Source organism: Mesocricetus auratus, unplaced genomic scaffold, assembly GCF_017639785.1.
Source record: "Mesocricetus auratus isolate SY011 unplaced genomic scaffold, BCM_Maur_2.0 Super-Scaffold_100027, whole genome shotgun sequence".
In the NCBI taxonomy this organism is placed as follows: domain Eukaryota; kingdom Metazoa; phylum Chordata; class Mammalia; order Rodentia; family Cricetidae; genus Mesocricetus; species Mesocricetus auratus.
Window position 1 is genome coordinate 22034019 of NW_024429208.1, and position 102175 is coordinate 22136193.

The window sequence follows — 102175 nt, forward strand, 5'->3', positions numbered from 1 at the left end:
GTATGCCTTTAATCCGGGCATTCAGATCTCTGTGAGTTTGAGGCCAGTCAGATCTGGAAAAACAAAGCAAAACAACAACGAAAAAGAATTAAATTACACGGTAATTAACATTTGGTGCCACCGCCTTTGTGTTTTTATTTATTTCTGGTGCTAGGACTAAGCCAAGTTCCTCTCTTACCACAGGCGAGTGCACCAAGCTACACCCTGAAGCTACCAGGACTCTCTTTAAGACACCAAGTCCCAAACACAAGAAATAAATCCCAACCCTCAAAAGAGTGGGGCCTTGGCTCTGTAGCCTGACTTTCTCCCTCCCATGACCCCCACCCCTCCACAGTTGGGTAGGTCCTGAGACATAATCTCCAAGCCCCTCCGTGAGATCTGAGGGTCAGCTGACGGGAAACTGGTCCTATTGTATGTAAAAGACTCCTAATTAAGCTTTCTCTATTCCAACTGTGCCAAGTGGCAGGCACTTAGATCTCCCTGGAAAGAGAATCTCAGCTGGTCCCACTCCTGTTCGAGCAGTCCAGGAAGGCTAGGCACAGGGCTCGGAGGCAGGTGAGTGGCCAGAGGTATGAACTTTCCTTCCTGTCTTTTCAGAATGTAACTGGTGGTTCTCCTGGGGGGGGTTAAGGTAAAATTAGGCCTGTTTTTCTTTACAAAGAAGACATCACCAGGTACTAGGCCTTTGTGTTTCAGCTCTCAGTTGGTTTGCCTTAGATACATGCACAGCTGCGTCACATTGGGGAAGAAATGAAGACCGGAAGAGTTTGGACTCAAGGCCACACTGGATGAGGGGCTGAAGCTTGGGGACATGGAGGGAATAGAGTCTACTAGGGGTTTCACTCCAGGCATTGTTAGTCCATGTTCCCGGAGCTAGCTCTCTCTCTCTCTCTCTCTCTCTCTCTCTCTCTCTCTGGTTTTTTGAGACACTGTTTCTCTGTGTAGCTCTGGATGTCTTGGAACTCACTCTGTAGACCAGGCTGGCCTCACACCCAGAGATCCTCCTGCCTCAGCCTCCGCAGTGCTGAGATTAAAGGTGTATGCCGACACCACCGTCTGGCCCATGCTGTTCTCTTTCTCTGTTGCTTCTTTCTCCTAAGGAAGCCTCGGCTGTGACTTTCATAGTGCTTTGAGAACAACTCTCTTTGCTGATGGTAGACAGGATCCCTGACTTGGAGTCTGGGGACCTGGATCAGAATCTTGGGTTGACTTCTGCCAAACTAAAAAGCTCTGTCTTTGTCGACAGCTAGGCCCGGACCCTGGCTCTCCCTTTGCTGATTGCATGGTCTGGGGCAAGATACTCTACTTTCCAAGCGTCAGTGTCCTCACCTTAAGAGGAGGCCAGTGCATTTGAGTCCCACAATCCATCCTCTCCTTCTCCTAGGCGGTTTGGGACAAACCTGCAGGGAGGGATGTCACTTGTTCCGCTGGAGTGTCCAAACAGCAGCACTGGGTTAGGCAGGCAAGCCATCTCCATTTCCAGGTCACCCTAGATTACAGAATAAGTTCTAGGCCAGCCTGGGTCACAGAGTAAGGCCCTGGGTCAAAAAAAAAAAAAAAGCAAAATGTGGTGGTGTAGACCTGGAAATTCCAGCACTTGGGAGGCAGAAGGAGGAAGATAGGAAGATCAGGAGTTCAAGACCAACCTCAGCTACATATTGAATTTGAGACCAGCCTTGGTTATGTGAGAGCCCCATCTCAAGAAACAAAAAATCCAGCTTGTTTTGGATTTAGACAAACATTGATTGCCACACAGCCATAGCATTCACACATAAGTAAGGGGTATGATTTGAGATAGAGTTGGAATGAAATTGTATAAGGAACTCATTCCTTATACCCAACATCAGAAAAAAATATTTTCATCCTTTATTGTGTGTGAACATGTTTATGTGTGCAGGTATGTGTACATGTTTATGAGTGCATGTGTATATGTGTGTGTGCAGGAGTGTGTATGCATGCTTATATGTGCAAGTGTGTATGTACATGTTTATGTGTGCAGGTGTATGTATGTGTGCAGGTATGTGTACATGTTAATGTGTTCAGGTGTCTGTATGTACATGTTTATATATGCAGGTATGTGTACCTGTTTATGTTTGCAGGGGTGTGTGTGTTTGTATATGTGAGTGTGTGTGTGATCCACATTGGCTTTTTGTTTAGTTTTATTTGTTTGGTTGGCTAGTTTTTGTTTTTGAGTCAGAGTCTCATCACTTAGCTCTGGCTAGCCTGAAACTCACTATATAGGCGAAGCTGGCCTGAGAGAGATTTACCTGCCTCTGCCACCTGAATACTGGGATTAAAGGCGTGTGCAATCAAGCTGGTTTGTATTCTTTCCTGCCTTGGTTTTAGAGACAGAGTCTGTCACCGAGCCTGGAACTTGCTGATTTGACTGGCCTGGCTGGCCAGCAAGCCTCGGGGAGCCACCTCCCCAGTATGGCACTTGCAAGCACAGACCACCATGCCCAGCTTTTTGTTTGTTTGTTTTTTCCGAGGGCTCCAGGGATGAAACTCGGGTATCTATGCTTGTATAGCACACAATTTATTGACTGAGCTATTTCCCAGCCCATCTTTTGTTTCTTTTAAAACAAAAATCTTGGCTAATATCAGAATCATTGGGGAAACCACTCATGTCCTTGTCCTGAAAACCAGCCACTCGGAGGCACACAGAATTTGTTTTGTTTGTGGTTTTTAAAGAGGGCTAAGGTGGGTATATCTCAGTGGGAGAGTTCTTCCCTAACTTTTGTAAAGTTCTAGATTCAGTCTCCAGCACCTAAATAAAACAATAACCCAACCATCTACCAGGAGTCTGTGAGAAAGAATGCAGAAAGAAGGACAAATTAAAAGAGGAAAAGAGGTGTGACTTCATCCTGGAACCTGGTTTGTTCTGTCCTCAGAGTCCCTCAAGTGGTTCTGATGGGCAACTGGATTTGGGGATGTCTAATTTTAGGTAGTGGGCTCCAGGGACACTGGGGCATTTTTGTCTATAAAACACCAATTCTAAACCAGGTTCAAATCTGTAATTTCATCACTTGAGAAGTTGAGGCAGGAGGATAGTCACCAGTTTGAGGCCAGCTTGGGTAATATAGTGAGTTCAGGCTAGGCTGAGCTAGAGTGAGACCCTATCTCAAGTAACAACAACAAAAACAAAACCTATCAAACAAAACCAATGAAACAATAGTATTTTGGGCTCACTGCGGTTTCTGACATTCATGGACCAGAAGTGATTTTTCCTGTACCCCTTACCTAACAAAGATGAGTCAGGATGAAGCTTCAGAGAGAGCTCCTTATTTATAGATTCCAGGCTCTAAGCAGAGAGTGGAGTTCAGTTTCCTTCCCTCAAAACATTCTAAGGCTCAGCAAATTGTCACAGTGTGACCCTATGTGATAAATGCTTTAGCAAGTCCCCAAAGCCTGAAGAACACTGAAGCCAGCCTTGGAGAAAAAGAATAGAGGAGTTTGATGTATGAAACTTCCAGGTCAAACCTGACCACTAAGCATCTTCTCTCACTAAGCACCCCCCACCATTATGTTCACAGATGGTCCTGGGTCTTGACACAGAGGAAGAGAAAACACACACACACACACACACACACACACACACACACACATACACACACACACACACACAGTTGTTTGAGTTTCTGTTTAAGTAACCTTTTAAAAATTCTATAGCAAGTTTTTGTTTTGCTTTATTATGTTTGAGACAGGGTTTCTCTCTGTAGCCTTTGCTGTCCTGGAACTTGAGATAAAGACCAGGCTGGCTTTGAACTCATGGAGATCCACCTTCCTCTGCCTCCTCAGTGCTGGAATCAAAGGCGTACACCACTATGCCTGGATCCCCACTCCATTTTTTTATTTATTTATTTATTTATTTATTTATTTATTTATTTATTTTTGGTTTTTCGAGACAGGGTTTCTTTGTGGCTTTGGAGGCTGTCCTGGAACTCACTTGGTAGTCCAGGCTGGCCTCGTACTCACAGAGATCCGCCTGCCTCTGTCTCCCGAGTGCTGGGATTAAAGGCGTGTGCCACCAACGGCCGGCCCCCCCCCCCCACTCCATTTTAAAGGTAGGTCTCACTATATAGCCCAGGCTAGCTTCAAATTCATGATCCTCCTGCCTCGGCCTCCAGGATGCTGGGTTTACAGATGCACCTCCCCCCCAACACACATACAAATGAGCTCTCATTTCTGTTGTCTGAGGAAACTGGAAGCATTGTTCCACGTGGAAATAAGAACTATGGGTCTCCTCAGAAGGCCTTTCCTACTGTGCAGGACACAGCCCTGGTGGGGCCTTGGGAGGCCTGGATTTCCTGGCTGGCCCGTAGGGTTAGAGAATTCATTCTGAAATAGGGGTGGGTGGTTCCCTCAACCACCAAGCGTATCAGATGATGTTCTTTATGGAGAGGCAGTTTCAGCTCTGTTGGTTGTTCCTCAAACATTTCTGTCATTTTGATAATGTAAAATTTCACCCTGCCTAATGGCACAAGCCTTTAATCCCAGCACTCAAGAGGCAGAGGCAGAGGCAGGCAAACCTCTGTGAGTTTGAGGACCCAGGTTCAATAACCTAAATAAATAAAGTTAGGTTTCTTTGGGTCCCTCAGACTGGAGTCCCTGTAGCAGGGCCTGTCCATGAGTCTTTCAAGTGCCTTCACATTTAACCGAAAGGGCCTGTGGACATTCCCAGTTTGAAGGTCCACTGGGATGGTGATTTCTATGAGCCACTGTGGTTGGTTGACAGACTTGGATAGAGTAGGTGTTCCATGGGCATCCCTGAGCCAGAGAGAATAGTTTGAATTTCCAGCATATAATACAGAATTACAGGAACCAAGAATCTCTCATCTTGGTTTCATGTAAGTCAATTCTTTTCTGTGAAATGGATTTAGTAAAATGGTTTTGTTTTGATCCTTCCTCTGACCCCCAGACAGGGTTTCTCTGTATAACAGCTCTGGCTGTCCTAGAACTCTCTCTCTGTAGACCAGGTTGGCCACGAACTCACAGAGATCTACCTGCGTTGGCCTCCGGAATGCTGGGATTAAAGGCGTGCGACACCACTGCTCCCCCAGCTTGTTTTGATTTTTGAGACAGACTCTCATGTAGCCTAAGCTGACCTCAAACCTTGAATGTAGCCATCGATAGCCTTGAACTCCTGACCCCACTGACCCCACCTGGATTGCGCCCATGTCCTGTTGTTTTTTGAGACAAGGTCTTGCCATGTAGCCCAGATGGCTGAGGCCATCTGAGAGCTGAGATGGCCAGCATTTGCCATCAAGCCTGGTGGAGTTTAGTAAATATTTAACCACATTACTTAGTTCTTTATACCTCAAACTCTTTATTTATAAAAGGTTATTTAAAAAGGAGACAAGCAAACCCCTTCATCAGGCAGCTCCCTGGGGTTCACTGGCCAGCCAGCCTAGCCCACTGGGTGAACTCCAAGCCAATCAGTGACCCCCGCTTGGGGCTGGAGTCTGGCTCAGTGGTTGAGAGCACCAGCTGCTTTTCCAGAGGACCCGTGTGGACTGCTGAGCTTCCTTAGTCCGTGTGCACAGTTGGATGGCCACTCAACTTGCAAGACTCCCCAGAGAATGGTACATACCACGGGACTGTCTCATAAGCAGTACAGTAAGGCCCATCCATGCAGCACCCCCCACGGCCTTGTGAGGCAAGTGACAGCCTCATCAGATGGGACAGAAGTGGTGCCTCAGGAGAGTGGTATAGCCAATCTAGCAACCGACAGATATGCTAATAGGGAGAGGGCTGCCCCTAGTTAGTGCTAATGGGCCAGGGCTCTGTAACTCAACTCTCCTAGAGGCTGGAACGCAGTGCAGCTGGTATTGTACTAGCATGTACAGGGCCCTGGGTTTGATTGGCACCATTGCATAAACCGGCAGTTGGGGGAGCATGCCTGCACCCAGCACTTGGGAGGTGGAGGCTGGAGCTTCAGGAGTGCGTGGTGTTTATTCTCAGTTGCATAGCAACTGAGTTGGAGGCCAGCCTGGGCTACATAAGACTTTATCTCAAAATAACAGGAACAACCAACTCAACCCTCCTCACAGCTGTGAGGAGGAGGGGGCTAATTGCCCCCTTTTAACAGGTAAGTTCATTGGATTTCTCAGGGCACTCATGTGACAGATGGGGACAGTTCACTCTGCCAAGCTCTTTGTCCTCATGCTGTCTGTAGTCATGGATCCAGCCATGTCTGAGCCGGCTGCGTGCCAGGGTCAGACAGTCCCTGCTCTGGTGCAGTGGTTTCTCAACCTTCCTACTGCTGCGACCCTTTAATACAGTTCCTTGAATTGTGATGACCCCCCCCAACCATAAAATTGTTTTTTCATTGCTGCTTTTTAACTGCAATTTTGCTACTGTTATGAATTGCAATGTAAATAGCTGATATGCAGGATATCTGATGTGTGACCCCTGTGAAAGGGTCGTTCAACTCCCAAAGGGGTTGTGAATTGCGACTCTGGTGGGTCTCGTGTGCTGACATCAGGTGGGGACAAGTGGGGGGGGGGAGGGCCTGGACATCTGTGAGATACTGAACTGACGAGCTTCAGTCTCCCCTGCAAGGGAAGGGCGAGCAGGATGACCCTAACTTCATCTAGCCTGTCTGCCTTGAGGTAATGACCACCCTGTGTGGGGAACCGACACAAGCCGTCAGGTGTCTCAAGGCCCTCCTAATCTCTGGATTTGGACCTCTTTGGGGCTTCTGTTTCACACCCTCTGGGGGGACTTTCCCCATCTTTGTTTCACGTAATCAGGCACAGGATAGGAGATGCCGTTCTGAATAGCCCATCCCCACAGCATTGTCAGGGCAGGATTAAGAGGCCTACCTGGAAATTTCTGCCCAAGTGTTTGTGTTTGACCATATGGCTCTGGTTGTGAAGGGTTTGTAGGTGGCAGATAAGGTATCCACACCCCTCAAAGTGTGTGTGTGTGTGTGTGTGTGTGTGTGTGTGTGTGTGTAGGGGTCAGAGGGCAATATTGGGTGTAGTTCCTCAGGCTCTGTCCACCTATTTTTGTTGGCAGCATCTCACTGGTTTGGAATCTATTGGTTCAGGGAGGCCAGTCAGCCAGTGAGCCCCAGGGATCTCACTGTCTCTACTTCCCCACTGTTGGGATTACAAGCAAGGGTTACCAAGCCAAGGTTTTTGTTTTTAATGTGGATTTTGGGGATCAAACTCATGTCCTCATGCTTGCAAGAAGAGCTATCTCCTAAGCTCTTTGATTAGGCTTTGGCAAGCCAGCCCTGGCTGCTGTATGATTGACAGGTCTAGAGTTCTCCATTCACAGAGGCCCTGAATTAGAGAAGTTCCGCTGGGCTTTATCACCATAAAGATCAAAGTGTACCCTCAGAGGATTTGAGAGAAAGAGACAGACAGAGAGAGAGAGAGAGAGAGAGAGAGAGAGAGAGAGAGAGAGAGAGAGAGAGAAATACACACACACAGAGAGAGAGAGAGAGAGAGAGAGAAAGAGAGAGAGAGAGACATATTTACTGTGAAAAGCACTGAGATGAACAGTCTGCCCTTGTTTTCTGTGAGTGATTTAATTACACCCAGCCTCCAAAACAGAGCTAGGCACATCCCAGCTTCCATTCTCCTGTCAACCAGCCTGAATCCTGCTAACTTCATAAGCGCATGGAGATGTGTGGCCTACCTGGCAGATGTGGCTGAGAATGAAAAACAAAACCAAACCGAATACACACACACACACACACACACACACACACACACACACACACACACACACACATATATATATATATATATATATATATATATATATATATATATATGGCAGAAGGCAGAGGCATGCATATCTCTCTAACTTTGAGGCCAGCCTGGTCTACAAAACGGGTTCCAGGACATCCAGGACTACACAGAGAAATCCTGTTTCTAAGAAACAAAAAACAAAAACAAAAGACAGAGAAACCAAGACAAAAAGGCCTAGGACCACAGGGAATCCATGAGGTCTCCCCAGAAGCCTCAGACCCCACAGGAATCCTTTGACTCTAATGTTACAATTCACAATTTAGCAAAGGATTGAAGTCTTGGTTCTACTCCCCTTCCATCTCCTCCCACTCCACACACCCCCCTCTGTTTTTTGTTTTTCAAGACAAGAGTTTCTCTGTATAACCGTCCTGGCTGTCCTGGAACTCAATCTGTAGGCCAGGTTGGCCTCAAACTCAGAGCTCTACCTGCTTCTGCCTCCCAAGTGCTGGTATTAAAGGTGTGCATCAACACCACCCTGTTCTTTTCTATTTTAAAGACAGGGTTTCGTTTGGCCCATACTACCCTCTAATTCATTATGTAGCCAAGCAGGTCCCATCTTTGCCATCCTAGCGCAGAGACTTCACTTAAGAACGACCATGCGGGGGGGGGGGCTAGGGAGGAAGGGAGGGAATGGGAGAGGGACCTGGAACTGACTTGAGAAGCAACCTTGTTTCTTATCTAAATTTAAACTGGAAAATAAAATTAAAAAAAAAAAAAAAGAACGACCATGCCTGACCTTCTCTCTTACTGGAAGATCTGTTACTCCTGGAATTAGAAGTTCCAAACTCCCCATCTCCACCCTATCCCCACCCAGTTACACTCTACTGCTGGTTAATTTTCTAAATAAGGAATTGTTTTAAAATCTGATTGAATTCTCCTTTGCTCAAAAATAGACATATTTTCTCTTGCTCCATCACCTGTGGAGAGGGAACACTGCTGATGGGACGTTCCTTTCAAGGCTTGCAAACAATCACCCGGTGGCTGAAGTCCGAACTGTTTTCTTCTCTGAAGCTGGGGGGGCCTGGCTCCTTCCCCTGGACTGGTTTCAGGTCCCCGGGCTGCAGAGAACATTAGAGTTGTCTGGGTGCTCTCTCTTGCTACTCATATCCTGGGCAGTGAGGTCGTGCCCAGGGATACCCAGGGCCCGAAGCAAACCACACTAGAGTCTTCTGTCCCTGCTTGGAATTGTCTTTGAGTTTTCTCTTTTGTTGTTGTTGTTTTGCTTTTCTGTTCCTTTTTTTGTTTCTTCCTTCCTTCCTCCTTCCTCCCTTCCTCCTTCCTTCCTTCCTGTCTTTCTTTCTCTTGTTTTCTAGCTTTTTGTGTGACAGGGTATGGCCATGGGCTGACCTGAAAATTGAAGCGATTCTCTGAGACTGGGATTATAGGTGAACGTTACCGTGCCACACACTTCGCTGTTTTTAAAGTCCTAATTTTGAAGTTAAGTAGAAGTACAAAGAACTAGGGGAGCTAGAGACAGAGGGCTCGCCTGGCTGCTTAGACTCTGATACCCAGCACTACAAAAAAGGAAAAATCTAGAGATGTTTGTTGGGGGTGGATATTGGCAGGATGGCTCAGTGAGTAAATAAATGTTCCTGCTCCAAGCCTGGTAACCTGAGTTCCCTATTGGGAAGAAGAAGACAACTGACTCCTACAAGTTGTCTTCTGACCTCCACAGGCATGCGTAAATAGATAGATAAATAAACATTCATGCGAGTGTTGGCTCAGCAGTTAAGAGTATGTGCAGCTCTTCCAAAGGACCCCAGTTAAGTTCCCAGAACCCAGGTCAAGTGACTCAACAACTGTAACTCCAGCTGCAGGGAATTGGATACCTCTGGCTACTGGATTCCTGCAAACAGAAATACATACCCACATACAAACACACATATGTAAACATAATTTAAAATAAAAGGCGTTTGGACTCGGGTTCAGCACTTGTATATATTTGCAATAGGAAAAATGGTCTCTAATCCATACTACTTGGGTGCTGGAATCAAACCCTAAGCCTCAGGCACACAAGACAAGCGCTCACCATGGAGCTATATGTAGCTCCAGGACCTCCCAACATTTTATACAGATTAGACAGAGTTCATTGTGAACCCCAGGGCCTATGTGTCAGGCACTCTGGAGTGGGTGGAAGAGACACTCCTTGGTCTTGCCCTATTGTTTCTGCCATATGAATTTCTGAACATTAAGCACAGGCTGGACCATTTCCATGTCGGTGCTTGGGAGCACCTGCTGCAAGCAGGGACTCTTCCAGGCTTTGAAAACACACCCACGAGCTGAGGAGGAGAGCTGGAGGCTGTGGCTTCCTGAAGTGAAGGGTGTGGGGAAGGTCAAAGCATCAGTGAGGTTTCTGGGCCTGCTTCCATAAGAAGGCACGATTTCAACCAAGGTTTGAAGATGGCGAGGGACTGAACCCTGTCAGGATGACGTGGATAAAGCCTTTCAGGTCTGGGAATAGCCGGAGTCTGCAAGAAATAAAATCCAACACAAACAGTGGGAGGGTGGCCACCCAAAAGATAAGGCTTCTGAGAAAGGGCCAAAGGAAGTGAGGAAGATGCTAATTGTGTGGTGGCTGCCCTGTGGGTGGGTTGATTTACCCCATCCTGGACCAGCTCTGTGAAAAGCCCTGGGCTAACGGAAAGCAGACCAATGTGGCTTGTGGAAATGGCTCCTATCCCAGATCTTTCACAAGTACACATGGCCTTGAGTAAGCGACTTGTCTCCTGGACCTCCGTGGTCTCCATGTAAAAGGAGATGCCCAGAGCCTATAACCCCAGCATTTGGGAGGCTGGAACAGGAAGATCTAGGCTAGCCTTGAAAAACACAGTTTTCCTGTTCTGACTGCCTACTCCCCATCCTGGCATCTGCTTCTAAATTACCACACAGAGATTTAACATTATTTATAAATACTCAGCCAATAGCTGGGGCTTGTTACTAGCTAATTCTCACACTTAAATTAACCCCTAATTCTTATCTATGTGTAGCCACATGACTTGGTACCTTTTCTCAGTATGGCATTCTCATAGCCTGAGCTGTATGATAGCTACATAGGCTCTGTCTCCAAGCAAACACTGACCTGATGCTTGCTGACCCTAGGTGTCCTTAATGATAACAATAGTGCTATTAATAAGGCAGTATGTGTGGTGTCTTTTGAGAGTACTTGCTCTTAGTAATGAGACGTGTGTGTGCCTGTCTGTACATGCATGTGTGTGCACATGTGTGCTCACATATGTATATGTGTGTATGCTTGCATGTGCTTGTGTGTGTGCATGTGTATATGTATGCATGTATATGTGTATGTGCATGCATGTGTTAGAATGTATGTATGTGCATACGTGTGTATTTGTGTTTATATGTGCTTGTGTGTGCTCATGCATGTGCATGTGTATATGTATGTGTGTGCATGTGTGTATATGTGCTTGCATTGGTGTGTGTGTGTGCTGGGATTAAGCATAGGACCTTATACTTGTTAGGCATGGACCCTACCACAGGATATCCAAGCCCTTTGTTCCTTTGAGACACCAGGTCTCCCCAAATTGTCCAGCCTGGTATTGAACTCACTCTGTAGCCCAAGCGAGCCTTGAACTTTTGATCCTTCTGCCTCAGCCTCCTGAGTTATTAGGATTACAGGACTAATGACACCACACGCAGTACTGAAATTTTAGGTTTTTGTTTTCTTGAGACAGGGTTTGTCTCACTATATAGCCCACGCTAACCTCAAACTCACTATGTAGCTGAGCCTTTTCCTTGTACCTCACAAATGCTGAAATTACACGTGTGTGATACTGTGCTCAGTCTGATAATATTGAGACTTTAAAGTGTGTGGTGTGTGTGTGTGTGTGTGTGTGTGCGCGCGTGTGTGCATCACAACTTGTGGGAGTTGGTTCCCTCCTTCCACCAAGTAGGTTCCAGGGGTCGAGTCATTAACCTTGATGGCAAGTTACCTGCTGAGTCATCTCACTGGCCTGTATGGAGAGTTTTTAACACTAAAAGCAAAGCCATATGATTGGCTGGAAGAAAAGACAGGCAAAAGGTAGTCTCTGGTCAGGAAAAACCCTGTGAGAGCCAGGCCTGGAGTTCCCTGGAGAGGGCTTACATGGCATGTGCAAGACTCTTGGTTGATCCTAGAGCTGAAGCGTAATAAATAAAAGGTATGAAAGTCTCCTTCCCATTGCACCACACAGCCTGCATTGTGGGACTGGACGGTTCCTCTGCAAGCAGCTAACTGTCTATCTGTCCGTTGGGAAGGTTTGGAAAGTGTTGTGCAAATGATGGTGGAGATGGGGTTGTCTTTGGAAAAAAAATCTAGCAAATGTCTTAACCTTTAGACAATAGGGAAACTGGTGTGTCCTAATCCCACCCAGAAGCCACTGGTGACATTGTAATGACACCTGCTTTGGCCAGCTCCTCTCTGGCTTTCCTTGCTCATGACAGACAGGGCATTTGGTTTTGCTTTGTTGTTTTGTTTTAATACAGGGTCTTGCTGGCTAGTGGTAGTGCACACCTTTGATCCCAGCACTCTGGAGGCTGAGGCAGGTAGATCTCTGTGAGTTTGAGGCCAGCTTGGTCTACGGAGCTAGTTCCAGGACAGCCAGAGCTGTTGCCCAGAGAAACCCTGTTTTGAAAACCAAGCAAACAAAAGACAGGGTCTCACTTTGTATTCCACCGTGCCAGGTAGTGCCAGTTGTGTGACAATGTGCTAGGTAGATGTTTGGGTTTTCACTACCAGGGCAGAGGTGAGATGGACTTGCTGGAAAAATAGGATTGATGAAGAAAATTCCTTCCACCTACAAAAGAGAGCTCATGCAAGGAGCACAAAATGGGCCCTGTGAGGTCTGAGGTTAGACGGCCAGAGATCAAATCCCAATTGCATTTAAGCATTTTTTGTGACTTAGTTTCCGCATCTGTGCCATAGGTATGAAAATGATGCATAAGGGCCGGGGATGTAGTTTAGTTGGTAGAGATGCAGGAAGCTCTGGATTCCATCTTCAGCTCTACATAGACTTTGTGTAAGCAGACAGGCCTGTAATCCCAACTGCTTCGAGGTAGAGGCAGGAGGATCAGGGCTTCAAGGTTGTCGTTGGCTACATAGTGAGTTGGAGGCTAGCCTGGGCTATGTGAGACCTTGTCACAAAAACAATTTAATCTAGTTGGATGCTGATGCCACATGCCTTTAATCCCAGCACTCAGAAGGCAGAGGCAGGAGGATCTCTGAGAGTTTGAGGTCAGCCTGGTCTACAGAGAGCCTTCTAGGATAGCCAGGGCTACACATAGAAACCCTGTCTTGAAAAACACTACAAAAAGAAAGAAAGAAGGGAGGGAGGGAGGAGGAAGAAAAGAAAGAAGAGAAAGAAAGAAAGAGAGATAAAGAAAGAAAGGAAGGAAAAAGAAAAAGAAATATAAAGGATCCTACATAAGTTCTATGATTCCACAATTGAGTGGTTTTTTGGTTATTGTTCTTTGTTTGGTTTTTGGTTTTCTAGACAGGGTTTGTCTGTGTAGCCCTGGCTGTCCTGGAACTTGCTCTGTAGACCAGGCTGGAAGATTGAGGTTTTAAAGTAAACTACATTGAGCAAATTCTTATTCAAAATGTCTTTTTCCTTCCTTTGTACAAACCCATCCCTCCACCTCAACCTGGCTTGGCATTTTTTTTAAATAGACTGATCTCACCGTGTAGCTATGGCTGGTCTAGAACTTATTATGTAGCCCAGGCTGGCCTCAAACTCAGATAGATCTGTCTGTCTCTGCCTCCCGGGAGGCAGAAATAAAGATATGTGACACTAGGCCTAGCATGATGGTATTTTTGTTGCTTTTTGAGACAGGGTCGCACTATTGGCAGGGTGGCCTTGAACTCATGACAATCTTCCTGCCTCAGGTTTCAAGTGCTGGGATTCCAGACATGACCTATCACACTAATTTCTCCCTTGAGGATTAAATTTTAAATCGATCACCATAGGCCTTGTAATGATTCTCATTCCCTATGAAGATGCAGATGTTGGTGTAGTCCCAGGTGGACAGGAATGACTTTGAGATCTCCTGTAAGACAATGGCAATAAAAGTTAATAACAAGGCATGAGCATTTGGTGACTTGAAGAGTTACACCCCCGACCCATGAAAAACTTACTACCTGTTACTCCCTAGGTCACCCTGGAGTCTCCCTCGCTTCCACTTGTGCCGATAGGCTAACTGTGAGTCACAGTTCACTCAGGGGCAGAGGACACAGGGTCACACACCTTGCTTGCAGAAAGAGCAAATTCAGAGTCTGAAATACAGTTCTTATGGAGCTCACAGCATCATAGGGTTGGAAGGTCGTGAGTGGGGTCATTGTCATTTGGTGATACAATTGGATTATCCACTTGAAAGTGTAATACGCTGAGTGTGACAGCACCTGGGAGTTTATGCTAAAAAGTGAGACCTTATTTCAAAAATCAAGGAAATTTTTAAAGAAAATAGATTTTTAAAGTCTCACTTCAAAAAATGTGTATGAAATATTGTATTTCTTAGCTTAACTGAGTTATTTCATGGTGCAAACATTTCCTAAAATGTCGCCTTATTAGGTTCAATAATTTTTGGCAGTGGGTAAAGGAATTTATCACCAAGTTTGACAACCAGAATTCAGTTCCGGGGACAATAGTGGAAGGAGAGAACTGACTCCTGAAATTTGCCCTCTGACCTTCACAAGTGTGCTGCGGCTTCCACATTTGCGTGTGCACATGCCTGTGCTCATGTCTTGTGTGTGCGAGCACTGTCAGCAGAGACTAAGGGAAGAATGTTTGGGGTTTGGCGGAAGCCGAGAAGTGACATAACTTAAAATCTAGCGCTGACAGGAAAGCTGCCAGAGGAGTTTTTTCAGGGCCTGAGCCTTCAGTGAGTGCTGTGAACTCAAGTTCCTTAACTAACAGTGACCTCATTAGCCAAAGGTAGCAGTTGTGAGTGGGAAGGGCATGTGCCAGCATTCGGGACACACTCAGTACACATTATTCCAGGTGAGTGGCTCTGTATTCGGAAACTATAATACATGGGCACACTTAGAAACTCCACAGCCCTGTTCTGCCTGCCCATCCCCACCACTCCAAAAGGAGAGTATGCTCACCCTCTCTCTTTAGAGAACTGCCCTTTGGTCTTCTCTGAGGTAGGGTGTGCCTTGGGGAAGCCTGGCTTGATTGAGGATGGGGCCTCCCCCTCATTCCTCTGTCTCCCTATCTGTCATTTTAAGATGTGGTCACACATCTTTCTTGCAATCTCTTATGAGTTTGTTGAAGTAGGTCTCCATTTCCTAGTTCCAAGTTCTGGGGAAAAACTTGAAGTGAAAGGGACTTCCCTTTCACCCCTGTGAGCTAACGTGGGTGCGAGCGACTGTGGATACTCCAAAATCGAAGTCCCTTTAACTTCATTTGTGACACAGCAGGGCTGTTCTGCCCCCAATTGTTATTTCTCTTCAGCCTCCCTGGCTACAGTGATTCCCAGCTACACTGCCTTGAGGTAAATAATAGTAATAGCAGCTATTATCATTACTATGCTGAGGGTCAATGCCAGGGCTCAGGTGGATGTGTTCTGCCACTGAACTGTGTCTGTGGTCCTGACCACAATTCTTTTACCGGTGGGTTTTGAGAGGTGACCTCTGACCTGACTTCTTTATTCTCGTGGACCCCACGGGGGATGGGGGGTATCCAAGGATTGCTCTCTATTAAAAATAGTTTAATTAATTAATTAATGTTTATGTGTATGAGTGTTTGGCCCACGTACATGAATGCATACCACATATGTGCCTGGTGCCTCTGGAAGCCAGAGGTGGGCATCAGAGGTCCTGGAATCACAGTTATAAACAGTTGTAGGTGCTGGGAACCAAACCCAATACCTGTGGAAGAGTGGCCAGTGCTTTTAACTGCTGAGCCAACTCTCTAACCCCTGGAAAATTTTTTAAGTTCACTTTTTTTTTTTTGAGACAGGGTTTCTCTGGGTAGCCCTGGCTATCTGTAGACAAGGCTGGCCTGGAACTCAGAGACCCACAAGCCTCTGCCTTCTGAGTACTGGGATTAAAGGTGTGCACCACTAATGCCTAACAAGTTGTCTTTTTGTACTTTATCAAAATGATTTTGAGGGTGAGACCAGATCAGTCTCTACATGTTGGCTCAAACTCTCTGTAACTCCAGGTCCAATGGATCCAATGATGCCTTCTTCTGGTCTCCTTGGGCACCAGGCATACATGGTGCACAAACACACATACATGCATATGTACGTACATATGCACATACATATATACATACATATATGTAGGCCCACTCATACATATAAGAATAAAAATAAAAGCTCTTTTAAAAAAACAACTTTCTGGGGTCTAAGGAAATGGCTCAGTGGTTAAAGTCCTTGCCCTGAACTCCAGAACTTGGGAGGCAGAGGCAAGCGGATCTCTGTGAGTTCTAGGCCAGTGTGGTCTACAGAGTGAGTTCTGGGACAACCAGGGCTACACAGAGAAATCCCGTATTGAATTCTGCTCCCCCCAAAAACCTGCCTCAGTGAATAAGCTGAAGAGCAATCACACTTGCACACACATGCATAAGTAAATACCTACCTGCACATACGTGCATGAATACCTGCCTGCACACACATGTATGAATACCTGCCTGCACACACATGTATGAATACCTGCCTGCACACACATATATGGCCACACGCATCCATTTAGAGGAGGAAGAAATCATTTTCTGGAGTGCTTTGTCAAACGACTAATACAGAAGATAATTTTGTTCTGTAAAATTTGTGACAGTAGGGCTGGGAATATCATTTGGTAGAAATGTGCTTGCCTAGAGTGTGCGAGACCCTAAGGTCATTCCCAGCACTGGGGGTGGGGTGGGGTGGGAGGCAACTCTTCTCAAAAAAAGTTAATAGCACACATAGGGAACATTGTATGGAAAACTGTTAACTTTTTTTTAGAGTTGTCTTTTCTTTTTTATTTATTTATTTTTATTTTAAATAGCTTGTTTTACATGTCAATCCCAGTTCCCTCTCCCTCCCCTCCTCCTGCACTCCCCCATTCCCCCCATCCTCCCACCCTATTGCCAATTCCTTCCGAATAGGGGATATCTAGAGTCTACCATTTCACTCAGGGTAGGGTCCAGGCACTTCCCTAAGAGTCCAGGCTGAGAGAGCAACCCTCTTTGTGTTATGGACACACGATATCTGTTAGTATTCAAGGGATAAACACTGATCCAGTGCTCAGGACCCCATAGGTAGCCCAGGCCTCCTCATTGACTCTCACAATCAGGGGGTCTGGATCGGTCCCATGCTGGCCTCCCAGCTGTCGGTCTGGGGTTCAAGAGCTCTCCCCTGTTCGGATCAGCTGTCTCTGCTGGTTTTGCCAGCCCATTCTTTGCCAATTTGCTGTTCGCTCCTCTCTGTCACTGGGTTCCTTGGGTTCTATTCAGTATTTAACTGTGGGTGTTTGCCTCTGCTTCCATCAGTCACTGGATGAAGGCTCCAGGATGGTTATAGACATCAAGTTCACTATCAGGAATGGGCATTCGAGGTGGTCTCTCCACTATTGCTTAGCTTGCCAATTGGTGTCATCCGTTTAGATCACTAGAGGTCACAATGGTGCCTGATCTGTCTTCTAACCTATGATTCCCTCTTCCCCCCTATCCTACCCCCCCAGTCAACCTTCCTGTTCCTCCACGTCCTGCTCTCTCTTCCACTTCTCCCCTTCTCTATTTCCCAGGTCCCCCTCCTCCCCACCCCTCGCCATGTTCCCCATCTGTTCAGAGGATCTTGCCTCATTTCTCTTCTCTTGGGTACCATGCATATCTTTTAGGTTCTTTCCTGTTTCCCAGACTCTCTGTCAGTGGAAGTGCAGACTGGCACTCTCCTGATCCATGTCTAAAATCTATATATGCGTGAGTACATACCATGTTTGTCTTTTTGTGACTGGGTTACCTCACTCAGGATGGTTTCTTCCAGTGCTATCCATTTACCTGCGAATTTCAAGATTCCATTGTTTTTTTCTGCTGAGTAATACTCCATTGTGTAAATGTACCACATTTTCCCTATCCACTGTTCAGTTGAGGGGCATCTAGGTTGCTTCCAGGTTCTGGCTATTACAAATAATGCTGCTATGAACATAGTGGAGCAGATGCCCTTGTTGTATGAATTTGCCTCCTTTGGATATATGCCTAAGAGTGGAATTGCTGGGTCTTGTGGTAAGATTGATTCCCATTTTCCTGAGGAATCTCCATACTGCTTTCCAAAGTGGCTGTATGAGTTGGCACTCCCACTAGCAGTGGAGGAGTGTTCCCCTCTCTCCACATCCTCTCCAGCATAAATTGTCTTCGGTGGTTTTGATTTTAGCCATTCTGACAGGAGTAAGATGGTATCTCAAAGTTGTTTTGATTTGCATTTCCCTGATGGCTAAGGATGAAACCAACACACCTATGAACACTTGATTTTTGGCAAAGTTACTAAAACTATACAATGGAAAAAAGAAAGCATCTTCAACAAATGGTGCTGGCATAACTGGGTACTGGTATGCAGAAGACTGCAGATAGATCCATGTTTATCGCCTTGTACAAAACTTAAGTCCAAATGGATCAAAGATCTCAACGTAAATCCAGCCACACTGAAACTTTTAGAAGAGAAAGTGGGAGATACTCTTCAACGAGTTGGTACAGGAGACCACCTCCTGAACATAACACCAGTGGCACAGACACTGAGTTCAACAATTAACAAATGGGACCTCATGAAACTAAAAAGCTTCTGTAAGGCAAAGGACACAGTCAACAAGACAGAAAGGCAGTCCACAGAATGGGAAAAGATATTCACTAACCCCACATCTGACAGAGGGTTGATCTCCAAAATTTACAAAGTCTCCAAAACACCAAAGGATCCAATTAAAAGGTGGGGTACAGAACTAAACAGAGAATTCTCAGTAGAGGAGGCTAAAATGGCTGAGAGGCACTTGAGAAACTGTAGTAATTTCATTGGTCAGTGTGGTCAGCCCCTGGAGATGGAAATGAAAAGGCCGTTGAAGAACTGCTTAAAGCTCTGTGGTTGCACATTAAGGAGGGAGAGCTTCCTTCTTCCTCTGACTGGCAACTTTAATATAATGCCAGGTACTGGCCGGGCGTTGGTGGTGCACATCTTTAAACCCAGCACTCGGGAGGCAGGGGCAGGTGGATCTCTGTGAGTTTGAGGCCAGCCTGGTCTACAAGAGCTAGTCCCAGGACAACCTCCAAAGCTACAGAGAAACCCTGTCTCAAAAAAACAAAAAACAAAACAACAACAATAATGCCAGGTACTGTGAGCTTAATTTGGGGGTTCTTCTGGGCATAGGAGTGAAGTTGGACTGTGAAGTCTAAACAATACTACTGTGCTGTGGATAAGGCCAGGTGAAGAGTTTTGATGTCAAATAAAGTCTCTTTTGAATCAGGTACTTCAGGATGACCCCAAATTCTTTTTTGGTTTTTGAGACAGAGTCTCTCTACACAGTCCTGGTTTTCCTGGAGCTTACTGTGTAGACCAGGCTGGCCTTGGACTCACAGAAGTCCTCCTGCTTCTGCCTCCCAAGTGCAGGGATCAAAGGTATGCTCCACCACAGCTGGCTAATTGTAAACTCTTGATTCTACTGGCTCTATTTCCAAATGCTGGCGTCATAGTCATCCGATACCATGCTAGGCCAGTTTTTTTTTTTTTTTTTTTTGGTTTTACAAGACAGGGTTTCTCTGTTTTGGAGGCTGTCGGTCCAGCCTGGCCTCGAACTCACAGAGATCCGCCTGCCTCTGCCTCCCGAGTGCTGGGATTAAAGGCGTGCGCCACCAACGCCCGGCGCTAGGCCAGTTTTTAAATACTTCTTTTCAAAGGGTCTACTTCTGCTGGGCAGTGGTGGTGCATGACTTTAATCCCAGCACTTGGGAGGCAGAGGAAGGTGGATCTCTGAGTTCGAGGCCAGCCTAGTCTATAGAGTGAGTTCCAGAACAGCCAGGGCTGTTACACAGAGAAACCCTGTCTCTAAAAACCAAACGGGAAAACAAAGGTCTGCTTCTGCTCCCTTATGCCTGAGTGTTTCCCCAAGAGATTTGTTTCCATTATTTTTGGTACCTATGAAACGATTCCTAAGACAAACACCATGTCCCCCTGTCCCTGTCACCGACAGCAGTGATAGTCAGCGCTTGGCTCTTATGCGGCACTATTTAGCCCTTTTAAGCTCAATAACTTCAGGGTTTGCATGCATTAATGGCTATTTGTTCCTTTGTTCTTTTTGCTTTTGAAACTAGGATCTCAGGAAGCCCAGGCAGGCCTTGACTTGACTGTGGAGTCACGGTCTTCCTGCCTCTGCTTCCTAAATGCTGAGAAACCAATATTTCAAATTCTACTAGATTCAAGCTAGCAGTCATTTAAATTTTTCCTTGAGTTTCTTCCCAAAAAAGTAATTAATGGATTTAAGAGCTGGGCATGGTGGTGCATGCCTGTAATCCCATCGACGGGGAGGTGGAGGCAGAAGGGTTGCAGAGAGTTTGAGGTCAGTCTTGGCTACAAAGTGAATTCCAGTGACTGTATGGAACCTCCATCTGGAAAACACACATATACCTAAAATCAGAAAGTCAGGAGGGGCGTTTCCCACTAAGGCAGACTCTAGGTAAAAGACACCCTTTAAAGAGGTGATCTTAATTTTTGTTTTTTCGAGACAGGGTTTCTCTATAGCTTTGGAGCTTGTCCTGGAACTCACTTTGTAGCCCAGGCTGGCCTCGAACTCACTAAGATCCACCTGCCTCCACCTCCCAAGTGCTGGGATTAAAAGTGTGCGCCACCACTGCCCACCTAAGAGGTGATCTTTAACCAAAGTCTTTTGGAAATTCTCTAAACACGCTGTCAGGGAGAATAGTGTAGTCAGCTTCAGAAGTGATCAAACTAGTGCTGTCCCCAGCCTGGGGTTATTTACAGCAAGTTCATCTGGGATCATCCGGAATAGAAACTTTTAGCGGATACCCTTAAGCCACACTGACTAGAAGGAAGACTTCCCTTTCACATGTCAATCTTCTTTCTTCTGCATTGCTCATCTGTCTCTAGAGTATGGTTTCGGGCACGTGTGTTCTAGAACGGTCTGGCCACTGACACCCGCGGTGTGAGAGCAGAGGAGGCTCGAGACGTGGGAGCCTTCCAGATTACAGAAGGTAGTGGCAGGAGGTTTGGGAGCTCAAAGTCATCCTTGGCGACACAAACTCGGGGTCAGCTGGGGATACATGAGACCCTGTCTCAATAAATATGTAAGCGAGTAAATAATTCTCCCAAGACTCAGAGACTCGGGGAAAATGTCTCCAAGTGATAAAATCCCATAGCGATCATTTTCAGGCACAATTTCTCTTCCTTCAGGCTGTCTTTCTATTGCTGCGATAAAACATCCTGACAAAACGCCACTTAGAGAAGAAAGGGTCCGTTTTAGCTCACACTTCAGGCCATTACTGTGAGGGAGTCAATGCAGCTTGACGTTGAAACTGCTAATTGCAGCACATACACAATCCAGAGCCGAGAGACACAAATGCATGCTGGTTTTCTCTACTCTTGCTTGACTCTCCTGACCTCTATTTTGACCTCTAAGCCAGGGCATCATGCTGCCTGTGGGGGTCTTCCCACATCAAATAGGATAACCAAGACAACCGCCCCTCCTCCCCTCAAGACCACCTGCTCTGGCAATCCTCCCTCACTGAGGTCCTCTTCCAACATGATCTTGATCGAAGGTTGTGTGAAACTGACTACACTAACCATCACCCCTTGTAATTGTCTCAGAGGCGCTGTGGGAAGCTTACTGAAGCAACTAACAGGATCTTTTGTTTTGTTATCAGGGCGTTAATTGGAGGTTGGGATGAAAAGGAACCAAAGACAGCTGACTGAAGTCCCGTCAGATACTAATATTCCACACAGGACATGCGCTGGGTCTGTGTGCGAGTTGAGGATCCCCTGGCTCTGAGAGGGTCCTGAGGGGAGTCAGTTCTGTACCATTATCTCTGTCAGGGCTCCTGAGCTTTTACATTCTGAGGCTTGCCCTTAGCCGGAAATGGTAAGAAATCAGCAGGAAGCCTAGAACAAGGGGAGGGAAACCCCTCCCTCCCGTCCAAGGGGTGGGAGCATAGAATGGAAAGTAGGCGAGAATCTGAGCAGCCCAGGGATGCACCCCTGAAATGGAGAGTGGTTGAACCTTCAAGAGCAAGGAAGAGGGAAGCTGCCTGTGTAAAGATACAGTGTAAACCATGCTTCCTGTGAGACCGTGGCACCGAGCCCTCCTTCCCCAGCTCCCGAGGCCCGTGCTCTCTCCAGGGACAGGGAAAGGCTAGTTCTTCATGTACAGGAGTATGTGTGGCTTGTGTTTTGAGGTCCCATAGCCCTCTGAGGGGGGAGCCTGCTCTTGTTCCTCATTTCTGACTTACTCAAGGCCAGAAAGATCTAAAAAATAATTTCAACATAAAAAACAACAACAAAACAGGAGAAAAGATGAAAACATGAAGGAATCAACCCCTGGGAAACAGTTGATGTAAAGGGACAAAGAATGTTAAGGGATTTTGTTGCTTTTGTTTTACTGTTTTAGCTTTTATTTTGATTGATTGATTGACTGATCAATCCCCACCCCACCCTACCACCGCAGACAGTTTCTTTGTGTAACAGCCCTGGCCATTCTGTAGACTGGTCTCGAACTCAGAGATCAGTCTGCCTCTGCCTGGAGTGCCGGGATTAAAGGCGTGCGCCCGCCGCCGCTGCTGCTGCCACCACCACCACCACCCCTCTATCTGTGAGGTAGAGGGAAAACCAGGGATCCAATGAAAATATGCTGACTCCAAGAAGAAACTGTGTGTGAACTGAGACCACTCATTCCTGGTGGGTGAGAACCCAGCCTGGAAGGCTCCCTGCTCAAGCCTGACTCCTTGAGCTATGCTTCTCTCTGATGTGAGAAGTGGGATGAGCCTGATCCGAGCTCCCTCATCTCACCAGCCTGGAAACCGCTGAGTTCTCATCTGTTTAGATCAGTACCTGAAAGAAAGGAAGAAAAAAAAAAAACAAAATAAAACGGTGTTCTGAATGCTGATTTGTCTTTTTTTTATGGGGAAAACTTTTTTTTAAATTAGCATGCAAATGACAAACAGCAAAACTTTTTGGAAAAAAAAACAAAAAACAAAAGCTTGGGGAGAGTCCGGTGTTTCATCATGGGTATGAATAGTTGTTTTTTTTGCAACTTTTTCTTCTTCTTTCTGGGTGTTGATGTAGATCTCTTTCTATTTGTTCAGGAAGCGGTGACGTGTGCTCTTGGGCAGGGTCTGAGGTTTTGGAACCTTTTTCTAAAAGGGACGGGGAGAGCACCCTGCAGCATTTGCTAACCAAGAGGCTGGCGAGTTGGGCTGAGCTGGTCAGGATGAGGCAGGTTCCCATGGGCAGCAAGCTTATCCTGGTTTTCGCCTTCATCCTGGTTTGGGGATCTTCAGTTCAAGGTAAGAAGCCCCCTCCCTCCCCATTCTCTGCTATGAAAACCTCAGCATCTGTACCAGGGCTTATCCCCATCTGAAGTTACAGAGTGTTCTATTGTGGGAGAGGAGGCAAAGGAGGGTTTGAGGTTCCTGAAATCTCTAGTGTGAGTTCATTTGAGTTTGGTCAAAAAAAAAAAAAAGTTAAACTCTAAGGCAAGTGGCAGCCTTAAAACCTTTCAGAATGCCTGGAAGGTACTCTTATCTTTGGTTTATTCATTTAAAGATTTCAAGAAATAACTAGAAAATTGCCCAAATGACCTATCTATTGAGATAATGATCTTGAAATGTTCTAGAATATCATCTGACCCCTGAGTTGTCTGCGTGAATTCCATCTTTATTTCATCTTGAGGTAGGGTCTCATGTACTATAAGATGGCTTTCACTGTGTTATACAGCTGAAGGTGACCCAGAATTCCCCATACTTTTGCCTCCACCTCCTAAGTGCTTGGGTAACAGGTATGTGTAGCCATGCTGGGCTTCAAGTTAGAAGGCGTTCTGATGGTACTGTTATTTTAACAGTGGGTGAGCTTTTTATTTTTTTAATTAGGATAAATTTAGCTATTCCTTTTTCTTCTTTAGCTTTGTTCTTACCAAACATTCAGTTTTGGCTAGGCATTTGCTAATGCTAACACCAAGAAATATTTTAAGGACAGCCAGAAGAAGGTTAGCATGTTTATAGTCATCCATGTGGTTATCCCTCCTTGAGTTTGGTTATCGTTTAGCACTGTTTAGTCCCACTGAATCATCCTAAAGCTTTTCTTGACTAAGAAGATGAAAATGAAGTTTGTAAGGAAAAAAAAAGTACTTCTCCTTTGATATATAAGGAACTTTTCTAGAGGGGGAAGGTCATGGCTTGATAAATAGGTAGCAGAGTTTATGACTGAAAACACAAAGTTCCCTCAAATGGTAAAGGAAATGTTGAGTCACAGTGACACATGTCCTGGGGTTGTTTCTTCGAAGTGACTCCAAGCTATCCTGTTCTTACTTCCGGTAGCAATGAGATCTCACAGGTAAGCTCCTTATACCTGGGAGTTTAGAAACTCATTTTTATCTGACTATGCTGACGTTGGAGGAATACAGGAAGTGGCCTTGCTGAAGCTCATTTCTATTTCTGCAGCTTTGTGGTACTGTGCCTTGAACCCAGGGCCTCATGCATGGCAAGTACTCTACCACGGAGCTAGAACCTCAGCTCTCTGTTTGACACAGAGAACAAGTTTACTCAGACCTTTTAGGGAAAAACCTTTGGACTGATGTAATGAGTCCCTAGTAATCACTTGCTCCGGCAAGACAGACCACAGTGAATTCTGAACTTGTGACACGTGGGTGACCAGTTGGCCACGGGTGTGTCTCTACCAGAGACACGTATGTAATCCTTTAAGTTGCAAAAGTTCCCAGAAATGTCACATCCCGTGCTGACTCTGATGATAAAACTAAACTGAAAACAAAGCCTTGTATGTATATTTCATCATTAGCAAGAAACGAAGAAGGAGCTGGGTTGGGTGGCTAATACAGCACTCCAGAGGCAGAGGCCAGCCTAGTCTACATTAGTCCCAGGATAGACAAGGCTTCACAGGGAGACCCTCTCTAAAGCAGACGGAAAGCATGGGGAAGGTGTTGGTGTGCGCGAGGCTGTCATTTGTGTTTCCAGCTCGTTGATTTGGCTCTCAGTTGCAAAGGGAAACAAAGAAAGGAGAAAATGAATGAACCAAAAATCTAGGGTGTTTCCAAGGTGCTCTTGGCTCAGCGCCTTATGCTCATATCTGAACAGGAACAGAAATGGGTGCCTGGCCACATGTCAGTACAAGTACAGCAATGACATTACTTGTCATACCTTGTGCGGTGACAGGTATGATCCAATAGCACTCCCTCTCTGTCTTTTTTTTTAATAGCACAGTGCCTTCAATCACTTAGCCCAGGCTAGCCTTGAACTCATTATTAGCTGAGGATGGCCTTGAACTGCTGATTCGCCTTCCTATGTGCCAGAATTACATACGTGTGCTTGCTATCACACCCAGTTTGTGGAGTGCTGGGAGCCAAACCCAGGCCTTTGGGCATGCTATACCAGCATTCTATACCAGCAGCCCCAGCCTTCTTATCTTAAAAAAAAAATACGTGAAGACCAGCGTGTCTGTAGCTTTCTGGTTTGAATGAGCAAATGCACCAGGCTTTTAGTTTCTTGATCTTAGGTTACTGTGCTGGTTTTCTCAAATTGCTGTAACAAAACACCATAGACTGAGTAGCTTTAACAACACAGTTATTTTCCTCACAGTACCTGGGTCTTAAATCAAGATCCCAGTGTTGACAATGTTGGCTTCATTCTGACACCTTTGTTTTTAGCTCATATATTGGTGACTATGTCTACACACAGACACTCCTCCACACACCTCATTATCCGCTTTGGAGGACACCAGCCATATTGAGGACCACTCTATTGGTCTCATTTTAACTTCATCTGCAGTGACCATGTTTCCAAATATTGACACATTGGAGGAAATGTCAGGACTTCACATGAAATGAATCCTACATATACAAATAAGTCCTATAACACACTTATTTCCACAAATTTCAAGTAAAAGAATGATGTAAAATCGTGTGCCAAATACATAGAAACTTGTCAATGGGTGTGGGTGGTAAGAACAAATTGTTGTGGGGTGGTGGTGCCACACACCTTAAGTTGCAGCACTCGGGAGGCAGAGGCAGGTGGATCTCTGTAAATTTGAGGCCAGCCTGGTCTACAAATCAAGTTCCAGGACAGCTAGTACTACACAGAGAAACCCTGTCTAGAAAAACAAAAACAAAACATAACAAAAAGAGAGCAGATGGCTAATCTATTTAATGTTGCCTCCATGGGATCACTGATGAATTACCTTGTTTTAAAATGCCCACAAACACTCGGGAGATGGAAGAAAGAGGATCAGGAGTTAAAAGTCATCCTTAACTACATAGTGAGCCCTGGGCTACATGAGACCCTGTCTTAAACAAAACACAGTACTCACAGAGAGACACAATGAAAAGTGCATGAGCAGGTGTGGTCAGGGGGCTGGGGCCAGGCCTCTAGCACTCACAGTAGAGATACCACGTCTACTTGTGTCCACTTTTGGGCACAGCTGCTGGTAAAGTGATTTCACCATCTCTGCCCAATGACAATCGTCACCTTTGACTCGAGGAGGAATTATGACAGAAGGAGAACTGAGTGGATCTTAACTACAGTCACGTCCTTACATATTCCTTACGTCAACCTCTTGCCAAATATGTGTGAGCTTTGCCCAAGGTCTGTTAGAGTGAGCTCATAAGTCATTCAGTTTCAAGGTCAGAATTCAGTTTCCAGACAGTTTGAGGATCAGACGTGTTCTTTAATTTTATTACTTCATTTCATGTGCAAAAGAGGATTTCCCTGCATATATGTCTGGGCACCAGGTTTGCTCCTGGTGCCCAGGAAGGCCAGAAAGGGTGCTAGAGTCCTAAGAACTGGAGTTACAGACAGTTGTGAGCTGCCTTGTAGGTGCTGGGAATTGAACCCAGGTCCTCTGCAAGAGCAGCCAGTGCTCTTAACCTCAGAGCCATCTCTCCCTCCCATTCTTTTTTTAAAACAAAAGCTTTTCCTTTCACTGCAGCCCTTGTTGTTTCCTGTAGAGGTGAGGGCAAACTGAAAGTAAACTTGGAGCTTTTTATAGTCCGTCAAAGGGTACCAGAGAGGGGGAAGTTCGCCCAGCTTGTGCAGTTGATAGGACACTAGGAAGTAGCTCCAATGCAGATATGAGCGGTTGCCTAAACACTACCTCTCTCTCTCTCTCTCTCTCTCTCTCTCTCTCTCTCTCTCTCTCTCTCTCTCTCTCTCTCTCTCTCTCTGTCTCTCTCTGAGGAATCACAATAGTCATTTTTTGGACATTTTTCACCTCCCCTTTGGACAGTTTCTTGCTTAAGTTCTTCCCATGCATCTGTAGCAAGTTTCCATTAAGAATGGGAAATTAGGGCTGGAGAGATGGCTCAGGGGTTAAAAGCACTGGTTGCTCTTCCAGAGGTCCTGAGTTCAATTCCCAGCAACGACATGGTGGCTCACAACCATCCGTAATGAGATCTGATGTCCTTTTCTGGCCTGGAGGCATACATGCAGGCAGAATACTGTATACATAATAAATAAATAAATCTTAAAAAAAAAGAATGGGGAAATTAGTAAATTGTCATCTGGTGGAAGGTGTGGTAGGTAGAAAGACCAGAGGCTTGTTTGAGAGGTCTGTTGCCCTGCCTGCTTCCTCACAAGAAGTATTTAGTGAAATGGAGCTAGTGAGTGTATGTGCAGAGGGTGTGAAGACAGGGAGGAAAATTTCTCCCTTGGATCCCACTATGCCATCAGCCAGCAGGTCCACTGTGAATGGGGACATTCATTGGAAAAGTTATGATTAGGGCACACATAATAGAGAATCTTCATAATCCCAGAACTCTGGAGGCTGAGACAGGATTGCAAGTTCCTGGCTAACCTGGGCTATATAGGGAGACTCTGTCTCAAAAACTAATCTGGCTGGGCATGGTGGTGCACACAGTCTGAGCATGTGGAGGACAGAGGCAAGTAGATCTTTATGATTTTGAGGCCAGCCTGACCTATTTAGTGAGTTCCAGGACAGCCAAGGCTACACAGAGAGACAATGTCATGAGAGAGAGAGAGAGAGAGAGAGAGAGAGAGAGAGAGAGAGAGAGAGAGATGAAGTTGGATGGGAAAGGAGGTGTGGAGACGCTGAGGGAGAGAAACCTATATGATCAAAATATGTTGTATAGAGCCAGGAGGTGGTGGTGCATACCTTTAATTGCAGCATCTGGGAGGCAGAGGCAAGTGGATCTCTTTGAGTTCGAGGCCAGCCTGCTCTACAAAGTTACACAGAGAAACCCTGTATCAAAAAATGTTGTATAAAAAAAACTTTAATAAAAAAATTTTTAAATGGCTGGCAAGGTAGCCCAGTGAGTAAAGACCATGGTCACCAAGCCTGATGACCTAATTTTGATCCCTGGGACATGGACACATACACACATCTGTATAATAAAAACAAAATAAACAAATAGTGATAATCATTAGAGATTTGCAGTCCCTCAAGCAAGATAAAGTCCAGATACTCCAGGGACTTTGGGAGCCAGAACCTGTATCTTCACAGCCTCCCCACATCAGTGAGCAGCTATGTCAGGAATTCATTATCTATAACTATGTCCTTTAGTTTAATGACCTTTAATTTCATTAGAGTAAAAAATTGGGTGGATTTTAGAGTGGGACGACTTCTACTTTTGATTTCTTTCTTATTTTTATTTATTATGAGTTTATGTGTGTGTGTGTGAGAGAGAGAGAGAGAGAGAGAGAGCGATGAAGCATACTTGTGTGAGCGCATACATACACATGGAGACAATGTGACAACTTCAGTGTCATCCTCAGGGTCTCTGTCCCACTCCTTTGAGGTAGGATATTTCATCTCCCTGGAGCAGAACAATCAGGTTAGTTAGACTGGCTGCCTAGTGAGCCCCGGGATTTCCCTGTTTCTGCCTCCTCACTGCTGGGATTAAAAGTGTGTACAACCAGGCTTCACGTTTGTAGGTTCTTAGGACAAAACTCAAGTCCTAGTGCTTGCAAAGCAAGCCCTTTGATAACTGAGGCGTCACCCCTGTTTGTTTCTTGAGACAGAGCACTTCACATATTCCTGGCTAACTTAGAACCGGCTATGTAGACCAGACTGGCCTTGAACTTGTGGCCATCTTCCCAGGTGCTAGGATTCCAGATCTCTGCCACCATATCTGTTTTGTGCAGTTCTGGGAGAGGACCCAGGGCTTAGCAGGTGCTAGGCAAGAACTCTACCAACTGAGCTACCTCCCATTGCTTTCCTTAATCCTAATGCAGTTGTTCTGGTAAGATTAGGTGTCTACACTGCACAGTTCACTCTCCAACTTACACGACTGTGGCTTTTAGTGCGGTCACAGACTGTGTAACTCTCAGTGCCAGCTTTTAGAAAACGTTCCTGATCCCCAAATATCCTGAATGCTGGGAGGGATCTTTCTAGTTCAGAGATTTGTTTTGTTTTTCTGCCAAAGTTATAGTTTTTGTTTTGTTTTCGATAATGGAAAGATGTGATTGTTGACTGGGATGTCCTCTTGTTTTTTTTTTTATGAGACAGGATATCCTCTTGTTTTATGCGCTGGGGATGCATCTTAGAGGTAGGGCACTTGGCAGAGGATGCCTGGAGCCCTGAGTTTGATCTCAACCCTGTAGGGGAAATTAAAAAAAAAGCCTTCAGTTAGCTTTTCAGTAGAACTTCCTCAAGATCATCAGCATGGTAGGGCATGAACCACTTGCAGAAGGAACTGCCCTATCCCATCTAGTGGCTACTGTGGCAGCTTCCTGCGGCTACAGAACACTTGCTGTGTCTAGATTAACATGTGACGCACAACGTAGAAGAGTTGGTTTAAAACAGTATAAAATATTCAACTCATATCTTGATTCTGTTAAATGATGATATTTTAGCATGATCAAACAACATGTCCTTAGTTTTTACACTTTTTTAACTTAAAAAAAGTATGGCTGCTAAAGAAGAAAAGAAGCCAAAAGGAAAAGCAATGCTTGTGGAACATTCAGCTTCAGCTGAAGTTGGCACTGTATTTATTAGCGATGCTAGTCTAGGCAGCTGAGGTGGGAAGACATCGCCCTCTGCTGGACAGTAGACTGCATTGTTTGCTTCTTCAGATACAAAGTCACAGCTAGCTAAAATAAATGCCTGGGGCAGGGGGAGTGTTAAAATGCATTGAACATGGACCGTCTGCAAAGGCTTGTGTTGACTGGCTTTGCAAACTTTCATCTCATTTGAATCAAGAGCTCATTACTGTAGTTTATTCACGTTTGGAACACAGTTAACTGAGAACCAGAGTGGTACTAAGTGGTGACTGGGTCTCCCATCAAGCTGCCTACTCTTCTGGTGTGCAGGCACACATACAGGCAGAACACTGTATACAGAATAAATCAATCTTCAAAAAAATTTAAGACATGGGCTGGAGAGATGGCTTACGGGTTAAAAGTGCCCATTGCTCTTACAGAGGACACACACTCACACACTCATACAATTAATTAATTGGAGACACTGTAGGGGCTGGAGAGACCTGGGGGCTGGCATACACTAAGCACATATTCTGCCACTGACCTACACTGCAAGCAAATTCATTCATAATTATGGGTTTCCTATGCTTTAAATACTTCCTGCCAGAACATTCATTACCATTTGATCCATACACTGTGACAAGCGTTTCTCAAAGTGTTTTTTTTTTTTCCTCTTCCATCCTGGCTGTCAAACTTCTTTCCCTCTTTTGCAAGAGTTCTAGCATGTTCCTCCTGGCTGGGTGATTGTGAGCTGTGCTGGTGTGAGTTAGCACGTCCTTGGGTGGGAAGAGGATGAGCCACTCAAAGGTGGTGTGGTACTTCTCACCAACTTTAGCTCATTAAAGTACATCACAACACATGTATATATCATCACAATGCATGTATATATCATCACAACACATGTATCTCATCACAACACATGTATATATCATCCCAACACATGCATCTCATCATAACACATGTATATATCATCACAACACATGTATCTCATCATAACACATGTATATATCATCACAACACATCTATCTCGTCATAACACATGTATATATCATCACAACACATCTATATCATCACAACACATGTATATATCATCACAACACATGTATATACCATCACAACACATGTATATATCATCACAGCACATGCATCTCATCACAACACATGTATATATCATCACAGCACATGCATCTCATCACAACACATGTATATATCATCACAACACATATATATATCATCACAACATGTGTACCTCATCACAACACGTGTACCTCATCACAACACATGTATCTCATCACAACACGTGTATATATCATCACAATACATGTATATATCATCACAACACGTGTATATATCATCACAACACATGTATATATCATCACAACACATGTATATACCATCACAACACATGTATATATCATCACAACACATGTATATACCATCACAACACATGTATCTCATCACAACACATGTATATACCATCACAACACATGTATCTCATCATAACACATGTACCTCATCACAACACATGTATCTCATCATAACACATGTACCTCATCACAACACATGTATATATCATCACAACACATGTATATATCATCACAACACATGTATATACCATCATAACACATGTATATACCATCACAACACATGTATCTCATCACAACACATGTATATACCATCACAACACATGTATCTCATCATAACACATGTACCTCATCACAACACATGTACCTCACAACACATGTATATACCATCATAACACATGTATATACCATCACAACACATGTATATACCATCACAACACATGTACCTCATCACAACACATGTACCTCATGACTTTCAGAAGTGGCGTGCACCTGCAGTCCAAACATTTGAGGCAAAGTTGGGAGGCAGAGGCTGGGAGATCTCCGCAGGTTCCATGCCATCCTGGTTTTTGTAGAATTTCCAGGTCAGCCGTGACTACAGTGTGAGATGCTGTCTAAAAATGCAAAACAGAACAAAAGAAATCCAAAAGAGGTGACAAGAAGCTCTGATCTCTGTATGGGGGCCTTCAAGACGGCTTAGTGGGTAACGGCACTGAGCCTGATGACCTGAGTTAAACCCCTGAAAGCCATGTAGTAGAAGGAGGGAACAGACTCCTAAGAGTTGCCCTTTGACCTTCCCCTGTGTGTTTAGTACACACATGCTCCCTCCCCCCAAATCAATCAGTAAAGTGTAGGCTTAAAATTTTTAAGTTATCCAGGCAGTGGTGGCACACACCTTTATTCCCAGTGCTCAGGAGGCAGAGGCAGGTGGATCTCTGTGTTTGAAGTCAACCTGGTCTACAGAGCGAGTTTAAGACAGCCAGGGCTATACTGAGAAATCCTGTGTTCTGCCCCACAAAAAAATTAAATTGTCATAGGGTCCTGAAATGCAAGTGGTAGGGTGTTATATTGCTTTGAGTCATCTTATTGTACCCAACTCCCCCCCCCCCCCGCCCCCGCCCCTGCTTTGGTAGTAGGGGTCGAATTTTCCACCTGTGCATGCTATGTATGTTCTCTACCACAAATTCTCTCACACTGAGTTGCCCAGGCTAGCTCTGACAAGCCTTGAACTTGGGACATCCCTGCCTCAGCTTTCTGAGTAACCAGTGTTGCAAGCCTGTGCCTCCAGGCCTGGTTTCCTCAACTGGTCTGAACCATCCGTGGTCTCATCTCCAAGCAGGGTGTGCATCCTAGTACCAGGAAGAGGGAGTGTGGGGGGTGCTCCCCTCCATGCAAGGTTGACCTGGGCTACACAGCAAGAAGCTGTTTCCTAACAGTGACAATGAGAGCACAGGATCTGAAACATCGATGTAGGAGAGGGCAGGCTTTGAGATCAGGTACAGACATCAGTCCCAATTCCTCCACTGAGGGCCTTTGGGTAACGTGGAGATAGAGATGCAGGCATGGTGCGTGGTGATAGTGCTGGGCGTGGAGGTGCACACTGGTGATGCCAGCACTGGGGATGCCGAGGCAAGAGGACCCAGAGCTCCAAGACTGTGGTGGCGCACACCTTATTCCCAGCGCTCCGGAGGAAGGGGCAGGTGGATCTCTGAGTTCGAGGCTAGTTTCAGGACACCCAGTCTACATAGTGATATCAAAAAAAGAACAGTGAAGAGTTCTAGAACAGCCTGGGATATGGTACAAGCCCGTGTACAAAAGGAGTCAGTATCATCACAATGGCCGGCATTATGTTTAGGTTTTCATATGAATCTTCTTCTTTAATTTTTGTCACAACCTTGGGATAACCCTGAACTTCAGTTTACAACACAGACTCAGAGGTCAAGGTTTTAGAACTAACTGGAGGCAGAGTTGGTCCTGGTCTTCCAGCTGCTCGTTCCCATATTTATTCTATTTAGATACTATTCCTTTTTTATTCTCTTGTTTGTTTATTTCTGGTGTGTGTGTGTGTGTGTGTGTGTGTGTGTGTGTGTGTGTGTGTTTAAGTCCAAGGACAACTTGTAGGACAGCTTGTCAGTTCTCTCGTTCCATCCTGAAGGTCCTGGGGATCGAACTCGGATCACCAGGCTCAGCAGCAACTACCTTTATCCACGGAACCGCCCTGCTGGCTCTATTGTACTCTTAAGCCAGCTGCTATTGAAAAGAAGTGCTATGAGAATGAGAGTGCCCATCACAGGGCACAGGCATTGTTGGCCATAAAACCTGTGACCTTCTGCCAATCCATTTAATTAGTCAGGCGTTGGTGGTGCACACCTTTAATCCCAGCACTTGTGAGGCAGAGGCAGGCGGGTCTCTGTGAGTTTCAGGCAAGCTTGGTCTACAGATGGAGTTCCAGAATACCCAGGGATACACAGAGGCATACTGTCTTGAAAGAAAAAAGGAGAAGAAGAAGAAAGAAAGAATCCATTTAACTTGTTATAGACAGAGTGTAATCATTCTAATGAGGTCATGTGAGAGATATTTACTGCCCAAATGCATTCCTTTTCTGAACAGGTTATCCTGCTCGGAGAGCCAGGTACCAGTGGGTACGCTGCAATCCAGACAGCGTCTCTGCAAACTGCATGGAGGAGAAGGGACCACTCTTTGACCTAAACACAGATGGATCCAACAACATCAACCCTCCAATGGCCAATCCTGTTCTGTAAGTGGACTTTTGTCTGATCTCACAGAAGTGGTGGAGTGTTTCTTTTCAGCTTCCTGCTGTGGTGGCTCCGTTTAGAATTTCACGCTAGGAAAAAGTGTGCCACATGAGCTGAATGAGGCATGAGATGTGGCAACATACTTGGGTTCAACCATGTTTTTGGAAGGTTTTCTTGTGGGTGGCAGGAACAAACATTGAGAACTATTCCCCCAGTATACATTAAAATGATTGAACATAGTTTTATTTATGCAAATAAAGAGTTTATATTAAAATCGAGTTAGATTTTTTTTTTTTTGGTTTTTACGAGACAGGGTTTCTCTGTATTGGTTCGGAGGCTATCGGTCCAGCCCGGCCTCGAACTCACAGAGATCCACCTGCCTCTGCCTCCCGAGTGCTGGGATTAAAGGCGTGCGCCACCACCGCCCGGCGAGTTAGATTTTTTTTTGAGACAGGATTTTACTATATTGCCCTGGCTGGCCTGGAACCTGCTCTGTACATCAGGCTGGACTTGAAATCACCGAGATCAGCCTACTTCTTTCTGCCTCTGAACGCTGCGATTAAAGGAGCGTGCCACCATACTTGGCAGGCACATCAGCTCTTCCTAGAAGGGATGCTTGTGCTCGCCCCCTCCCCCAACACATACACTTGAACTCCTGCTTCTCCCCTCAATCCAGAGCATGCGGTTATCGAGACACATCTACCGACCGTGCCTCTATTTTTAGGTTACTTGATCACTTCACTGCCTTTTCAAATGGCTGACTCACCGCTTCCTTTCAAAGCCCTTTTCTGTGGGCTTCTGCCATCTACCTTCTCCGGCCTGTTTTGGGTTTCGGTAACTAAGTTCGCTTTTGCTCATTTTAAACGTGTGGTGTGTCCTGGCTCTGTCACAAGCCTTTGTGTTTCCTCAAGGTGGCCCCTGCCTGCCTCACACCTTTCAGTCCCATCTGTACGGTCAGCGACGGTCACGTCTGCATCCAGCTCTCTCTGGTTTGTCGGGCAGAAGCAGCCTCCTGTGTTGGTCTGATGACATTTCACGTTTCCTGGCTCTCCATTCCCTACCGTTTTCCCGATTGCTGTCCAGATTTGCCAAGGATGGGTGGCACCATTTCTCTGCTCTGGTTTTTGTGTGGTTTTTAGAATGAGTTAACCAATGAGTCTAACCAACCCACTGAACTCAGCCCTGGCAGCTTCCCCATTTAGCTCAAGAGTACAGATCCAAGTATTATATTTAGAAGAGAAAATTTAATTTTTATGTTCTGGTAAGGCTACTAACCTCTTCTAGGTGTTGGTGGCTCACACCTTTAATCCCAGCACTCGGGAGGCAGAGGCAGATGGATCTTTGTGTGTTCCAGGCCAGCTTGGGATATACAAATGAGACCCTGTGCCAAAGAAACCAAAACAAAGGCACGTAGATACACACCTGAAAGTGCGGAGGCTGAGGAAAGAGAGTCAGGAGCCCAAGACCAACTTGGTCCTCAAAATGACATTCTACCTATCTTTTTTTTGGGGGGGGGTGTTTTACGAGACAGGGTTTCTCTGTATTGTTTTGGAGGCTATCGGTCCAGCCCGGCCTCAAACTCACAGAGATCCACCTGCTTCTGCCTCCCGAGTGCTGGGATTAAAGGCATGCACCACCACCGCCTGGCTGACATTCTACCTATCTTAGAAGAACAAAGAAAGAACATGAATCTTCATTTTGACATGATGATAGCTCATTAGAAGTTCCGTGGAAACCTCAATTAGGAGACAGTGTCATCTGTCTAGAATGATTTCGTGGTGTGCCCTTTAAGGAGAAAATATCAGAAGAGGTTTTATTGTTTTTAAAAGTAAATGGTGCCGAGAGGTGGTGGCACATACCTTTAATCCCAGCACTCAGGAGGCAGAGGCAGGCAGATCTCAGTGAATTCGAGGCCAGCCTGGTCCACAGAGTGAGTTCCAGGACAGGCTCCCAAGCCACACAGAGAAACCCTGTCTTAGAAAAAAAAGTAAATGGTGCTTAAGTAAATAAAGAACACAGGATTTCAGTAGTTAGTGATATGAACAATGAAGGTTGTTCACCTGTGTCTGCCTTGGGTAAACAGATATTCAGTGAGTGCAGTGAATTAATAGATAAGTATAAGCAAACATGGAGATGGAGGGCTCAGTTTATTGTTTTTGTATTAAAGACATCTATTTTTAAATAATTGACTTATTTTTATTTTATGTGTATTGGTGTTTTGCCTGCATGTATGTCTGTATATGTGAGGGTGTCAGATCTTGGATTTGCAGAAGGTTGTTGGCTGCCATGTGGGTGCTAGGAATTGAACCCAGGTCCTCTGGAAGAGCAGTCAGTGCTCTTAACCACTGAGCCATCTCTCCAGCCCAAGACATCTATTTTTAATAAAGATTTATTTATGATGCATACAGTGTTCTGTTTGCACATATGCCTGCAGGCCAGAAGACAGCACCAGATCTCACTACAGATAGTTGTGAGCCACCATGCGGTTGCAAGGATTGAACTCAGGACCTCTGGAAGAGCAGTCAGTGCTCTTAACTCCTGAGCCATCTCTCCAGCCCAAGATTTATCTGTTTTCATTTCGTGTGTATGAGTGTTTGCTTGCATATATGTGCAGGCATCACATGCATGCCTGGTGGTGGAGGAGGCCAGATGAAGGTGTCCGATTGCTCTTAACCTCTGTGTTGTCTCTTCAGCCCTGGCTTTTTGTTTGAAGCATTGAAAAGGGTATTATCTTGTGACTTTGAACAACTGGGTGCCTACATTTATTTCCTCTCTACTCCCCACTATTCCCTCTACCCCTACCCTATTTTTATTTTATTTTTTGAGGAAGAGCTCAGATAGCCCATGCTGGCTGCAATTCACTGTGGATTCAAGAATGACTTTAAACTTCCGATCCTATAGCCTCCACTGCCCAGAGCTGCAATCGTTTGTGTTACTCCAGGCACAGCTTATTTCTTTATATTTAAATATTGGAATTACATTATTTATAAGTAGATCTGAACTTTTTTCTTTATATTTCAGGATAAGAGGATTCCCAAGTGATTTCTTCCCTATTACTGAAGACTATTCTGGGTCAGGCTCGGGTTCTGGCTCGGGCTCTGGATCTGGTTTGGGTTCTGGCTCTGGCTCCGGCTCTGGTTCCGGCTCCGGCTCAGGAAGTGGCTTCCTAGCTCACATGGAATCGGAATACCAGCCAGCAGTTGAAAGCGATGGTGTCTTTTTCAACTACAGGCCTTCCGACAGGATGCTCCAGGAGAATAACCAAGAGCAACCAGAAGATTTTATTATATGAAAATGATCATTTCTGTTTCCCCATCTCCACACAGAACAATGTATTCAGTATACTTTGTATACCACGCTTAGATGATGAGTCTTGGGAAAAACAGTTTTACAGAAAACTTAAAATGCCTGGAAAAGACTCTTAAATCCTATCACCCTTTCCTCATGAATTCTTAAGGAATTAAACTTTAATGCTGTCATTGTTCTAGAAAATATCTGCATTTATAAGTGTGTTGAATCAACATCATGAAATTAACTCATACCCCCCATCTGCTGTTTTTTAAAAATTTAGTTTGAAGAGAAAATTGATGAACAATATTTCATACCTAAAGTGTTCAGGAACTCAACTCACATTGTGAATTACAGAAATACTCCATTTTATGATTAAAAATAATAAAATGAAACAGTGACCTTCTACAGTGGCTACGTGGCATGGTTTACAGCGATGACTTCCATTGTGCCGTGGCCATCAGAGGTGGTGGAGAAGCAGTGAATGTTGTTTATCTAAAAATGTTGTGGGTTGTAGGGTTAGAAACTTAACACCAGCCAGGCGTTGGTGGCGCAAGTCTTTAATCCCAGCACTCAGGAGGCAGAGGCAGGCGGATCTCTGTGAGTTCGAGGCCAGCCTGGTCTACAAAGCGAGTTCCAGGACAGCTTCCAAAACAATACAGAGAAACCTTGTCTCGAAAAACCAAAAAAAAAAAAAAAAAGAAACTTAACACCTCAAGCAACACATTGTGTGGTCTCAACGTCTCACACTGCTTGGCCTTTTCCTATATGTCTGTTGAATTGCAAACGTTACTCCATTAAAACGAAGATATAACTAAAGGCGGGTGGGGGTGGGTGGGAAGCTGTCTGGGATTTCTTTTTCTAGTTCAGGAAATAGTCACCTTTAACATAATTTTCTTTTTAAATGTGTATGTATTAAGATATATAAGCTATTGTGAGTCTGGAGAAATGGCTCAGTGGTTAAGAGCACTGGCTGCTCTTGCAGTCGACCCAGGTTTAGTTCCCAGAGCTCACATGCCAGCTGGCCGCAGGAGATCTGATATCACTTTCTGGCTTCCATGGACACCAGGCATGCACATGGTGCACATGATACATACAGGCAAAAACACTCATACTACACTATTCCCATTGTGAGAGTCCTACTGAACGTTAAGCATTGCATTTTAATCGATGCATGTATGCCAAGGGATGAGAGCCAAAAATAGCACTCGCCTTGAGAGAAATGGAGTTAATTATGGGATGGGACTGCTGCAAAGCTGAGAGGAAGGATAGAGGGCACTCAGGTATCTAGGGAGGTTCCTCCTAACATTTTACCCTTTTTAGCCAACGACCAAACCATTAGGAATGTTTATGATCATTCACAATATGGTGGTGGAAACACATATAATTTATTTTATTATAGTGTCTTTCCCCAAATTGATAATAATTGTAAACAGAATGCTAAGAAAGCAGGGAGAAGGGGGTGAATGGTTGTGCAGAAGCTGCTTATTGCTAGTGTCTCAGTATATTGTCTTAATATTTCAATCACTGTCTAAAATAATACATTTATATCTTATGGTATTCTGTCTTCTTTCATCTGTGCTGAATCAGGGTTTCTCATTCTTGTCATTAGTGATGCTTTGTGAAGGATTTCTTTCCTTTTTTTCTCCCTTTTTTTGTGGTTGAATTGGTGTTTGAACCTAGCTCTGCCACTAAGCTATATTCCAAACCTCTGGGCAGGATTTCTTTGTTGCAAGGGGATGTCCTGTTTATTGTGGAATGTTAGGCTATGTCTGCAACCTCTCTCCATGAGATACTCAGTAGTTCTATTCTTCTAGATGCCAGGGAAAATACCCCCAAATATTTCCAATTTTTTTTGTGGAAACTGGTGATCACTTAGTGGCTTAAGTCTCATAAGTAGTGTTTTACAGAAGCCAGGCATGATGGCCCAGGCCTTCAATGCCAGCACGTCCTAACGGGAGGCAGATGAGTTCAAGGCCATTCTGGTCTCCATAGTGAGTTCCAGACCAGACAGGGCTACAAAATGAGACCCTGCTGAAAAAACAAAACAAAACAAAACAGGTAGCCTGTAGAAAATAAAGAATTAGTAGCACAATCCTTCAACTCTTCAATATAAAATTGTTTTTAAAAGTATTTTCTGGGGGCCAGAGAGATGGCTCAGAGCTTAAGAGCACCGCCTGCTCTTCCAGAGGTTCTGAGTTCAATTCCTAGGAACCACATGGTGGCTCACAACCATCTGTAATGAAATTTGGTCACCTCTTCTGGCCTGCAAAGATGCATGTATTCATAAAAAACATAATTCCAGCACTTGAGAGGCAGAGGCATGTGGATCTCTGTGAGTTTAAGGCCAAGCTAGCCTACAGAGCTAGTTCCAGGACAGCCAGAGCTGTTACACAGAGAAACTGTGTCTCAAACTGCCCCCCCAAATTCTTAGCTGGGAGGTGGCACATGCCTTTAATCCTAGCACTCTGGAGAAGAGGTAAACGGATCTTTGTGAGTTCCATGCCAGTGTGGTCTACAAAGTGAATTCCAGGGCTGGTCAAAATCCAATCAGGAAGCTCAATCTAGGCTTTCAAGTAATTCCAGGAAGGCAGCTGGGGATGTGGCCTAATGGTACAGTGTTTGATTGGGATGCACAAGGCCCTGGGTTCAACTCTCAGCTCCACAAAAGTAAAAGAAATCCATGAGCGAGGGAGTGAGAGAAAATAAAAAGGACTGGAGCAAATCATCAAAGAAATTTATAAAGTTAGCAAGCTACACACAGTGAATACAGGAATGTCACACACATCTCAATGAACAACTGAAGAATGAACATTTTAAATTACACCGAAAATACTATAGAAATAGCAGGTGCTTAGAGATGAGTTTAATAAAAGATATGTAATATGTGTATGACTGAAACTATAAAAGTGATGAAGGACACCGGGCGGTGGTGGCTCACACCTTTAGTCCCATCACTCAAGAGGCAGAAGCAGGCAGATCTCTGTGAGTTTGAGACCAGCCTGGTCTACGAGAGCTAGTTCTAGGACAGCCTCCAAAGCCATAGAGAAACGCTGTCTCAACCACCCCCCCACCCCTCACCCCCCACCCTCCCTGGCAAAAAAAGTGGTGAAGGACACTAACAAAGATTTAAAAATTAGAAAAACACAGGTTTGGAAATTGAAGACTCAACTGTCTTTATACTTCCTTCATTCAAGGCTTATTCTAATGTTTTAGTAATCAAGACACAGAAATCTGGAAAGAGACCCATCATTCTACAGTCAATTGATTTAAAAACAACAACAACAACAACAAAAACCCCAAAAAACTCAAACCCTTTTATGCATATGAATGTTTTGGTGAATGTCTGTGCCCATGGAGGCCAGAAGAGGGCATCAGATCCCCCTAGTTGGGAGCCACTATTAGGATGCTGGGAATCAAATCTCATCTTCTGGAAGCACAGCCAGCATGTTTTTCATTTAGCTGAGCCATTTTTCCAGTCCCAGTCACTAGATTTTTGACAGGTATATCACAGCAGTTTAGAGGGGAAAGGTTTATGGACCATGTGAACACAGTTAAGCTCTCAGATTTCAGACTGTGCAATTGTTTTTCTCTCTTTCGTTTCTCACACTGTAGCCCAGGTGTTTGCTGGCCTTTTAATTCATGACAATTCTTCTGCTTCTGCCTCTAGAATGCTGGGATTACAGGTATGAAGCACTCTGCCTGTCTATCCTTCCTTACACAGTGACTGACGCTACTTTGTGCAAACAATCTGATTCACAGTGCAGTTGTATCCCGTCCCTCCTCACCTCTTACTCCAGGTGTAGCCTTGGCTGTTGTGGAGCTCACTGTGTAGACCAGGCTGGCCTTGAACTCAGAGATCTGCCTGCCTCTACCTCCCAAGCAATGGGATTAAAGGCATGTACCATCACTTCTTGATTCACAGGTTTTTAATAAAAAGTATTTTGAGCTATAAACTCCTTCTCTGTCTCCAAACTATTTTACCCCTTTGTATATCTGCCAATGACAACACTAGTAGATAATTCCCAGTGTTGAGAAGGCTGAAGATAGGGAGGATGGGTTTCTTGACAGCCTGGCCTACGTAGAGTACTCCAGACAAGCCTGGCTCACCTAGTGGAAACCTGTCTCAACACACACACAAACATCCATCCATTCCAAAGCTTTTTGGCATAGAAATCTTTAAACCTTGTTCCAAATAATATCATTTTGGACTAGAGATTTCCCCCTCTAAGCATGCAGGACACCTAGGGTTTCATCTGCAGTAAAGGAAAAAAACCGGGTTTGACTGCTGCAATTCCAGCATTGGGAAAGCACTTTGGAAGTGAAGGCAGGACCATACATTAAAGCACATCCTCTACTTGAGACCCTGTCTGGTTTGTTTTTGTTTTTGTTTTTTTTTAAGACAGGGTTTATTGTAGTTTTGGAGGCTGCCTTGGAGCTTGCTCAGTAGACCTGGCTGACCTGGAACTCACAGGGGTCTGCCTGCCTCTGCCTCTTGAGTGCTTGCACTAAAGGTGTGGGCTAACAGCGCCCGGATATATATATGCATTGCTGTGCTGCCTGTACGTATGTCTGTGTGAAAGTGGTCCCCTGGAACCAGTGTTTACAGATAGTTGTGAGCTGCCATATGGGTGCTGGGAATTGAACCCAGGTCTTCTGGAAGAGCAGTCAGTGCTCTTAACCGCTGAGCCTTCTCTCCAGCCTGTCTTAAAAAAAAAAAAAAAAAAAGAAGCTAATTTCCAGCATTTGGATTCCGTCACAATTAGACCACAGTCTCATATCAACATTTAAACATTTTAGACTTACAGACCTATACTCCTGCTTCCCAAGTTTTGTTATGATGGGAAGATGTTCACCCCTCCGGCCCCCCGCCGTAACCCAAATTTGAGCAAAGATTCAGTTCAGAAGATTTCGTAGTATTCATCCATCCTCAGATTTTGTAGGTTGCCACTACAGCGATGGGGTCACGTGTTTTGCACTCCTGGGAACTTTCAGGAAGGGCAAAACCCACAAGGGTGCCCAGCCTCTCCTGCTTGAAGGGATGGGTCGCCAGCTCTCTCTGGCCTGCAAAGAATGAGCTCTAAGATTAGTTTTTCTCCTTATTGGTCTCCTTGGGGGTGAAACCTCAACAAAAGAGGGGGTGAAGCGGGAAACTGTTTCAGGTGAGATAAGGTGCGAAGGTGAGAAACGCAGCAAGCCTGCTAGGATACACGTCCCGCACAAACCCGTGCTTCCCTCCTCGAACTTCCCTAGGGAAGAGGAAATGAGTGTGTCTGAGGAGGAGTTCCGCAGCGCGAGGCTCGTCTTGTGACAGCTCTAGGGTTGAAGGACTAGAAGACGGCTCTCCGACCCCTCCCACCGCGACCACGCCTCCCAGCCTAAGGGCGGGGCAAAGAAACCCCGCCTCTAAACGGTCTTCCTGGAGGGCCGGGCCTCCCGTGGGGCGGGGCCAGAGTAGGGGAGGGCGGAGAGGAAAAGGAGTGGTCACGTGCAGCTGGTGGCCTACGGTCACGTGACGGGCGGCGGGGCGCAGGCAGCCAGGCTGGGAGTTCTCCTGAAGAAAAGCCGAGAGAAGTGGGGGACCCGGCGGCGGTGACAATGGTGAGTGCGCGGCGGTCTGTGCGGCCGTCTCCCGCGGGGTCTCGGTGCGCGTGGCCGTGCTCCAACGGCGAGCGCAGCTCGGAGCCTGCAGGGAAGGGGTGCGGAGCGGTGAGGCCTGACGGCTGCCCGGTCCCGGCCAGGCCTGAGCACCTGCGGCCGGCCGCACTGTCCTGGCCATGTCCGAGCCTCTGCCCGCCTTCTTCGATCGGCTTTGGGGGCCGTGGCTGGGCACCCGCAGCCCGCCCAACCGGAGCCCCGCGGCCTCGCCTTCCAAGGTAGCCGAGGACAGCCCGTGGCCAGACCCTCAGTTCCGGACTCTGGCCAGACCTGCTCACACCTTCCTAGTCCCGAGCTCGATAGAGTCCGCTTCTTTTCTTTAAGCTGGATGTGGGGACTTTCTGCGATTTCATGACCCGGGTGGAGGCTTTTGGCACTTGTAGACTAGGATAGGGGAAAAGAGAAAAGGGTGTCGGATCGGGGATCCTCACTTATCTCCGGACACCGATTTAAGCACTTGGTTTCACTTCCTTCCCTAAGCGGTTTCTACAACTTAGTGCTTTGGGATGTTGCAATGCCTTGGGAGCCAGGGAGCGAGGAAAATCAGAGCACTTAATCACACTTAATGGGAAACACCGTTGGGCACGGTAGTGTTTAACTGTGTGCCCGCAGTCTTCTTTAGTTTGGAACTCCTTTGGCTCATGTTTAGTCAGTACACCCTGAGAGCTTACAGTGTGCCACCTGCTCTCCCTACCGTTCCAATAAATTGCTTGAGACTTTTAGCTTAGACCAAGTCAACCGGGTCTCTTTTAAAAACGTCGCTTTGATTAAATAATTTAAAAGTCAGAAATCGTGTTGCTTTCACTAGAGGTGGGGGGAGGGGAAAGAGGGAGGTTCATTTTGGGAGCATTTTCTTTAGTACATTTTGAGTGAGACCAGGGACAGATAAACAATAAGGCTATCTGGCTGTTCCATTCCAGCAACAGACTAAGGAGTTAACCGCTTGTTCAGATAATTAGTTTAAAATGGAAATTACAAAAGCAATAAATAACCAAGAAGGCATTATTTGGGTGTTAGGGAACCCTTCTTTCATTGCTTATAACTTGAAAAGAAAAAAACAGCTCTCTCTACTTTTTGGTTATATTTGTAACTAGTCCTTTTAGTTGTGTTCAAGAGCAATTTATTTTTATTTTCAAGGTATTGTCCTAACAAACGAGATTATAAAGTTTTAAAACCTTGAGATGGCCACACATGTATGTATGAGAATTTGCTGTTTCATTGTGTGTGGGCTCAGTGAATACATTGTGGAAGCCTTGGATTCCCTGAGCTCCATTTCTTTTTTTTCCCTCAATGAAAAAAAATCATATATATTTTGATTATATTTTTTCCTTTTCCTCAAATTGTCTTTCTTTACATTCACCATATTAGCGAATTTTCTTAAGTGGAGGCCAAAAAGTTTGTTACATTTTAGGTATCCAGGTGCAATTTTGCCAGATGATGATGCACAAATAATGGGATTTTAAATTATAAAAAACAATTTCTTTTCTTCTTTTTTTGAGTGTGCGTGGTTTCTTTTTTATTTTATTCTATTCTTTTAATACAAGGTCTTGCTATGTGGACCTTGTTGACCTGTTATTTCCTGTGTGTGTAGCTCAAATGGGTCTTGAATGTGTGACAATTCAGTTGCTTCAACCTTTCAAGTGCTGAGATGGCAGGGATTAGCTCATATGCAGTGCTGTAAGAGTTTGAACTAGTATATTAACGGCCAGTATTTGTCCTGAAATGTTTGTGTGTGTGTGTGTGTGTGTGTGTGTGTTACTCAGGAGCCAACCAAAGGTTTTGCACCAGTTAGCCAAGAGATCCACCACTGAAGCAGGGCAGTGGTGGTGCATGCCTTTTAAACCAGCATTCAAGAGACAGAGGCAAGCAGATCTGTGAGTTTGAGGCTAGCCTGGTCTACAGAATGAGTTCCTGAACAGCTAGGGCTGTTATACAGAGAAACACTGTCTCAGAAAATTAAAAAAAAAGAGCTCTACCATTGATTTGTTTCTCCAGCCCCTAAGTCTCAAATCCTTTGTGCTTGTTTGGCTTCTTTCAAGTGAGATCCAAAAAACCAAACAAACCAAATAAGCAACAACAAAACAATCATGACAGTAACTAAAATCATCAAAAGAAAACAAGTATCCTCCCAAAGGACAGATGTGTGTGATGCTGGTGTCTGACGCTGGAGAGATGCTCAGAGGTGAGGAGCACTCATGCTCTCACAGGGTCCAGTTTAGTTCCCAGCACCTACATTGCGGTTGACATTTATATGTAACTCCAGTTTCAGGGGACTCCAACACCCTCTTCTGGCTTCCAAGGCACTGCATGCACATGGTGCTTATACATACAAAGCACTCATACATGTAAAGTAAAAAAAAAAAAGAAATCAAAACATTTTGAAGGTTATGATAAGCTGAATGATCTGAGTTCTGTCCCAAGAACCCATGGGGCAGAAGGAGAAAACCAACTCTACAAGGTGTCCTCTGACATCCAGATGTGTGCTGTGACATACTTGAGCCACCCTTTCAAACAAATAAGTAAAATAAGACAAAAATAACTGAGGGTCAGGCATGGTGATGCATGCTTGTGTGGACAGGAAATAGAGGTAAGAGTTGCTCTGTAGGTTCCTGGGTAGTTTGGGCTGCACTTGGACAGTGGTTATGTGGGTCCCTCCCCACCTCCAGTGTACATCTTGAAGTAAAGCATTCCAAAGCAAGTGTGTGTGTGGAAGAAACAAGCTCTTTGGAGGCTTTTAAAGTGATGGTAGTTAACTTGTTAATGTGCTGTTTATCATTTCTCTTCTGCATATGCGGTACTAAGCTTTCAAAAGGATCTTCTAAGCCAAGAGGTGGTTTTGTACACATTTGATCTCAGCACCCAGGAGGCAGAGGCAGGTAGATCTCTGAGTTGGAGACCAGCCTGATCTACAGAGTGAGTTCCAGAACAGCCAGGGCTACACAGAGTAAATCTGTCCTGAAAACCAAAAACCAAAACCAAAACCAAAACCAAAACCAAACCAAACCAAAAAACCCAGCAAAAAGACTTCTGAATCTTCCCAGTTATAATTTTTTTTATTCTATTGAAAAGTAAGAGCCAGTAACAGTACTCAGTTGGTAAAGGTCTTGCCACCAAGCCTGATAACCTATGTTCAATATATGTGGAAGAGAAGAGGTTTCCCAAGTGTTGTCTTCAGACCACACATGTACAGCGCATTCATTACACACACACACAAATACTTTAAAATAAATCTATTTTCTTCTTCCAAAATTTTTATTTTGAGTCAGTCACTCTGAAGCCATGGCTGGCCTTGCTACCTTTTATGTATGCTAGCCTCAAACCTTCAGTGAACTGCCAGCCTTTGGCTATGAGATTATAGGTTTGTACTCTTGTGCTAAAAGTTTAAAGTTTTCTGAGATAGAGTCTAATAGAACCCAGGGTGACTTACAATGAACTATGTAGCTAAAGCATTCATGTTTTGACTGTTATTTAAGAAATTAATAAAAACTGATTACATTTAGTGTATTATGTATTGTGGATTTGTATGTGTATATATGTGTCACTTGTGTATCATGGTGTCTGTCTGGATCAGAAGACAGCTTGCAGAAGTTGCTTCTCTCTGTCAACCATGTGAGTCCTGATCAAACTTCTGTCATCAAACTTAGTGATGAGCGCCCTTCCCCACTGAACCATCTCTCAAGCCGCTGACTTCACTTATAAGTCTTAGGCATGAAATATTTTCCAATGAAAAGGAGTGTAATATGGTTTTGAATATGTTTTTAAATTCTGGTAATTTCTAAGTTTTAAGAATAATGTTTATTGTGAAAATTGTTTTACACATTAATTTATTATTTTATTTGTATGTGTTTTTCCTGAATGTATGTCTTGGTACCACATGCTTGTTGGGTGCCTGAGAGGGTTTCACGAAGGCCTCAGGTATCCTGGAACTGTAGTTATAGACAGTTGGGAGCTGCCATGTGGATGGTGGGAATCTGAACCTGGATCCTCTGGAGAACAGCCACTACTCTTAACCTCTGAGACATCTCTCCTGCCCTGTTATTACAAAGTAGTATAGAACTGTGTCTACTTGCGTGTTTTGGCAGTTTTAGTGGCCATTTAATTTTGTTAAAATAGTATTTAATTTGCATCTTTAAATGTCAGATTTCAAATTGGAAAGACCATTCTGCATGTTATATAGAGTGCAAAAGTTGTCATAATTCTTATGTAAAACAGCTTTCATAGTTTCCAAGTTATAATTTTTCTTTAAGTAGCTTTGGGAGCATACAGTTAGGGGAGGAAATTAACTTGAATTTCTTTGCCTGCCTTTTGTACATAAGCTAATGCTGGCACTATGGGAGGGGTCTGCCTTGTTCTCACCACCACTTGTTTCTGTAACATCTCTGACGTAGCTTCTCTGCGTAAAGCAGGCAACTTCTTGTGTATGTTGTCTTTCCCCACTCTTGTCACTTTCCTTCCTGCCTTTGCTGCCCTCAGTGAGTCCCACATAGTGGATACTTGCTAAATATCAGGTAATCAGTTTTGAGCTGCACATACATATGTGTGTGTCTCATCCCTGTAGAGGCCAAGAGAGGGCCAGTATTTTTGACATGCTTCAAAGACACATACAGCAGTTTTCTTTCTGCGATGGTTTTCTTTTTTTTTTTTTTTAGCAACATTACAAACAACAAACTCAAAATTTAAACAGAAAGTTAATTTTTAAAAGCTATTTTATTTGTTTTTTATTTAATGTGCACTGGTCTTTGGAACATGTCAAAAATACTAGTTTGTAGTTACTTATTTGAAATTGTCCCTCTTGTTGGGACTGGAGATATGGCTCAGCAGTTAAGAGCACTGGCTGCTCTTTTACAGAGGACTGGATTTGATTCCCAGCACTCACTCAGTGGCTCACAGCCACCTGTGACTCCTGTTCCAGATGATCTGATGCCCTCTTTTGACATCTACAGGGATGAGGCACACACATGGTAAATAGACAAACAGGACAAACATCCATAGGAAAAAAATGAAGATATAAGGAGGGCGGTGGCGCCTCAAGTCTTTAATCCCGGTACTCAGGAGTCAGAAAAAGTTCATCTCTGAGTTGGAGGCCAGCCTGGTCTCCAGAATGAATTCCAGATCAGTTAGGACCACACAGAGAAACCCTGTCTCGAAAAACCAGAGAGAGGGAGGGAGGGAGGGAGGGAGGGAGGGAGGGAGGGAGAGAGGGAGAGAGAGATAATATGGGAATGATGAAAACAATTTGGCCTTTGTGTTACCTGTGACCTACATAATCTTAGGAGGCTCCTTAGATTGTTTACTGTCATTATCTATTCACCCTTGGACAGGGCAGATGCTTAATGAGTTCCAGACTTAGACAGACTTTGCTACCTCACTAATGCTGACTTTCTAAGGAAGGGTTTATTTCACCAACAGTTACAGATTTCGGTCCATTTTCTTGTCCGTAGTCACTTATTTTCTATTCTTAGAATGATATGTGTGTATTGAAAATTAACACTCCACAGGTATTTGAAGGCCTTGTTTAAAATACTATAAACTGCTTTTAGGCTGAGCAAAGGAGAAAATGTCTGGCCTCATAGAGTAATTGCATAGCTCAGAGCAGGAGACATTTGCCGTCTCAGCCTGGAGACCAAAGCTTGTAGAATCCAGTTTGCATTAGGGTGTCAGGTAAAGCCCTTACAGAGATGAGTCAGTCACCAATGGGTGAGTGAGTCAGGTTATAGTACTTTGCCTGGCTCTAGGACAAGGGGAGAGAGGCAAATCTGATGAACAACTTCTGTAGAAATTACTTTCATCATTTGAGGCTTTTGTATCTGGAGAGCCAGTAGGTCTGTCCAAACTACATCAGAGAATATATTCTATGTGTATTCAAAATAACATACTTCAAGTCATCTTACCTATAAAGATTTTACATATTGGGGCTGGAGCAATGGCTCAGTGGTTAAGAGCACTGGATACTCTTCCAGAGAATGCAGATTCAATTCCCAGCACCCACATGATGGCTCACAACTTTGTATATAACTATATTCCCAGGATATCTGATACCTTCTTGTTGGCTCTGCAGGCATCTGGCATGAACATGGTGCACAGACTTATGTCCTCCCTAAATACTCTCATACACAATAAAATAAATGAAAAAGAAAAAAATGTACAAATTGATGAACTCCACAAGGTGAACATCAAGAGCTCAGATAAAATATTATTAGCATCTGGGTTGGGTGTAGTGGCATATCGCTTTAATACTAGCATTTAAGGGGCAGAGGTAGGTGGGTCTCTGTGATTTTGAGGCCAGCCTGGGCTACATTGTAAGACTCTGTCAAAAAATATTATATATATGTGTAATACATCTACTAGCACCCCAGTTCCTCTGTAGCTTTGCAGGTCCTTTGTTGTTTGCTTCTGTTTTTAGACAGGTCTTATTCTGTATCCTAGGCTGTCCTGGAACTCACTACATAGCCTAGGCTGCCTGGAACTTCTGGTAAGCCTCCTGCCTTAGCTTCCTCAGTGCTGAAATTGCAGTCATTCACCACCATGTCCAGCTGCCAAAGTACATTTTTTTAAATTAAAGAAATATTTCCCATTATTTATTGTGTATGCATGCTTGTGTACGTACATGCCACAATGCATGTGTGGAAGTCAAAGGACAAATTGTGGGTGTTGCTTTTCTCCTGTCATATGGATCCTAGAGATTAGACTCAGATTGTAAGACTTGGTTGCAGGCACTATACACAATGAGCCTTTTCTCTGACCCCAGATTGCTCTCTGAAGTAGTTCCAGTTAATAAGCTCTCTAGTTTGCTGTAATATTTAAAAGAAGTGATGTGATCAGATTGGTTTTTATTTTATTAGAATTTAGAATTTCATTATGACATTTTATTTCTGAGGGATGTGTGTGTGTGTGTGTGTGTGTGTGTACATGCACACACGAGCGCTAAGGATATGGATACGAGCAGGCACACTCAAAGTCAGCTTTTTTTTTTCTCATATGGGTGCTGGGTTTCTGACTCGGGTCCTCCCCCAGTTCCCAGATATTTCCATACTTAGGTATCATTGCACTTTGCTTATATTTGCACCCTCCTTGACTCTTCTTTGTCATCATTCCCCTTCCTTCTTTGCTAGTCTCCTCCTCTTCTCCAAATAATTCCTCTCTACTTTAATGATGTATGTGTACATGTAGTTTATAGATTCTGTATATGAGAATTTTGCAGTATTTGTTTTTTTGAGATTATTTTACTTAACATTATGATCAGATGTTTTTAAAAGGTCACTTTGGTTTTTCTTGTGAAAAACAGAGTAGAAAGAGGGGATATAGGCACCGGTGTGGAGGGTGTGCCAGTGGGCCTAGCTGCCTTGAAGGCTGAGGTAAAGGGGACTCTCAAGCTTTGGTAGAGACCAAATCCAGCAGCACAGAAGGACCCCATCAAACACACGTGAGGAAGTAGATAGACCAGTGTGATGTGAGGCTGTCAGTCTTACATTTTAAAGACTAGAACACTGTTGTCAGTGATCACACAATCCATGACTGTATCTAGATGTTGGGACCAATGTCTGCTTATTATAAGTTGCTGCATTGCCAGCTAGAGTGCTTTGTCATTGGGAAGCAGTTATCTGAAGTTACAGTGCTTGTGTGTTTTCTTTGTAAATATTTGTAGGAATTTCATTAGCCTCTAATGTTAGTTAGTGCCAAGTTTACTCAAAAGTCTTACATGTTGTAGCACATTCTATCCAGACCTGATAGAGCAGAGATGCTATGGTAATTAGTTCACTATGATGACACTGGAGTTTGGCAGGGTAGTTTAGACTATGCAAGTTTTTCTCTAATGGAAGAGCCTCTAACTAAAAGATACAACTTTTCAAATTTGGATGTAAGAACTTGAGTTCTTCCTATATATTTGATAAGTTAGTATTTGATTACTATGAGGCTACCTGAGGAAATGACTGAAGTTATAGCATGTCCAAGTTCTTTTTTCATTTTGGAGGTAAAAATTATAACATGAGGTCTATTCTCCAAATTGTGCCAACTACAGTGTTAGCTGTGTGTGTGCACTGTGCTCAGTTCAGGCTGTTGCTTTGACTTGCTGGCAGTGCTGTGGATTGGATGTATGTGTGTATGAGGCAAGCCTTTCAGTTTGTTTTCCATGTAGAATTTAATACTTTTTAACTCAGATTAGTAATGTGCGTGGCTTTAAAATAAAAGTATTCAAGTTTGAACTTCAAAATGTAGTGGCTGGCTAAACATGATAATAATGAGCACTTTAATTTTGTTTCAGAGTTTTCTTGGAGGCTTTTTTGGTCCTATTTGTGAGATCGATGTTGCCCTTAATGATGGGGAAAGCAGGAAAATGGCAGAAATGAAAACTGAAGATGGCAAAGTAGAAAAACACTATCTCTTCTATGATGGAGAATCTGTTTCAGGAAAGGTAAGCTTTTGTTTGGCAAATTACCTAATTTTAAGATATTAGAATCAATTATCAAAATAGTCTGTGCCATATCTAAATTTGGATGATTGCATTAGAAACAGTTACTTTTCTGAAGGTCAACTAAAATCCTTGATGGATTAAAAATAGTAACGGAAGATGCTTTCCATGGAAGGATTTTAGGGGCAGACTTTTTGAATTTCACAAACATTTTTTTGCTGGTGACTGTATCCTGAGCTTTGGAGAATTTCTCCTTTAAATAAAGCTGAGTTGGAGAGACATGGAGTAGTTGTCTGGTGTGGCATACGAAGGGTTCTTTCTGACTCTGGAGCTCGCTCCTCTGTGCTGCCATTATGTCTCATTTGCGCTTGTGTCTTCATTCTGGTGAGGGGCCTCAGCTCTTTCTGAATGTGAATGGTTAGATACATTTAAGATACCTTCTTCTGTAATACTCACACCTCTCCTGCCTTTTCTTTACTCAGTAATGTATAAAATTCTTCATCTCCTTCTTTCTTCTCGTCTCATGTAGCCAAGCCTGGCCTGAGACTCCCGATGTTAAAAGTATGATCCTTTTCCTGTCTCTACCTCTGAAATGCTGGGATTACAGGGATGGACTACCATACCTGCCTAACCCTTTATGTTTTAGGTTTTTAGAAAAATTGGGTAAAATACAAAGTTCTTTATATTGCCTCTTCTTCACCACACTTTTATATATAACAGTATAACATTTATCTGCTATTATATATTGAGATAGGATCATGTAACCCAGGCTGACCTTTTACTACAGTGACTTAGTCTTCCTGCCTCAACTTCCTGAGTTCTGTAATTGAATGCATGAACCACTATACCCAGTTGAGTGTGATAGAGTTTTAAAAATTAATGAACCAAAGTCAGTCATAATGGTATGGTTTCTGTTATCCCAGGACTTGGGCTGTAGAGGCCAGAGGTAAGGAGGTTAAGGTTATCTTTAGTTACATAAGAGCTCAAAGCCAACCTGGGTTACATTAAGACCCTGTCTTTTATTTTAAAAAAAAAGGCAAAGAATTGATGAGCCAGTATTGGTAAATTGGTTTTACATGTTCTATGGATTTTAATAAACGCATATTGTTATGTATCCATCATTTGAGTATCATGCAGAATTATCCTACAAATTCCCCTCTGCTTCACCCTCCCTGGCACCTATACCCACACCAGTCTCCATAGCCTATGGCCACTATGATTTTACCTTTCCAGAAAGCCATGTAGTTGGAATCATACATTATGAAACCTTTTTAGATTAGTTTCTATGTCTATTTGATGTTCCTTAGTATCTTTTTGTGAGTTGTTAGCATATTTGTTTTTAGCATTAAATAATGCTCCTTGCTGCCCATGTTTATACTTTTAAGCATTTGGAATGCTGAAAAGGGTGGTGGGTTGCTTCAAGTCTGAGGCTATCCTAGGTTACATACATAGAGATTTCCAGATAATCCTGGACTACAGAATGAGGCTGTCTCAAAACACGTATATGTCTTTTGATTGACACCACACCCTTCTGATTTTTCCCCCCATTCATCGACTGGAGAATGTCTTGACTCTTTCCAAGTTATGTTCAGTTTTCTACTTAATTGACTCATATTGGTATGTTGGGCTTTACATGTATTTTAAGATTTATTTTTACTTGTTTTGTGTGTGAATGTGAGAGCATGTGGAGGTCAGAGGACAGCTTTTCTGGTCTCTGTTTGCCCCTTCCACCTTGTTTTAGAGGCAGGGTCTCTTATTATTTTTACCAATGCCAACATATGTGAAGGTCTGGCTGATTTTTTTCCATTACCACCTTCCATCCAGCTGTTAGAGTGCTAGGGTTAGGATTACAGATATGAGCCACATCTTTTTCCCCCCCTCATCTGACTTTTTTTTTTTTTTTTACATGGCTTCCTTTCCTACATGGGTTCTGGAGCTTGTATGACAAAATCTTTTACCTGCTGAGCCATCTCACTGGCCTCTTTTTTTTTCTGTTTTTAATGAGAGTCTTTTATGGCTAGGTATGGTGGTATACTCCTATAATCCTAGCATTTGGGATTTTGATTTTGAGCTAGTCTAGGCTACATGAGAGCCTATCTAAAAGAGGAAAAAGGATGTTTCCTTTTTGTTTTTAATTTGGTTGTAGAGTTGTTTCTCTCTCTCTCTCTCTCTCTCTCTCTCTCTCTCTCTCTCTCTCTCTCTCTCTCTCTCTCTCTCTCTCTCTCTCTCTCTCTCTCTCCCTCCCTCCGTGTGTGTGTGTGTGTGTGTGTGTGTGTGTGTGTGTGTGTGTGTGTGTGTGGTTGAGAAAGGGTTTCTCTGTTTAACCTTGGCTTCCTTGAAACTCTGTAGACCAGGCTGGCCTTGAACTCAGAGATCCAGATGCTTCTGCCTCCTTGGATTGAAGGTGTGTGTCCTTCCCCCACCACTGCCCGGTTGGGTCTCACTATGTAGCTTTTACTGGACTGAACTCAGTATGTCCACCAGGTTGTCCTCTGACTCATAGAGATCTGTTTGTTTCTGCCTCTGCCTCTACCTCCAGAGGGTTTGAATTAAAAGTGTTTATTTAACACTATGTACTGGCTTTCCCTCTTTGACATTCCAAATTCTTAGTTTTTTATTTCTGTCTTCTAATTAGCAGATGTTTGATGTTTCCCTTTGTTCTTTATAGATCTAGTATAGATATTTTCCAGCTACAGCCAAGACACAGAGTTATTCTGTTTTCTTTTACCCGAGTTTTTAAATTACATGACCTATCCTGGTTCTTAGTTCATTTGGAATTGATTTTGTTTGCATTATAAAAGTCAAATGTGTCCCCACACTTGAATCTATAATTAACCCAAGGAATATATTGAACAAGTCAACCTTCCTCTCATTATGCTATAATGTCACCTTTGTCGTAAAGCAAAGGTCATGTGGGTCTATTCTGACTTCTTCTGTTCTTTTGGCTTATCTGTGCCATGTCCCTCTTTCATCATTCCTCTTAAATATTCTAATTAAATTGTAATTCATATACCATAAAATTAACCCTAATCTAGTTCAATTACTACCTACTGTATTTGCAGAATTGTGCTTTTCCCACCAACGTCAGAGCATTTACCTCTCTGAACAGAAACAGTATCCACTACCTGCAGATCTCTCCTCTACAAAGCTGCTTTGTTCCTCTATTGAGTTGCCTGTTCTGGACATTGCATATAAATGGAGTTGCACTGTGGCCTTTTAGTGTGGTTCTTTTTCATTGAGCATTATCTTTTCAAGGCTCAGGTAGCACGTGTACTACCTCATTCTCTTAAAGTATATTTTAAGTTTAAAAGTATTTTAGTTCTATTCAAGAAAGATCTTTTGTCCTCTTTTATTAAAGGCATTGACTTTGCTTATCAGACATAGTATTCCTAAATATTCTGAAGTCCTCTGTGGTCTTCAGATTAGTAACTCATTGTAAGGTTATTAATAATTATTATATATGTTTGTTATTCTGATTTATCACAGGAAATTTCTGCCTATTCAATTTTTGTTATTTATGTTTTATTGAAAATATTGATAACAAGGATTTAAAGGCATTTTTCATGTTAATTTTTTAAAACATTTATTTTATAAGGGGGTAGGGGAGAGTACATGCCATAGCATATGTATAGAGATCATAGGGGACAACTTGTGGTTTTTGGTTCTTTCTATCATGTTAGGTTCTGTGGCTCAAACTCAGGTCAGCAATATTGGTGGCAAGTGCCTTTAATTAATGAATTATCTTGCCAACCCTAATTTGTCATTTTAACCATACTGCCTAGCATTATTTACTTGTGTTTTTTAATTTTCCCCCCTCTGGTTTTTTGAGCCAGGGTTTTTCTGTGTAGTTTTGGAGGCTGTCCTGGAATTCACTCTGTAGACCAGGCTGGCCTCCAACTCACAGAGATCTCTGCCTCCCGAGTGCCAGGATTAAAGGCCTGCACCATCACCACTAGGTGTATTTTTTAATCTTAATCACTCTGTATTTTCAAAATTTTTATGTGACCCCCAAACAGAAACTTTTTATCTTATTAGTTACTACTCTTTTCCTAGTGACCTGTTTCCTGTCACTTTACCTGCTGTAGCTATTTTTTATAAATAGTTACATAATATTTCCACTTATATCCACTCTGGGGGAAAAATGACTGCATTAATGAGCATGTTTTCAAGATCCCCTTATGTAACAACATGTGTTAGAAATCCCTTTTATTCTGAATAATATTCCTGCTCTATCGTATCCATGTGGTAAAAAATATGCCAAGTTGGTTGTAATTCCAGCACTTGAAAGGTTGAGGCAGGATAATTGTTGCAAGTTCCAGACTAGTCTAAGTGTATCATAGTACAAGTACACTCTAACAATGAGTTAGAGTGAGGTCTTGTTTTACCCTCTCAATATAAAAGATGCTTCCATGTCTTAATGGGAAGGTTTTGGTTTCTGGCTGTATACTTAGGAACAGAGTTGGTGTGTGCCAGCCTTGCTTCCCCTTGGAGGAGCTGACAGCATTTGTAGAGTAGCTGCATCACTGCTTTCTCCAGCACTGAGGGAGAACTCTAAGTTTTCTTTAGTCATGACAACACTTGTATTTCTTTTTCTTGTTTGTCTATAGCTTAATTTCTTTAATGTTCTGTACTGTACCTTGTATTATAATTGATAAAGACGGTCAGAAAGTAAAAGCTCACTTTGAACTAGGAAGGTCATTCTCCTTTCTTTATGAAGTGCTGGGATTAAAGGTGTGTACCACCACTGCCTGGCTAAATAGACCTGTTTTACCTACATTCAATTTTCATCACCTTTTAAATTTAAACAGATAGTCTCATCAATTTCTATACAAAATCCTTATTGGTAATAAAGGGGACATATCAACTTTAAATTGGAGAAACTGGACAAATGCCATTACCTGAGTGATTGGAATTAGGAGCACTTATATTGAAACAAACTGACATAATGTAGCTAGGGATGACAACCCTATTTTGTGATGCCAACACTTGAGAGTTGGAAAAGTGTAAGGTCATCCTTGGGTATATAGGGTGTTCAAGACCAGCCTGGGCTTCATTAAACTTTTCTCAAAGAAACAAAAGCAGACATTACATGCTTCCTAATATGGATACAATGAGAAAAACACAACTTCATTTTTGTAGTATTCTTGCTAAAATATGCAAGCAGAGTGTAATCCTCGTAAAATATCAGGCAAAACAAGATTATGGGAAATTATTGACCTGTATTCTTGAAAACTTCAGTTGTAAGTTAGTTTAAACCCACCCCACACCCTCAAACATACTTTTAAAAAAATTACTTTTGAGACAACGTCTGTATTTGTAGCCTAGGGTGACATAGATTTACTATATAATCCAGAATGGGCTTGAATTCTTGCTTCTTTTATCTCAACCTCTTAAGTTCTGGGATTGAAGATGGGTGTTAATACTTGGCATGAACCTAAAATTCTTGGTATACGTGAAGTTTATTTAAATACTTGCCTTTCTTAAATATTTTTCTGACTTTTTTTTCTTCCCAGAGTGAATGTAGATTATTAAGGAAAAATGAGAAATTAAGTTTTCTGACTTTGACAGGATTATTTGTGTAGCCCTGGCTATCCTAGAACGTGCTCTGTACACCAACCTGGCCTCAAACTCACAAAAATCCACCTGCCTCTGTCTCCCTAATGCTGGGATTAAAGACTTGTGCCACCACTAGCTGGCTGGCATTATTTTCTTGATGCAGAAAAGGTTGAAAGTTCTACAGTTGATAGGTTGCATACACTCATTCTTTTTTTTTTTTTTCTTCAGAGTAAATTTCTGAGTTTAAGGGCTGAGAATGCATGTAGCTCAGTTGGTAGAGTGCTCACATGCACAAAGCCTTGGGTGTGTCAGTTCACAGCACCACATAAATGGGTCATGGTGGTACGTGCTTGGAATTCCAGGACTTGGTAAATAAATAGAGGCTGGAGAATCATAAGTTCACAGGCATCCTCAGCTATATAGAAAGCTTGAGGCCAGCCTGGATTAGAGACCCTGTCCCAAAAATAAACAAAAACTTGTATGTTGAATATTTTCATTTGGCAGGTATATCAGTCTAAGGATTTTGAGATGGTGCAATTCAAAAGTAAGATAGGGCTGGAGAGGTAGCTCAGTGGAAGAACACTTGAGCATGAACAAGACCCTAGGTTCAATTTTTCTAACTGAAATGTGAACAAACGGGTTTATGCAAGATTAATCATACCTAAAATTAATTTGTATTTTAAGACACTCTACATTTTAGCATGAGTTATATTAGGATAATATGGGTTGTTTTAACTTTTTTGGTTTTTGAGGCTGGGTTTTATACTGACCTCAAACTCAGTATGAGCTCTGGCTAGCTTTGAACTCATGATCATCCTGTCTCAGCCTTCCAACTGCTGGATTACAGATACGAGTCATTGTGTCTGGTTTTTAAGACTAGAAGTTATAGCAAGTATATTGTTCATGGTTATAAATAACTGAAAATTATTTTTAGGTTAATTCTTGGAATAGAGATTATTTCACATTAAAATGATATTAGTCCTAGGATGGTTTGATTATCTGACCAGACATATGGGTAGGTGGAGACTTCTTTTATCTCTGAGCCTTTTTATATTTCTATCTATGAGGGATTCCTTCTTAATAAAGTGGATGCTTTCTTTGTTCAAGTAATGGCTTTCTCAGTGACTGCCTGTGAGTTGCCCTCCCTGGTGCTGGAAGGTCCCTGCCTTTCACCTCTTTTGAATGGATGCCTCAAGTACTTAGAGATTACATTCAGCTGGAAGGAATCTGGTGGGCACATTCAAAGGACTGTTAACATGTTTGACAATTTCATGTTTTGGCAGGTAAACCTAGCCTTTAAGCAGCCTGGAAAGAGGCTAGAACATCAAGGAATTAGAATTGAATTTGTAGGTCAAATTGGTGAGTTTTAAAATAGTTTTCTTTTTTCCTTTGATGACTGAAGAGGGTTGGATTTAGCAGTTAAATAATTAGAGTTTAGCTATATGAAAAGAAGAAACTGATTATATGTAATAAAAGAGGACCTAGTATAGTAAATCATACTTCTCAATTGTATTTAATGATGTGACTCATTCTGACTTTGCTTTTAGACTCTACTATTTAAAATTAAAGAAGTTATGTAAACTACCAGCCTTGAAAAATAATCATATTGTCTCCCATCTGCCTTGGTTTTTCATCAGTCTTAAAATTACCACCTTCATCTCCATCTTTTGTTTTCTAATTACCCATATCATTTGTCTCCTGAGCTAGTGTCTACCGGTACCCCCTGAACAGAAAATTCCACGTAAAGAGGAAAGGAGTAGTTTCCTCTTCACTTAGATTGGATTGTGTGCATTTCCATGTGGGTGCTTTGGAGACACTTGAGTTAGCAGAAAGCAAAACTGCATATACATCTTTTGGTGTTGAAAGTCAGGAAAGAAAGTATGTCTTACTAAGACTCTCTCCATAGCTAGGTTTAAAATCCAGCTAATTTTTATTGTACCTTTTTAAAGTACCAAAGCTGGAATGGTGGATATTTGTATATCTATTATGGATAAGATTGTATTCAGGAGCAAGTTGTAGAAATTGGTAGTTGGTTTTATTCTTTTGTGCATTGTAGTTTTTGTCAAAGTAATGTAGTTCTCTAATAAAACAAAACAGAGTTGTTCTTAAAGCTTGGGATGTGTCAGCTTCATGTTAGGAAGTACAGCTACGTGAAAGGAATGAAAACTTTTCTATCAGAAGTTGTCATTGTGCCAGACTTGAGTTTATTTATGCCCAAGTGGATATAATGAAGGAATAAGATTGAGATCAGAGCTCTAGATTATTAAAGTAGAAGCATATTTAGCTATTTTTTTGTAAAAAAGTATTTGTTTAAGCAGTAGAAGCTTGGGTTTTATTGAATTGGATATTAAATATAATTGGTCTTTTTGCTGTTTTAAATTTCTTAGAACTTTTCAATGACAAGAGTAATACTCATGAATTTGTAAACCTAGTGAAAGAACTAGCCTTACCTGGAGAACTGACTCAGAGCAGAAGTTACGATTTTGAATTTATGCAAGTTGAAAAGCCATATGAGTCATACATCGGTGCCAATGTCCGCCTGAGGTATGGATGTGTATTAGGAATTATAAAAGAATCAAAACTACAAAACCATGTTTCTGCCGATGTCTTTATATAATTTTATAATTACAACTCTGGAATGGAAGACTTAAGATTTAAAATAGTCTATTATATACTTTGTTTTACCTGACTGATAATAATTTGAAGTAATCATAGTTGTTAACATTACAGATTGAGAGATGTTTCAGTTTTACAATTCCCTTGTATGAATTATCAGTATTAGTTCAGATCTTTAGTTTCCTAATGAACCTCATTCAGCATATGTAAGAAGAGAGAATCCAGAGGCTACGTGGTCAGGGTTACACAAGCAAAGGGCAAACCTGAAGGAGTGGTTTTCTCTAACTTTTGTTTGTCTTTTTACTCTGGGTGTGGGCACCTGCATACCACTGTGCACATACAGAGGTCAGAGGACAACTTCAGTTGGCTCTCCGTTCCCACCATATGGGTCCCAGAAGTCGAGCTAAAGTTGTCAGGCTTGCCTACAAACACTTGTACCTGCTGAACCATCTCACTGACCCAATATCCCATTTTCTAAATTCTCAATTTAGTGGTCTTTCCTTTAAGTCTCCATGCAGGAGGCCCAGGCTGCCTCCAAGATGAGAGTGATTAAATATTTGAGTCTTAATGAAGCAAGTCCAAGGACCTTCTTTTTCTGTTTTACATGACATTGTTAATTTGGGATTGTGTTTGACAGCACAAAAGCTAATACTGGTGCCTTGACTAGAGGCTTTGAAAAGACAAAACAGAACAGACTTTTTAAACAGGCTGATGATGGTCCTCTAAGGTCATTTCAAAAGTATTGTTAAATTTGATTTTGTATTTTTTCATGTTGGGAGCATTAAAAAAAAAGGAGAGCCAGAAGTGTAGCATAGGTAGAGTTACATGCTTAGCCAGCAGGGCCTTAAATTCACTTCCTAGTACCAAATTAGAGTTCCTTTCTGAGTAATCAAATGGAGTAAGTTGACACTTAGTCCCCTCAAGGAGAAAGCTGAATTGACTGATATTTGCTTACTGAAGCACCTGAATTTAACCTAGGTGGTTCACTTCATCTTTTCATTAACTTCATAGGTATTTTCTTAAGGTGACGATTGTGAGAAGGCTGACAGACTTAGTGAAAGAGTACGATCTTATTGTTCACCAGCTTGCTACCTATCCTGATGTCAACAATTCTATTAAAATGGAAGTGGGCATTGAAGATTGTCTGCACATAGAGTTTGAATATAATAAGTCAAAGTAAGTACCTGAGTAGTTACTTTTGCATCCTGTGACAGACTACCTGAAAGAGACAGTGTAGAGCAGAAAAGATTGTTGGAAATCTAATGTATATAAAGGAGAAAGCAGGAAAACCACATAATTGTCATCTTTACCACTAAGCCACTATTAATATCTTTTTGTATGTCTTCCCAGAGGTTAAAGGGATGGCTATACCCCTTTTTTGGTTTTTTGAGACAGGGTTTCTCTGTATTGCTTTGGAGTCTGTCCTTTAACTCGCTCTGTAGACCAGGCTGGTTTCGAATTCACAGAGATCCACCTGCCTCTGCCTCCCGAGTATTGTACTTTTAGAAAATGGTCTCATTTTATTTATTGTATAATGCCTTTTGTTATTGTTGTTGTTGGTGGTTTGAGAAAGGGTCTTAGCTGTGTAATCCTGGCTGGCCTGGAACTCACTATATAGACCAGGCTGGCCTCAAACTCAGAAATCCACCTGCCACTCCCAGGTTTACATCACTGACACTGTCATACATGCCAGTGGTACTGTCCATAAAGTTATTAGGCAGCTTGGAACCTACAAAGCTGTCACTGATTTCTGTGTTAATCAGTGCATGAGTTCTTAGGTTGATATCTAGTTCTGGGAGGAGCAAAAACACTCTTAAGTATTGTATTTATTACTTGATGATTTCATGGCTTGTTTATTAAATACAACACATCAAACTTAACTCCTGAGTGTAGACCATGGATCTCTTTGTGTAGATGATGGATTAGCTGCTTTTTCACCCCTTATCACACTGATACTACTGAGTTCTGAGTAAGAACTTTAGTGTTGGAAACATATTAATATATTGTTAAGTAGACATCAAGCATAAGATCTTAACTTTCTGTTCAGTTAAGCGCTTAAGTGCTCTGAAAACTAACTTTTTGGAGGCAGGAATTTTGAGACAGGGTTTCTCTGTGTGGTCCTGGCTGTCCTGGAACTCACAGAGATCTGCTTGCTTCTGCCTCCCAAGTGCTGGGATTAAAGGTGTGTACCACCACTGCTTGGCTATGAAAACCAACTTTTGAAGAAAGTCCCTTGGGTATAATTGACAGTCAAGTAAGAGTTTGATTTCATATTTGCACAATAAGCTGATTGATACTGTGTGAGAAAGGACATTAAAGAACATGAATAGTCTCAGTGGTATTCGAGACAGTTATTTCCTTGAGGCAATCTATTACCTTTTAAAACTTGTTTTACTCTTCTTTGTGAAACTGAAGTATGTGACACATATTCTTTCCAAATAGGTATCATTTAAAGGATGTGATTGTTGGAAAAATTTACTTCTTATTAGTAAGAATAAAAATACAACACATGGAGTTACAACTGATCAAGAAAGAAATCACAGGAATTGGTAAGATGAAGAAAAATTCTTAATTAAAATTGAAACTCTTTGTTGAAAATTTAGAAGTCTTAGAATGTTAACACAAATTTGGAATCCACATTGGATATTAATTTTGCTATTTAGTATTTTGCATTCACTTTTTAAAAGACAGTTCTTGAGCTGAATATAATGGCCCCTGTAGACTTGAGGCCAGAGTATCACTTAACCCAGGTATTGAGACCAGCTCGATTATTAAAGTAATTTTGTAATGGGTACTTATAGACATCTGGTTTTTTTTTTTCTTTTTCTTTTAAAGACAAGGTATCGCTGGCCTCTAACTTTTCTTGACTCAGTTTCCAAGTGCTGAGAGTACAGGGAGGCAAAAAAAAAAAAAAAAAAAAAAAAGCTAGGCTGGGTTATATAACCAAACTGTGTCTCAAAAAAAAAGCAAAAACCAAACAACAACATGCACAGCAAATGCTCTATTGCTGAATTACATCCTTAGCTCTTAATGTAGTTTGGTTTTTTTTTTTTTTTACTTACAATTGGTTTCCTTTTTTAGATATCTGAGTTAAAATGTCCTTGAAAGTTAATCCCAAAGTTTGTATGCATTTAAGTATTCTATGTTAAAATTAACTCTATGGAAGATAGTTTGAAATTTTCAGAGAAAACCTTGATGTAATGGTAAGTTCTGTGTTACTACCTACTCTGTTAGCATATAGTAGAAAGGATGGCAGGCGCTGTGTGAGGCAGACTCTGAGCTGCATGACCCTGTGGGGAGACTGAAGCATGCAGTTTAAAAGTAGAACAAAACTCAGAAAAGAATGGCCAACAGAGCATAAGGTAGCACTGAAGCAATCAGCTGAGACAGGACAGAGATTTTTACGTTTGGGACTATTCAAATCAATGTCATTTCTTCTGTTATACTAGGACCTAGCACCACAACAGAAACAGAAACAATTGCTAAATATGAGATAATGGATGGCGCACCAGTAAAAGGTAAATCAGTGTCATTAATGTGTTCTTTTCTATTTGGTAGAAGCCTTACTGTACAACCCTGGCTGGCCTAACGTTTTCTGTAGACCAGGCTGGCCTTAACGGACTGTTGGTGGTCCTTTTGCCACAGCATCCCAAGTGCTAGGGTTACAGGTACCACTGCATCTGGATTCACTTACTTCAAAACATTTTTTAAATTAATTTCATTTTTATGAGTATGGATGTTTTGTCTGCATGTATATGTGAGTACTATGTGCACACCTGGTACTTGTATAGGCCAGAAGAGGGCACTGAACCCCAACTCCGCCACCAACCCACCTCCAAGCTGGAATTACAGACAGTTGTGAGCTGCTGTGTGGGTGCTGGAAAACAAACCTGGTTCTCTGGGAAGAGCAGTCAGTGCTCTTAAACTGCTGAGTTATCTCTCCAGCCCCTAAAAATCTTTTCCTACATTATTTATTTGTGTGTGGGGATGGTTGTGTGTTTGCAGTTACATGCATGTGGATGTCATAGGACAACTTATAGGACTTGGTTCTCTGCTTCTACTATGTCCTCAGGCTTGGTGGCAAGTGTCTTTACTTACTCAGTCTTCTTGAAGTCTTTCAGGTACTTCTTTTGTGTGTGTATGGCAGTGTTCATGGCAGTTGAACTTTACTTTTCATTCAGTGTGAAAGTGTGCTGGGCATAGTTGCATACACCTTTATTCACAGAACTCAGGAGACAGCAGCAGATGGATCTTTGTGAGTTTGAGGCCAGTCTGGTCTACATAGAGTTCCAAGATAGTCAGGGCTACATAGGAAGATTCTGACTCAAAGGAAAAACAAACAAACAAACAAACAAAAAAAAAACAACCCACAAAAAAGTTAAAAACACAAAAAACTTATGTTTTTTTTCTTTCAGTGTTAGGTTAAACCCAAGACCCTCATGCATGCTAGACATATGTGTTTCAGGGCAGACACTTGTGCCATGGCTACATGTGGAGGTCAGAAGACAACTTTCAGGATTTGGTTGATTTTTCTCCTTTCACCATGGGTTCTAGGGATGGAGTTCAGGTTGGCAGGCTGCACAGCAGTGCCTTTCCCTGTTAAGCCACCTCTCTCACTGTCCATTTTGTTTTTGAGACAGAGTCTTAATAAGTTGCCCAGGGAGTGGTTGAATTTTATGGTCTTTTGTTGTAGACAAGGTGTGAAGCTGGTCAGAATTACTCTGTAGCCAAGGATGACTTTGAACTCTGATCATCCTGCTTCTGCCTCCAGAAGCTAGGGTTATAGGCATGTGCCATTATGACCTGTTTACATTTTGTGATAATCTTTAGTATGTAGGCCAATGAAACCAGTATTCTGGTTGTTTTTTTGTCAGTTTGATACAAACCCACATATATCTGGGAAGAGAGAATCTTAATCACAAAAATGCCTTTGTAAGATTGGCCTGTCAGAAAGTCTATATTAATGAAGGTTTCTGCCTTGGTTTCCCTCAAGTAGACTATGACTTGGGCTATGTAAACCAAATAAACCCTTTTCCTCCCTCAGTTGCTTCTGGTCATGGTCTTTATACTAACAATAGGAGGTAACCTAGACTTTATGTTCTTAGGTTTTCTTGCTTCTGGTAGGAATTACTTCAAAAAGGAGCTAATGTTTGTTGAGTGCCAATTGTGAAAAAGACATAGTAGTTTTTAGGTGTTCTGAAGTTCCTTACTATTCTTTGAACTATTTATATCTTATTTCTGAGATGGAACTAAAGTGTAAAGAATGTACAACATTTACTGTAGCTTATAGAGTAAGCCACAGTATAGTGGGCATTGACCCAGGCTTTTACAATCCCAGGCCCACACACATGCACTTTTGTAAAATTCCAGAACCCCAAATTTTTATGTAAAATATAGATTTTGTGTAAATGAAATCCTAGCCCTCGATGGGCAGTGGTGGTATACACCTTTAATCCCAGTACTCGAGGCAGACAGATCTCTGTGAGTTGGAGCATCCAAAGCTGCAGAGAAACCCTTGTCTTGGGAAAGAGGAAAAAAACAACCAACCAACCAACCAACCAACCAACCAACCAACCAACCAACCAACCAACCAAAACAAAACCAAAAATCTAGTCCTCAGGTTGCTGAAGCGGGATGGTTGCTGTGAATTCAAAGCCAGCTTAGGCTACAGTGTGAGACTGCTTCCAAAAACCCTACAAAAAAGAGTTAAATAATGGGGGCCAGACAAGGTGGTTCATTGGGCAAAAGTGCTATTGGGGAGGGGCTCATGAGGCCATGCTCTTTCATCAGGACCTGTAGGCAGATAATGGCTGCTTGGGGAGGGGGAGACATTTTCTTCCGTTGTAGTCACTGGTAAGATGTCCACTTTGTGTAACTAATGCTTGCTCTGCTCCTTATAAATAACCCTAATTGAATTCGTTGGTGTGTTTCTGTCTCTCTCTGTCTCTCTCTCTCTCTCTCTCACACACACACACACACAATGAAAATAGAGTGGTGACTAACTGGGAAGAGGAAGTAGATCTTGGAGGGCTACAAGACAGTGTACTGAAGAGTAAACATGATGATGATCAAAACACATTATATATATGAAAGTGTCAAAATGGAACCCATAATTCATAATATGTGTGTGCTAACTAAAATGCTTAAATAATACTAAGTATGTATGGCTGGGCATGGTGTTTCCATGGATTTTAACCCAAACATTTCGAAGGCAGAGGCAGGAAGACTGAGAGTTCAAGGCTAGTCTTTGCTATTTAGTCTCTATCTCAAAAAGGGGCCAGGAGAGAAAAAGAGGGACAAAGGGAGAATGGAGAAAATACAAAATATGACAGTCTCTAACATTTTTCTTCCTGGTATTAATATTGAACCTAGGGTTATGAACTTGTTAGACAAGTGTTCTACCACTGAGCTATCTCTCCAGTCTATAATATTTTTCAATAAAGGCATGTCATTCTTTTTGTGTATGCTCCTAAGTGTGTATGTGAAAGCCAGAGTCAGCCATGGATGTCATCCTTAAGGAGTAGTGCTGCCCATTGTGGGTTTTGAGATAGGCTCTTCTATTGGGATCTGGGGCTTGCTGCAAATTAAAGAGCTCTGGGATCTACCTGCCTCTGATTTCCCAGTGTTGGAATTGAAAGTACATTTCAGCCAGCCTGGTTTTTTACATGGGTGCTGGCAATTGAGCTCAATCTTCATGGTCTTTAGGTAAGCACTTTACCAATTAAGCTGTTTTCTAGCCCCTGGGTCATCATTCTGTATATATTTTGCTTTAGATGAATTAGTATGTATTTATAGACATTATATTCATTGGTGAGATTATGGTAAAATTCAAAGCAGAAATGTAACTATTTCTATATAACACTTACTGCCTGGCACTGTTCTGACTCTATGTATTTTTAACTTCCCAATATAGTCTTTACAGTTTCCCTACAAAATGAGTATCATTGTTACTGCCCATTTCACAGATGAGAAACTTGAAACAGTGGATAAATCCCACAATCCAAGGATTCCTAGCTTGTCCCAGGTTATTTTGGGGCAGTGGTTCTCATCTGGGGTCAGCTCACTGAGAGACACTTGGCATTGTCCTGAGAAATTCTGTGCTGTCTGCTGCTGGCATCTAGTGGTGACCGCCACACAAGGAGTCTCATCTGTCCCCAGATGTCAGCAGTAACAGACTAGACACAGCTTATCTCAGGTGCTATATCTTGGGTGGAACCAAAGCACTGGAGTCCACTTGACTTCTTAGTCCTAAGTTTTAGTAATTATATCTAATTATTTGAGAATTAAATGAAAACTTCTTTTCTTTCAGGAGAATCTATTCCGATAAGACTGTTCTTAGCAGGGTATGACCCAACCCCCACAATGAGAGACGTGAACAAGAAGTTTTCAGTAAGGTACTTTTTGAACCTCGTGCTTGTTGATGAGGAAGACAGAAGGTACTTCAAGCAGCAGGTAGGGCTTTCGTTCTGGAGCAGATTTGACAACACCTGGAGAGCATTTTCTTCTCTGAAGTTTACTGTGCCGAGAAAGTGGGGTTCTGAGTGTCAGGGGTGATACCGAGTGTTTAATACAGAAGTAGGTGCTATAAGAGATCTTTCCAGCAGGGCAGTGATGGCGCATGTCTTAATCCCAGCACTCAGGAGGCAGAGACAGGTGGATCTACAAGAACTACTTCGAGGACAGCTGGGGCTACACAAAGAAACCCTGTCTTGAAAGACCAAAGAGAGACAGAGAGAGGGAGGGAGGAAGGGAGAGAGGGAGAGAGGAGAATCTTTCCAGCCATTTCACATGGCTAGAGATAAGTTATCTATTATTCTAATATCTGTAGTTGATAGATTTTGAGGTTGTCATTTTATTTTTAATAAGTAGTTGTTATGTCGTTTAGAATACCCAGTTCTGATACTTTTTAAGTGTAGCATAAAACTTATCATTGGGGAATTAAATAGCCTTTGGGGGCATCTTGAATAAGGCTGTAATTAGAATGGCCTTCTACAATATGAAGCGGATTAATAGGAGGGTCAATCAAGTATTCCGTAGCCAAGTTAAAAATTATTCTGTGTTAGCTGGGCATGGTGGCTCATGTCTGCAATCCTAGAACTTGGAGTCTGAGGCAGGAGGATCACAGAATTTGAGACTAGCTTGGGCTACCAGCAAGAATTTGTCTCATAAGAACTAAATAAAGGGCTAGAGAAATGGCTCATCAGTTAAGAGTACTTGTTGCTTTTTTAAAGAACCCAGATTGTGGCTCATACGGCTTTCCTAGGCACCAAATATGCACATGGTACACATACATACATGCAGGTAAACACTCATACACAAAAAAAGTAAATCTAAACAAACATACTAAGAGCTCATAGCTAGTTATGACTTGAAATAGGAATTTAGAAGAGGAGAGATTTCAGGATTGACTGGTTAGGATACCATTTATATAGACAGCACCATGGGGATTGGAAGGCGGTGCTGGGAAGAGGTAGAGCAAGTTTATTTAGTATGCATCAGAGCAGAGAATAACTCAGTTTGGGAGAGGCATTTAGGGAGGGAAGGAGGTAGTAAATTAGAATAAGGTATGGTGGATCTCGAATGTTTGGAAATTTATCCTGGAGGTACTAGGAACTATCATAGAGTAATACAAGAAGTGTTTATAAAACAGATAATGTGGGGCTAGAGAGATGGCTCAGCAGTTAAGAGCACTGACTGCTCTACCAGAGGACCCCAGTTTCAATTCCTAGCATCCACATGGCAGTTTATAACTGTCAATGTGGGGTCCAGTGGATAGCTCAAAGATGCTTGCTGCAGTAGCACACAAGTGCATACACACACTCGTGAGATATACAAATAAAAATAATGCAGCAGTGATAATAAAGGTTGAATCAGAACCAAAGCTATTTCCTAGACAGTAGGTTCAGTGTTCTCAGGCCATGACGAGGGTTTGACCTCGGATGAAAGCAATGGAACCACAACAGACTTGGGGGATTCTTTAAAGCAATAATAGCTAGGGCTTTGTGCTAGGGTAGGTTTTTGGTGGTGTTAAACGTGAATGCAGGTTGGGGGAACGGGGAGAGAGGGAAAGGGGCCAGTCTGGATGGTTGGAGGCTTTGGTAGGGAGGAATTGAATTTTCATGGTGAAAATCCAAGACATAACAGAGAACTCCACTGACAGCTGTCTTGTCTTGCATTTGCCCCTAGGAGATCATCCTGTGGAGAAAAGCACCTGAAAAACTGAGAAAACAGAGGACGAACTTTCACCAGCGTTTTGAATCTCCAGAATCACAGGCATCCGCAGAGCAGCCTGAGATGTAAGTAGAATAGGACAAAGCAGCAGGAACAAGAACTGTAGCCGAGAGGTGGAGCTCAGTGAGCTGAAGATGGTCCCACCTGGGAGAGTGCAGCTCTGTCTGCTGGTCTTCCTACCCTCAAGTGCTGCGTCTGTCTACAGTATGATTAAAGGTTCTTTGTGTACATACATTTTACAAAGTGCTTTCTTGGAAACACTGGAGAATTCTTAAGCTGCCTTTTTGTTTTCTTTTTTACTGCATACTGATAAGCACTCAGATGCATCAGCATAAACATTAAGGATTTTCATGTGAGTAGGCTGGTATTTGTAAATTTTTTCCTTACACATAATGTTGAAAATCCTTTTCTCTTTTTTTCATGCTAATGATTACCTCTTATTGTCTATGTGCAAAAAATTAAATTTTTTTTGTTCAATTAAAATGAGAAAACCTGAGCACCCTTATGTCCTGCAAAGTTTTAAGGCACCGCACCTCTGTAGTTTAAGAATTGTTTTTACATGCGTATCAGAAACCAAACTGGTGTTGCATGGTAGGTGCTTCTGGATCTACCATTTCATGGCCTCCTGAATTTTAATCTCCAACCAAGGGATTACATGGCATACCATTGTGGTCCTCTTCCTCCATAGTAACCTTTTTGCTGTTCCTTTATCACCATGTAGGTTCTGCAGTATGGAGTTGACATGTTGCCATTTTAGAGCGCCTTATAAACCTGTATTGTTTTTCTATAGATACTTTGGAACACACACATATATACATATATATATATGTATGTATGTATATGTATATATATATTTATTTAAGGACTCTTTGCCATGTGTATGGAAATAGTCATTTGGAGATGAGAGGGCTCAAGAGGACCTGTGAAGTATATGTAGGTATCCAGATCTGGACAATTTCTTGGTAACAAGAACATTGGCTAGTTCAAACTCATTTAAATGTCACCTAGTCTATTTAAAAACAAAAACAAAACACTAAATTCAAGTCATTTGTTCAGTGTCTCTGAAGAAGGCGGCTGCAGTCATCTGAGCATGGATACACTAATGTGGAAAATGGGGCAAGATGGAGCCTGCTAGGGAGCTGTGCTCATTCATGGTTCTTTTTTTTTTTTTTTTTTGTACCAGTATTCCTTGACACAGTTCAGAGAAAGTTTTGTCAGAGACCTTACTTCCTGAGTAATCTGAAAAGCCTGAGTCCATTTCTTTAAACCTATTTTACTATGATGGCACTTTAATAAAATGGCCAGCAAGCAACCCTGGCCAGAGGTTCCACATACCATGTCCTGGAGCAGCTATTGTAAATGTGGATTTCTAAGAATGGCCATGTTTCCCTTCAAGTAAGTGCCTGTTCAGAGTTTCAGATTTTCAAAATGCCAAATATTTTCATGGTCACTTGCATGTAGTAATCTAGGAGATATTCAGAGATTTTGGAAACCAATTGTATTTAACCAGCCTCAAGTTGTGCAACTATGATGTATAATAAATAATTTGAAACAGAAACTAAGCTTGTAGTCTGAGTAAAATGACTTCATTCTCAAGCCTTCTCATTGTTAGTGGGTTGAACACAGGATTGTCTAATGGTTTAGGAAAACACAGTCATAACAGTGAGTTTTTATCAATAGAACATAGCTTCAGGTTTTTTTTTTTTTACTGTGTATTGCTGTTTTGCCTGCATGTATGTCTGTCCAGACATGTGGGCAGTGCCCAAGGAGGGCAGAAGAAGGCATTAGACCCCCCAGGAGCTGTAGTTACAGATGGTCTCCTAGGTGGGAGAATCAGTGGCATATCTGAACCTCTTCAGTATGGATATGGTAGTTCTGATACAATTCAGTTACAGTGTAATGAGCGAAGTGAATTGCTGTACCATTTGTATTGTCTGAATCTGCTGGCATCCTCTAGTGGCTTATACCTCTCCTGGGACTTTACAGATTTAAAAATTTCAGCAATATGCAAAAGCATAGAGAGGAAAATACAAGTTTTTTTTTTCTCTAAAAAGACTTAGATGTTCTGAAATTGTTACATGTTGGCTACTGAATAGCATGGTTAGATTCTATGTTGCAGAACACCTCATCAGCTCTAGTTATGTCCAGTTCTGCACATACTGCTGCTTCCCACCCTTGCTCCACTTGACTTACATTCTAGTAAGGCTGTCCCAGGGAACCTTGTGTATTTTGAGACAGGGTCTCAGTAGTCTTGGCCAGCCTGAAAGTGTATGGACCAGGCGGGCCTCAAACTTAGATAATGTTGCTTCTGCCTTCCAAGTGCTGGGATTAATTTTGTGTGCCACCATGCCTGGCTAAGTCTATGAATTTTCAAGTTCAGTGTTGAGGGAGGAGGAAGGGGAGGGAGGTGGACTTAATTAGGAAGGAGTGAGAGAGCCTGGGAGTAGGGTGAGAATTCTGAGGCAACAGAAGGGAATCTTCAGTTTCAAACGTGGGTGAAATGGTTAGGGTGAGCCAGCAGGAGTTTCCAAAGTGGGTAAATTGGACTAGGAGAGTAGGATGGTTTTGGAGGGCATACATTTTTGAGCCAAGCACAGGGATTTTGCCCAACAGTTAGCCAATGACCAATATAAGAGAACTGATTGAGGTTCTGGGGTACCTGTGACCTTGAGCCAGATGGTGGGGTCCAGGGGGCTGCTGGCCAGCCTACTTTATATAAGGGCCAACTGACCTCACAAAAATCACGTGGCAGGGGCTGGAGAGATGGCTCAAGAGGTTAAGAGCACTGACTGCTCTTCCAGAGGTCATGAGTTCAATTCCCAGCAACCACATGGTGGCTCACAACCATCTGTAATGAGATCTGGTGCCCTCTGCTGGTGTGTAGACGTACATGGGGGCAGGGTGTTGTGTTCGTAATAAATAAATAAATCTTTTTAAAAAAAATCATGCAGCTTTCCCTTAATGAGGGTAACACAATAATTGTCCCCAAACTGTGGGGAAGATTCTTTAACATGCATTGTATGGGAGGTTTGGAATGGTTGGTCCCCATTGTGGAGAAAGGTTTATGTGACTCCAGGAAGCAAAAGGTCAAAGGAACCAGACTGCAGAAGGTGAGAAGAAGATGAGGTGATCTCAGGTAAGGTCTTTGAGCTGAGGACAGGGAAGAAGGGGTAGGTCCAGGAGGGTACTGGCTTATATAGCTAGAGAACTCTTGCCCTAAGAAAGAAAGGAAGGAGAGTAGGTTTGCAGACTGTGGGGTCTCCCTTTCCTTGTCCTTTGGCCACCAATCCACAAGGACAAAAGTGTGCAGGGCTTTGTATGGCTTGTGAGTATGATGGAAATAGCCTTTCAGGAGTCTGCTTCAGTGTTACAGCTCATCTTTATTTCAGAGTAAAGGGAATATAGGATGGCAACTGGCTGGGCATCAACTAATTTGCATTCCACCTATCATGCAGCTGGAGTCCAATACCTAATTACCATATGGTCAGCAGGGGTTGAGCATATATAGGGAACTTTGTCAAAAGTCACACTTAAAGACAAATCAGGCACCTGGGCTCAAAGCTTTCAAATAAGGTCAGGCAGAGAGCAAGAAGCTCCCAGTGGGGGAAGGGAGTCCTCCATTTTGTGCCAAGCTCAGGAGAGCTGTCCAGACATGGTGGACTGCAACCTCTAAGTGGCAGGGTCTCCAACAGCAGATAAAAGACAAGTAGGGCAGAACTAATTGGAACCATCAACATTATCCCAGTGAAGGGATTAACACTGCTCATTTAACTTGGATGAAGAAGATGGTGGATTACTCCCTGAAAGGTAAGGTGCACATCCCAGGTTGGCTTCTGGCTGTCATTAAGTAAAAGAATCTGGAGGTCAGCCAACTCTTCTGTCCTTGAAATGGATAAAAGGGACACGACACAAGAGATTCACAGAGAACAAAGATGAGCCTCCCTCCACCCCACCCCCAAGACAAGCACTGTCCAGAGCAGAACTTGCTTTGCTCACCAGTTCTCCATCTTGGGAAACTGACAATAGGTGGATTCTGAACTGTGACCATTAAGCCATATAAAGTCACTGCCTATTAGGACCCATTTAGATCCATAGCCTCTGCCAGATTCCCAGCTCTATGGAGCCTGTGTTCCAGATTCAAGCAAACTGGTTTCCTGAATCATTCACCTATAACTTGGGTTGGCCACTTGCTCAGATTAAATCAGGAAATTAGGTCTTTTGTAATTGGCATTCCAATATAAAGCAAAAGTACAGGGAAATATTTCAGGAGTGCCACCCCCCTTTTATTTTTCCAGACAGAGCTTCTCTAGCTTTGGAGGCTGTCCTGGAAGTCGCTCTGTAGACCAGGCTGGCCTCAAACTCAGAGATCTGCCTCTCAAGTGCTGGGATTAAAGGAGTGCCTTCTTGAACTAGAACTGAATATAGAATACAGGTTTACCTCCCAGGAGAACCAGATGGATTGGTGTCTGGGAAGATGGCAGTCATACTGGACATCTCCAGACTCAGCAAGAGGGGTGGGGCCTTGGAAAGTCTTCAGGGCATGCATCCCCTTCAACATCTTGTCTGGAGTGAGTGAGGCTGAGTCTCAGGTGGTATGGGATAGCTCACTGGGACCACCAAATGAGATGCCCACAACCACAAATAGAAGGCCAAGCGAGAGAGTCCTTTATTTAAGCAACTAAGAGTATGCTTCTGCCACAAAGAACTCTCAGACCCATGTAAGAAAATATGGTTTACAGAGACAAAAACAAGCATCATTTCCCTGCAAGGAAGGAGAAAACTCTTTGTTCTGTCAAGCAAGATAGGAAGTGGAGGTCTGGGGGTCAGTTGTGTGTGTATGGGGCGGAGGGTGTCAGGGCTGAAGGGTTAATGACCTGAAAGCTTCAGGCAAGGTGAGAAACTCCATACAAGAAAGTTGACATATTGATAACATCTGCAGGCAGTCTGGAGCTGGGAAAGGAAGTCAACATATTGATAAGAACCTCTGTTAGAGCAGCACAGATCTGTAGATGGAATTTACACCCTAATCCCTTTTCTGCCCTATATAAAAACCTCAATCCCCCCCCCCCACACACACAACTTGGAGCATAGTCTCCGATCCTGCTGAGATTGTTGCCCTTCATTGTTCTATTCTAATAAAGGGTAATCTGCTTGTTAGGCTCCCTTTTATTTGTAAGTTGTCTTGCTCAATACTGATCTGACTGCTTGTAACCCCATTCCCTTATGTATATTCTTGCCTTTGTTCCTTCCCTTTTCACTGTATCCTTTTAACAATGTATAACTGCCCACCCCTGTGAACAACTTAACTCTCTCCTATAAGAGGGGATTATAGGTAAGCAGGGCCTGCTTTCTTAAATTCCAACTTGATTTAGGGTGAGGCAGCTGACTGGCCAGTCTAGGGTGAGCCCCCAAATACAGCTATCTCGCTTTAATTGGACAATCGTGGGTCTTTTCTCCTGAATATCAGGTTTAACAGCAACCTGACTTCTAGACCATTTACTTAACATTTGTCTTCGGACTAGACTATACTTATCATTTATTTCTCCATGCCTCTTGTTTGCTTTTAAATCTACAGAAATCTCGTTATAGCTTTGGAAATTACTACCTTAACTTGCTGTTAGTCCGTTAGAATAATACATACTTGCATTATTTAATGGGTACCATAATCACCAAAGTCAGACCAGGAATGAGTGTAAAGTAATAGATTTTCTACCCCATCCCCCACCCCCTGAATAGGTTTCTCCGCCGATGTAGTAAGCCAGATCACGCCAAACTGAAAAAGTCTAACTGGTTTATTTAATCAAAGCAACTCCTTGGTGGGTTCTCCAGTCCCAGAAATCGAGGCCAGAAAAGCCGGCGCCCACAAATGAAAGCAAGTTGTAGGCAAGTGGTGATGGTGTGTCCGCCACAAGCTGAGTTTTTGTCCAGTATGGTCAAAAACTGAGTACTTTAGGGGGAACTTGGCGCCGCTGGCAACTTCAGGAGACAAAGTTGCCAAGAATTGGGAACTGGACTTTTTGGCGCCTTTTCTGCGTTCGGAGATGCTGAGTGAGCGGAGTTTGGAGAGAGACAGGAATGGGGCTTTCCGGATCATGCAGGGGTGAGCTGGAGGTCACAACCGAACATAAAGGACCTCTCCGTAAATCCCTAACGTTACCTTGTAAATCAAAAACACTTAGCAAACTGTTCCTAGAATCATTTGACATAAGATGATATCTATAACATGCCCCTCAAAGTTACAAGATCGTAATGTAGGAATGAGGGAGTGTGAGGAACATCTGACCGTTTGTTTTGAATTTAGTATGTTTCAGTCTTGGGAGGAAACTATCCAGCTAACGAGATTAATCTTTAAGCATGTACACGGTTGCTTACTTTTGCCTTGTTCTGACTTTCGAGTTGTGAGGAGTACAAGCTGCTCACATTAATGTGTATGTCCTGTAGCTCCGTGGTGGAGCAAATGTCTAGCATGCTCATGGTTCCATCATCGAGTCCTAGCACGGAGGGACGCACATGTCACACAAGGACTTTACTTACTGTCGTACGACGAAATTTCTCTGCAAACCGTCTTGATCTGTAACCGGTCAAGCTCTAACCTCCAACATTATCCTACCAGGAAACTAAGGATAATAAAGCACCAATTTTCTTGGAAATGGACTTTAGCGCTTAAAACCACGTGCTACTGGATGCTGGCTCACTGTAGTGGCCAGTTTGGTCACATGACGACTCTTGCAAGGTTCCCCTCGGCTCATATGTGGCGTCCCTAAAGATGCCTGATTATTTTTCCTTCTTTAGAGAAAGCTGCTGCCAATTGCCGCAGAAAGACTGAGAGAATGGGATCTCGTTTCCTCCAGTATACCTTACAGACGTCATTCTTCCGTGAAGAGAGCGAGCTTCCTGCCCTTACATCGCCTTTACGGTCAGGCGTGCACTGGGACAGTCCTGCGCCCGCTCTGGGTCCTTTCGCTCTGCGGGCGCCGGCGCGCGTCACTGTTCGGCGCCCAGTCGCCGGGCTTCTCCCGGCTCGGGGTAGAGCCGCGGCCTCGATGTCCTTAACTCGGTGTGCCCTGCTGTGGGCTCGGCTCCCGCCGGGGCGCGGGGCTGGGTCCCGGGCGGCCACCTGCTCTGCCCTTCGCGCCTCCGTGGGGCCTTTCCCCGGGGCTCCAGGACGCGTTCCCTGCCTGGCCGCCTCCTCTGCCTCTGGTGGCTCCAAAGCTCCGAACACGTCCTTGTTCGTGCCTCTGACAGTGAAGCCTCAGGGTCCCAGTGCCGACGGCGACGTGGGTGCCGAGCTCACTAGGCCTCTCGACAAGAGTGAGTGTTGGAGCCGCCCGGCGAAGCGGCAGGGTCTGATGCTCGAGTCTGTGCTCCTTTCTGGCGCCCTCAGCACTCGGAACCAGTTCATTTTTAACTCCCTTTATAGGGACACTGACCCTTCCCGTCCCTCCTCGGAGTGGTTAAACTCTGTCTCTTGGATTGAGAGAGTTAAGAAAGAATTTTGTTCTTTAAATGGTGCGCCGCTTGTTCTCGGATCCTCAGAGAGCGTGAACGGGTGACAGTGAGGACTTTCAGAATTCTTTGCCATTGACTGGATGCGGATGTCTAACAAAGTTAAGATGCCGTATTGTTGCCAAGACGACGAATCTCATCCCGATTTCTCAATAAATGTACTCTCCCACGAGGTAGATCGGCATGTAAATCCAAGATAGAAGTTGATAAAAGTGTCCTTGACAAAAGTAATAGACTTCCCTACCGTCTCAAGTTCCAGAGATGAAGGGGGGGGCACTTAGTATCACTGGGGGTCAGTGGGTTTTGTCCTACCAACTAGGTTTGGAAGAGTTTGACAAAAGAGTAAGTGTTTTCAGTGGGACGGGGTTTCAGATTATATAGATGGCACTGTATGATTAGGAGGGTGGAAGGTTTCCTCCAACCAAATGACATTCTTGGAGATTGAAGGAATACCACAGGTCTTCTAGACACGACCTGTCCAGGATCGACCTTTAGGCAGCTGGCTTTAATAAGCAAAATTGATGCTTCCTATTATGACTTTGAAATATAGACTTCATTTTGGGAGTCTGAGGCAGAGGGATGACAAGTTCAGTGCCATCCTGAGCTACAGAGTGAGTTCCAAACCAGCTAGGGCAACTTAAAGAGATCCTATTTCAAAATTAAGGTTTTTGTTTGTTTGTTTTTAAATGAGCTTGAGGATATACCCCTGGGATACAGCGCTTGCCATGCAAGTGCAAACCCTAAGTTAATTTCCCAGTACTGTAATCAACAAAATAGTACTCCTTTCCCCTTCCTCTCCCTCCACCTTTTCCATCCTCAAAAGAAGCCTAGGCTGTGTTGGTGGCACATGTCTTTAATCCCAGCACTTAGGAGGCAGAGGCAGGTGGATCTCTGTGAGTTCGAGGCCAGCCTGGTCTACAGAGCGACTTCTATGACAGGCTCCAAAGCAATAAAGAGAAACCCTGTCTCAAGAAACAAAACAACAAAAAGCCCAGACTGTTCTCAGACCACCATGACTGACACTATTGCTAGCAGTGAGGTTCACCTCTTCTTGGAAGTGATGGCTACTCTGGGAGCTTTGGGCAGAAGTGGAGGTTAGAAGACCACTCTGTGGAGTTGGCTCTCTCCTTGTGTCTGTGGTGTTGCAAGGAAGTTGTGTTGTTTTACTCTGTCATTTTCCTTACACCCCATTGCACATTAACTCACCCAGAGGGATCAACTCAAAGCTTCACGTTCTTGCAGCCTTCCTGAGGCTGTTGCCTTTTCATGATTTCACATTCCTTTTGCTTTTGTAGATGTGTCTAAATTGGGAAACAAATGTTAAACTTTTCTATTTCTCTTTTAGACGAAGTAAAGAAAATCTTAGACAAGTTTTATAAGAGGCAAGAAATTCAGAAACTGAGTGCTGACTATGGACTTGATGGTAAGGCCAACAACTTTTTAACATTTATTTTTAATTATTTTTTATCGTTTTATGTGTGTATTTCATCTGTATATATAGCTATGCACCACTTTCATGCATGGAAGAGGGTATTGGATACCTTGGAATTGGAGTTAGAGATGTTTGTGGGCCACTGTGTGGGTATTGAGAATGGAGTCTTGTTTCCCTGGAAGAGCTGCTGGTGTACTTAACCACTGAGCTATCTCTCCAGCTCTGCCAATAACATCTTTAAAGAGTTGTTACATTTTACTTTGTACTTTGTTACATATAGTACATCCTTGTAGTCTGAAGAAAAGTCTCTCTCCTTGCCTTCTGGGGCCCACAATCCCACCTTGCAAGCCAGACTGCACAATGCATGCTTAGCCTGCTTCAGTGTCCTGTTTAGTTTCAGTTTTAGCCCAGCTTGTAAGAAACCAGCTGTGCTACCCAAACGTTAATAGGCGCTTGGAGCTTGCTGTGGTGTGTATGTTTTGATATTGAGAGCGGAAATAAAGACTAAGTCTTGTATGCTTTGATTTTGTGTTTTCCACAGCCCGTCTTTTCCACCAGGCTTTCATAAGCTTCAGAAATTACATTATGCAATCTCATTCTCTGGATGTGGACATTCACATTGTCTTGAATGACATCTGCTTCAGTGCAGGCAAGTGCTTAGAGAATTCTTTAAAAAAAATATTTTGTGTGTGTGAGAAAGGGAGGAGGGAGTTAAGTTGAGGGGAAGGAGAGGAGAGAAGCATGTGTGTATGCCATGGCACTCGTTTGGTTGGAGATCAGAGGACAGCTTTTGGGAATCTGCTCTCTTTCCCCGGCTGTAGGTTCCTGAGATTGTATGGCAGTACCTTTCCTTGCTGAGCTATGTCCTTGACCTGCTTAGAGGATTTTTAAAAATTGTTTTTATGTGTATGGGTGTTATGCGTGCACATGTGTCTGTGCTCTACGTGCACGTGGTGCCTGCAGAGGCCAGAGAAAGGTATCAGATCCCCCAGAACTGGAGTTGTGGAAGATTGTGAGCTGCTATGTGGGACCTGAGAATTGAACTTGGAAGAGCAACCACAGTATTTTTAACCATGGAGCCATTGCTCCAGCCCACTGAGAGGAAGTTTTAAATGAATGATTGTGTGTGTGTGTGTGTGTGTGTGTGTGTGTGTGTGTGTGTGTGTGTGTGTATGTAAAACTATGCTCCTTTGGGTACTCAATCAGAGACTAGAGGACGGCAATAGGGTCCAGCCTATCACTGGCTCTCACTAAACCTAGAGCTGGACTGGTGGCTGGCAAGCCTCAGCAATCCTCCTGTCTCCCTTCCCCTTCCAGAGCTGGGGTTAAAGATGTGCTGACAGCCTTGCCCAGCTTTGTAGATGTGTGCTGGGGTCTGTACTTAGGTCCTCATGCTTGTACTGTGAACACTTGTATGCACTGAGACATCTCTTAAGCCCTGAGAATCTTAAGACTATTGGAGACTGTGCTTTCTGTTACTTCCTATTCATGTTTATTTCTCTGTCAGGGCTTCCTTGTTTTAGAATAGGTCCTGGCAATGTACTCTGTAAGTCACTGCAGTCAATAGGAGTCCTCATGGGTCACTGTGCCTTCACATCAAATCCCTCAGTAAGTCATGCATAGACTGTCTTTGAGCCATCATCCTCCGCTCTCTGTTGGGATCACAGCACCATGAGTGGAATTGTTGCACCAATAGAATAGCGCGTGGCTCTTCCATCTGTTTCTGCCACCGCTGCTTTCTCCTCCATAAAGTTCTTGTCCCAAAAGAAAACAAACACTAGGTATGATGGCTCTCTAGTCTTATCCCTCTGAAGGTTGAGGTGGGATCGGGATCTCTTTGAGTCCCAGGCCAGCCTGGGCCCTGTCTTAAAACAAAAACAAAGTAGAAACCAAGTTTTTTGATTTCCATGAGTGTCTTGGTGTCTTAATTATAGTGTTAAATGCATTTAATGCTTAGACTTTTAGCTTGTGCCAGGCACTGAGAGAGAACCTGATACATAGCCAAATGGGACACACTGTACTTTCCTGTCAGGGCCACTAAGGTGTGGAGAAACTGACTTGGTTTTCTTTGGTCTTTGAAATTAAACAAACAAAAGCCACTGAGCTGGGGTGGAAGTGTAGCTCAGGGTTGATCATGGCCTTAGCATGTACAGAGCCTTGGCTTGAAGCTCCAACGGCCATTCTACCCAAAACATTTCAAAAAAAGAAAAGTTCAAATCTCTCTAATGTATGTCCAGGTCCTTTTCGTGTGTTTCTTTGTTTTGTTTTTCTGAGACAGGGTTTCTCTGTAGACCAGGCTGGCCTTGAACTCATAGAGATCCGCCTGCCTCTGCCTCCCACATGCTGCGATTAAAGGTGTGTGCCACCACCACCTGGCCATGCTCTTTATTTTTAGTTTAATTCCCCACTGTTTTAACCTTTGCTTATTTATACTGGATTGTTGAGCATGGTAGTTGGCAGCTAGTTTTTTGTTTGGCCAAAGATGTGAGTGGAGTTTGGAGAAGGAAGGAATAGAAAATGCTGTCCCAAAGAAAGGTGCTCTTGCTCCAGGGCTCACTCAAAAGAATTGTTTTCCAATGGGCATGGTGGAGCACACCTTTAGTGCCAGCACTTGAGAGGCAGAGACTGGTGGATATATGTGAGTTTCAGGCCAATCTGGTCTACTGAGTGAGTGCCAGGACAGGTGCCAGAGCTACAGAGGGAAACCCTGTCTCAAAAGAAAAAAAGAAGAAAAGAAGAAATGGTTTCCTTAGCAGTGGGGGGTCTGAAGTGGGAGGAGTGCAAGTTTGAGGTTGGGTTTTGAGTATTGATGCAGAGCGATCCTGCTAATGTACTGTGCTGTTTTACAGCTCACGTGGACGATTTATTTCCATTTTTCTTGAGACATGCCAAACAGATATTTCCCGTATTGGAATGCAAGGAAGATCTCCGTAAAATCAGTGACTTGAGGATACCACCCAACTGGTTAGTTCTTGTGTTTACTGATACAGCATTTCCTAATTTGGAGAAACTAATATTGATACTTGTATTTTATAATAAATTATAGAGTCTATATTTTGTTTTCCCTGAAAACAAAATAACAAAGGAATTAATTCTGTAAGACATATTATTGGTATGTCCCTTTTGTCCTGATAAAGCTTGAGTTAACTTTTTCTTAGGACCGATTTCAGATAAAGTTTCTTTTGCAAAATTGTTCTACATTGGCCAGGCATTGGTGGCGCACGCCTTTAATCCCAGCACACAGGAGGCAGAAGCAGGTGGATCTCTGTGAGTTCAAGACCAGCCTGGTCTACAGAGCGAGTTCCAGGACAGGCTCCAAAGCAATACAGAAAAACCCTGTCTGAGGGGGGAATAATTGCTTTTCATTGTACTCCTAATGCCTTAGCTGACTGCCTGAATCTTAATAGTTCTTTCCCTACGGCTGGAGCTGCAGCATCTCTTAGCACTGTGATACCTTTGAGTCACTCCACTCAAATCCTGCCAGTTCTCAGCTTACATACTTCTAGTCCAAAACCCCACAGACAGCCCCCCCTTCTATACATGGTGACTTCAGGGCTCCCACTCTTCATCTTTTCTGCCCTCTGACATTCTGCCATTGAAACTCCAGATGCTTCAATCCAGATTAGAGATTTTGCTCAGTTGCTAGGTTGTTTGTCTAGCAGGGACAAAGCTCCAGACTTGATTCCCAGCACTGCATAAAGCCAGGTGTGGTGGTACATGCTTGCAATCTCGGCATTTGGGAGCTAGAGACAGGGAGTTGTGAATTCAAAGTTGTTGGTCATAGTGATGCACACCTTTAGTTCCAACACTCAGGAAACAGGAAGGAGGATCTCTTGAGTTTGAGGCCAGTCTGGCCTACATAGAGTGTTCCAGGATAGCCAGAGCTACATAGACAGACCCAGTCCCAAAAAAAGTAAGGAGAAAAAAGAAAGAAAAAAATCATTCATTCTTGGCTATATAGCAAGTTGGAGGCCAACCTAGGCTACATGAAACCCTGTCTTTTTTGTTTTGTTTTGTTTTCCAAGATGGAGTTTCTCTGTGTAACTTTGGAGCCTGTTCTGGAATTCACTTTGTACACCAGGTCTCGAACTCACAGAAATCTGCCTGCCTCTGCCTCCCGAGCACTGACATTAAAGGTGTGTGCTACCACTGCCTGGACAAAACCCTGTCTTAAAAAAAGTTCCAGCTACTGAGCAGCTCTAAGTCTGATTTCCTGCTTGTTCAGGGCAACTGTTGTCCTTTGCTTGAGTTCCATCTGGGTCCTGCTGGGGTGTAATGAGATCATCTGCAGTGCTCCCTCCCATCAAGGGTCTAGTCCTCACTGCCTGCTGTCTCTGTCCCAAAGAGCTGCTGCAGTATTTTGCCCAGTTTTGTGTTTGCATATGGTGGTAGGGTACGTCTCCTCACCAGTCAGTCCACGTGACAGAAGCAGAGGCTCAGTTAGTACAGTTATAAATACTGAAATTATAAGGCTTGGGGCAATCTGCCTATGTTCAGAGTTGTGGGAACGATGTAAGCATATTTATGTGACCAGTTTAAATTCATTTTCAGAACCTTGAGATATCTAAAACATTCACTTGCATTTGAGCTTTCTGTCCTCTAGTAAGGGCCATTTCTTGGGCATTTTGTTTTTTTAACGGGGTTGTACATCCCTTCATTGAGTTTTCAGAGACTTGTCTGCTAGAATGGAATATGAAGTTAATAGAATTAAACTCTTTACCTCCTCATGTTTTAGGTACCCAGAAGCCAGAGCCATACAGCGGAAGATAATATTCCACTCAGGCCCCACCAACAGTGGGAAGACTTACCATGCAATCCAGAGATACCTGTCAGCGAAATCTGGAGTGTACTGTGGCCCTTTGAAACTGCTGGCCCACGAGATCTTTGAGAAGAGTAATGCTGCTGTTAGTGAATTGCCATCTATTTCCTCATTTTCTTGATGATTTTCCTTTGTGGGGATGAAGGTGGAGGTGGGGAAAAGTACATTGTAATTCACTGGTGACAGAAAAGACCTGGAGCATACTGAGAAGCCGTCAGCTGTAAGAGGTGATGGCGCCCCACACAGCTTTGGGAGGAAGAGATGCTGGACTCTGACATGTCACCAGTGTGCTGTATCCTTAGTTCCGAGACAAAGTGAGACAAGGAAGGCCTGTGATCCCAGCACTTGGAATGTGGAGGCAGGAGGCAAGTCTGGGCTGCATAGGGAGCCCCTGTCTCAGAAAACCAAGAGACCATCAAAGAACACTTAGTACAGAGAAGGAGACTAACTATCACTGGGTATTTTATGTAGAGAGAATTGCAGTAAAAGATGAGGACCCCACTGTCACACTTCAAGTGCTTTATTTTTTTTTACTTTTTCAAGAAAGAAACAATCATTCAGTTGAGACTCCCTCTGAAGTGCTCCATGGCTTCTCCCCAGAATGTTTACTTCCCAGTGTTTTGGATGAGACTTTGATGCTCTGCACTGAACCTACTGATCAGCACTGGAGCCACGGTTTCAAACCGGACTGAAGTCCTTTGGTCTGAGCATTGTCTCACTAAATGGGCCACTTTTCATTGTCTTAGTGTATGACATGAATTATATTCTGCATTTTAAAAAAAGATTACTTTTTTTGGTATGCATAATACTTTATCCATATATTTGGATTTTCAGAACAAAGATCTGGTTGGTATTTTGTTTTTTCATTAGCATAACTATAAAATATTTATCTAAAGGGATGTTTTGTTGGACTGAAGAAATGACTTCACTGATTAAGAGTGCTTGCTGCTCTTGCAAAGGACCCATGTAGGGTAGCTCACAAGGTGCCTGGAACCCCAGCTCCGAGGGGTCCAACACCTTCCCACCTCTATGGGTACTACGTACATATGCATAAGAAAAAATAAAGTGCCTTTAATATTTTTCTGTGTCAGTTCTCAAGCAGTAATCTCCCTGGTCCTTCCTAAGATCCCATCTAAGTCCTCACATTATGTGGCCATTTTTCTACTTTACATTAATTTCAGAATTCCTCATTCTGTCTTTGTCTCCTGGAGCCTTTTTGTTTTTTAAATACCATAGGTTACTTGTTGACTAGACTTTCTCAGGTTGAGCACAAAACATCCTTTATTCTGGAGAACTCTGCAGTCCTGTCTAGAGTAGTTGAGGACCCCAGTGTACCATACCACTGATGTTTCTTCTGGGGGAGGTAAACAGAGAGGCCTTTTTATTCTCAAGCTTCAGTCATAGTGTTGTTCTTGAGCGTAGAAACACTTCACTAACTCCGTTAGTGCTGAGATGTACAGAGTGGGGCAGCACCTGCCTGGCTTGAGCAAAGCCCTGGATTCACTGCCTACTGCAGCAGAAGGAAACAAGCAGAGCCAGAGCCAGAATTATTAGCTGGGAGCCTTGGTGCATGCCTATAATACCAGTACTTGGAAGTTGGAGGCAGGGGGGTCAGGAGTTCAAATCATAGCTGGTTACATAATGAGTGTGAGGCCAGCCTGGGCTACATGAGACTGACTCAAAAAACAGGAATCACTATTGATTCTCTGCTGAGGGTTCTTCTGATTGGACGTTTCTCCAAATTTAACTAAGTTGTACAACAGAGTGGCTGTGTGTGTGTGTATGTGTGTGTGTACGTAAAAAAAAATACAATTATTATGTTCAGCTATTTGAATAAGTTTGATAGTAATGGAATGAATCCTTTTAAACACTCTTGGCTACTTTTTGTTACCATTTTCAAGTCAGAGATAAGTCTGTTGTTTTTTTTCCTCATTCCAGGGTGTACCCTGTGATTTGGTGACAGGTGAAGAGCGGCAGACAGTTGAGCCTGATGGGAAACAAGCCACCCATGTCTCCTGCACTGTGGAGATGTGCAGTGTTACAACTCCTTGTACGTATATGCTGTTTGGAAAACTAGGATTTAGAGATTTTTCTGTACAGGGCTTTATGATGAAAATTAAAAATCTAGAAGAAAATAGTACACTAAGTACTGGGTGCTTTACAGTATACTTTGTCATGCTTGCTTCTGAATGCTTGTTGTCCTTTGTTTTGGATGGAATCTAATCCCAGTGCTTTAATCCCAGCACTTAGGCAGAGGCAGATGGGTCTCTGAATTCCAGGACAGCCTGGTCTGCATAATGAGTTCCAGGACAGCCAGGGCTACATTGAGACCTTGTTAAAAAAAAAAAAAAGGCCAAGGTAGTCTGGTTGTATTATATACATTTGAGGTTTGTCCATTTAAACTGTTACATAATGTTCTTTAAGACAAAGATTCTTCATTTTCCCTATTAAGGAATAGTTTGGTTGTTTAAATTTTGCCATGGGTCCAGAATATAGTTCAGTGATAGAGCACTTGCCTAGCAAGTACAAGGCCCTGTGTTCCATCCTCAGTGCTGAAAAAGTCTGTATTATACATAGTGCATTAATGAACTTCTGGCTTCATTTTTAAGACACTAAAGTATGAGCAAACAAAAAAAAACAAATATATATATATATATAATGTTTTTTGTTTTTCGAGACAGGGTTTCTATGTCTAACAGCACTGGCTGACCTGGAATTGCTTTGTAGACAAGGCTGGCCATGAACTCACAGAGATTCACCTGTCTCTGCCTCCCAGCATATGTAATATTTTAATCCCATCTGTCCCCAAACAGTGACGTTTAATTAACCAGTGGTACATATTTTCTTGACTTTGTGCTAGAATTCAGATTTTGTTATGTGTTCTAGTAGGGTAGGCACTTAGGTGGATATGTTATAGTGAGGGTCATAGGGTTTTTCACTAACAGCTTGCTTTTCTATTTAAAATCAACCTTCTAGGGTTGGAGAGATGGCTCAGCCGTTAAAGGCTAGGCTCACAACCAAAAATATAAAATCAACCTTCTAATGAAATAGTTTTGCATTTTTTCCGTGTGTTTGAAAAGTCGTACACTATAACAACGCAAATGGCACACACAAATTTCCTGCTTTTTAGCCTGTTCGTATGTCTTGATGTGATGAGTAATTTTTGTTTTGTTTTGTTTTGTGGCGTTTTTTTGAGACAGGGTTTCTCTGTGGCTTCGGAGGTTGTCCTGGAACTCGGTCTTGTAGACCAGGCTGGTCTTGAACTCACAGAGATCTGCCTGCCTCTGCCTCCCCAGCCCTGGGATTAAAAGTGCCACCACCACCTGGTGTGATGAATAATTTTTAATCTGGTTTTCAATATAAATTAGCTTTTTGGTGGGTTAGGAAATGAAAGTGTGACTTACAGAAACAGTGGAGCATGGTTAGAAGTATTTGGGATGAGGAAAGAAGCCGGGTGCTGCTTTTGCTCTCCATGATGATGGACTTAAAACCCTCAAGCATGGGCAGAGCCCTCAGGGCCTGAGGAGTTCCTCCATCCAGGGCACTTGCTGCTCTGGAGAGCTGTCTCAGGGAAAGCTTCCTGAGTCACTGAAAGGCTCTCCACTCCTCTCCTGAAGCAGAGGTGCCTGTCTTCTCCTTTGCCACTGTGTGGATATGGAGGTTTGTGTGTTTGTGTGTTTGTTTTTTTGAAACTATGTAACCTTGACTGACCTGGAACTTGCTGTATGTATCTGGCTCCTCTTAGCCTCATAGAGTTCTACTTGTCTTTGTCTTTCTACTGCTGGATTGAAGACCTGTGCTACCATGCTGCAGTAAGGTGTGTGTGTGTGTGTGTGTGTGTGTACATGTGCACACATGTACCTTTAGAGTTTAGAAGAGGGTGTCAGATCACCTCTGTTACCCATCAAACTGTCTCCAGACTGATGTGCTCATTCCTATTAGCGGGAGTTAGCAGAGTGTGTCTGAGGTGGTAGAGAATGGGACAGATGGAGACAGTGGAGGAGAGTGGCTCAGAGTGTGGTCTTGAGAGCTGAGTGGCTTGGGTTTGAATATTATCTCTACACAAACTGTCTAACTTCTCTAGGCCTCCACTTACTTTCCTGTCAAATGGAGATAACCTCGTAGGTTTCTTAAGAAGAACAAACCTCTTAGAACAAGCCAGCTAGAAAAGGTGCACCCAGTGCGCCATGGGGATGATGCTGGTGCGGGGGGGGGCCGCGGCTGGTGTTGCAGTTTAAGTGGCTTTATTGCTCATGGTGACCCTTTTGTTTTAAGATGAAGTGGCCGTGATTGATGAAATTCAGATGATTAGAGACTTGGGCAGAGGATGGGCCTGGACCAGAGCGCTGCTGGGTGAGTGTTCTTACTGTTTCCACCAGCTGCTGCCTCTCTTTTTGAGAAAAGTTAATCAGAAAATCATGGAGATATTCTTTTATATTATTTAAATATTCTAAGAATGAAAAAAATCATGGTTTTGTGAGTTATAAAATTAACACAACCAAATAACTAAAGCAGAAATGTTTGAATCTCTGAGAATATAGCTCGATGGTAGAGCACTCTCCTAGCATGGGAATACCCTGAGTTTAATCCTTAGCCCCCAAAACAGTTGAAGATTGAGGTTGGGGATGTAGTTCATTTGTGGAGTGCCTGCCATCAGGCCATGCATGAAGCCCTGGGTCTGATTCCCAGAATTACATAAGCTGGGTATGATAGGTCACTCCTGTTATCCCAGCACTTGGGAGGAGGACCAGCAGGAGTTGAAAGGATCATTGTGGACTATACAGCAAATTCAAGGACAGCTTAGGCTACCTTAAGGAAAAGGAAAGAAAGCTTGTCTTGCCATATTTACAGTCACTGTTAATGTCTTGATACAGTTCATTTCAGTTTTTTCAAAGGACTTAGAACTTTGTGTTTACTTTTTTCTAGTTCTGTTGTTTCATATTCGGTAGATGAGTATGTCTGTGTATTGTCCACTGAAATTTGTTTCATGGTACTGAACATTTTTCTCATCACCAGGATTATTGATACATGTAGCTTTCTACTTTTGATTTGTTTTTGTTTTATAGGATGGGGTCCTAGAAATTGAATTCTTTAGGTTCACAGGCATGAAAGAATATGTATTGCCTGATTTTTTTTGTTGGTGGTGGTGTTTTGTTTTTTAGTTAGTTTCCCTGTGTAGCCCTTACTATTTTGGAACTCACTTTGTAGATCAGGTTAGCCTCAAATTCACAGAGATCCATCTGCCTCTGCCTCTTTTTTTTTAATTTTTTAATTTTTTTTTATTTTTCGAGACAGGGTTTCTCTGTAGTTTTGGAGGCTGTCCTGGAACTCGCTCTGTAGTCCAGGCTGGCCTCGAACTCACAGAGATCCGCCTGCCTCTGCCTCTTAAGTGCTGGGATTAAAGGTGTGCACCACCATGCCTGGTGTATTGCCTGATTTTTTAAAGTGAATTTTCTGATTTTTTTTTCCACTCTGTAGCCCAGGCTGACTTTGAACTTCAGGTCCTCCTGCCTCAGCCTGTGAAGTGTTAGGGTTATAGGGTAGTCCCACCACACGTGGCTTGGAATGAGTTTTGACCTAGCACATTGTAGGACAGGCATTTTCAGATTGAAAACAAACAGTGCACCCTGAGTTTGCCTGTTAGACGGTAGGTGAAAGTAGGTCTGCTCGGAGCTATGGAACTCAGAGCTATTTTTGCTCACTAGTCCCTATACCACTCCTTGAAGCACCTCAGCTTCCATGGAGTTCTGGCTTGAACACAGGCCTAGGAGTAACACGTATCATTAAGCATCAGAGTGCCAACCCTACAAAGCTGTTGGCTTCGTTTGGAGCAATCTAAAGCCTGTAAATTTATAAAACTGGCTCTGTCTTTGCCCATTCAAAGAAGGCTTGGATCAGAGAGTCTGAAAACATTGGACAGAGTCACAATGCCATTAGGAGTAAAACAGCAATGTAAATCCCTATATACATTTACAGGACTCTGTGCGGAAGAAGTCCATTTGTGTGGAGAATCTGCTGCTATTGACCTGGTCACTGAGCTTCTGTACACAACTGGTGAGGAGGTAGAGGTAAGAGACTGTGGGCTGCTTTCTCAAGGGCTGTGTCACAGATGCTAGGTACTGTCTACTGGCTCCTTACAAGCTCTAGACTTGCAAAATCAGAACTTACCTATGTATCAAGCACACAGTGAGCAAGTGCCACAATGTATGTGAAGTTAGCATAAGGAGACCCCTTATTTTTATGCAGTCTAAAGTATTTTTTAAAGAAAAATTGAAAACAGAGCTTAGCAAAAAGGAAATCTTTATTTTCTTATAGCTGACTGGCTCATACATATGGTTAAGCTGCATGTGAAGTTCTGGTGGAGAAGCCTTGACCCGCTATGTCTTCCAAGAGTGTGGGAGATTCTTTATCTTCATAAAATAACTTGTTTGTTTTGAGGGATGAGGTTATTTCATTGTTTGTTTGTTTTTGCTTTTGAGATATGGTCTCACTGTGTACCCCAGGCTGGCCTTAAATTCATGGCAATCTCCTGCCTTAGCCTCCGGAGTGCTGGGTTTATAGACATTTACTATCACACTCAGCTTCCAGGGTCATAAAAATCTTTGGAGGGTTGAGCTAGATATGTTTGTTTACTTACTTGTGGTGCTGGGAATCGGACCAAGGGCTTTATGAGTGCCAGGCTATGGAGCTTCATTCACAGCTCATGGGTTTAAGTCTCTTTAGGGCTAAGTAAGTCAGACTATTGAATTTGAGGCTCAGCCTAGGTCTGTAGTGTTCTCAGTCCTCTGTATCACACACTGGGGCCTTTGTTATTTATGTAATTGCCAGATCTAGTTTCTATCTATTTTGCATGTAGAGTAGGAAGAAATTGGTTTCCTTTAGAAACTACCCAGAATTGAGAATTCCTTAATAAGATAGTAAAGTTGTATCTGTTACTTTTCTCATTGCTGTGACAAACAGCTGAAGTAGTTGAGTGAAGGAAGGAAAGGCTGTAACGTGAGTTCTCACAGGTCTTCATAATAAAAGTCCAGAGTCACATATAGGGGAGAAAGCTGAAAGATCAGAGAGATGAAGGAGCAAGCCACAGCCACCTTACCTCGTCAGCTTCCCAGCCAAAAGGAGATCAAGTTCCTATTTTCTCTGTCTAGAATCCTTTCTGTGCCCAGTCATCTCACTTCCTGTCTCTACCCAGTCCCAGCCATCACACTTCCTGTCTGTCTATTAGCTAGTGGCAAGCTCCACCCGCTGATTGATCTTCAGACGCGCTTTATTTGTGCAAACAAGATGTCACCACAAAGGGCTTCTTTTGGCTCACAGTTTCAGGGTCAGAAGCAGAGAGCTACTGACACTTGTGCTCAGCCAACTTTACTTTTTATTCTCTCTGAACCTAAGCCATGGGATGGCGTTACTCACATTTAAGGTGGGTCTTTGGGTAAACACTCTCATAAGGCACACCTAGAGATGGGTTTCCATGGTGATTCTAAATCTACCTGACAGTGCAGAGTAGCTTTTACAGAAATGTGGATGTGCTTTAACACATAACCTGTAACAGTCTCATGCTGTCCTTTGAGGGAGGTAGAGTAGAACATAGTGGGAGAAATCCTGGACTTTGCTGCATTGGGCTCTGTCTACAGCAAACCACAGAAGGCTGAAAAGATCTGATCTCATGTTTTATTGGACTGGTTTACTCTGTCATAAAACGGAAATATCAGTCTGTAATCTTTCTGAAGCTGCCATACTGTTGTGAAAAAGTTCTTTAAGGAAATTGACACAGTAACATTAATTTAACAATGCCAAGAATTGATGGTAGCACAGCATCCAAATGAATGATTCAATGTGCTCCTGAAAGTTGATGCTTAACCAACAAATTTTTCATTGATCTGGTACTGACCTGAGCGTGTTACTTTTGCATGTATGTCTTCATTGCAGGTTCACAAATATGAAAGGCTTACCCCCATTTCCGTGCTGGATCATGCACTAGAGTCTTTAGATAATCTTCAGCCTGGGGACTGCATCGTGTGTTTTAGCAAGAACGATATTTATTCTGTGAGCCGACAGATTGAGATTCGGGGACTGGAATCTGCTGTTATATATGGCAGCCTCCCACCTGGTAATAATTGGCCTATCCTGCGACTGGTGTGAAATCACTTACATTTGTCATTTAGGTTAAGATATGTTTAGAAAGCATAGTAAGAAAAAAAATGGAATTAATATAAACTATTCCTTCTAGGGACCAAACTTGCTCAAGCAAAAAAGTTTAATGACCCCAGTGATCCGTGCAAAATCCTGGTAGCTACAGATGCAATTGGCATGGGACTTAATTTGTAAGTAATTTGTTTTTGATAAACAGTGGAATGATGGGTGTTTGTTTTTTGTTTGTTTTGTTTTTTCTTCAGTTTTCTAATTGGTTAGGATGGAATTGATAATGTAGATTTGAGTTTTATATTTTTATACTTGTTTAGAAAATAAAAGAGAATATCACAGGACATTGAGGTTTGGAGTGCTCCCTGTTACGGCAAATCAACTGTTCCCTTGCTTTATTTTAGGTTTCTTAGTGATACAGAACCCAAGAGCCTCCAGTGTGAAGCACTTATTATCTCTATGTAGTGAAAGTGGCCAGACTGACTCAGAAAACTAAGAGTTCTTGGCAGCCACCTAGATGTGCGTTTGGGACTGTCTTGCTAGGTTGCCCAGGCTTGCCCTGCCTTGAGTTTAGTATGTAGATCCCACTGACCTTGAGCTCTTGGCCACCACTCAGTTTGTCTTTTTAGAGGGTTTAGAAGTTTTTTTATCTTATGCACGAGTGTTTTGTCTGCATGTTATATACATGCATCACATGTGTGCAGTATGAATGGGCCAGAACTTCTAGAAGTGGAGTTACAGATTACTGTGAACTACCATGTAGGTCCGGGAAACGGAACCCAAGTCCTCTGCAAGAGTAGCAGGTGCTTCCTTCAGTTGGTATCACCCCATTGCCCGAATTGGCCTCAGACTCCTGGGTTTCAGACAGTCTCTGCCTGAGCTTCTCAGGTCCCGGGACTTGAGGGCTGTGCCGCTGTTCTCAGCACAGCTAACCTGAGGCATAATATGAGAGCAATTTCTTTGGTGTCATTTTGTTTTAGCTTAATAATTCGAATATCATACAATTTGCCCTCTCAAATGGTGATTTTAAATAAATATACACAGTTATTCAGACATTTTGCTTGAGAGCTGGCCATGGTAGCACATTGCCCATAACCCTAGCTAGCACCTGATAGGCCTACGTAGGAAGATCACAAATTCAAGAGGGCTCATACTGAGTTGTAAGCCAACCAAGGCTGCAGATGAGACCCTGGTAGTTTCTGCTTGTTTTATTTTGTTTTACTTTTCAAGTCAGGCTTGTCCTGGTTGTCCTGGAACTGGATTTGTAGACCAGGCTGGCCTCACAATCACAGAGATCCTGCCTCTGCCTCCAGAGTGCTGGCATTAAAGGCGCATCACTGCCACTGAGACCCTGTCTTAAAAAACAAAAGATGAAGAAAAAGAATTCGAAACAAGCCTCTCTCTCTTTTTTTTTAAAATGTTATTAGCCAGGCTATCGTAGAAATCATTGTGTAGCCTATTCTGCCCTCAACACACAATAATCTTTCTGTCTCTACTTCCTGAGTGCAAAGATTATAGGTTTGCCACAGTGCCTCAGCTTTTCTCATTAAGAAAAAAAAATTGCCAGGTGTGGTGGCACATGACTTTAATTCCAACACTTGGAGGGCACAAGCAGGTGGAGCTCTGTGAGTTTGAGGCCAGCCTGCTTTACATAGTTCCTAGAAGCCAAGGACTATGTAGAGAGACAAAAAAAAAAATTTATTTAATGTGTATGGTTATTTGCATAATGTATTTCCTCACAACACTTGTGTGCATGGTACAATTGGAGGTGATTGTGAGCCGCCATGTGGGTGCTGGGAATAGAACTCTAGGGTCTTCTGGAGGAACAACCATTACTCTTAACTGCTGAGTCATCTCTCCAGCCCCATTTTGACAGCTGGGCTGAGCACACCTGTGATGACCCAAGTGACAGGGCTGTGTATAGTCTGTGGGGTCACTTTTATTTCTATTTCAGGAGCATAAGGAGAATTATTTTTTACTCCCTTATAAAGCCCAGCATCAATGAAAAGGGAGAGAAAGAACTAGAGCCAATCACCACCTCCCAAGCTCTGCAGATTGCCGGCAGAGCCGGCAGGTTCAGCTCACACTTTAAAGAGGGTGCGGTCACAACAATGTACCGAGAGGACTTGACTTTATTGAAGGAAATTTTGAATAGACCTGTGGATCCTATACAGGTAAGGCTTAACACTGCTCCTGCTGCATGCAGGACAGTCACTCCTTCCCCAGTCCCTTGCCTCAAATTCGTGGAAACAGAAGGGCAGCTTGAGCTGGAGAAACCATACCAAGAAAGCTCTCCTTGGGGCTAGAGATGGCTCAGCAGCCTGATTTTGCAGAATACCTGAGATTAGTTCCCAGCACCCATGCCAGGCAGCTCGTAACTACCTATAACTCCAGCTTCAGGGAGCTTCTAAACACACACACACACACACACACACACACACACACACACACACACACACACACACACACTGCACTCTCTCTCTCTCTCTCTCTCTCTCTCTCTCTCTCTCTCTCTCTCTCCCACACCCTCCCCCACCGTCCCATCAACGTAATTTAAAAGTAAATAAACTTTTCTCTAGTGTAGACAGGCGTCGATACCTCTTAGACAGAGAGTTGTATACAAGTGAAAGATGCAGATTCAGCAGGGTTAGGTGGCCTGATTGTCCTTGTTTGGGTGCACATAGAGTCATGTCATGAAGTGGAGAGCTAACTGAAGCTTGACTAGAGAAGAAACTTAGCACTGAGTTATACTATTGCAAGTAAGTCAGGATTGAGTTCAGTATATGGTTATTGGGTCATATTTTAAAGCAAGCTAACGTAATATTTTAAGCTTCTAGGAAGTCCCATTAGTGGTTTATTCCATTTGTCAGTAAGATGCTATAAAGGGAACTATGTGTGAGATGATGGGATGGAGGCTGGTAACATTCTGTTCTTGGGTGTGATAGGCTCCTGGATGGCTCCCCTCTTTCCTTCCTGTGTACCTTATTTCTAGACCTTTAGATTCCTTCTTCCCCCGCCTTCCTCCTCATCCTCATACTTAGCTGTGGGCTTTGCTTAGCACTGCAGTGCATATGGAACCAGCTGATCTCCAGTTTTCTTATGTTCTGCCACCCACGTTGAAGTAACTGGGGCTTCCTTGTCCATTTTTACTCAATAGAGAGAACTGCAGTTTGGAAAATGTTTCATCCTTGAAGGCCTTTTTGTTACTCTGTTGAATATATATCCTAGTACTCTACCTATAACATAGCAGAAGGCTGCATAATCTGCCATTTCCATTAAATAATCCTATCAGCTTTTCTAATTGCAGTAAATAGTTTACATGGTCATGTCTTTTTCTCTATATTACTGAAGTTCTTGGCATGGGACCCATTTGGTAAGAACCTAGCCTAATTTAGGACATTGTTTCAGAAGAAGAAAATCCCATTCAAAAGTGGAGGGGAAAACTCAGCTTATGATCATCTTGTCTTATTTCTACAGGCAGCTGGTCTTCACCCAACTGCTGAGCAGATTGAAATGTTTGCTTACCATCTCCCTGAGACAACGCTGTCCAATCTCATTGTAGGTGGAAACTTTAATTATTTTCTTCTAAAATTCTTGACATGAAGCTGGGCGTTGGTGGCGCACACCTTCAATCCCAGCACTTGGGAGGCAGAGGCAGGCGGGTCTCTGTGAGTTCGAGGCCAGCCTGGTCTACAAGAGCTAGTTCCAGGGCAGGCTCCAAAGCCACAGAGAAACCTTGTCTCGGAAAAAAAAAAAATTCTTGACATGCCATGTCAGTCCTGGCTCACTGCATGGGCAGGAATGGATGGTTTGTCTTTGGGCCGATGCTATCCATGAAATTTGTATCGTTGGTGAAAACTTCCAAAGTCTGAGAATGCTGGGTGTATCAGTGTACACTAGTAAGCCCAGTGCTCAGGACATTGAAGCTGGAGGCCCTAGAGTTGGAAGTTAGGGATGGGGGAGTCATAGTGAGCCTCTGTCTCAAAAAGAAATACTGGTTGGATCTGGGCAATGTTGGTGCATACCTTTAATCCCAGCACTCTGGAAGCAGAAGCAGGCAGATGTCTGTGAGTGTGATGCCAGGCTGGTCTACAAAGTGACTTCCAGGGCAGCCAGAGCTATTACACAGAGAAACCCTGTTTCGAAAAACCAAAAGAAAAGAAATGCAGGTTAGGAAGACCATGGGAGAAATGTCTGAGCTTTAGAGAGCAGTGAGGCAAGATTAAAGAGATGGTCTTTTGTGGATTTAAATTCTTTTTTCATACCCAGTGGGATATTCACGTCCAGGCAGTCCAGTAATTTCATATGTATTTCCCCCCAGGATATTTTTGTAGACTTTGCGCAAGTTGATGGGCAGTATTTTGTCTGCAATATGGATGATTTTAAGTTCTCTGCAGAGTTGATCCAGCATATTCCACTAAGTCTACGGGTGAGGTATGTGTTCTGCACTGCCCCCATCAACAAGAAACAGCCTTTTGTCTGCTCATCACTGTTACAGGTATGTCTTTAGCTCGGTGCTGTTTAGAGTTATTCCAGGTTGATCCATTTTCCTCCATACAGTACTTTGTCCTCTAAAAGAACGCACTTGAGAGTACCCTAAATCTAGGAAACTCGGCAAAAATTTAAACAGAGTTGGTAATTTTTAAAGGATGACCTTGCTTTGAAGGACCTGGATGGTAGTCGCTGTGAAAAAGCTAGAAAACACAGTTAAATAAGTACATAGAGAACTAGAGTTTGGTGGTGGCAGTGGTATTCATTTCCTTAACAGTAAGGGCTGTGTCTCTTTCCTTTTATTTTTTTATGTTTATTTATTTGTTTGTTTGCTTAGGCTTTTGGAGACAGGGTTTCTCTGGAGGCTGTTGTGGAACTCACTCTGTAGACCAGGCTGGCTTCAAACTCATAAAGATCCTCCTGCCTCTGCCTCCCGAGTGCCGGGATTAAAGGCATGTGCCACCACCACCTGGCACCTTTCTTTCTTAACCATTTGTTCTGGGCTGTGCTGTGACTTGTGAGGAGCACAGGGTTCTAGAACGGGCAGCAGCACTGAACCACATGGGCCCTTAAGTGCCTGCTGCCCCCTCCTGAGTGCTCACCTCATGCCACTGAACTCAGGGTTCTCTGGACTTCTCGCCATCTTCATCATAGGCCTTAGCAGTCTGTTTACCAGCTCTATTTCAATTCAATTTATTTCTGAATTTTCCTTTTATGTATTGTAAAGAAAACACACAAATAATTGTTACCCCAAATTAGCTCATTGCAGAAAGGTTAAACTGTCTGCCATCCCCAGTCTCAGGCCTCTGGAACACTTGCTGTTACAGTTTATTTCACATGGTATTACCTGTGTGCGTGTACCTGTAGGAATTCCAGTTCTGTTTTGTAGTGTTTCCCCATAAATGTAATAATGAATTATTCTGTAGCTTGCTTTTTCCTCTTCCCTTAACAGTGTGCCTTAGAGGTCTGTGTTCAGGCATTTTCCTGGAAGAATGTCATTGGTGGGAGAGCCAGGTTAAGGGGGAGGTTGTGGGGCAGTCTTCAGCTACTGCACAGCTCACATGACTGGAGCTACTTCCTGTGGCCTTGATCCGGTTTACACCAATCATCAGACAATAATTCCAACAGAGCAGGAGCCTCTGCCAGGGAGGGAGGACCCTGGAAGAGTGCAAGTCAGCATTGCTTAGGCCTTCTGTTGGAAGCTGTGAAATCTAGAGGCTTTTCCTCATCCATACTGAACTATAAGGAGCTCAGTCTGCTGATGGCCTAGGGTGCCACTTAGGATGGTGGCTTCTGGGGACTGAACTCAGGCTACTAGGTTTATCAATAAGTGCCCTTACCCAAGGAGTCAGTCTTGCTGGCTCATTTTAATTTGAAATGAACATTTTAAGCTGAACATGGTGGCACACTTCCATAACCCCAGTACCCACATGGGACAAGAGAATAATGAATTCAAAGCCTGTCTTGGTTAGATAGCAGTATGAGGCCAGCCAGGCCTGAAAAAGACCTTGTCTGAACTAAATAAACCCTTACAAAGTATTAAATGTTTTCTTAAAACATAGGAAAGTATTAAGCAGGAAGGAAAGCAGCTTGTCTTTTGAAACAGTTTATACCTCCTTTTTCTTTCTAACTAGATGTAAGAGGATTCTGGTTATGTTACCAAACTCTGTTCTTTCCTCTCAGTTTGCCAGGCAGTACAGCAGGAATGAGCCGCTGACCTTTGCATGGTTACGCCGGTACATCAGGTGGCCTCTGCTTCCGCCTAAGAATATTAAAGACCTCATGGATCTCGAAGCTGTCCATGATGTCTTTGATCTCTACCTGTGGCTGAGGTACCAACCCTTTTCCTCTCTGTGCTCTTAGTTTTCTAACTCCCTTGTCAGTTAGTTTCTGCTCTTTCACCACCATTTGGTGGGTGCTCTCTATTATATTTTCTTTAAAGATTTATTTATTGATTATGTATAGTGCTTTGGCTGCGTGTATGCCTGCAGGCCAGAAGAGGGCACCAGATCTCATTACAGGTGTTTGTGAGCCATCATGTGGTTGCTGGGAATTGATCTCAGGACCTCTGGACAATCAGGTAGTGCTCTTAACCTCTGAACCATCTCTCTAGCCCTGTCTATTGTATTTTCTATGAAGGTGCTTGAGTTTGGTTTATACTCTTTCCTGAAAAGATTCCAAGAGTACCTATGATAGCCTAATGAGGATGTTGACTGGACCCTTGCTGGTGAAAGAGTGGTATTCCTTGGGAACTGTTTAGAAGTAAAGAACCTCAGCTCCATCTGCACTTAGGTTCTCATTTTAAAAAATTATTGTTCTCTCTCTCTCTCTCTCTCTCTCTCTCTCTCTCTCTCTCTCTCTCTCTCTCTCTCTCTCTCTGTGTCTGTGTGTGTGTGTGTGTGTGTGTGTGTGTGTGGTGTGTGTGTTTATATGAGGGGGTTAGATGGGAAATGCACATACCAAGGTGCATTTTGTTTCAGAGGCCAACTTTGTGGAGTTGATTCTCTTCCATGTTTTGTGTGGCCCTGTGACTAACTGAGGTCACCAAGCTTGGGGAGCCGTCTCAGCAGCCTAGACCATGCATTTTAACGAGGCTTCCAGCCTGTTAACTTGTGCATTAATGTTGAGAAGCTTTGCTCTAGAATGTGGGTAGTTGTTACAGTTGGCTCTAATGCTCTTTGGTCTTTTCCTAGCTACAGATTTATGGATATGTTCCCAGACTCCAACCTTGTTCGAGGTCTTCAGAAAGAACTGGATGCCATTATTCAAGATGGAGTGCACAACATCACCAAACTGATTAAAATTTCTGAGTCTCGCAGACTTTTGAATCTGGAGAGTTTGCCATTAGGGAACCAGTCACATTTGTCGGGAGCCTTAAAGGGTGCAGCAAAAAGGACACGTGGCACCAAAAGTGCAGGCAGTAAAGTTGCGGAGCCACTCAGCCCCAGTGCCAAGGAGCTGCCCCTTGCTTCCAGGCTGGTGCAGCAAGGACTCCTCACTGCAGACATGCTGAAGCAGCTCCAGAAAGAGTGGCTGACACAGCGGCCAGAACTCGGCAAAGAAAGAGCAGGGACAAGAAGAAAGAAGAAGGACCCCAGCTCTGACTAGGTTTTTTAATTTTGCAAATAAAAATCAATTTTAAATCCTTATGCACATGGCATCCACTGCCTGTGATAGGATTGTGGCCATCTTGCACTTTTTTTTCACAGAAAAGTAAATTCCTAAAGCTATCTAAACTACTTATTTCAACCTTTAAAATAGTGTCTTCAAGGTTTTACCTAAAAGTGTACATAATGGCCTTTTGTAGAGTAGCTACGAGATACTGCTGTTTCAGAAACCCTGAGAGACATCACATCAGTTTGGGAGATTGTTAGGCCTGTTGTTGAGGATGTCGTGTCATGGATGGAATTCTTCAACACATGCTGCTGTCTATTATGCTCACTCCCAGAGAATGTTCTAGAAGCTGGAAATACACACTAACAAGATGGACTACAGCTCATCACTTGTGTCTCTAATGTGCTGCTGTAGCCACAGCGTGTGGGCTAGCGTGGAAGCAGTCTGACTGTAGAATGAGCTCACATACATGTAAATGAAGGGGAAAGTCAGCTCCAGGAAGGAAGGTGCTGTCAGTCTCCCATGTTTAAAGGCCAGTCTGTTGCATAGTGGTCTCCATCTGCCCTGGTTAAGAACGTAGCTAGACGGAGCTGGAGAGATGGCTCAGTGGTTAAGAGCACTGGCTAGTCTTCCAGAGGACCTGAGTTCAATTCCCAGCAACCACATGGTGGCTTACAACCATCTGTAATGAGATCTGGTGCCCTCTGCTGGCATACAGAAGATTGTATAATAAATAAAATATTTTTAAAAAAAGAATGTAGCTAGAAATTTAAAGACATCAACCTAGGCCCTGGACAGACATGGTTTTGCACGACGCCTGTGAGGTGCCAGTAGGCCATTTAGTCCCAACCTGCCTACCGAAAGTATTTCCTATATGAGTTTGAAGGTTTGGGCCTTTCTGCCCGAGAATGGAACTCTCAGGTCATTCTGAGAATTAAGCCAGTTTCCTGAGTAGGTGTTGATCGAAGCTGACTCCAGAGTAGAGGCTCAAAGTAGAGGAACAGCCAGATATTCTGTGGTAGTCACGTGTCTCCGTTTTTCTTCAGGGTTCTGAGTCAGGGTGACATTTGCCTTCATGGAGTGAAGTGCCTAGGAGACTGCGTGGGTATCCTGTGCTCCACAACTCTAGTGTCTAGAACTCTCAGTGACTAAGAATAATACTTATCTATGTGGTCTCACAAATTCCCACGAACCTAAGCAGACAACCATGCTTTTACAAAGGGCAAGTTAAATCTCCCAAAGCCTCTGGTGGGCTGTGGAGGGCAGGGGCTCTCGGAGAGAGCTGCTTGAGTGCTTAGCTCTTGCCCTACCTTTTCCTTCTCAGGGACAGGAGGCCCTGTGGTTTAGCAGAAGAGACTGGGGATGTCACCAAGGAACACAAACAGGGAAACTGATTGAGTGGTGCTGGACTGATTTCGGAGAGCTTTAATTGTCACCAGGAGAGCAGCTTGGTCATGTTACTGTTTGGCTGTCACTTTCTTGTGGGCTTATGTTAATTCCCACGTGTACATTTCACTTTAATCATGATTGCATCCTTTCTAAACCGTAGCTGTTTTCATTCTCCCTGGCAGTCCTCTAATGTGCTTTGAGGCACCTGGCTGAGAGCCCTTTGTGAATTATTGTTCATTTCTATGTGCAGCAGCATGAGCTGTGGCCTGAGACATAGATAGTGACCTCAGTTCTGTCACTACAGATCTGGGGCCTTAAAGAAAGGTGGTTAGTAATTGTCTGGCTGCCATTGTTAGCCAGTGATTTAGTACTTTGCATATTATATCTGTGGGTGAGTTCATATCTACAGCATGATACTAGGTCTTGTAAAGATAACTTCCCATGAACTGAAGATACACAGTACTGTCAGCACAAATGGTCAGTCTCATGCCCTAAACCATCATAATACAGTCATTGTGCCTAGATCAGACAAATACATTTAGAGCAGCACTCAGAAGGCAGAGGCAGGTGGATCTCGAGTTGAGGCCAGCCTGGTCTGTGTACCGATTCTAGAGTGAGACTGTATTTCAAAAACAGAAGCAAACGTACATATTTGGTGCACACATGGATGGAGAGGCGAAGCTTGCTGAGAGACAAGCATATATGTATTATGCTAAGAGATTCCTCTCTGAAAGCTTTAGACTTTAGGAACCTGAGTTTTGTTTCTTTTTCTTTTTCCGTTTTTGCTTTTTGAGACAGGGTTTCTCCGTAGCTTTGGAACCTGTCCTGGAACTCGCTCTGTAGACTAGGCTGACCTTGAACTCTCAGAGATCTGCCTGTCTCTACCTCCCAAGTGCTGGGATTAAAGGTGTGCATACCACTACTGGCTAGAAACCTGAGTTTTTATAAACATGGGTTACCACTGCTCTCTAAATAACTGTCTATGTAGGATTCAGCATTGAAGACATTTATCGTTTTAATTCTTTGATAAAGATCAAATATTTTAAAACAATTTATATGTTATGTGTGTTTGTGTGAATGTATACTACTAGTGTGCATGCCTGTGGAAGCCAGAAGAGGACATCAGATCCCTAGGGACTGGAGTTGCAGGTATATGGTTCTGAGCCACTATGTGAGTGCTGGGGTCTAAACTCAGGCCATCTAGACGAATAGTAAGTGCTCTTAACCACTGAGCCATCTCCAGCCTGAAGACCAAATTTAAGAACTTCTTTCTAGCATATTTATCGTTAGTCCTCTAAGACCACTGTCTTAGAATCTGCCAATGAGTGAGTATCACCTCTTTGCTCTTTCCTGCCTGATCTGGTGGGAGAGTCTGGTACTTAGTGGGGCTTAGAAAGGGTTTATAATCCAGTGACTACTCTCATTTGAATTTTTCATCCATGTGTACCATGGATGTATCTTGTTCACAATCCACCCCTCCCTACCCCTTCGACTTCACCAGGACTCCCCTGCCACATCTCCCTCCCCACTTATTGTCCTCCTTTTATTGTTTTTTAATCCCCTGAATCTAGTTAGTGCTCACATGCATCTGGGTGTAGAACCATCTACTAGGGCGTGGAGAACCTACTTAGTGGTTACACTTCTGAAGAAACGTGACTCTCCCTCCCCCAGCAACCATCACCTGCTCCTTAGCTAGAGCTCCTGGCCTTGGGAGCCTCTCACGCTGCTTGCTGGAATTTTTAACTGGCTTGATCTTGTACAGGTCTTGTGCTAGTAGCTGCTGTGAGTTGATGTGCAACAGGCAGGTCGTGCCCCAGAGGACTGCATTACACAGTGCACCTCCCCCTCCTGCAACTCCTCGATTCTTTTTGTCCTCCCCCACAGGGTTTGCCAAGACTTTCAGGGAGGGAGGGAGGAGCCAACAGTGGTGTCTTAAACTGCCATCTTATGTACCTTTAGGTACTTGGCAGTGACACTGATGTCTTGGCAGGAAAATCCACAGTGCTTCTAAGCAGATTGTGATGAGGCGGGAATTGATTATTTTGGGATCAAACCCAGGACCTTGGCCATACTAAGAAAGTGCTCTACCTCAGAACTGTATGCCTAACACCCCTTTAATTCAATTTTTAAAATTCTGTAAGTAACCAGGTAGTGGTGGCACACACCTTTAATCCCAGCACTTGGGAGGCAGAGGCAGGCCAATCTCTCGAGCTTCAGGCCAAAGTGAGTTCCAGGACAGCCAGGGCTGTTACACAGAGAAACCCTGTCTAGAAAAACAACAAAATAATGTGTAATGTTCACAAAAGTATCTTTAAACTTTTAAAAACTAGTTTGCCTTTTAAATGAGTTGGCTTAATTCAGGGTGCTACAGAATTACAACAAAGATGGAACAGCTAGCTCTGGCAGGATTCCAGAGCTGGTTTAAGCCGGTTTACTTTAAATTTGCAACTAAGGTAGGAATAGCTGACCGTAAACTGGAGACAATGTTTTGTTTTGTTTGTTTTTAAAGGTTATTA

General features: G+C 43.3%; 3 protein-coding genes and 1 long non-coding RNA gene across 6 annotated transcripts; 3 read left to right on the top strand and 1 right to left on the bottom strand.

Annotated features, from left to right (window-relative positions):
• The first annotated feature begins 431 nt into the window (after window positions 1-431).
• Window positions 432-37701, top strand: Srgn (serglycin). Its single transcript, XM_040732323.1, has 4 exons — window positions 432-555; window positions 23030-23230; window positions 33862-34009; window positions 37029-37701. The coding sequence occupies exons 2-4, from the start codon at window positions 23155-23157 to the stop codon at window positions 37297-37299; spliced, it is 495 nt and encodes a 164-aa protein (XP_040588257.1). The 5' UTR covers window positions 432-555; window positions 23030-23154; the 3' UTR covers window positions 37300-37701.
• A 5018-nt stretch (window positions 37702-42719) lies between these two features.
• Vps26a (VPS26, retromer complex component A) lies at window positions 42720-70324 on the top strand. 2 transcript variants are annotated; one of them, XM_005070824.4, is made up of 9 exons: window positions 42720-42896; window positions 51217-51366; window positions 58203-58278; window positions 59307-59463; window positions 60547-60711; window positions 61978-62084; window positions 62985-63053; window positions 66845-66987; window positions 68722-70324. In XM_005070824.4, exons 1-9 carry the CDS (start codon window positions 42894-42896, stop codon window positions 68833-68835), a joined length of 984 nt encoding a protein of 327 aa, XP_005070881.1. In that variant the 5' UTR covers window positions 42720-42893; the 3' UTR covers window positions 68836-70324. The 2 variants fall into 2 exon arrangements, with proteins under 2 accessions (XP_005070881.1, XP_040588161.1); XM_040732227.1 differs by lacking the exon at window positions 42720-42896 and adding an exon at window positions 42969-43171.
• Window positions 70325-73408: 3084 nt separating this feature from the next.
• On the bottom strand, window positions 73409-75855 carry LOC121134260. The gene is made up of 2 exons (XR_005871329.1): window positions 75301-75855; window positions 73409-73716 (listed from the first exon to the last, which is right to left on the bottom strand). It is a non-coding gene; the product is annotated as an uncharacterized LOC121134260 (long non-coding RNA).
• Supv3l1 (Suv3 like RNA helicase) lies at window positions 75758-98650 on the top strand. Of its 2 annotated transcripts, none has more exons than XM_005070825.4 (15): window positions 75758-76077; window positions 77618-77695; window positions 78246-78353; window positions 80554-80668; window positions 82440-82608; window positions 84462-84573; window positions 86799-86876; window positions 88500-88591; window positions 90453-90633; window positions 90754-90847; window positions 92620-92839; window positions 94143-94223; window positions 94987-95163; window positions 96840-96988; window positions 97850-98650. In XM_005070825.4, exons 1-15 carry the CDS (start codon window positions 75810-75812, stop codon window positions 98262-98264), a joined length of 2337 nt encoding a protein of 778 aa, XP_005070882.1. In that variant the 5' UTR covers window positions 75758-75809; the 3' UTR covers window positions 98265-98650. The 2 variants fall into 2 exon arrangements, with proteins under 2 accessions (XP_005070882.1, XP_012969443.1); XM_013113989.3 differs by lacking the exon at window positions 75758-76077 and adding an exon at window positions 76156-76445.
• The last annotated feature ends 3525 nt before the right edge of the window (window positions 98651-102175 follow it).

Coding starts and splice junctions, on each gene's coding strand:
- Srgn (XM_040732323.1), top strand. CDS start 23,155: ATGAGGCAGGTTCCCATGGGCAGCAAGCTTATCCTGGTTTTCGCCTTC. Junction 23,231..33,861: donor TTGGGGATCTTCAGTTCAAG/GTAAGAAGCCCC, acceptor TTTTCTGAACAG/GTTATCCTGCTCGGAGAGCC. Junction 34,010..37,028: donor CCAATGGCCAATCCTGTTCT/GTAAGTGGACTT, acceptor TTTATATTTCAG/GATAAGAGGATTCCCAAGTG.
- Vps26a (XM_040732227.1), top strand. CDS start 43,073: ATGTCCGAGCCTCTGCCCGCCTTCTTCGATCGGCTTTGGGGGCCGTGG. Junction 51,367..58,202: donor GAGAATCTGTTTCAGGAAAG/GTAAGCTTTTGT, acceptor ATGTTTTGGCAG/GTAAACCTAGCCTTTAAGCA. Junction 66,988..68,721: donor GAAGGTACTTCAAGCAGCAG/GTAGGGCTTTCG, acceptor ATTTGCCCCTAG/GAGATCATCCTGTGGAGAAA.
- Supv3l1 (XM_005070825.4), top strand. CDS start 75,810: ATGTCCTTAACTCGGTGTGCCCTGCTGTGGGCTCGGCTCCCGCCGGGG. Junction 95,164..96,839: donor TCTGCTCATCACTGTTACAG/GTATGTCTTTAG, acceptor CTTTCCTCTCAG/TTTGCCAGGCAGTACAGCAG. Junction 96,989..97,849: donor GATCTCTACCTGTGGCTGAG/GTACCAACCCTT, acceptor GTCTTTTCCTAG/CTACAGATTTATGGATATGT.